Source organism: Rattus rattus, chromosome 11 (assembly GCF_011064425.1).
Source record: "Rattus rattus isolate New Zealand chromosome 11, Rrattus_CSIRO_v1, whole genome shotgun sequence".
Classification (NCBI taxonomy): Eukaryota; Metazoa; Chordata; class Mammalia; order Rodentia; family Muridae; genus Rattus; species Rattus rattus.
Window position 1 is genome coordinate 6216768 of NC_046164.1, and position 144179 is coordinate 6360946.

General features: G+C 40.9%; 1 protein-coding gene across 1 annotated transcript; it reads left to right on the forward strand.

Moving 5' to 3' along the window:
• The first annotated feature begins 17889 nt into the window (after positions 1–17889).
• On the forward strand, positions 17890–100661 carry Antxr2 (ANTXR cell adhesion molecule 2). The gene is made up of 17 exons (XM_032916775.1): positions 17890–18060; positions 18760–18831; positions 21177–21248; positions 37989–38070; positions 38551–38658; positions 38825–38893; positions 39685–39765; positions 57206–57266; positions 59800–59898; positions 61857–61926; positions 72193–72271; positions 77039–77134; positions 88265–88306; positions 89120–89215; positions 97715–97879; positions 98115–98195; positions 100473–100661. Exons 1-17 carry the CDS (start codon positions 17909–17911, stop codon positions 100659–100661), a joined length of 1614 nt encoding a protein of 537 aa, XP_032772666.1. The 5' UTR covers positions 17890–17908.
• The last annotated feature ends 43518 nt before the right edge of the window (positions 100662–144179 follow it).

Consider the following 144179-nt stretch of genomic DNA (forward strand, 5'->3'; position numbering starts at 1 on the left):
GCTAATAGCATCTTGTTCGGAAGTAATTTTCAAGAACAAGAGAGCATCACTTACACAGAAGTTCCCAGAAACAGAGGCCCCAAGACAGGGAAGACAGAAAAAACATTTGGTCTGGACGGGATACAAAGACTGAAGACAAAGGAACTGTGAAGGGGCTCACTGTGTCAAAGCACTTGCCTTGCTCCTAGCAATCTGCAATGGAAGACGAGAACTGAAACTCCCTCCACAAAGTTGTCCTCAGAATTCAACATGCAGGCCTTGGCAGGTATGCTTTCCCATATCAGGCTATCCTGCATTCACACACAGTAGTAGTAGTAATAGTAGTAGTAGTAGTAGTAGTAGTAGTAGTAGTAGTAGTAGTAGTAGTAATGATAATAATAATAATAATAATAATAATAATAATAATAATAATTGGAACAAGTGAAAAGAAAGGAGGGTCTTATAGTTCTAATATCCGTCTTCCAGTTGTAAGGCACAGGGCATGATTAATCTGCATGTGTGTGTTCTATACACGTATGTGATATATGATGCCAGGAAATAAGTAAATTTAGGAAGAGGGGGTTGCAGAGGGAGAGGGAGAGTGCAGCAAAATCAAACCTAAAGTTTTCTTTGAATCTTTAGAGTAAAAGATGTTAGGTGTAGACAGACACAGAATAGCTCATGACTTTCAGCCAGGGCGTGATTATGCCTATTTCAAAAATGTCTCTTTAAAAATCTTAGTCTGATTGTTAACATTCTTATTAAAACACAAAGACTTGCAAGCATTATCATTGCCTGTTTCTCTACAGAGGAAGCTTTCAGTTTAAGTCCCAGCACGCGGTGATGTGTGGAGATTGTCAAAGTGCTCTATCTTTGACCTGAAAACTTTTTCCTGTTAAAAAAAAACAGAACAAAACAAAACAGTAGTCGAAAGGGATGACGCACGTCTTAAGTCAGCTTCAGGGGAAAAGGAGATTGCATGTTTGACCTCAGCAGCTTGGTAGCGAATTGTGTTACCATCTACCGTGAATGAATTTGAAATCTATGTGAAGTTCCCCTGTTTTGACTGTCAGTTCAGGGTAGGAAACCATTCCCACATAAGTCAAGGAATAGATGAATGGTGTCGACCTAGCTTAATATTTTTAGCTGCTTCATGATTCATCTTGTACACTATCACATATGGACCAAAACAAGTGCTAATTCAAAGACCAGAATTCAGTTTGAAAACCACCCGAAGGTGTGTGTCAGTGTTCTTTATCCGTTGGTGTTTATGTGCACTTGGTTCGTGTGCGCTCAGCTTCCACAGTTTTCATTCCATATTTGTGCCACAGAAGGAAGTTCTTTAATGAATGACTTCAAAGTGCAAATTCGCAAGGTCCAATTCAAAAACAGAAGATTGTCTGGTTGAACCTGCACTGAGCGATTGCTCCGTAACAGTTTGCTAGATTATCAATCAAAATATTGACTCAATTCTTTTCTACGAATTCCAAAAGTCACTTTCTGTCTTTGTCTAATTAAGCTTAATGAGAATGGAAATCCTTTCGGAGAGAGGAGAAGGAATATGATAAGCGCAAACCATCTACATTATGATTGTCAGGGGAATGGAGGTGTCCCAAAGAGCTCTACCGTAAACAGAAAGCAGAACCTTGCCCTAGTGACTCTCTTATCAGAAAGGGAGGTCTCGTCCAAGTTCCTCATCGCTAGAGTTCTCTTTTCAGCATTCGGGCTAGGGCTCTGTCTGGGAGTGTTTGGCTACCTGAGAATTCCTTGGAACTTGAGATGTGATCAAGAATGACCGTCTGATCTAAGTACTTCAACATGTAGGAGCCCTCTTCCTGGAAATTTGAACTTGAGACCTGCTCTTTCCATGTATGAGCCTTTAGAGTTTTGTTTCCAGGAGACATATCGTGACCTGATGGCAGGTTTCCCTTTAGTTTTGCCCAGTTCTCATTTTTAAACCAAATTCTAAATTCAGATATATTTTCTCTTTCAGTTAAGCCCTGTGGCTTGAAGTGGGTTACTTACTGGCCAGGTCTTCCAGCCACATAGGAGAGAGGAATTCCCACATGCTGCTCTCCCAGCTGCTTTCCCAGGGAGAGCTCTCTGCAGACCACAGGGATTTACCTGAGGCATAGATGCACTTTTGACTTCCCTGCTCATAAAAAAAGTCGTTGTTCTGATCTTAATGTTAAATTTTCAATGTCTAATCGACTGGGCCTTCACATTTCCCTAAATCAAAATAGTATGGAACGTTAGGGGTTTTGAAAGCTGTAGCAATGGCTTCAGAACTCCGTCTTCCCTTTTTATAATCTGTCTTGTTACAGCAATTGGGCAATTCTTGAAAAGTCACCCTGTCCCACCTCTCTGATGCTTAAATTTTAATTTCCCCCCCTTGTTTTGGCTCCACACACATTTAAACATTTAAAGCAGTGGGTGGTAAGGTTTCTGGACCAGCCATTCCGCCCCTGGCCTGGCACAGAAGTCGTCATGACATGTACGGGCACAGCTGTATTCAATAAATCTTTATTTATAAAACCGTGTGGCCGGCAGGAGCCACAGAAGCTCCTACCAGCTGGGCTTTGCTCAACTCTGCAGCTTTGCTTTTCGGACTTTCCCCTCTCACACAAATTCTGAAATCAATTTCTCTCTGTTCTGTTAGGAACTCTTACCTCTACCACTCTACATTCTGTTGCTCTAGTGCCCTGTTATTATGCCCTAATGCATGCTGTTATTTTTTTTTAAAATACATTTCCAGAAGCGATATATCTATGTAACTTTATTATACTATGCTGTCATAGTGTTTGTTAAAATTATCGTGAAGATTTACTGGAGAAAGCACGCTACAAATGAATAATCAAAGCACATCGATGCAGGCAGAAAGGGTCAAATCTGTAATGGGACCTATCTTTAAAAAAAAGCAATTCTCTGTCCTTTAACAATTCAAAGATTATGATAACTCAATTCTATGAGACAGGTAGAAAGCAGCCTGCATCATCTTCAATTTTCATAATTTCATTTTTTTAATTTTATTTTAAAGATTTATTTATTTATTTTGTATATGAGTACATTGTAGCTGTCTTCAGACACACCAGAAGAGGGCATCGGATCCCATTACAGATGGTTGTGATCCACCATGTGGTTGCTGGGATTTGAACTCAGGACCTCTGGAAGTCGGTGCTCTTAACCACTGAGCCATCTCTCCAGCCCCTCATTTTATTTTTGTTATCTTCATATATGAGTATCTACATTATCCCTGCCCCTCCCTCTCCTTCCTCTAACTCTTTGGCATCTCCACTGTGACACCTATGATCTCTTCCCTAATTACTGTCACTACATGTGTGTGCTTCTTGCACATGTGCACGTGTTTATATAACTTAGTCCGTTTAGCTTTGCCTGCATGTACCTATGTCTGAGGCTGACTGGAGGAGACTTACTTTCTCTCTAGGAGGATCCACCAATACCTGTAGCTCTTCATCTCGGGGTAGGACCCTGGTGACTTTCTCATATCCACATCTTCATGTCCAGTGTCCATTACTGTTGTCATTATGCCGACCCTGTGAATCTTTAGATATAAACACAGCTCTCATCCTTATCAAGGATCATCTTTTTGGAACAGATGGATGCTGTTACAGAAATCCACATCAGAACGCAAAGAATACGTGACTGTGTGGTCCCTTCTTCTAACAGGCACTTCTCCAGTGCAATCCTTACAGCCAATGCCCAAGGAAAATCATGGAAGAGGGGGTGGAAAGACTGCAGGAACCAGAAGACCAGGGCATCTGCTGTGAAACGGTGTCTGCTGTATATGACTTGGAAGTTACCCCCGTGAGCTCTCAACAACACAGACTTTGAGAAATATATGCATATGCTCGCTCTTTTGCTAGTTCCAACCAGTGACGCCATCTTATCCTCACTTCATCCTGAGGCAGAAGCTGCTGTTCTTTTTCTTCCTTTCATCCGTGCCAATCTTAAAACCACTACCCAGTTTTAAACACAGAGACCAACCCGGGTCCTGCCCTGAACTATGAATAAGTTCTCCCTCACTGAACTCCAACTAGACTGACTTGTACTGTTTTAATCTTCATCTACTCACTTTGAATGTAGCTTGGTTCAGTAACTAGACTATCCAACCAGGCGTCTGTCTTAACGGATGTTTACCTGTTCCTAACAGCACAGATCAGTTTGCTAAGAGTCGGTATCATGTGATTGATTAATAAGTTAAAGAATTGTAAAAATTTATAAAATGATGCTTCCTTTATTCGATGAAGAAGTGTTTATTTTGTGTTAGGATCAGGGTCCCAGGCAACTCTCTACTCTTCTGGTTTTTAAAAATGTCCTCACTCTGTAGAACTAGAGTTTTAAAAAGGTTACTCATTGTCAGAGTCCGGATGTGCAGAACTAGAGTTTCATAAAGGTTGCTCCCCCCGGAATCCCAGACGAGCCCCCAAATGAAAGAGCGTACCCCAAAACGGGGGACGTGTCTCTCGCTCCGATCGCGGGGTGGGGTGCCCCCAGGAATCACGAGTAGCCATCTTGATGTAACAGCAAGAGGTAGCTTTATTAACGAGATCCCTATTAGTGGGATCCCGAGTCGATACGTATCTCACACAGGAGACAGAGGAATCGACCCCGAGCTTCCAAACTCGGGGGTTTATATAGGGGAGGTTAGGGGCATTCGCAGTTACACATGATTGGTCAATTCAAAAGGTGCACAGTTACTTTTCGCTGGCGAAATTACATCAGCAAGGAGTACGTGCTCTCTAGCAGCTCGGCAGGCAGGTAGGGTGGCTCATCTCACTCAGGGGGGTGAAGGAAGGGGAGGGGATGGCTACAGATGATCAATGTCCTTGGGGCTGATAGCTGGTTTGGCAAGTCCTATCTCTGGTTCTCCCTCAGGCACGTCCCGCCCTGCACATCCGGACTCTGACAAAGAGCAACCTTTATGAAACTCTAGTTCTGCACATCCGGACTCTGACAATGAGTAACCTTTTTAAAACTCTAGTTCTACAACTCATGAGTGGTTTAGTGTTACTGAACTGGAACTGAGGATTTTGCTAGCCAAGTTTGTTACATATGAAACCTATTGGCCATTTGGAGATTGACAACTTTCCTACTGCTCCTTCGGAGAACTTCCCCGGGGAAACTGGGTGGGTAATCTAGACACCATATGTGCTGCTAACATAAAGTTAGATACGTGTTAATCAAGTGGTTTCCATGAGAAACACAAGGCTTCCAAAACATGAAGAAAAAAAAAAAAACCCTCTCAATTGTACTCCTTACAGTAGTCACCCCAACGAAAAAAATTACATTTCAAACTTTTCATTTTTTTAAAAATAAGCAGTTAACTATCCAAAGCTGAAATATCTTGGAGTAAAAACACTGTGGCTGTTAAAAATGTTACATAAACAAGTTAGAAGGATTAAAAAGAGCTTTCGTGTTTTTCAAGTGACTCTAAAAAGAGAGAGAGGGAGGGAGAGAGAGAGGGAGGGACGGACAAAGACAAAGAGACAGACAGACAAACACATACAGAAAGAGGTTGGGGGGGGTCTGGCACAGACTTTTGAAACCTCAAAGCACACCTCCAGTGACATATTTTCTACTTCAACAAGGCCACACCTCCTAGTCCTTCTAATCCTTTTCAAAATGAGCCACTCCCTGGTGATTAAGCATTCAAATGTGTGAGTCTATAGGGCCTTTCTTTCTTTCTTTCTTTTTCTTTCTTTTTTTTTTTTATTATTAACTTGAGTATTTCTTATTTGCATTTCAAGTGTTATTCCCTTTCCCGGTTTCCGGGCAAACTATAGGGCCTTTCTTATTCAAACCACATTCTATTCACTTCCTCTCTTAGGCTTATAGCCACAAATGCATTTAGTTCAACTTCAAAAGTCCCCCAAATCTTTCAGTCTCCAGTCTATTTAAAAGTTCAGATTCCAAAATCTCTTCTGAGAGTTAGGGAATCTCTAATAATCCAATCCTGTAAAAGCTAAAAGTAAATGATTTACTTCCAACCTATGATGATACAGAGTATACATTAACATTCCGCATGGGAGGAAACAGGCACATGGAGAAAATACTTGACAGAACATCAGCAGGGACAGCCTCTCGTTCTGTAACTACGTGGGTGAGATCGAAGGCCTTAGCTGGTTTAGGCCTTCCAGCTTTGCTGACTACAGCAGTCTTTTCTCTCTTTGGCTGGCTCCAGTAGGCCTCTCATAGCTCTGCTATCTCCAACATCTTGGGGTCTTCAACACAATTAAGGCTTCATTTTCGCAGACTGACACAAGCGCCTCTCTGGCCTCCAACCACAGACTCTTCTGCAGCGTGCCTGGCTGGTCTCAGAGACTCTTCTTAACCTTGGAGGAAAAGTCCACTGCCCCTTTCCCATGTATCCTTCATGACTCTAAAGCTGTAACCATGTAGCTGAAACTGCTAAGTTCTGATGTCTGCTTGGTTTGAAACATTGTTTCTTCCTTGAATTACAATGCCAGAGGCTTTGATTTAATGTTGTTTAGATGAAGGAAATACATGGGAGCCCTTTCCTTTCACAGGTTACAGGATTACCTGGTAGAGTCTTGCTCTGAGAACACCACTCTCTTTATTCCATCTCTTATTTCTTTCAGAATAACCATTGTTCCAACCTTTCATTTTCTGCTGTTCTTTTTTTCCTCTAGCTGCACGTTTTGTATTTCTTTTTTCCACTCTTACTCTTTCATTGTAGACCTATGTAAGAGTGAGACCAATAGCCATGTGACAAAGTCAATAGTGCTAGTCTGTCTTTTTTTTTTTTTTTTTTTTTTTAAATCTTTTTTTGTTTGTTTGGTTTTTTATTTTTTTTTTTTTGAGACAGGGTCTCGCTATGTTGCCTTGGCTGTCCTGGGACTTGCTATGTAGACCAGGCTGGCCTCAAATTCACAGAGCTCTGCCAACCTCTGGCTCCTGAGTGCTGAGATTAAAGCCCTGAACTACTGGCTACTAGGCTGTCTTGAAATTGTCTCTGCCAATGAAATTAACTTAAAATTTTCAATTTAGTCTCACACAGAATCTTAGGGCAAAAGTAAAAGGAATCAGACACATAAGCAACCCACCCCCAAATAACACAAGCATGATCTCTAACCCAGTTGCTAATATTGTTCCTCTCTGAAATCTCTTGAGCTGGGCCTCTCAGTCCACATAGCTCTTAGCACTGCTGTCTTTCATAACTAGGATGCCCCATTATGCTTACAGCGTTCAACTACTTTCTTAGTCTAAAGACCAAAAGACTCCCACATTTCTCCAAAAATCAGCATGGCCAGTCCTGTCACAGTAATTCCCCTACTCCTGATACGAACTTTTGTCTTATTTTTCTCTTGCTGTGACAAAACCACAACCAAGGCAACTTACAACAGGAAGTATTAACTGGGGGCTACAGTTTCAGAAGTGAGGCCATTATTATCGTGATGCTAAGCGTTGCACCAGGCAGGTAGACATGGCACTGAAGCAGTAGCTAAGAGCTTGTATTTGATCCACAAGCACAACACACACACAGACACACACACAGACACACACACACAGACACACACACACACACACAGACACACATACAGACACACACACACACACACACACACACACACACACATTCACACACAGAGACACAGATACAGACACTGACACAGACACACACAGACACATACACACACACACAGACACACACACACAGACACACACACAGACACACACAGACACAGACACATACACACTTACAAAGAGAGAGAGGGAGAGCACACACTAACTGGGGACGGCATGTGTTTTTGAAACATCAAAGCCCATCCCAGTGACATATTGCCCCCCACAAAGCCACACATCCTAATCCTTCCCAAGTAGGTCCACCAACTGAGGACTAATTAATTATTCAAGCATATGAGCCTTTGTGGACTACTTTCATTTCATTTACCAGCTTGGTAAATTCTTTTTTAAAACATCTCACAACTTTTAGTAAATCACACATTTTATCCTTTAGAAATTAGTAAGGAGTTTTTATTATACCAAATGATTAATAAATAATAATGTGGGTTGGGGATTTAGCTCAGTGGTAGAGCGCTTGCCTAGCAAGCGCAAGGCCCTGGGTTCAGTCCTCAGCTCCGAAAAAGAAAATAATGTACTACAAATAAAGCAAGAGGTATAATGGAGGAGAAGTAAGGATATTAAAGAAAAATTAATGTCCAGCATTACTAGGAGTCAAGAATTTTTTTTTTTTTTGTGAATAAAAGAAAACCTTTGAAGTGAGCCTAGCAAATAACTAATATTTTGGCTATATTGAATATTTTGCTATATTTTTAAAATTTCAAAACAATCTTCAAATTAAGAATTAATTTTACATTTGAAAGCATCACATTGGCATAGAATTCCTATACCTTATTAACCTCTGATATAACTAACTTGTATTTATATTTTGTCAGAAAATAAATATACACACACATATATATGTATGTGTGCACATCAGGCAGTATGACATACTCTGATTTTATGACTGTGAATGTGGAGACAGAGCTTGGCATTTGCATGTGGAGGTCAGTGGTTGACATTAGGTGTCTTCCTCGATTGCTTCCCACTTTAAATTTTGGTACAGGGTTTGTAGCTGTACCTGGAGCTCACCGATTGGTTAGATGAGCTGCCTATTACTAACCAACCAGCCTCTTACTTGCCACAAGCAGAAAATTTGAATTGGTACAGTAACGTTAATAGTGTTAGGTACCAATTGATGCTATTAGAAAAATGAATTCAGTCTAGTTCCACCAAAGTCTCTAGTAACAGTTATATTCTGTGCTGGGATAAAATGTAGCATACAATGTTCTGTATGGTTGTCATGGCTCCTAAGTCTCATCTTCCTACATGAACTTTGAAATGATCTCAGATTTACTAAGGAGTTGCAAATACAAAGGGCCATTTGTTGTCTCCTGAACCACTTTGAGAGTGAGTTGTTTTTGCCACAAGCCACCATATCCAAGGGCTTCTGTTGTACTTCCTTAAGTCCATGTGCTCTTCAAGAGAGGCACAAAGTTTTTTTCTAATCACTTCAATGAAGTTCTTCTGAGCACAGTGGTTCACTTACAAACTGCGTATTTCATGTGGTTGCCATATCTCTTTGTCTTTGATGTGTAACAACAGTTCATAAGTCTTTTCTTGATACATTTCAAGGATTCAGGCTTGTGCGGTTGTAGAAAGTCCATTGATTTGGTGCTGTACAATGGCTTTTCATGATTAAATTCAGGTTATATGTCTAACACAGTAATACCACCTAGTAATACAGTATTCTTTTCATTGCATTCAATGAAATACAAAATTTAGTTCTCTCTCTCTCTCTCTCTCTCTCTCTCTCTCTCTCTCTCTGTGTGTGTGTGTGTGTGTGTGTGTGTATCTGTCTGTACAAGAGCACGAGAACACATGTGGAGGACAGATGTTGATTGCCTTCCTCAATTGCAGTTCATCCTATTTGTTTAAATGTGTTTTTAATTGGAATAGAATTACAACATTGTCCTCCTCCCTTTCTGCCTCTAGCCCTTCCTGGCTGGCTAGCTTTGCTTGAGCCCCTCACATGTGCCCTTTCACTCTCAAGATGGGCATCTCTTTTTCTTTTATTATTACATACATATATGTGTGTGCACTCACACACACACACACACACACACACACACACACACACACACACACACACACTTGAGTCCGTCTAATTTTTTGAGAGAAGGTATCTTACTGAACCACACCACTCCAGCACACCGACTGGCCTACAAGCTCAGGTCCCCTGTTTCTTCTTCCTGGCACTAAGATTACAGGTGTGGGCTGCCACAGCTGTGTTTTACGTGCATCAGGCTATCACTTCAAGGCCCTCATACTTTACTGAATGAGTCATTTCCTCAGTCCCATAAACTTAAGTTTTGTGTCATTGCTGCTGATGTTGACTTTGATAACTGAATCGAGAAAATATCTGAGCCACTTATCTATGCAAAGTTACTTAGTTTTTGTCATGTATAAATATTTTGTGGTGATCACTTCTATAAATGCTGTTTATATATACACATTGATATATTTATTGATACTAGTAGGGACTCATGGTCTCCTATCAAATAAATTGTAATGTTTTAACATCATTCATTTAAACAACATTTTGGTTAGAATTAGAAATTCATAGGTGATTAAAAACAAAAAGAAAATCCCATGGAGGTTCTCTTCTCTGTGTGCTCCGTCTAGTTTCCCCCGATTGGCTTATCCAGGTCTTGGTTTTATTTGCATATGTCGTTCTCTGTAATTTCACACTTGTGTGTCTCACATAAAGGCTTGTGCAGTAGAGACACAGAACTCTTCCATGGACACCGGGCAGCCTTGGATTGTCTCTTCTACATCCCTTCCAAGCCTTCTTTCTCCCCTTTAATACCGAAGTTTCAAGAACCACTAATCTGTTCTTAACTTACTTAACTTTATTTCAAGAACATATTAATGGAATAGTAAAGGGGCGTATGTCAACCTGACACAAGCTAAAGTCATCTGAGAGTGGGAATCTCAGTTAAGAAAATGGCTCCAGCAGATCGAGCTGTAGGGAAGTGTAGCGTGTTAGTTCGATGGTGCTCATATTCAAACTAAATTCTCTACCCCAAGATCTGCCCGTTCCAAGATGGACAGACAGATCCTCACGCATACCAGCTTTTGTTGTATAAGCTTTGCTCACCCAAGTTATTTGTGCTTAATAAAGATGCCCACAGCCTGTGGCTGGGCGTAAGAAATGTAGATGAGGCTTCCGTTCCTGGGCTGGGGTCTGAGGCAGGGACCCTGAGGAGAGGGAGGGGAAGAAGGAAGAAACACCACAGGTGTAGTACATGGCTGTGAGGGCCAGCCTGTTGGAGGAGGAACAGTCCAAGCGGAACATGGCGAGTTATACTTCGGGGTTATTGACAGAGAAATACAGAAGGTAGCATGGAGGGTTGATATCTGCCGAGATATAATGCTTTTAGGCTTATTATAAGTATAAAGGTTTTGTGTCTTTTCTTTAGGGACCAAATGATCTAAGGTGGGGTAGAAACCCTCAGATAATATATACAGCAGTGTGCTAGCCTGCAGGACATTTTCTTAATTAGTGATTGATGGGTCCAGTCCATTATGGGTAGTGCCATCCCTGGGTTGGTGGTCCCGAGTTCTACAAAACAGCAGGGCAAGCAAGTCACGAGGAGAAGCAAGCCAGTCCCCCATGGCTTCTGCATCAGCTCCTGCCTGTAGGTGCCAGCCCTGCTTGAGTTTCTGTCCTGAATCCCTCCAATGCTCTGCAATTGTTAAGCCAAATCAAGCTCTCTGCCCCCAACTTGCTTTGGTCACAGTGTTTTGTCACAGCAGTGATGACCCTAACTGGGTCAGAGTGTAACGATTTTAGATTGGGTTTTTTTAAACGTCAGTACACTTTGGTTGAGAGAGAACCAAGCACTTCCGTGTTTCAATAGTTCACTAGCCTTAGTGTTGGGTGGCAGTGTATGCTGTGAATGTAGCCACTCATTCAGCCTGTATATACCGATTTGAATGTGCAAGCATCTCTAAAAATTCACAGGTTGGAATGTAAATGCCTAGGTGATGATACTTAAAAATGGGACCTTGGATGGTGACTGGGCCATGAGGATTTTGCCCTCCTGAGAGAGATCAGTAGTGTCCTTGAACAAGGACTGTAAGCAATTCAGCCCGGTAGAACCTTTCGCCTTCTTCCACGTGAGGATGTTGCAAAAGAAGTCGCCTTCGAAGTAAAAGCTCTCCTCAGATCCTGAATCTGCTGCCTTGATCTGGGGTTTCGCCAGTTTGCAGGCACCCCAAAGCAGGCTTTCCCACACCAAAGCCTTTCTCCTCTTCTTAGGCTCAGACAGCTTAGTGCTCCTTTTTGACTCCAATGGGGCTTCAGTGTTAGCCTTAGCTTATGGCTCGTGAAGAGACACCACCTTCTCATGTGGTATCCTCCTCACCATTCCTAGGTTCTGATACCAACTCTAGGCCACCTCTCTCTGCTCGTGGGGGCAGCCTCACTCTGCTCCATCTCAGCCTCTTCTGAGCTCCTACACCTCCTCTTGGTAAGCAAACATTCACTTGGCATTCTAGGGGGTTTGACCGAATCATTCAGCAACGGAATGGGAGGGGAGAGAGCACTGACATCCGGAATGTGTATAGGAAAACGGACATTATAAAACGAGCTAAGACTTGGATAGGCAATAGCACCTGTGAGGGGAGTGGGTCAGGTCCTGATTTTTCTGGTGCATGAAGTTGGTAAGGAACTGTGTTTGGTAGAGGTGAGAGCTCAGCATCAAGTCGAGTCATGTTGCCGAGAGTCATAAATTGTTAGGAAATGGTATTCCATTCGCAGTGTAATTTTTGCAATTGGTTTTATACTTGAGAAAATTAAATACAGTTGGAGAGTATAAGCAGCATGAACAGAACACATGGGATACTATTAGACTAACCCCACTGAAAAGTGAGAAACTGACCTAGAACAGGGCCAGCACAGAAAGCACCATAAAAGAGATATACTCATATGACTCTTTCTCCAGTGTGTCAGTCTATCCCTGAGTTGGTTTGTGAAGCCCCAAATTCATACAAGAGAAGGCATTCATCAAAGCAGGTTCAGTGCCCTGGCTTGGGATGTCCTGGACGCCGTGACTGTAGATGCTACAGTTGCACGGTCTGATTTATGCTTCAGGACTGGGACAGCCCTCTTCCCTAGAAAGTGGCCAGTGACAGTCACAACTGAGTTCCTGAAAACTGTCACTAGCCAAAGGAAGATTTCCTGCCAGAGGTTATGTCCCTGGTTTTGAGGGGCAGTCCAAGTTTGGTGACTTTTCTAAGGATGAACACAGAACCCAGGCTTCTGCCTCTCCCCTCAGTTGGGAACAAGTGTGAATGGTCATTTCAGTTCCAGAGTTACTTTGGAGGATGGCTGCGGCTTCCTCTGTAGTTATGTCCTTCTTGGGACCATTTCTGCATCCTTTTTCTCCTAGGTTCCTCCTCTGAAAGGATGCCCTGATTCACCTGTGGTCTTTGTTTCACGTCTCCTTCTAAGAACTTGGGTTTTAAGCCTCTAGTCCCAAATGCAGACGTTGATAACTTTCTTATACTATAGACTGAAATCCTAAGTGGCCTCATGCACAGAGAAGCTAGTTGACAGGTAATCATACCTCCCCAACACATTCACAGGAACTCGTTCAGACATAGGGGAAATTTAGTTCTTTTATGGCCGTGCCTGGTAAAAGCTGAAGTAGGCTTTATCACCCGTAGGTATGGGAGATTTATTTTCTTCCTCTGAATCACTTTAGATACGGCACAATGAATCACTTCCGACGTGATGAGTATATGAATCATTTCTAGTACTAGACATCCCAGAGAGTCATGTCCGTCATCGTGGATGCCAGGCAAAGAAGCCTGCTTGTAAGTAATACAGATTTTGTTTTCTTAAATTTTTCAAACCTGAAAGATGCTTTTAAAGACGTTTGCCTTTATTGTTACTCATTTGCCTAGTTACTTCTTATTTGTTGGTAAAGTTAGGTAGAAATGAATTCATTTCTATGCAAATCTCTTGAGATCAGGATGTACAGCGTTCTAAACTATTTTTAAATTTTGTGTATATGTGGGCATTTGTTTGCGAGTATTACATGTACAGTCTTCTCACAGAAGAGGGCTTTGCACACCCTGGAACTGAGTATCGGAGGCAATGAGCCTCCATACATAGGCGCTGGGAACTGAAATCTGGTCCTCTGCTTAGAATGCCTGCTCTTAGCCACTGGACCACCTCTTCGGTTCTGCACTTTTGCTTCAAATGTCGTAAGACACATCTCAGGTATCAGCAAACACCTGATATTTGTATATAAATAATTATGAAACATGGAGCACGAATGTTTGTCTTCGTCTTTTCCTTTTTCCTTCCTTTCTTTCCCCCACCGACTCCCTGGAACTCTGCGTTCCCTTTCCCATTCTTACAGGGAAAGGACACTTTGGTTTGAATCTTTGTGCTCACCCAAGCCCTTATAGTTCCCTTGGGGATAGAGAAGGAAAGTGGTGCTGTTGTCTCAGTCCAACATGGCCAGGAGAGAATTCCAAGTGTACTCTGGCTCTCATCTCCTTCATGATTGCTTGAGAAAAGCGTGGTCAGCAGCAGCATTTGCCAGGGACACTCCCAAGGAGGGACTGACCTAGTTTTAGCTTTAGCCCATGTCCTTGGACTCCCCACAGTAGGCAGTGAATCAGGACAACTGGTTACCCTAATAACCAAAAACGAATAAGTATTTTTTTTGTATGCGAAAGTGATTTGGTTGACTATTGATCTCTGCTGGTTGAGGCCATTTCCTGGTTTGTGGTCAATCTTGCATGAGCAAGCTCATGAAATGCAAGACTTCTAGTCCTATGCTGTACTCATCACCTACACAAACCAACAAAGAACCATGAGCAACATGGTTTAGTGTGTCAGTTACTTCTACTGGCCTTGTGATCCGGGAAGCACCGAGGACAGAGTGTATTTTGCTATAATTTGGGTGTAAGAGAAGATATCAAAGTCTACAGCATGAACAAGCAACAGGTCACCAAACCAGGGGCAAAGGGAGCCAATTATCTCACCAACGGGCCATATACTATAGCACATCTCTTCCAATTGCTTCTTGAAAACACTTTCGCAGTTCTGGGAGACTTCATACACCCCTGATTTTTATTAAGTTATATATACTGCTATGGTATTAGTTGGCAAAAGTACTCAAAGCGTAATTCTCTTTTGATTAGGATTAAAGTTGAAGATGGAGACTCAACTGCAAGTCTCCTAAAAGGCATTTATTATATGAACTCCGGGCATTAGCTGAACAGTTCCTAGTTCGTCGTTCGTCATAGGTAGTCAATAAATATTTTTTTAAAGCGGCTGTCTCCTGCCCTCAAAGAGCTGACATTGACATATCTGGCTGTAAATCAAGAGCATCATAAATAAAAAGTTAAATGTAGATGGTGACAAACAATACAGGTGCAAAAAAAAGGCAGCCTGTAAGGACCACAGGAACTTCTTATTATAAAGCACTGTCTTGTTCAAACGTGGGGGAGGAGGGGCTGCCTCCCCTCAGTCATCCTGTGTGCACCGGTGACACTGAAAGCTCTAAAAGCTACTCGACAAAGCAAAAGCGGAAGTCACAGGTGGCAGTGGTGGGGAAAAGAGGAAAGAGGAGGGAGAGAGCAGAATCTAAGCAGAAATTTGCACACAGACTTCAGCTCCTGTAGGACTTTGGCAAGAGCAGATAAGCTCGCCCCCTGAAGTCTTGTTATTCAGTGTCTTCTTTGATGCAAACATAACCATAACATTGTACATGCTAATATACACATTATACAATGCTTACAAGTTGCCCAGATTTATCTCCTCCACTATCTAGCCCTTTCAAGGTGAAGTTCTTGATAGCTAGGCTCAGTGGAAGTGGGACAAGATATTCCGAGGTGCTTTTCTCTGCTAAAGAAGTGATTGCCGGCCCCTTGCTGGGAGAGACGGAAATTAAAAGCCCAGTGCCAGGTGAGGGATAGATAACTTTCCTTTAAGTTGTCAGTCACAGGTGTCCCAAAGAGTCCCTAAATCAATACAGGCTATTAAAATTACTCTTGGTTGCTTACCAGAACTTGATGTCAAGACTCTATTGCTGTAGACACCACACATTTTGGACACAGGACTTTGAGGAATCCATCTGAAACTGACCTGTAGTCTCCCTGCAGTCTAGTTCTTATAGTCTTAGAATTATTATGTAAGCTGCCAAGAAAGAAAAGCAATCAATAGTCCCGCCTACCAGTGAGGCTTGCGAGCCACAAGAATAACTAGCATGGCAAGCAAGATATGACCATTTCTACAATAATGGTACAAAGGCTATAGGGTAATAACCATTTTCTGATTGTGTTTCAGACCCGCTACACAGAAAGAAGCATATCTGATACTATAAGTCTGGCCAAGAACCAAGTCTGGCTGTGGTGCACACGGGTCACAGAAATGAATCTACTACTCTGGGGCAAATAAGTGGACGTCAAAGCAAAGGGCCCTCTGAATTCGTTTATCTCTACTTCGTAGATCAGCACAACTCTTAGATCCCGTCAGACAAGTTTCTTGGTGCAGGGGATTGCAGTTAATGTAGAAACCCACAAATGGCCAAATCAAAGAGAATGCCCGTGGAACGTTCAGCCACAAATGGGACACATAAATCATAAGCCCTCCTTAACATTCTGGAACAATCTGGGTGGGAGTAGGGTGAGTGAAAAGATTCCAAGAACTTGAAGTCAGGCACCGGAGCAAAGCGCTGTCCTCCGGACAGGACAAGATTGCTCTACGCATGGATACTCAGCCGCTGAAACTGTCGCATAAGACCTGCAGAAGATCAAGCCAGTCCACGTGCTAGCATGGGTGGGAAAACTTTCATGAGACCCCACCCTTCACCCTCGAGCTATGCACAGTTGATGCCTTCTGGGCTGGACTGTAGTTTTCCTTAAGAATTAGCTCATTGGGGTTGGGGATTTAGCTCAGTGCAAGGCCCTGGGTTCGGTCCCCAGCTCCGGAAAAAAAGAAAGAAAGAAAGAAAGAAAGAAAGAAAGAAAGAAAGAAAGAAAGAAAGAAAGAAAGAGAGAAAGAAAGAATTAGCTCTTTGTATGTCAAACCTACTCCGGTGGGTGGCCCTGTGGATATGGACTACTCAAATTGGAGTCTATGAGTTCTGGAAAAAAAGGAAAAGGGACACCAAGTTGAGGGTTGTGTATAGGAAGGGTTGATGCCAGAGGGATTAGGGGGAGGTGTTGGCGGTGAATATATATGATCAATACATGTCGCATGAAATTCTCAGAATTAATGAGAAATGGAAAAATATCAAGTAGGAAAAAAAAAGAAAGAAAGAAAGAATGGAAGAAAAGAGGAAGTCTCCTTTCTTAAACACGAAGGCCTGTGTCACCAGGTCGGTGTGTGATGGATAAGGGGTGCGGAGGGATGAGGCGGAGGGATGAGGCATAAGGCCATCACTGTCCACAAGACAGCTGGTCTTGAGTCTCTAAACCGCGAGGAGGGCTGTTCCAGCACAGCTGGGGAAACTAGGCCGGGCCAGGCTTGTGGGAGAGTTGGGTATGTTTAGTATCTAGCGGACGTTTGTTTTTCAGAACTCCTCTCTCCATTCCGAAATCGGGCAGGCGTTAGTCATCCGCCGCTCAGCACGAACCCATAAGTGTGCTTGTGTGGCTCGGCGGGCTTCCTCCCGTTGCTCCGCCCTCGGGCTCGCACGAGCAAACCGGTCAGCGCCCACCCCCCAGGCCTGGGCTGCCCCGGGTCCTGCGCCTCCCCCGGACGCTCTGCATCCCCAGCTGTAGAAGCTCGCCCTGCGGCACGGCGCCAGGTTCCCGGCAGAGAAGAAAGTTGTAAAGTGCTGCGAGGAGTTGGGCGGTCTGAGGAAGAGAGGCGGAAAAGGAGGACTCGGCTGAGTTTCCCTGGCGATCGTGGGGTCCGCGGGCATCTGTCCCACTGCTCATCACGCCAGTTAGACGCCAGCCTCTCTACTCCCGGGTGGGCGCTGGAGACTCGGCGGGAGGCTGCGAGGAACTTGTCCTGAGAGCTGTCGCCGCGGGCCTCATTGTCTGCAGCAACTCTCCGGAACCCGGAGTGGGAGGACTGGACTCTGTCCACTGGGATTTGCCCAGAGTTCCGGCGGCAGCTGTGGCGGCCGCGGAGACTCTTTGTCCTCCCAGGACTTCGCTCTCTCTCCTCGGTGGCAGCTGTTGGGTGGCTCTGAGCTTGGAGCGGGCATCCCAGCCCCGCTCAGCCTCTGACCCTGGGGTGAGTCCCCAGTGACTCCGCCTCTTTCTCGTCTTTGCTCTGAGAAGCCCAGTAGCAGACCCCGGAACCCGAGGGGTTGTGAGACGAAAGGAGACTCTGGTCCCGGGTCACAGGATGGTGGCAGGTCGGTCCCGGGCGCCGAGCCCTGGGAGCTGGCTGTTCCCTGGCCTGTGGCTGTTGACTGTGGGCGGTCCGGGGTCGTTGCTGCAAGCCCAGGAACAGCCCTCTTGCAAAAAAGCCTTCGATTTGTACTTCGTCCTGGACAAGTGAGTGAAGGAGGACTGTGGGGTCAGGGTCTCCTGGGAGGGAGGACAATGCTGGGTCAGCTAGGACTGAAGTTGAGGTGTGTTTGGGTTCCAGGGAAGGCAATGGGCACTCTCCTTAGTGTGCATGTGGCTGGTTCATCTCAAAAGCAAGCTCGTTAGCTGTAGAGAAATAGTCCAGGGGTACTTGGTTCTCCAGAGGAGAGGCATGCTCTGCTTTCTGCCCTGGAGTCTCTTGGGAAATGGGAGTGTGGCCAAATGGGAGTTTCATCCCAAGGAACTTTTGTGACTCTTTGGCGTCTTTATCACACTCCCCTAGACCCCTATAGACATTCTAAAGCTTGCCAATTTTGTCCGGCTCACAGAGCTTTCATGGGAGCCAGGAAAAAAAGCCTTAACAAACCCAATGTGGTTTGCATTTCCTGAGAAATGAGGTCTTGTGTTTTTATTTTGAAAAGCCAGGTCTCACTCGAATCAGTGGCCCCCAAAGAAGTGTGGTCTTCCTGGTTTCCTTGATTCATCCCAGACACTAAAGTTTCAGCTCTGGACGTGAACAACCAACATGCACTTCACTTTGAAGAGGGGAGCCAGGCCCCCAGTCCCCCTCTGTCCCCATCACGTGCCTTGTAGAACTGAAGAAATGTTTGCCATTAAGGCCCACCCACGTTTTGTCTTTCTGATCAATTTATCTTCCTCTTTCAGGTCTGGGAGTGTAGCAAATAACTGGATTGAAATTTACAATTTTGTCCACCAACTGACAGAGAGATTTGTGAGGTATGTCTCCCCATTGTACCCTTCTTGGCATTGGAGGGGAAACCGAACAAACAGCCAGGTTTCCCTGTGCTGAAACCCTTTGCAAGGAAAACCTTCCCCGAAGTCAAAATGCTGAGTTTTACAGGTCCCAAGGTGGCTCTCTCACGCATGGTGTTCTGCCGAGCCTTTCAGCTTAACTTTTGCAAGTTCAGTTTATCTGGCTCCTAGAAACTTGGCACAAGGTGTGAGGAGACATCTTCAACTCTTAATGTCTTTTCCTCTTTGACCATTCATCTGTTTTGAGTTTGGGTTATGCTTTCTCATAATTTACCACATTAAAAAAATACATTTTTATGCAAATAGTATCCATACCGTATTTTTTCAATTCCACACGCTTAGCTCTGTAAACGTCCACATTTAAAAGGAGAAAGTGTTGGGAAACTTTAAATGAATGCATGCTAATAACCCACGAGCTGAAAAGCACTTGTGTGTGTGTGTGTGTGTGTGTGTGTGCATGTTTAAAGAAATGAGTTGTGTTCACACAATGCATGGGTGCATGGCTAGGTTAAAACCCAACCCCACTAGATATGCAGGAGGCTTCACTAGCAAACACTGACTGGCAAACACTGCTTTCCTGGCCTATAAAAAGAGTAGCTGCTGGTAAATCCAGCTTACTCTTTTATTTAGAAGTAACTAGGAATTAGTGGCATTCCCTATTTAAAAATAACCCTTGGATGTCATGTTCTTTGTGGTTCCCCTCTTCTTGTTTTTCCTTCCTTCTTTCTTTCTCTCTCTCTTTCTTTCTTCCCCTTTCTTTCTTTCTTTCTTTCTTTCTTTCTTTCTTTCTTTCTTTCTTTCTTTCTTCCTTTCCTTCCTTCCTCTTTCTTTTTCTTTCCTTCCTCTTTCTTTCTTTCTTTTTCTTTCTTTCTTTCTTTCTTTCTTTCTTTCTTTCTTTCTTTCCTTCCTTCCTTCCTTCCTTCCTTCCTTCCTTCCTTCCTTCCTTTCTTTCTTTCTTTCTTTTCTTTCTTCCGGAACTAAAAAAAGAAAAATGCCAGGAAACAAGTGCAAGTTTATCAGGATAATGGGAAGGACATGAACAGGAGCTGTGTCATTAAATATTGCTTCCTTCAGTCTCGTTAGCCCAAATGTTTTCTGTAAAACAGGCTCGGATGATCAAAACATTTTGAAAGTCATGTTGCAAGTAACTTCAAACAATCTGTAGAGGCCTAGGCAATCCCCGCTTTGGTTATTGGCAGCAATGAAGCTATCCCTATAAAAAATGTATGCCTGTCCGGGTTCAGTCATCAGTCTCCTGCTTCAGGAGGAGCCAAAGAGAACACTCTGGTTTCCGGACAGGGTCTGAGGTAAAAAAAAAAAACAAAAAACCATCGAGGAAAGAGAAATAAACAAGAGCGTATATCTGTAACTGTCACAGAGGAATAGACAGTTGTTGATAAGTTTCTGATTCAGTCACAGAATGTGCTGCGAGTGTCATACAGTGTTATTCAGAAGCAATGGATTATTTCAGTGTAGCATCTGAAGAAAACGAGGCTCTTACTGACTCTGGCTTGCAAGTTGGCTTTCTATACCATACACCGTTCTCTGGCTCAAGTATAGTTGCTCAGTTACTAATTATACATTGTGGGAAATGAATCAAAGATGGCTACCGACAAGCACAATGCTCACAGAGGCTAGGGGCTTCGGAGAGAATTCTGACCTTTCGGCTTGTGTCATAGTTTCATATCTGCGGTTTCAGACCTGAGCAAGATTAGCTTGTGCTTTTGCAAAAATGACCACATTTCAGAGACATTCGTGCCCGAATCCTGGAAGATAAATTGGGAAGTTCCAGTGCCAAATCAAAAAAAGTGATTTCTTAAATGCTTGAAGTATTAGGAAATGTAATTATTAAGTATTAAGACATTTAAGTATTTACGGTATTTACGATGAATTTTGTCTGGACTCTTGTCATAACTGTGGCTTCTAAGTTAAACTGGCTTCTTTCCAGCCCTAAGCGAAGGGTGTGGCCTCCTGCAAAGAGATGTAGTAGGAGATCAAAGGAAGGAATATTTTTCTAGGGAAGAGTGTTGCAGCAGCCTAGAAACTTTCCAGTTATTCTTTCTAGATGTAAACCCCAGTGATTCATGGAGGAGTGTTTTGAGAGCCGAGAGCTCTGCTGGCATAAGAAGAAATGCAGTGCAGACAGGACGACTGAGTGGAGTTGGTTGATCTACTTAGAGAGTTCCATTTAAGGGAAGTGAGGACTGTTCACTGACACTAATTTTAAATGAGACTCTCTGGCTCTGCTTCTGTATTGGACCGATATTTCTTTTAAAAATGTTTTAACTGCCTCTTTCCTTATTTTGCAGTCCTGAAATGAGATTGTCCTTCATTGTGTTTTCTTCCCAAGCAACCGTCATTTTGCCATTAACTGGAGACAGGTTAGTGCATTATCATTTCAACTCTGGGCTTTTAGGAGAGATGAGTCATATGGGCGTGATTGATATTGCTGTGTGGTGATCCAGGCCTCTCAGTGGGCTCAAGCGAGCACACAGACAAGTCAGTGCTCTGCAATAGACGGGGGGTGGGGTGGGGGGTATGCAGCATGAGTAATGTGAAGGTGTAGACCATCTGAAAGTCAATATCATTCATTTTGGATGTAGAATATATTTTACACTTCCGGTCTTTCTCTGAAGTTCAGTGATGCTCAGTTTGTTTACCTTTATAAGAATACACACACACACACACACACACACATAATAAACATATACACACTCATGCACACAAACACACAAACACACAAGACACCACACACATACACATACACACACACACAAACACCACACACATACACATACATACACACACACATGCACACAAGACACACACACATAAGACACCACACACACACACACACATAAGATACCACACATACATACAAGACACCATACACATACACATATATGCACATGCACACAACACACACATACACATGTAAGACACCACACACATAAGACACACACATACAAGACACCACATACATACACATACATACACACACATGCACACAAGACACACACACACACACACATACACATGTAAGACACCCACATAAGTCACCACACACACATACACAAACACCACACACATACACATACATACACACACATGCACACAAGACACACACACACATGCACACACACACACACATGACACCACACACATACACATACATACACAGACATGCACACAAGACACACACACATAAGACACCACACGCACACACATATACACACATGCACACACAACAGATACACATACACACGTAAGACATCACACACATAAGACACCACACACACACACACACACACACACACACACACACACACACACACCCGCTACCTCTCAGTACTTTGACAAGGAGTGGCCTTCCTGTCCAGTGTCACTCTCTTTCTTGTGACTATTTCTATGCTGTGTGGTCATGGTATGTCACATTGGAAGTAGCCACTCACATATCTAAATCACGGCTGCTTTTCCTGGGGTTACTTTGGCTTGCTCGACTATGAGTTCTCCAGTCAGAAAGGGGATGCTATGCTGCATTTTCACTTCCCTAACACACAGTGCGTAAGTCCTTGGTTTGTGACTACTTGTTGACTGAAGGAATGAGGTAACATCATGTTGACATCACTTCTTTCTGATCTACAGTTTAAGCAAGGGTGACTGCAGCTCTTTGGTTTGCAGAATGTGAGATTTTTTTTTTAAAAAATTACTTATTTTTAAACTCCAGATTTTATTCCCCTCCAGGTCCACATTCCATACCCCCCCACCATGTCTCCACAAGGATGTCCCCACCCCTCCCACCTCACTAGACCTCTACACTTCCTGGGGCCTCCAGTCTCTTGAGGGTTAGGTGCATCTTCTCTGACTGAACCCAGACCCAGGAAGTCCCCTGCTGTATATGTGTTGGAGGCCTCACCTCAGCTGGTGTATGCTGCCTGGTTGGTGATCCAGTGTCTGAGAGATCTCAGGGGTCCAGGTTAATTGAGACTGCTGGTCCTCCTACAGGGTTGCCCTCCTCTTCAGTTTCCTCCAGCTTTTCTCAAATTCAACCAGAGGGGTCAGCAGCTTCTGTTCGTTGGTTAGGTGCACATATCTGCATCTGACTCTTTCAGCTGCTTGTTGGGCCTTTTGGAGGGCAGTCATGATAGGTCCCTTTTTGTGACAACCCCCCACCACCATCTCGTAGCCTCAGTAATGGCGTCAGGTCTTAGGGTCTCCTCTTGAGCCGGATCCAACTTTGGGTCTGTCACTAGACCTCCTTTTCCTCAGGTTCTTCTCCATTTCCATCCCTGCATTTCTTTCAGACAGGAAGAATTATGGGTCAGAGCTTTGACTGTGGGATAGCAACACCATCCCTCACTTGATGCCCTGTCTTTCTGCTGGAGATAAGTTCCCTCTCCCCACTGTAGGGCATTTCATCTAGGGTCCCCCTTTTGAGCCCTGAGACTCTCACTTCCTACATCTCTGATACATTCTGGAGGGTCCTCCCAAATTCCTTCTTCCCTTTTTACATTCTTTCTGCTGGCCCTCAGGGCTTCAGTCCTTTTCCCCCACCCAAAACCAGATCATGTTCCCTTCTCTCCCCAGCCCCATCCCCTTTCCCTCCCCTATATCTCCCTCTCTCCCTCCCCCATTGTGGTTGCTTTCTTCTCCCTCCCACGTGGGACTGAGGTGTCCTTACTTGGGCCCTTCAACTTGCTGACTGTTTTGAGTTCTATGGGCTGTATCTTGGGTATTCTGTACTTTTTTTTTTTTTTTGCTAATATCCACTCATTAGTGAGTTCATACCATGCATGTCCTTTTGGTTCTGAGTTACCTCACTCAGGATGATATTTTCTAGTTCCATCCATTTGCCTGCGAAACTCAGGATGTCCTCATTCTTCATAGCTGAGTAGTATTCCATTGTGTAAATGAACCACAGTTTCTGTATCCATTTAGTGGGACATCTGGGTTGTTTCCAGCTTCTGACTATCACAAATAGGGCTGCTATGAACATAGTGGAACATGCGCCCCTGTGGCATGGTGGGACATCTTTTGGGATATTCTCAAGAGTGGTATTTCTGAGTCTATTTCCAATTTTCTGAGGAGCAAACTTGTGAATTAAAAAAAAAACTGAAAATAGTTTTTTGGTTAATTTTGTAGAACTCAGTCAATATGCTTTAACAGTTATTTCTTGAGTTTCCAAAAAAATCAATAAAGCATGCTATTTAAAAGGGCGAAGGGGATAACTTGTTTACAGTTCATTGACTCAGGAAAAATTTATATATATTATACTATACTACATCATACTATGCTATGCTATGCTATGCTATACTATGTGCATTTGCATGTGCATGTGTATAGATATGTAAAGCTTGTGTAAAGTTTTTCTTTGCCTGAAGAGGAAACCCTCTCTAGGCTGTCAGTCCTGCTCAGAACCTCAGTTTTCCTATTTGTATTTTGCTGGCTTAATTTATTATGAACATGCGGTTCTCAACAATTACAGTCCCTTGTAACCCATGATCATAGTTTCCTATGTGCATCAATATAAAAAACTTTGGCTTTATGAAAAGGACCTATCTTTACTGTCCAGTTTAATTTCTGAAGAGTCAAGCTCGGATCTAGCATGTCAAGGAAGGAAAACACGGTTTTAATATTCATGACATTCATATATACATCGCAAAGCACTTAGCACAATGCCAGGCATGTCAGGGGCTCAGTAACTGACAGTTGCATACGTGTGCCAGGGTTTCTGCTAGGCACTTTGCATATGGGTTCTCCATCACACTGGAGATGAAACATAGTCACTGGTCGCCCAGACTGATAATATTTAGACATGTGCGAGGGGATTTAAATCTTTTAACTAAGCTCAAAACACATCCTTTGTCAATGGTTAAGTCCAATGCACAAGGGATGGAAGTCGGTGGGAGAAGGGGCTGTCCCTCAAGAACATCATGACACACTCAAGAGTTACTCATGCAAGTCTACTTGAGTTTAAATCCCACCCCTCTAGGTTATTAGTTGAGTGACTGAGGAGGATAACTTGCTTCATCACAAGCTTCTTAGGACTCAGTTTTCTCATGTAGAGGCTGCTCCTAATGGTGACAAAAGTAAACCTTACCTTATAAGGGAGTTGTAAGGACTGAAGTTGATGAAAAGAAGGAAAGCTATAATCCGTTAGTATTCATGAGATAAGAGCTTTGGACATGGAGAGATGGTTCAGTCAGCAGAAGGTATGCATGCAAGCTTAAAGACCTGAGTTTAATTTCCAGATACTACATAAAAAAAAAAAAAACAACAAAACAAACAAAAAACTAGACATGGCAGTGCACACTTATAATACTAGCAGTTGTGAGACAGAGACAGAGGGATTCTTTGGATTTGCTGGCCTAGCCTAATTAGGAAGCTTCTGACCAACAAGAGACCCTGTGTCAAAACAACAGCAACAGAATACCAGCGGACGTCCTCTGAGGCTTCACACCCATGATAGTCCTCCGACCTCCACGTGCATGTGCACACACAAAGTGAAATGAATCCCTTACTAGTGCTACCTTTCCTGTCTACAGAACACAGGTGTACAATCTGCCATATTTTCTTGGAGTTATTGTGCAGGTCCAAGTAAGATAAGGGGCAGTGTGATATTTTTGTATGTCATAAAGCAATTTCCAATAGAAAGGGCTACTTCCTTTGAAGCTACCATTTTACTCGTTCTATTAGTTGAATTGGAATCAAATTAACGGTGATCCTCCATCTTTGGATAGAGAATCACTCCACTATTCTAAATTTAGAGAAATAGCTTTCTTGTTGAGATGGCAAATCAGTAGACAACTGTTTCCTAGACCCCTGTGGCTTTCCGTAGTAAAACCTAGAAACTGGGTTCCTCACTGCTTATAAACTTTCCCAAGAGTTTGTGTGCATGCATGCGTAAATGTACACACACACACACACACACACACACACACACGCAAATAGATCTAAGCATATGATATGAGAGCAGTAGTTAAGCAAAAGAAAAGTACAGGGAGTTTCACAATTTTGGTTGTCTTACTCACAGTTTTGCGTACCTTGGCAAATACAAGAAGTTGTTCTTTCGTATTTCTCAGGGGTTGCTAAAGAGATGAGGCAAGATGGGAAGACAGTACGTATTTGCTCCAGGGCTGTGTCTTCTGTTAGGACTTTAGCACGAAATCGAGCGTTATGTAAATCCACAGAATCATAATCATGGTAGAAAATTTTCGGTTATACATTTTAGATACCCATTGCTTAAATTTTTGTCACATTAAATACTTTAATCCGAAGCACGTCCACCTTTCTCTTGTTCCCATGACTTTTGTTGTCTATGTACCTGCTAAGCCTCTGATCCACTTACTTACCTGTCTGCTTTATATATGGGATTTGGAGTCTACAAAGATAGTACTCTAATGTGTGTGTGTGTGTGTGTGTGTGTGTGTGTGTGTGTGTGTGTGTGTGTGTTTCTGATAGAGATAGATAGATAGATAGATAGATAGATAGATAGATAGATAGATTGATAGATAGAAAGAATGAATGAATCAGGGCATGATTGTGTATATAAATAACCAAGATTCATAGTTGAGCAGTGGTTCTCTACCTATGGTTTGTGACCTCTTTGGCAAACCTCTGTCTCAAAAATTATTTACACTGTGATTCATAACAGTATCAAAATTACAATTATGAAATAGCAATGAAACAATTTTATGGCAGGAAGTCACTACGACAAGAAGAATTGTATTAAAGGGTCACGACATTAGGAAGGTTGAGAGCCACTGCATTAAAGGGTCAGGGGAGAGACAATATTTGGCATGCAAATATGTAACCTCTCAGAATATGGAAAAAGAAAGAATTTTGAGGATGTTAGAGAGTCTAGTTACTATTTCACATAAATGTGAATAATTATTTCTGCCCAATTCCACTCATAATTATTTAATTCTGTGATAATGATTTAGATAAAAAAAATTGCTGAATGATTCTTACATGTCCTATAATTTGTAAAGTGCTTTCTATGCATAACCTCTGTTAAGTCTATGAATAGGTGTTGTAATTGACTTGTACTTTAAGATAGGTCATCTATCTTGTCTAAGGGCTCCCAGTAGCAAGTGCCAAGCAGTGAATTAGTCAATGTTTAATAGACTATGTCATTCTAACGCCTAACCCAGTCTAATGACTTAGAAGAGAAACAAATGTCTCCAAAACCCCATCCATCTGCCTGCCAGTCTTCCCCCATATCCTATGGTTTTCTTCACTTCCCACGAATGGGCCCCACTCAGTTAAACAGTAGGCCCTTTCTTCCTTCTCTATCCCAGGTCTTCTCTGACGTCCTGTATCTCCAAAAACACTGTTCATATTTTTTAAATAATCAATGAATGAATGAGTTTGTATTTCCCTGAACCTAGAGTATATGAAAGTACAGCATTCTTATTTTTCTTGTTCACTTATATATCCAACCATAGATCAGAGCCTGGTTCACGTAGAAGTTCAACAATCTAGGTTGAATGATGGAATTCTTCTGATGCCAGAATCTAAGTCAATGCTTAGAGCCACTACAATAGAGCAGACTCTAGTTAGGCCCACAATATAAATTATGCCAGTGTAATGTAAACACTGACTTGTTTTTTGCTACATACCCTTCCTATTCTTACATGGCAGTTTTAAACATTCCCACTTCCTTTTCACTATCTATATTTGCCTCAAGTTAACAAAGACTTGTCTACCCAAACTGGACTTTAGATTTTGAGCACAACATGACTTAAGTAAAAATAGTCCTTACGTAAACGTATAGCGATGACACAAGTCATTTAATTAAGTTTATACAATGTATGCATTTTTATTGTTTGAGTGGGTTCCTTATAATTATTTAAAAAAAAGAGTTAAATATTTACTTGTGGGGAAATAGTTCTTGATAAACGGTTGATAACGCATAAATTAGCACATAATTTTTAGGAGGAAAATTGTCAGTATCTATAAAAGTAGCAAGTTTCAAGTAAGAGATTCCAGTTTTTGCACAGGCTTAGCAGAGACGGATATAAGGTGCAACATCGGACACTAAAAAACTATGTTTAATAATGAGAAACTATATCCAAATTCTACGCTCGTCAATCAGTTGTATTTTAATCGTTGTACTGTATACTTAGGATGAAATATTATGCAGCCATTGTAGTTGAGTAAATCAAACTACTGATATAAAACAGGCATGTGATATAGCAAATTAATAACCACATTGCAGAACTACTAACATGAATTTAATTTTTTTCTGTAAAAGAGAAATTTTTTAATGCATTTTATGTATTCCAAATCACATGGAGTAGAAGGCTGGAAGATAAACAGTAAACTGTTAATGATTCTCTTATAGGCAGAAGGCTACCTATGATGAGCATCATCATAATCTCAATCTTCGTCAATAGGAATACATGTAGAAAAGTCTTTAATTAAGTGCTTGAATTAAATGTCGAAACCTTACAGAGTTCTGTAGCCGTGGGGTTCAGGCTTGTAATCAGAGTGGAATTGAAGGATTGAAAAAAGAAAGCATGGAGATCTAGAACACAATTAGCTTGGAGGGCCCATATTCTCCTTGCTAGTGAAGAGACAGGACCTTGGGTCAAGTAGGCATGGGAGCTCTGTAGTATCTGGATGACATGAGTCGAGCCCAAGTTTGGCGCTCCACAGAAGGCGCTAAGTGTCCCAACCACCGAGCCATGTTTAGGTGACTGAGCGCTGTCTCTGAGAAGCTCTAGCAAAAGATTTAACACATTCTGGGTGCAGAAGGTCTGTGCCTGCTTGCGTTTTGCTCATTGCTTCTGTCACCTGTCTGCAATTATGACCTTCAGTTACTGTGCATATTTTCATAGTCAATCTCTTCCTCTTTATGTTTTAATGATTAGCTAGGAGGGCACTAAGGTGGAATTGGAGTTGAAGGTTATTCCAGGTTTATCCTGTACCACATTGCTAATGGAAGATCAATGATTTCAAGTGGCCCTGTTTGTTTACAGAGGCTCAGGTTGGTAGCCAGACTCACCCTGGCCTGACAACACAGGAACACGTCAGTGTGCTGTGCTGACTCAGGGTACTCATGTTCCCCTTCTGTACTCTTCAAATGAATCAGAGTCTTTCACAGTCTGAAAATATCATCCTCTGTATTGCTCTGTTCTTACAAGCCAGTGAACTAGGGAGAGGAAATGGCCAAACTTGGCTTGTTTTGTTTATTAATACGATTTATTTATTAACGGGAATTCTACTAGGAATTCTACTAGGGAACTGTTCTGTTTAGAAAAGTCTGCTTTGGCCACAGATTTGGCCTCTGGATGGGCCTGGCTACAGCAGCTTCTATGTTCTGATGATGTATGTACTAACAGTTACTTTGCCCTGTGAACTTGTCTTAGAAAATGACAAGTTCATTACACTTTTACTCATGCTTGAGGAACAAACCTGAACACACAGAAGTAGTAAAATGTAGGGGTCACTTCCAGTAGCCCAGTAGGACAGTGAGTGGGGAAATGAAGCCATAGTATAAAAAGGGGAAGCTGGGATGAACTTCAAGGCCAGAGTAGTAGAACATGCAGGCTAAAATGGAGAAACCTTTCATAAAATCAGACTAACAGGGGATTTGGTGGGCAGGTATTTTCAGATCCTAGACTGCTCCTTTGGATTTATTGGTCCAGATTCCATACCGGAAATGTAGGCCTTAGAGGACTATTCGGAGTAAGCAACAGGCAAGATTTTATGTGAATTATAGTGAGAGTCTGTCATGTCCTAAGATGATAGATTATAAGACATCCGTATGTTCACATGGTTTCTAAAGTCTTTCCTGGGCCTGGAACTGACTGGCCACAACGTTTAGCAGACATGAGCATGAAACGCCGTTAGCTCCAGTTCCAGGTCCATGATTCAATAAGGCATGGGAGCTTCCTCTGTCATGGTCTTTGAAGACTTTCACTGAATGAAATTGTGACCACCTTGACAGCGCTGTGCTTGAGCAAAGCCCAGCCTACCCATGAGCAATAGAACCAGGCACGGGCCAAGCTGAGTTCATGGCCAGCACCGGAATCAGTACTAGCTCCACTTTGCCAACCCTGTGAGCAAGGCCATCCAACCCTCCTAGTTTCTGCAGCTTCCTCAATGGCCACCCATATCTGACAGAGTCAGACCTGCCCAGTCAGTGAGCAGCATGGTGAGAAGGGATCACATCTTTACCCGAATTTTTGGGTCATTTGAAGAACAACCTCGGTGTCATTTGTGCTTTGTTCCCCACTTCCTTCTGTATTGCTCTCTTTTCTCTCAGCCATGGTATTTTCCACTTCATGACACCTGTACCCTGCTTCTCCCATCCCAAACCACCCAACTGTCTCTTTATATATTCCATTTCATCCATGTTGCCCACTCCTATGCGAAGATCCAGAGGTAGGAACCGCAGATGAGAGAGGACATGGCTTTCTGAGTTTGGGCCACGTCACTCAAGAATCTTCTCTAGGTCGATCCCATGGTTTTAATTTATACTGATCACCGTGACCAATTAGAAGTCTCCACATTAACCATTACCTGTTGACAAAAGAACTGTTGAGATCAGTTCTATAGGCAAAAGCGTGAATATTTTAGAATGCACTTGGACATCATGATCATGTGGAAAACAATTATTGCTTCTCCTAGTACCTATGCTCTGCCCACGCATGAACTTTTGACAAGGCTTATAGTATCAGACATAAAACTCTATGAAGCAGACTTCATAGACAATCAGATAGGAGTTTATTAATCCATAACTATACTCCACTATTGTACCTGTGAACAGGTTTTGCTGGGTAGGCTGGTGGTGTATAGCATGTAAGTGCTGGGTATAACCGTTGATGTTTTTCTCCCCTTGCAGCCTGCAGAGAGCACCCTGACATGATGTAAACTAGCCATTAGGATAGAGTTTCCTGGAGAGTTCTAGATTGGCTTCTCTGTCTCTTACATCCAAAGTGACTGGTGTCTTCAGCAGTAGGGTTTTGTCATTGAGTTATGGTTAAGCAGCCAAAGGCAATGACAATAACTCGCACTGCTTTGGTGCCTCTGGGACCTGAGTCACTAGGAACTCCTATGGAGTCTGTCTTTTGCTTTCTTATTAGTTATTCACCCTCCTCTTGTCCCTCTTTGCCTTTTGCTCCCTCTTAAATGCAGCACATTCTTCTTTTGTTACTCTTCCTTTGTTGCCTTGGGTTATGACAGATAGGCACATTTCCCTTTCCCTTCTCCAGTTCGGATAATGCCACCAAATTCAAACTCCCAAGGACTTAAGCACAAATAATGAGTGAAAACTGGTAGTAATAAGTGACGCTGTGGGGTTTTATACTTGTTAGAGAGTCCGCAGTTTCATAAGGTATTTCTGAATCTGTATGTTTTGAGATTGTTCATCTTTATTATCCAAGGGAATGTAGAAGACGTTGTGCATAGTATTTGTAGTTTGCAGACTTACAGAAAACTTAACAATCCCTCTTTGTGTGTTCTGAAGGATGAATAGAAGGTGTAAGAGGGTTGCAGGCGAGTTTGCTGACTCTAATGAACTAGGCTGATCAGCTCCTCCATTTTGTCACAAGGAGTCCAGACTGAGACACCATTTTCAGATTTTCTAGAACAGTATCACAGGAGTCTAAAGGGAAAATGGGAATTCTGCTTTGGGCTCTGCTCCCACCGAATCTCTTCAGTTATACACTGTGTCTAAGCCCTTGCAATGTTCTGAATGCTCAGGGCTGTCGAATGATCTCATGCTTCTCTAGTCTTAATGAAAACAAAAATCCAGAGAGACATTACTATTTATATTTCATTGGTATAGAAACAGGATTCAGGAAGGTTACCCAACTGCTTACGGGTATACAGTGTGTCACTCGTAGAACCAGGGTTTCAATTCATCTCTGATTTACTCCAACCCCCCGGGTCATCCTACCTCATGATAGCTTCCCATAACAAATTGCCCTTAGTATGTGTGGAGGGATTGCTTTGAGTACCACTGTCACATACCAAAACCCACACATGCTCAAATACTTTGAATAGGGCACTAGTATTTGGATGTAACCCACAAGTATCCTCCTCAGTGCCTTCAACCATCTGTAGATTACTTACCGTATCTGACATAAATATGTCTATTCAAATAACTGTTATGCTAACCAAGAGTTGCTACAGGGCTAGTGACAAGAACAAAAGCCAGCACCTGCCCATTAAAGATGGGATTTAACAGATGTACAAGGTTGTAGACACTGTGACCTAATACACCTGGAGGTTAAGGCAGATGGATCACGAGTTTGAGGCCAGGTTGAGATATGAACCGTGGCTCAAACCATGAGTTTAAAGTCTATAGTTGGCTGCATTTGCTGTTGTGGTACCCTTTGAATTTGGGGGCAAGCCATAGTTCTTCTCTGGTACCTTACCCTTGTCAAAGCTTTGATATAACCGCTCACATTTTTCTCTTATTTCCTCTTTTGTCTGCACTTCCCCCCTTGGTCTCTACTTCCTCTTTTGATCTTTGCTTGTCTGAGCACTGCTTGAAATCCGGAAGGGCATAAACAAGGTGAACAGAGTCATCCTAACAGGGAAATGTTCTAACAGACCGTGATGAACAGGAGCTGGGACTCAGTGATCTTAATTCCCTTAAGGACTTAGCATCCGCCATTCATTCCCATAAAGGCTCCGTCAAGAAAATGTTTTGCAGATAAGGAAACAAGGTTGGCTTTGAAGGTATTTTATGTTCTTTCTATCAGTTTATGTCCACCTTGATCTCAGCCATTCCAGAAACTCTAGCTATGGATTAAGAGACTCCCCTGTTTAGTTCAGATCCCTCCAGTAGAACTGAATGGTAAACTTGGCTCCAAAAACATGGTCAGTGTTAAAATTAGGTAAGCTAGGAAGTTCTCAATATAATACATCAAGGCACCTTTCCCCTTCCCTTCTCTTCCCTTTCCTTCCCTCCCCTCCCCTTCACTTCCTTCTCCTCCCCTTCACTTCCTTCCCCTCCCCTTCACTTCCCTCCCCCCTTTCTTCTCAGCAGAGTCATTTGAGTGACCCTGCTAGACCTCAATGTTTCATGTCAGAGTCAGTGTTTAGGTTCTTCTCTGTCTCCCCATCCCCCTCCCTTCCTCTTTGTCTCTTCCCTCCATCTTTCTTTAGTTGATTATGGGGGTTTGTTCCATGGTTCTCCATTAAAAACAAATAGACGTTTAATAAACACTTGTATTTATTTTAGTCCTGCCCCATTGCAAAACATACTTGAGTCTTCTTAGGGCATAATCACATTGATAAACCATGTAAAACTAGGTAAGACCCTAGAAAACAAGATTAGATAAGTAGACAGCTATAAAAACTTAACAGAATTTTGTGACTAAGACATTCACTGCAGGCTTCTCGTCAGTCCGGGTAAGCTAAGAGTTGACAGAAGAGCTCCTAGAAACCTTTTCTCTTCTAATGAGACCGAAAAGGAGTAGATATGGATGGGAAGGGTGGTGGGTAGGAACTGGGAGGACCAGGGGGAGGGTAAACGAATCAAGATATATTTTATGAGAAAATAATCTTCGTTGATAAATGCGAAGAAAGAGGAATAGACATTTGGGATTAATGAAGGGTTGACACAGTTGTAAAAAGCAGAAAGGAGGAAGTGCTTAGCAAGTACTCAAAGGTGACAGCAGCTGTGGGGCCTCATGGGCTTTTGGGTGATAGCAGTATCCTAGGCAACAGCTTCAAACAAATACTGATGTGGTTTCAATATTACTCTTCCCAGTAGTTGACACAGCATTACAACGAAGCCCAAGGAAATGGAGTTTTCAAGATGACCTGAGTGTGGGCATCTATCTCTTCACAGCCCCCCACCATTTCCTACCCTGTATTTCTTCCCACTTGTCCCCAGTCTCCTTTACAGTCCTCTGTCCCAACATCGTGAGTGTACATAAGGATTTCTGTCCTTCATCTACAGCATCTTTACTTCTCGATTGCTGACTGAGAGACTTAGAACATTTACATGTTTGAAGCCCCTTGTTATCTGGCCCGTCTTGGTTTGGGTTCCAGTTTTCCTAAAACGACTGACAGACTGGATACGTACTGTTGTAGGTGGCCTATACCTACCTCATGTATACCCATATCTCTGGCTCTGGGCAAGGAGCACTTTACTCCTGTGTTGTATAATACAAACATGATAGACCACTGTGCCGTATGGAGGGGCATGTTGTTTGTAGGCATGTTAAAGATGGAAACCCTTGATGTGTTTGCTCTCTGTTACCCTATTGAACTAGCAGTGCCTGAAAAAGACTGAATCCCACACTAGTGGGTTCCTTCTACTCTGCCTTGCTCATGCTTCAGGCTTTTACATGCAGTGGTGAGTGGGCCTGAGCCAATGGGAGGGCTATTTTTACCACACAGATTGTTTGTGTAAGCTTGCACATCAGTTGTCTCTCTCCCTTTGACAGCAAACATTAATGCTTGAGGACACACTGCCACTCATTTCGGAGAAATACCAAGTATTTGATATTTATCTCTACTCAGACAGAATCAGTTTCAAGTTGTTTCCCTAGATCTCAAATATAAATATTTACACAAAACAAACTTATACATTATGGTAGTTACTGAGTCGTCTGGGGAACTATGGTTGTATCCTATGGAAAACTGAAATTTTATTAGGCATTTATTTTGCAATGGGCATTATAGTAAGTAGCAGGTTCAGAACAAATGATTACATCAGCAATAGAAGGCAGAGGCAGCTGTACCAAACCTCTGGTCTCACTGAGATACGAACAGTTAAGCTAATTAGTTGGGTGAAACAATATAAGAGACTATGTTTTATCATAGTAAAATTTGAATATAGCTACAGATAGAAAGTAGAGAAGAGTAAAATCAGCTAAAGGCTCTGAGTAGGTGGCTTTTTAAGTCAAGCATTAATGATGTTAAAATACAATTAGTGACTTTTGAAATGTGTGAAACACTGGTGCATGGCTTATTGAAACCTTTAAATATATTTCCTATTAATTTTATGTGAAATGGTCACATGTTACAAACAAATACATACATACAATGTTCACATGGAGTTCTTTGTAAGACCCCACACAATGGCCTTTGATGTTAGGATGATATTATTTTTATAATCCACCTCTTTTGTCTGTCATCCCCAGTGATATGGATACTATAAACTGTTTCTTTAAAGGATATTATTGACGCTATTCATAGTTCCAGATTTACATTTAAAGCATTTTTTGCTTCTATTAAAAACTAAGAGTTGAATTGTTTTTAAAACGAAGATCTCTGAACTTTTAAAATGAACATTTCAAGCTGGGTGGTGCTAGTAGGCACATGCCTTTAGTCACAGCACTTGGGAGGCAGTGGCAAGTAGATCTCTGTGAGTTTGAGGATAGCCTAGTCTACAGAGTGAGTTCCAGGACAACCAATGCTACACAGAGACACCCTGTCTCAAAGGACAAAAGCAAAGCAAAACAAAAGGTTTTCTGCAAAATTAACACCAGAATAACTAGGTATGGTTAACACATGCTTGTGATTCTAGTACTCAGAAAGTTGAAACAGAGGGTACTGAATTCAAGACCAACGTATGTGGCATAACAAAAAAAAACCCACCAAAAGCAAAAACAAAAAACAAAACAAAACAAAAACTCAAAAAAAATTGAATATATTTTGGACTATTTTTGTAACAATAGTTTATCTCTTAGGATTATTAGTTTTTTTTAAAAAAGAGATTTTGATACAAATACTTAAACCTCTAAAATGTGGGTCTTCCTTTACTCATTCATATGAGATAGCTTTTATTAACTTTATAGACATACTCAATTTAGATATTTTCCACTGGTGCAATAAATCAGTTATGATTAAAAAGACTCTTTGCCAGAGATGGTGATCTGTCAGGAGCCATCTAAGAGAGGCTAGGGCTAAGGTGACTTTCCTGGAGATGGCCCAACATTTTTGCATGGTCTACAGTGGGTGAGCTCTGAGAGGTAAGGTCCCAAGAGACTTTATCTTGCAGCTGATATACCTTTCCTATCACTATTCCCTAGTCTAAGAATTCCTGGGCATTAGTCCACCCTATTAAACAAATTTCCTGCAGATCAATATAAAGATGAACTTTCATGAATTAATGCTGCTTAGATGAATTAATGATTTTATGGATTTCCTGATTTGATTCAAGTAATTTTAGGAAGAAAGTTTTAAGAGACGGTTTTTGTTGTTTCACCAGAAAGATGTAATAAAGTTAGAGTCAAGAATAGAATGTGCCCATTCCTCATAAAATATTAAAGGCTGCATAATAAAAAAATACAATGAGCTTTCATTATTACACTAAAAAGAGAAATAGGCTTAGAACAAATTTGTGATCAAGGGAAAACATTCATTCTAGGTCAGGTCCAAGGATGAAGCCACAGGTGTGCACTATGCGAAAGCAAGGCCATGTGAAAGTGTTGTTCTGAACTTATAATGAGCTTATGGAATGAAACACTGCTTTGAACTTAATAGCACTATCCTTCTGCAACTCCCCCTTTGTGTAACATTTTATCTATGAAGTATTTTCTAAGAACTTTGTCTATAAAAAGGCCAGAGAAAAGAAATTAAGTGTGGCTTTGGGGCCTCTACCCCATCCATACATCCACCAAATACATATGTATGGTATTTGGCGCTCAGTTCCATCCACCAAATATATATGTATGTATATGTTTATGTATGTATATATACATGTGTGTATGTATATGTAGTCTGTTTATCTATCTATCTATACATGTATATGTATATGTCTATGTATGTAAGCATGCATAAATACTTATGGAGTTGATTGAGTCCAGTGGTCAGGGCCAACCAGAATGTATGTGTGTATAAGTGTGTGTGAATCTGTGCATATTGCCCGAATAAAGGATTTTAGTTCTTTTTTTCCTTTCTTTTCTCTCTGATTCACGAAGAGTTAAGGAGTCCAAGCCACTTGACTGCCAGGGAGAGGCTCAGGGCAAAATAGAAAGGAACTCTTAACAATTAATCCTTTACTTAATTCCCCACTGCTACCAAATGTGTATCTGTCTGTGTGTCTATATGTATGCACACATAAGAGGTAAAGGAGTTCAGAGATTCTTGCTGGGCATTCTTGTCAGCCTCAGATAATTAAGATTTGTTCTATCAGTAGATTTGACCCTGTAATTTGCCCATCGCTGTCACTGGGCCCAGTCTGTTATCAGCGTGACCCCAGTCACTACAGCTGCTTCTATCTGCTGCCTTCCAGAGAGAACTGGTGCTGGACAGGCTCCCATCAGTGACCCATTCCTTTAATTCTAGCACAACAGTGGTAGAAGCATGTGGGTCTCTATGAGTTTACTAGCCTGGTCTACACAATGAATTCTAGGTCAGCCAGGGCTACACAGTGAGACTGTGTCTAAGAAGAAAAAGAATGTGAGGAGGAAGAGGAGGTGATGAAGGAGGAGGAAGAGAAGGAAAAGGAAAATGTTTATTTACTTATCTCATTCACATTATCTCTAACAAGAGTGCATTGTCCTCTTGTCCATCCACCCATCTATCTTTTTACTACCCATCCACCTATCCATTGATTTATTCACCCATTCACCCATTCATTTATCCACTCACTCATTCATTCATTAGTCAAATCTGTATTAAGTTTCTACCATATTCAAAAGGATATTCAGGAGCTTGAGTGTGTGAACAGGTCGCTCTAACAGTGAAATCCTGAGGTGTAAGACCTGGTGATACTGAAGTAGAACATTTCTCTCTCTATGTGGAAGGGTAACTATTAGTGTGTAAGAGTTCATAGAAGTTTATAAGACAAGGAGGCAATGTTCCCTTTCGGGTAGGTGAGGTGAATGCAACCAGTAGGGAGGCTGAGATGCTTGGTTTTGTATTTGTTTGTTTGAGAGGAAGCATGTCCCTTCTCACTTGAGAAAACAGGTATCATCAATAGTTCCTGGATCACCAGGGTATGGTGTGCTTTGACTCCATGACCTGTTACTGCCTTTAGGATTACATGGTTAAAATCCAGAAGTCACCACATGCCCATTAACCTGATAGAGAGTATGAGGAGTGTATGAACTCAAGGTCGCATGCTTTCCTTGATTTCCTACCAATGGGGACAAGTTATTCAGAAAGCATTTGTTAAGGTCTTTGCTCAATGTCCTTCTTTCCAGATACAAGATCAGCAAAGGACTGGAGGATTTAAAAGCTGTTCAGCCCGTGGGAGAGACATACATCCATGAGGGGCTAAAGCTTGTAAGTTACTGTACATTTTGAACTAGGGGAGACAATGGTTTCTTGTTATATAAGGAAAAAACCCTCTCCATGTCTACTTTTCCAATGGTTTAGTCCATCCTAGACACAAGACTGGTAGAAAACACCATTTTCTGAGTGTCAGTAGGCAAAGTTTCTTTGCGTCTTGTCTCCTAACAAGCCTGTTTCCCTCTGGGGTTAGTCTCAGATTAATCAATCAATCAATCAATCAATCAATCATAGGTATAAAAAACTGTATCATGGGAACCCAAGTGTAGTGACTCTTTTATATGAGTACACACATATTTCTAATAAAAAGGCTAACAGAAGTGCCCGGTTTTGTACATTAGTTCACATAAGTATATATTATTTTGTAGTCCTTAATATCTTTATTTTGCCAGACCTAAGCATTCAGCTCCACAGACAGCGCTGGTTGAAAGTGAAAATGCAATTGTCAGTTGTGTATTTACTCTTCATTTTCAGGCGAACGAACAAATTCAAAATGCAGGAGGCTTGAAAACCTCCAGTATCATAATCGCTCTGACTGACGGGAAACTGGATGGCCTGGTACCATCGTATGCAGAGAAAGAGGTGAGTGCTAAGCTGAAACTGTGTACACTCCTTCTGTTGCACTTTGCTGCGTGTGCAGTGTGCACGTGTAGCTCATTGGAATCTCTCTCTCTCTCTCCTCCATCTCTCACGCCCTCCCTCCCACTGGCTCCCCCTCCACCTCTCTTCTGTTTTTGTTTCTTCACAGGCAAAGAAGTCCAGGTCACTTGGCGCTAGTGTTTACTGTGTTGGGGTCCTTGATTTTGAGCAAGCTCAGGTGAGTTATGAGACACCTGCAGACTGGGACTCACCGGCTAGCCTTAAAGATATTTAAATGAGCGCCTTTGCTGTGGCTTACCGCTTATGCTTACCGAGCTCTCCTAAAACGGAAAATTAAACTAAAAATAAATTTCCCAAATATGTATTTGGTGAGGACCTTAAAAGAAGATAAATGCTTAAATCAATACCATGTGAATTTCCCCTTACCTTAATCGGTGAGACAATAGTAATAGCTCTATCTAGAATTCTCAGTTTGATTTGAAACTTTTTTCTTGTGTAGGAATTTAGAAACCTTTAAAAATTTTTTCTATATAAACCTTTTTTTTTCCATGAAGTTGTTTATTTATTTATTTATTTATTTATTTATTTATTTACAAATCATCCTACTTTTACAAGTTTGTGTGAGTAAATGTCTAAAATTCCAGACTCTCCTGCTACTGGAGTGCAATTAGAAATTCCAGACTCTCCTGCTATTGGATAGCCATGAGACGTCTACACTCCTTTGCCTTTGAGGCCAGTGATTTTAGTTCATTTCATGGTTGTATTTCTGGAGGGAAATTTGCCTCTTCACCACCAGTTCTAGTTCTTGAGTTTTAATTGTTTATATTTGTGTGTGTGTGTGTGTGTGTGTGTGTGTGTGTGATCATTAACACAAATATCACAGGATGAATGAGTTATAGGCTGTTTGTTTTTGGATGAATGTCACCAAAACAATTTGCCATGTGAGTTTAAATTTATAAAGAGCTGTGTGTCTCAGCTTCCCCTTAAGTCTTCATCTTCTTTCTAAAGCTGGAAAGAATTGCTGACTCCAAGGACCAAGTTTTCCCCGTCAAAGGCGGTTTTCAAGCTCTTAAAGGGATCATCAACTCTGTAAGTATGCCCCTGAGCTCCAGAGGGCTGGCCACCTTACACGTGTTTTAAGCCGTAGGAGCAAATTTCCGCAAGTGGAGCAGGTGGGCAGTATGTAGCAAAAGGAGGGTGAGCCTTGCTCGTTGCGCCAACAGGACACAAGATCTGAAGTTCTTTGTTGGTGAGATTTGCCACTGTCTTCCACGTGTACTTTGTGATCCTGGGCTGGGATTTCTAGTTGAAGATTTTCGGATATCGCCTCCGACATCTCCACGGCCCTTCATCGTGGAGTTAACCAGCTTCTACCTTTCGAGTTTCTCCAGGCTTTATAGGAGAAACGTGAAATTAAAAAAAAAATGATTGGAATACGTGGTGACGGCCTCCTCCCCGCCTGTTCACTGATTAGACAGGCAACTTGATCTGGTGGCTCAGGCTGTGACTGTAGTTGTTCCTCCCGTTTCCGTGATTAATAGTTTTCCCGGGGCACATAATATCCGTGTTTGGGATTCAGCAACATCCTCCCTGGTGACTGTTAGACTCTGGGCTCTCCTGAGCAGGGCCTGGCGGGGAAGGCGAGGAATGAAATTTGGAGTCGAGCTCTAGCTCTTGCTGTAGAGGTTTATGTCTCGTTTTACTGCCTTTTGCTAGAAGCGCGAGGAACAGTCGCTATTAAGTATTTATGATATTTGGTAAACATCACCCTAAACTGCAAGTGAATATATGTTCTCTAAGCAAAATCTTTCCCTTTAATCTTTAGGCACTTATAAAGGGGAGAAGCATCTCACTTCCGACATTTGGCTCGGGCATTTTAGATTTCCCCTTGAAGATCATTCTCAGGTAGACAGGGTGAGATTTATCGGCTCTGGTTTTAGTAGTATGGGGGCTTTACAAGAACTAATGGGGTTTTTAGAGAAGACATGACTTGGTTCAGTCACATCTCATGGACATCCGAAATGTAAATGCAGTATGGAACAGAGATGAAATCATTACAGGATATTTTTTTTAGTAGATTATTAGTTTTGATTTTTAGGGAAAAATTGCAGTGTGAAAAACAATTAGGTTTTATGGCTCAGTTCGGGGTAAATAACAGTGTGATGTAAAATTTTAAAATCCAAGGAGAGGGATGAATAATTGACTCCCAGTAAACTGATCATTGGCGTGTATTTTTTAATAGATTTTTATTGTGCTTAGGGGTGTGGGCATAAAGATCTCTCTGGATTACTGTCTTTGGTTTTTATTTTTGTTGTTCTATGCACACGAAGATTGATTCAGAGTCTTCTGGATGACAGCCCAGCTTTCCAAAACTATTGTTGTGGGATTGAAATACAGTTATTTTTCCCTCCAGGGGAACTTTAGAATGTGATTTACGTCCAGTGCAGTTCTTGGTGGATATTAGCTTGGCTAAGTTATATGGAAAGAATCAGCAGGAATTAGAAAGAGTCACATATTTTAGGCACAAAATTTGACCCTTGAGTTACATCTGGAGGATGCTGAGGGGTGCTGTGCTGGGCTAGCACAGGTTAGCTCCAGCTGTTTGTTATCCCACGGGGTCAGGCCTCTGGGGAAACCTTATAGGATCTTCAGGTAGAAGTTCGAGCGTTTATAGGCCGTCTGGACCCACTAACGCCTAGTGTGTTCATCCATGGCACAATAGCATGGCGTTGTGGCTCTCTTTGTAGAAATAAGTTGCAGCACAAATCCTTCATCTCATTTTTTTATGACAGAAGTCGCTCAGCCCCTAAGAGTATATAAGACCCCCTATGTTCACTTAAACTTGAATTGTATAAGTACACATTATTGCCTTATTTGGAAAACATGCTTGCTACAGCATATCTTTCGCAGACTGAGGACAAGCAGAAGACGTTCTTCTATTCATTACGCTTTGCCAAAAACAATGGCTGACATTGTACTGTAGAGTGTATTTAAATAACGCCCAGCAAACGGGACCAATAAGAACGTGTAAGTCTCTCAGAAGGGTGAGAGGAGAGGAGGTGTAGCTACCTCAGGGGCGGAGAGGAGACCAAGGTTACAATTCGTGTCGGATGCTACCATGGATGGAGTGTTACGCTGGCATCAAGACGAGACCGTTTAGGTATGTGATGTCAGAGAGAGCGTTCCTTGGTGGGATTTGACCTGGGCTCTGACAACAGGAGTAGCTGTAACTCTGAACAAAGCTGGCATGATGGGAGGAGTGGTCTGAGCTCAGTAATTTGGAGAATACACGTCTCCAGGAAGCACGGATTAACAGTATGAATGTTTACACAGATTTGGATGGGTTTCATTTCACAAGTGAAACGGAAGGTTGATTTAGGACCCGGGGTCTGCTGGATGGTCATGAAGGTTCAGGCAGGACCGCCAACAGTAATGGATAGGAATTCTAGAAAGGGGTCATGTGCTCGCACTCTCTTAAAGCTGTCCTTGCGAGGGATGGTGAAAGAGCGGGGACAGTCTGATGTTGCAGTAGGAGGGGCCGGCATAACCTCCCACCCTGCTGCAGTGAAGCCCACGTAGTCAATCACGTGTCCTGATTGATCCTGGGTTTTAAACTTTGCCTGTGGAATGGAAGTGATGAGTTGTAGCTCGTTAAATGATTAAGTGGTTTGGAGAGCAGATAGACTGGGATTGAAGACACTTATTGGGAAGCTAGGGAGCCACGATCTACAACCATCGAAGATGGAGCGATTGATCTGTCTGTGAGGCAACCCATAAGGAAAGATGTTCAGCAGTGCGTGTGCCAAAGTCTTAGGGACTAGTTTATAGTTACGGCTAGTGCTGTTGTGAGAGCTCAGTTCAAATCCCACCAAGGAAAGCTTTCTCTGACATAATCACACGAGGATTGGATTCAGTAGCATAACACCATAACCAGGATTTCTAGATGGTGTGACAGTCAGCGTGAAGTGTTTGGCCAACACGGCTTGCAAATCTTCAGCTCATGGGATTAGGACTCCGTTTCATCCTGGGTAATGAGAGCTGAAGTTTCTATTTCAAAGTTATACGGAATTTCAGGACCCCACAGTCCCAAAAGGGACACAGTTTCTTTTGAGGAAGCTTCATTGCTACTTAGAAGCAGGTATCATAAGGGAAGGATATACTCCTTTGAAGGTAGGGACTCTCAGAGTCCCCAAGGCTTGGTTTCTTTTTAGCATGTTCAGAATAAAACCAAATCAAGGAAGCACCTAACAGACGGTCTTCCCTGGTCAGAATGAAGTCAAGAATAGGGTGGATGTGAGCATTCAGTTACGTAATTCTTAATTCATGCTGCGTGGGCTCCCAGGAATAGCGACCCTTCCAATGCTGTCATCATGATATCTGTGCTAGATTGCTAGTAAATTGGTAAATTTGGATAGGGTAAAAGCTAACAAAACACGACAGGCCACTGATTCATAGGGCTAGAGAAGCAGAAAGAGAGTCAAATGTGGTATCCTATCGGCATTTGACTCCAAGGATGGATAAGTAGCTGAAGGCAGGGTGGGAACTTCTTATACAGAGGCGGCAGAAGTTTACTTAACCAAACTAAAGACATCGGCAGAGAGAGGAATCCAACTGACCTCGAGAAAGGAGATCCAAGTGTGGATGTTCCTTAGAAAATGGCAGGACAAGTTAAATGTTAAGGTTGGGAAATTTTAAAATTGAGTCATTCCACCCCTTGGTTACTTCTTCCCCCCACATCGACCACAAACACAAACACATGATTCTTTTGTTTTTAACTTAAGGTTATTTAAAAAAAATCATAGTCATTAAAATCGGTTTTGGTGTCTTGAGGAAGTGATTGCAAGATTTGTACTTGAAGATGAAATTTTATTTGAACTACTAAAAGTCAGTCTGGCATGTGAGTACACCTCATAGTTCAAGGCCGGTGATTCATTATACGTTGCTGGGGAAGAAAAGATAAAGATAATAAAACAAATCCACAGATTGAAACCCACAGCATAGAGCAGAAATAAAAATTCTTCATGGAAACTCCCTTGGCTTTACTTTTCAAAATAGGATCATGGATGCTTCCCTACTTGGAATTGTTTCGTTTCAGTAAGAGTCACTTGGAAAAGATTAAAGGGATGGATCCAGTGCGAAGCTAGCTTCCTAGAATAACTGTGTCCCACCGCTCAAGTGCACTACATTCAGGACGACTGTGATTAAGGAGAATTTGTTTGGAAAAAGACCGAACGTAAAGGCAATGGTCCAGGGCAGGATATTGCAAAGATGTTTTCTAAGAGAAACTATACAGCTTAGATTTAAATGCCACTTCATTCATAGTGTTGGGAATATGAAGATTGGCATTGGGAGCCAAACTATTCTTAATAATGTTCGTTGTCATTTGGTTTGAAAACCTGAGTGTGCACAAAACGGTGTTGTAACGAAAAGAGGACATCTTACAGACTCCTTTCTCCCCTGGCAAAGAGAGAAGCTGGAGGCTAATAACCGTTCCGCCCACACACCCACCACAGTGACCGGGTGAGCATCTTTGCTGGGGAAACAAACCTATGTTTGTAAAATCACAGTTGATGAAAAGCTCAAAGCTTGAGCAGCTCTAAAGATTGAGGAAAGACAAAACCAAGCTGACAAGTTTTATTCAAAACTGGAGATGGAATTTCAGGACGCTGGTCAGTGTAAGCCTGTTGGGAAGTAACTGGTTTTGACAGCGTCAGGATCACAGGTCCTGGATCGGAACACCGTCCTATTTAATTGAGGTATTCTGTCGGTATTATTTAGGTCAGATATTCACCTTTGTCCGAGTGGCCCGAAGTTTAGGTTAATAGGGAGCTATCATGATCACTAAATTCACTAAGGGCTATTTGCAAGAGTAGACAATTTCTCCAGTAGAAAGGAGACATTGTCCACAGAAAAGAAAGATGAAAAAATGTTCTGGGTGAGAAAAAAAATCAGTAAACAGCACAGACTTCTGTAATATTGGATACATTTAAGTTGTTCGAAGATACTCTAGACAAGATAATGCACTTCTCCTAAGTTCTCTCTACCCAACGAGGAAAATAAAGAAATTGAAGTGTCCACTTTATGAAACACTCTTTTGTACTTTGATGTACAATTCATACATTTAACATTTTCTTTAAGAAAAACCTTGGTTGGAATTTCATTTTTTTAAGAAATTAAATTCCCACTGAACAATTAACTAATTGCAGCTTTATGATATTCCTCGAGAGAACTAAACTCATGGCGTTAGGTAATCCTAACAGAATCGGACACCATTCTGTTTGCTAACACGAACGCTAGTTACACGTTGTGTATGCTTGTCTGTGTGTATCCTTGCTTGTGTGTGTGAGTGTGCGTGGGCCTGCAGAAGCCAGACGACACCACGAGTGTTGGGTTTGACTCTGTCCCTCTTCAGCCTAGAACTTCAAATAAACTGGGACACATGGTCAGGGAGCTCCAGGAATCCTCTGCCTTGCATTGCACCATGTTTTTATTAAAAACACGTGCCACCACAGCGTTTGGCTTTTTATATGGGCTCTGCGACCAGCTCAGATTCTTAAGCTTGCAAAACCTTCTCCTCAGGCCCAGGGTCCATTAGTTTATGAGAGAAGATTGAACTGAGTAGAAAGTCTGGGAGCAAAAGGGAAGACAAAGAAGATGACTAAAATCTACACTCGATCAGTGCACTATGGAGTATAAACTATAGTGCCAAGTGGGGTCTCTTAGTTATATCTTGTTTTCCCCCAAATCTGATTGTTTTTCCACGTGTGTGTATGTGTGTGTGTGTGTCTGTATGTGTATGTGTATATATGTGCATGTGTGTATATGCATGTGAGTATGTAGTTTTCCATGTGCATGTGCACATGTGTATTTGTGCATGCATGTGTGTCTCTGTGTGCATTTCGATGCTAAGGATGTTTTTTTAAGCCCAGCCCTCTCAAACATTTCCAAGTGTTCTACCACTGAGTTGTGTGCTAGCTTTTGAAAGTAGCTCTCACTGAGCCCCTAATACGGACACTTTTCTGTGTTCTAGATATAAAGATGGGCCTGCCCCTCAGACTTGTCCAACCTCACCATTTTACTTGAGAAGTAGGAAGTGCTAACGATATGACTCTTCAAGCACTGTTTCTTAGGAAAACGCTTTATTTACCGGTCTTATGTTTGTGTAAACTCAGGTGGGAGGAATAGAGAGAACACTTTCAGTGAACAAAACCTGGAAGTGGGCAGTTCTGGGTACAAAGAAATAACCGCATGCATCACTGTGGAAATGGGCTACAAGTCGGTTTCTTTAGGTTCTGAAGTTGATAGTCCAGCTACCGATACCCGTCTCGTGATTTCAAAGCACAAGTGATAGGAAGCCCATGGATGTACTAAGGTAGGCTTCGGTGATGATTCTGAGTTGGTATGTTAAGTCGCAGAAAGAGAAATGAAGTAAAAGAATGTTGCGGTATAATAAAAAGAAAAGCGGCAGAAATGGTTCCTGGGAGTTCCCACTCTGGCTACGAGCGCTCTAGCTGTTTCTCTGTCAGCCAGTTTCACACACTGTCCCCTTGGCCGGTTGTTGCCATGCCTGACACACTCATTGAGTTCCTCGGACCGTGTTGCATGCCACACTAGCCCCAAGCATTCTATAGCCTAGCACGGCTCCTGTCATGGACTCTACTCACACTCCCCACAACCCAATGAAATCATGACTCCACAACCTGTATCCCCATAATCAGATTTATGTGTTAAATTCTCAATGTACAATACATCCACACAATAAACTTACAACCGATTGATAAGGATATAAACCGCCCACCTAGATAAGATGTAATTTGCTCATCTAGACACACAAATTCTTGTACACATCCATCCCTTAAGAATAGTCACAATGACCTATAAATGTGTACAGAGAAATCGTAACATCAGCCGCCATGTTCTTTTGGCTGCTCCCTCTCCTCTCAAAAACTTTTCTCCCGCCCATCCTTCCTTCTCATCCAATGTCAGGCCTCATTCTATCCTGTACCTGCCTTCACTTGCATAATGACATCGACCTACAAAGACAACCTTGTTTCAAAGTCTGCTCCCTTTCCCGTGCCTTGGTGAGATGGGTAGTCCTAGGAAGTGCTTTGGTACAAAGCCGTAGCTATGTGTCCCAGAGGAGCCTTATGTCTCTTAGCCTTTGGCGTCTGGCCTCATGCTAACTAACAGTTGCTTTAGCTGTAACTAGGACACTGGTAGGGACCCCAGGGCACCTACAGAAGTGTCTATGTCCTTAGGTTCCAGAACAAATAACTGCACTAGAGACCATGGTTAGAAATAGAAATGGTGACCGCTTAAATGCACGCCGGAGTGGGCTAGTGAGCAGGGGAGAAAAGCCCCCCAAAGTGTTGGCTCTTCGGGGCATGGCCCTTTATAGTACATTTACATTACACCAGCTCTCCCAAGGCTGACCCCTGCCCCATATTCTGTTCCTGCCATGAAGTCCAGCCTCCTGGACAACTGGCCTCTACGATCCCACTCTTGGACCTCCAGTCTCCAGTCCTTACTTTGCAACAGTGTAGAATCAGAACTGTGGGCATACGTCATTCTCAGTTGAGAACAGTGAAAGGCAGGGATTCTAACCTAGTTTTCCCAGACAAAAATTACTTAGCGTTTTATCTCTTAAGCCTTTGTGACTGGCTAACTTGTTAGAGAAGAGAGAATCCGAATTGAGGAACAGGTTAGAGGGCTGTATGCTCTGCTGAGGAGTGATGGATATTCGCAAGAGCCCGGCGTCTTTAAATCACCCAATGCATGCGGTGGTGAAGAACAATGCTTTTTATTGAAATGTTACCTCTTAGAGAACATATAATTGGTAGGGATGCCTGGCAACCATAGAGAAAACATCAGTCACATATCTGGATCCTAAAAACACAAGGACAGAAGGGAGGAGCTAGATGATGATTTAGGGTGTTTAGTAGAAGTGTGAGCATGTTGGAGAATGCGGGTCATATGTGAATTTAGATCTAAGGGAACAGTTTGGGCGGAAAAGGTCTGATTATGTGGACATGATATTTTGAAATCCGGGGATGGAGAAATGGCTTAATCAAGATGGTTAAGAGTGTTTGCTGCTCTTTCAGAGGACTAGGATTTGGCTCCCGGCTTCCATATTTGGCAATTCAGTATTGCCGGTAACTACAGCTCCAGAGGCCCTCTTCTGGCCTCTGAGGGTACCCCCGTATGTGTGTATGTACACACCATAGCTCCCCCACCCCCAAACACACACACACACACATGGACAAACACATGAACACATACATACACATGCACACACCATGCACATGTTATTACAAAAATTAGCTCAGAAAACTGAGCCTGGTGGTACATTCTTGTAATTCCACCCCTTGAGCGTTGGTCTGTAATACTCAGGAGTTCAAGGTCATTCTCAGGAGTTCAAGGTCATTCTCGGCTTCATAGCCTAGCTTGGGCTTCAGGAGACACTGTTTCAAAACAAACAAAACAAACAACAAACAAACAAGCAGCAGACATAGCAGCAAAACAAAACAGTACAGAAAACTCAGCAAATAGGATTTAATACCCTTTCTCTTTTTATACATCCTACCTTAAAAACTCTTTTCAAAAGATAGCATTCGATTAAATGCATGATTTTTTAAAGTTGCTACCTTATTCTTTTTTTTTGGTCTTTGCTTTATTATTTTGCATTTGAGCCCATGACTCATGAGTACTACTGAGTAGAAATTTGAATCCGTACAAATAAATTTTCACTACATATGACTTCAAATGACTTGAATATTTCCAGGAACACAGCGCCATATTCTGTGCTGGCTACTTATACGTCAGCTTGATTTAAACTGGAGTCACCTGGGAAGAACTAACCTTGATTGACAAGATGCCTCCATCAGACTGCCTGATTGATAAGATGCCTCCATCAGACTGGCCTAGGGAAAACCCGGGCGGCATCTCGGTCTCTACATGCTGCAATCTTGGGGACTTTCTGCATTATGATTAATTTTATGTCTTTTTAGGAAAATCCTAAAATTTACTTTATCTGGCCACTATTTAGCAGTCTTCCTCATGCCCTGAAGATCAGTAAGCACAGGTACGCACAGAGCCAGATGAAGCCATTACTCTAGGAATCTGCTTGGGGTATCTGTCCCTCCGCAAACCCAAGCAGTATAATTGATGCAGGGTAAACAGAGACAATCAACAAACTTTGACTGGCCAGGAGAGTAGGTTATAGATCTACTCTATAGGTCCCGCTCAATTATAGGCTTGGAGCTCTCTGAAATGTAGTTCAAAGATAAGGGGTTGTTGTATAAGGTACAACCCTGGAGGAATAAAACTCGGGAAATGAGATAGATGGACTAAATAAACCTTTCCTACTTTATAGCGTAGACGATGAAACTTATAGTAAAGGGGTTAGGTACAAGTATTTACTATTTATAAAAAGACCGGTTTAGGTGTTTTCTGTTTTTGCTTAAAGACTGCAAACGCTGGCAGCCTAAAAGAAGGCTGTCATACAATGAGTGTATTGGTTTCTGGAGACATTCTGTAGATTCTTTAAATCAGAGTTATAGGTCTAACGATGAGAGTAAAATCTGTTCTGCTGGTATTTTCTAGTTGGAACTGAACTTGTAACCCTGGGCATGTAATGAACAACCAAACACATAGCCTGTACCACTTGGATAATCATTAGTCTGTGTTTGTCCTGTTGCTAGTCAGTCAGAGCCACAGAAGAGGCCTGATTGCTAGCCATTCAGAACTGCTAAATTCCCTGACCATCCATACTTGGCTCTCCTTGCTGACTCCTTATCTCCGTTGCCTACCCCTGTCAGCAAGGACCCTAAGCCTCTAGGTGAGCAAGCTCCTCCCACCTGCCCCACCCCCTCTACCTCCTGCAGCTGTTCTTAGTACAGCAATGGAGAGCAAACTGGGAAACTCCATATTCATTTACTTGTCTCAGAGCCAGTGCTTTTTATTGGGAAAGTCCTGGAACTCCATGCCCAGCAATGTATTTGCTTTTGGTCAAGCTTATTTAATATTAATCAAGCAAGTGATACTTACAACAAATTATTGTATACACTTTTTTACATTAGGTCACAGTTTAAACATACAGTAATCCTGTTCGTTTAAAATTGTTTGGCACATTTTTATGGAATAGGCTATTTAGAAACAGGAAAAATATATGGGCTTTTAAATCTGCTTATATTGGTTCTTTGAGAGGTGGTGATTTTTTTTAATTCCCAAACTGGATATTTGATATTCAAATCATAATGTGCCAGGCCATTTCTTAAATTGTTATCGTAAGTTTTGAAGACACCACAGGTTGTAAGTAACAATTTGACTTCATGCTCCGTATTAATTTATTCCATGCTAAATCTTTATCTTGGGTATCTATCCCAAGTATAGCTTGTCACGAACAGCCCAATGTTGTCCTAAATACCAGAAAAAAACAGCTACATCATATATAGTTTTCAGTTCATAATATGGTCTTTGCTTTATGTGTGTCCTACTGGATACTACAGCATGCCTCTAATATGTAGACTTGTTCAGGGAGTTAAATGATCTTAATCAAAATATGCAGAATGTCATATACACAAGACATATTTTGGATATGTCATAAGAGCTATTTTTTTCCTCTGAAAGTGACTGTCGCTTGGCAACAGTGTCATCATGTTTGGCTATTTTGGGTTATTAATCAGTGGCTATAAAGGCCTGAGTGTCAATAGGAATACGAGATAATGTGCTCATTGTGGGCAGCGGAATTCCTGGAATGGCTGGGCTCTGACTAAGGCCTGGTTCCCAAGTTTCGGTTCTGTGCCAGCTCCGCTCACAGGGAGCATGTCTGCCCCTTGGTAGCTAGTGAAGAACCTGGCCTATATTAAAAGTCTGCAACCTGACAGTGCATGAGGAGGAAAGGAAGTTTAATCCAAATTAATTTGGAACCTGCCTGTAGTGCCCAGGGAGAAAGACCATTCCGACAGATACTTCATCCAAATTGGGTCACTGAGAAGGGACAGTAGTGTCATTTACTTTCATGCCACTGCCAAACATCTACACCCTCAAGGAGGCCAGCCGGTGGCTTCCACAGCTGTCTCACCGCACTGCATCTGGCCTTGCTACTCACCCTGAGCAGGGAGTGAGCAGCCTTACCTGATTCTTCCATTTGACCTCCTCAAACAGAGAAATTCCACAAAATTAATGTTTGCAATTTCGCAAGCTATTCATAGCATTCCGACTTTTGAATTGTATGACTAATGTATTGAATTTTTAGGAAGCTAGTTAGAATCAACAGAAAAATCAGCAATTACCATTTGTAAGGGACATTGTAAGCAGTCCATCAGCAATTTACATCTCTCATCCATCCATCCATCCATCCACCCATCCATCCATCCACCCACCTATCTATCCACCCACCCATCCATCCATCCATCCATCCATCCATCCATCCATCCATCCATCCATCCATCCATCCATCCATCTATCTATCCACCCATCCATCCATCCATCTATCCATCCATCCATCCATCCATCAATCCATCCATCCATCCATCCACCCATTCCTGCATCCATCCATCCATCCATCTATCTATCTATCTATCTATCTATCTATCTATCTATCTATCTATCTATCTATCTGGTTTCTCAAGATAGGACTTCTCTGTGTAGCCATGGACCAGCTATTCTGGACCAGGCTGACCTAAACTTCAGAGATGCCTCCTTTGCCTCCCAAGTACAATGTCTCTCTGGTATGTAGACCTGGAGTCCTTCATGCCATATATCTAGGAGTGGTGTGGCTGGGTCATGTAGTAGTTCTGTGTTTAGTGTATCTTCTTAAGAACACATTTTAACTTATTACATGTGTGCACGTATACACAATCATGTATGCATGTGCGCACACATGTGTATTTGTGCGTGCACGTGTGTGGTATCTAGGACATAGAGCAGAAAGAAGCTGGGTTCTGAGACCAGTGAAGAACTATACAGCAACAGTAATGACAGCAGCAGGGCAGATGCACTTGACTGCAAGAGTGAAGGGACAGTTAGGCAGCAGGCACTGGTTCTTTCTTTCCATCCTCTCTATTGTGTGTTCCCTGTGTGCTTGATGACAGCCATTCTAACTAGAGTGGGATGGAATTTAAACTGCTTTTAATTTGTGCTTCCCTGATGGCTAAGGATGTTGAGTACTTTTCACATTTATTGGCCACTCGTATGTTCCTACGGAGGACTGTTTATTCCGTCCAGGAGCCCATTCATTGATTGAATGAGCTGATTTTATTGGTGCTCAAGTTTTAAATTCTTTATATAGACTGGATATTAAACCCATGTGAGCTGTGCAGTTTATGAAGATTTTTCTCACTCTGGTGATGCTTTCCTGGGATGTGCAGATGCTTTTTAATTTTTTAGAATCCCATTTGCCAATTCTTGGAGTTCTTTTCTATGCTGTTAGATTATTTTTCAGGGGGAACTTGCCTGGGCCTATGTCTTAAGGTTCTTTATCGGTGTTTTCCTCTAGCAGTTTCAGGCATTCAGGCATTAAAGTCCATGATTAATTTCGAATTTATGTTTGTGCAGTGTGAGAGATACGGACTGAGTCTCATTCCCTGATAGGGATAGATAATAAGGCAGATATTTGGTTTTTCCAGCACCATTTATTGACAGGTGCCATTTTCCAAAATATATATATTTTAATATCTTTGTCAAAAATTCGGTGACTGCAGCCAGCTCTGCAGAATGTCTGTGCTGTCCTGGCCTTCTTGCATATTTGTCTTTCTTTTCATGGTACCATGATGCCGCTTTAGCTCCTAAGGCACTGTAGTACATGGGAGTGTTGAGACAGAGCATTGGGGTACTGCCATGATTACTTTGTGCATTAAGCATTGTTCTCAATAGTCAGGGATTATTCTAGATTGTTCCATAGGAATTCTGGAATTAATTTTTCTAGTTTTGTGAAGAATTTTATTGGGATTTTGATGGGGTTTGCAGTTAATCTGCAGATCGCTTTTGGCTGCACGAACGGAAGTCTTCACAATGTCTACTTCCTTTCCATGGACATAGGAGCCCTGGGAAGTGTCTTCTTCAGTTTCTTCCATGGCCGTCTTAATAATTTTAACATAGAGGCCTTCACCTCTTTTGTTAGGTTTATTTCCAACATTTTGCTTTTCTTGAAACTATTGTGAATGTTCTATTTTCCTTGCCTCATTCCTGGGAATGCTTTTATTGGCACGTAGAAAGGCTGCCGAGGAGTCTGTGTTCCGTTGATACCATGAGACTTTTCTTCAAGTGTTTATAATATCTAAGTGTTTCCTGTTAAAGTCGCTAGGCTGTTATAACTACAGGATCATGTCATCTGCAAATAGAATACCCCGGCTTCTTCCTCTCCTGTTTGTATTCCATTTTATTTCTCGCTCTCACATTATTGATCTAGTTCAGACTTAGAGTACTATATCGAACAAAAACAGTGAGAATGGACACTTGTCTCATTTCTGATGTTGGGGAAAGTGTTTTCTGTTTTTCCCCACTTAGTATTATATTGTCTGTAAAATTATAGTACATAATCTTTAGTATATGTGAGTCTATTTTTTTATTCCTGTTTTTAAGAGCTTTTATCAAGATGGAAGATGAACTTTGTCAAGGCCTTTCTATATCTATTGAGACATTGATATAGTATCAAAAGTAGTTTTGCCTTTTAAGTCTCTCTGTGTTTCATTAACTTATTGAACCAATCTTGTATTTCTCACCTGGGGTAAGACTTGCTTGGTCATAATACATTTGTTGGGTGTTTTTTTTGTAATAAATAAAAAAAAAGTATTTACTTTTGTTTCATATATATGAATGCGTACCTGCATGAATGTGTATGGTGTAACATGTGCATATCTGGTACTGGCAGCTGCTAGAAGAGGGCCTCCTCTTCCCTGGAAGTAGTGTTATAGACGCTTGTGAGCCAACATGTAGGTGCTGGGAAACTGGGTCCTCTGTTAGAGCAGAAAGTGCTCCAACAGCCACTGGGACATCTCCCCAGCCTCATATGTGTGATTCTAAAACTATTCACAGGAATATGGTTGTAAGAATTTTGTTAGTGTTCACCAGAGAAATGGGTCTACAGACCTCTGTGTCTGTCTGTCTGTCTGTCTGTCTGTTTCTTCTATCTCTGTCTGTCTGCCTGTTTCTTCTGTCTCTGTCTGTCTTTCTGTTTCTTCTGTCTCTGTCTGCCTGTCTTTCTGTTTCTTCTGTCTCTGTCTGTCTATCTTTCTGTTTCTTCTGTCTCTGTCTGTCTGTCTGTCTGTCTGTCTCTCTCTCTCTGTATGTGTATATGTTTTTTGGTATCAGAGCAATACTGACTTTGGAGAATGAGTTTGGCACTTTGCTTTCTCTTTCTTTTCACAGAACATTTTTAGGAGTGGGTTTTTGATTTCGATGTCTTCAATCAGTAGTTGAAGAATCGTGTCGAAGGGGTCCTGATGCTCTGCCTTTTCATATTTATTGCGTCTCTGTGCTGTGTATCAGTTGTACTTGGAGATGTTCCGATTGAGCGTTGTATTTTGGGGGGTCTCAACTTTCCAGTTGCATGGTTTCCCTTGTTTTCATAGCAGTGCCAGGGCTGCTCACTCTTTTGCAGCCTGTTCGTGTAGACTCCCTCACCCTTCTGGGCGCTACAGTTCCCACTGCTCTCTAAGGTAGTCAGTGTTTTCTCTTGGTGTTTCCCAGATCCACCGGGGATGGGAAAAGCTACACACTGAGATCTGTACAAGTGGGAGGATCTCCTAAACATTTTATCCACCCTCCGCCCCCTGGGTGGCTGTAGTGGACCAGGAGAGCTTTTAGGGTTTTAGGTTCTATAGCAATGACTAGCGGGTAATTGGTCCCAGTGGTGGGTTGTTTCCACTGGGCTTCTAGGCTCCAAGGGACCCAAATTCGGAGTATTTGTAACTAATTAGACCTGCTCCAGGAAGTCAAGAGGGACAGCTACCTCTCCTCAGTACTCTACTTCCTGAGCCCAGCTTCCTGCTGTACTGTGTTTTGGCTTTGGGGCTTCTAGTCCTCCAGCTGCCTACAACCCCATCCAAAAGCTGTACTTCCCCTGGGATTAAATTCCAACAGCAGATTAAATTCCAACTCCCTGTCCTGTGAGTGTTCCCCATCCTCGGTCCCTACGGAGAGTTTTCTTTCAAATATTAGCTTCTCTCTCAAGATGCTGCCTGGCCCACCACCTTCTCTCCGAATCACACCGAGTGCAAGAGTAATGATTCTGTGTCTCTGTGGAATCATCTGCCGGAGGAATTGCTGTCTCATCGAAATCATCTTGATTTTAGGCCTGCACATGTTGGAATCCAAGTTGTGTTTCCCCAGGGCCCCAAGTCCCCACCAGGCATCCCTGTGACTGCAGGCTGTAGTCTGGGCGTCTTCCACGAGTCACTGCATTTTTATCTATACTTTTTAGATATCCCATCCACAGTCTTGAAGGTTCCCTGCTTTCTTGTTCTCTTCCTTTCTTTGGAACAGAGCCAGTGTTTTCCCTATTCTGCTTCTTCTTTACTAGTTCATGCAGAAGCAACTTTTAGTTGACCACCTTACCCAAAAGGTCTCCATTTTAGCATCTTGAGCTTCTCATTGGTCGCTTCTTCTACAGAGGATCTTTTAAAAATGAACCATTATGCTTCAATGGTGATTACTGATTAAAGTATTACATGTAAACTACATCCCAACATTAAATCATTCGGTGTCTGGTTATTGCCATCTTAGTATAGAATATGGTAATTTCTAGATGAGGAAAACAAATTTACAAGTCATTTTTATTTCTAAATCTGTACTAACTCTCTCATTCTTGTCTACCTGCCCCTTCTCTGACTGTTCTTCATTTGAAAGTGATCTTGGTAAACTTTGTTTCAAATTATTATATCATCCTGCATTTGTAAAATTCACAATTTACAGAAGGGCTCTTTCTTAAAAGCTGTCTTGACTTTATATGTGTACCAATGTGGTTTGATGACTAGGGAAACCTTTTTAGCGTTATTTCTAGTTTATTTTTTTCAACCTAAACCGTTTTTGGTTACATTATATGTACAAAGCAGTATGTTCATCCTGGGGTGGTTCTGCTCTGGAATCTGATTGATTGATTGATTGATTGATTGATTGATTGATTTTTAATATCTTCTCATGGATGAAGCAAGTTCCATATGGGAGGCTGTATTCAGCAAATTCAACTGAATTGTGTTACATGCTGTTGCCAACTTTATTTTTTAAAACTATGTCAATTGGGCCCTTTTATATTAGTTGGAATGTTTTTACTTTAGTCTTAACCCACAAAAGTTTTCTCCTTTAGCGTCTGTTACCCAAATTCTGTGAAAATATTTAAAGGCGTTATTCACTAGAAATTCCACCCCTCCACGGTGGGCATATTGGATTTTATCATTGGTGCCCAGTGTTGTTATCCAAGAGTTTTGGTAGCTTTCTTTCAAATATAAAATCTTGTGAGGCTTGTAATCACTGAAGACTCAGTCCAATTGCTATGTGAAAAGTTGTATTCATTGGGAAAAAACTTCCAAAAGTTCAAATGAATGTCCCCTATTCAGATGCACATTCAACCCGGATAGGTCCGTGATTTTACAGGTTTTAGATGCTGAGTGTCTGTATTTCCTCTGTAATTAAAACACACAGGAAAGGTTTGCAATTTTTTTTTTTTGTTGTTGCGGGTCTTCCGTCCTGTCTGGTTACAAGAAGGGGACGTGACCACCACTGCACTTCGTCTGTCTTCAAGTTCCACGAAGAGCGGAATGCTGATCACAGGCCATCTGGACTTTGTCTGACTTTGATAATGCAGCACAGAGGAGTTCTAAAAATAGAGGCAGAACTCTGGTGACCGTCAGGCGCAGCTTACTTCATTGTTTCTCACTTGTAGCTTTGCGCCTTGTGCCGTGGTTTCTGTGTCTCGGAGCGCGTTAAGTGGAGCGGTTCTGATTCAGTGCTTTGCGCATGCTTGAACCCAGACCGCGTTGGAGAATAATTGTTTAGCTTTCACAAGGGATCTGCGTTCTGCAAGTGTGATGTTTGATACAGGCGAGGAAGTTGTGTCCCCTGGGAGTTATGCTTGGGAAATGGACTAGGAACACACTGTCAAATAAAGAAGCTGTTACGGGTTGGGTTGGTGATCTTTGAACTTCCAAACGGAAAGCATAACAAACAGCGGTTTGATTTGCTGTCTTGTTTTGGCCGGACTGGGAAGGATAGCGTTGGTTTTGATAGGAGGAAATTTTAGTTAAGTTCACACTCAAGGCTATAGGACTCTGAGACAGTGTTCAGCTTTCATGTGTTTGTCTGGATTTACTTTGATAAAATAGGGATTTTGCCATGTACAATGTTAGATTAGATCCTGAGACAACATGAGTGCTTACACAGAGTTTTGTAGCTCTGTGGGTAGTGACGAATTGATTTTTCTCTGACATATTTTGTTATAGGGAGCTGACCTCGAGTTTGTTAGTAACTGCAGGATTCACATGCTACAACTAGTCTCCTCGCTTATTCTTACATTTTTCTTTATCTTTTTCAGATATTAGCTCAATCATGTACCGAAATCCTGGAATTGAGTCCTTCAAGTGTCTGTGTAGGGGGTAAGTGTTTAGAATTTAAAAATACCATGTAAGAAATTATTTTTCTCCCCCACCCCAGCTAAAAGATATGATTTGAAACTCATGTTGGAAGGAGAATAGCAAAATTAACTTTTTTTTTGGCATCTGTGTGTGTGTGTGTGTGTGTGTGTGTGTGTGTGTGTGTGAAAGAGAGAGAATTTTTAACTAATTCCTTGAAATATTTCTGTTTGAAATTCAAAATTTTTTTTGAGATTCGAATGTTATTTTAAATAATGAGCATATTGTGTGACAGGCTTTTTACCATGTTCTGTAGATTCAGTTCGTGTCTGAGACCTTTTCTATGGCAAAGCAAATAACATATAGAACCCTTTACCTGATTGGGTGGTATCTGAAACTGTGGAGCTCCATGCTCTAATGACCTGGTCGTGTTCTCATAGCTGCCAGCTCCAGGCACAGACGGAAGTGACTTAGGGGCCGAGTGCAGGAAGGAAGCAGGTGGCTTCATCAGCTGCTTCTCAAAGCCGGCTCAGGTCGTCACCACCTTTTTCCCAGGTGGTCTGCTTGTCCCCAGCCGATTTCCTTCCTCAAGTTGACCTAGAGTTCATTGTAGCACAGCTTTATTTAAAAAAGGAAAGAATGTCCCACCTGAACAAGGAGAAGGGAGATATATTGTGTGATTTGTCACAGAACATCTCGGTTAACGGAAATCTCTAGCCCGGCATCCCCCAGCTCCCTAATACATGATCACATGAGCAGGACACATGTACAGGGGCATTGCAGAGTGTCAGGGCCTTTTCTAAGGATGGGGGTCATTAGTTTTCTAGGAAAAACGTAGACAAGTAAGCTGAAACTATATTAAAATAATAGGTTTTCTTGATGACACTCCTTTTTGAGCCTTCCAGACTGTGTTGTTTGAATACACAGTCTTATCTAGTCATTAACATTGCTATTCCAGGAGTTGTATAATCCCATTTTGCGGATGGAGAAAGTGAGGCAGAGGCAGGTTCACAGATTCAGTATATGCAAGTCGTTGTCCTTTAGATCCTGTTCATCTGACAACAGTGTCATGCTTTTACTGAATTACGTGTTAGGTTTCTATGCACGTTATTAGAACATACAAGTAAGTCTCCTTTGATGACATGGTGAACAGAGAGTGGCCTGTAGGCTTTGCTTTAGTAGCTGATGAGAGTACATCAGGGATGATGCTAGGAGATAAAAGTCTGGAAGGAGAGAGGGTCTTGGGGTGAATTAAACTGAAGGAACTCTGAGTATAAAAGACCATTTAGGCATCACAAGTGACCTTTGCCTGGTCTGGAAACCTCAACAAAATCTGAGCTTTGCATTTAATACATGCTTTAAAATAGGAACAAAATAGAAAACCCCAGAACTGAAGTTCAACCAACATATTTATAAAACTAGAGTAGGAGCTTTCTCACAGGATCTATGATGTGAATGTGTGGGCTTGTGTATGTGTATGTGACAGTGTGTGTGTGTGTTTGGTGTGTGTGTGTGTATGTGTGTGTTCGTGAGACAGTGTGTGTGTTTTGGTGTTTGTGTGTGTGTGTGTGGTGTGTATGTGTGTGTGGTGTTTGTATGTGTGGGTGTGGGTGTGGGAGACGGTGTGTGTGTGTGTGTGTGTGTGACTGTGTGTGTTTGGTGTGTGTGTGGTTTGTTTGTGTGTGTGTGTGTGTGTTTGTACACATGTATATATACGTGCATTATTTCTATGTTTTTTCTAGAAGAGCTTTGCTGATTTTTATTTCTTTCTTTGGATGAGGCTCCCAAACTACCTTTTGCTTGGAGTTGCCCAATTCCTAAATCATAATTTGTTCAGATCAACTCTTTAACATTTCTCTTGCTTCAGTTAGCCTTTGGGACAAGAGGTCATCCCCATTGGGGTCACGAAAATACTCTATTATAGTCAGGGAGCAAGTATTCTCTGCCCATCCAAAGATTGGGTCTGCCAACTTTTCTTCTAGCGTATTCTTTCATATTCATTCATCCTCTAAAATTCAGTGCCTTTGGACATTGTAGATGGGGAGACAGTAAAGCAACTTCCTCTAGTCCCTGTCCTGGCTGTCAGTAATCCAAACAGTAGAGCATCTGTTGTATTTAGGCTTGTAGGCAACAGAAGACAAAACAGGTTGACAAGTTAGTTCTTTGATTTTGTATTGAATTCCTGAACTCAATGACTGAGAATGGAAAGAAAAAGAGCACATTCTTTCTTAGAAGCCTGTGACAAGAGAATTGAGGGCATTGAGATGACCAGATAATTATTGATATATTTTAATTCTAATGCCTGGGTTCTCATTGGAAAATACTCTTAATAAAAAAACAAAGTAGCAGCTCTGTGTGGTGATGAACACCAACTCCACTATCCTCACCTAGACAGTCTAAAGGAAGCAGGCTTGGCTGGAGTCGCATATTCATGGTGATTGGTGGAGAGGGTCAACTGTGGGAATGTGTGCTCAACCTCTCAGTACTGTGGCTGTTTGTGGTACAACACTGGTTACGGTGCTCATCTTTTCCCTTCTTTTTTTTTTTTTTTCTCTAGAGACATTTCAAGTTGTTCTGAGTGGAAGAGCAGTCATGTCGATCAGGGATGACGGCAGTGTCCTCTGTACATTCACTGCGAACAACACATACACAAAGAGTGAGTCCCCAGGAATGCCAATGTCACCCAAGTGTTTTTCTTTCTCAGAATCTTGAGTATCTTTTCTTCTTTAAAAACTATTTTTATATGGATGTTTTGCCTAAGCACGCTTGTACCTCCTGAACCTATTGCCTGCAGAGGCAGGAAGGAGACATCAAATCCTCTCAAGCTGGAGTTATAGTTGGTTACAAACTGTGATTTGGGTCCTGGGACCCGAACCCCTCTCCCCTGAAAGAGCAGCAAGTGCTTTTAACCTCTGAGTCATCTCTGTAACCTAAGGTATTCTTCCTTCCTTCCTTCCTTCCTTCCTTCCTTCCTTCCTTCCTTCCTTCTTTCCTTCCTTCCTTCTTCCCTTCCTTCCTTCTTTCTTTTCTTCCTTCTCATTAAATTAAAATCAACTATGCTACGGTTTTTCATTAGAAATGAAATGAAAGCTTCCATAATAATGATATGAGTAGTGATAATTATTTAGTAGAGGCAATACTTGCTCCTGACTTAGTAAACACTAGACCCTGTTCTCGGTAACTTCGTTATTCAGACGATGGTCTTTGATGTATGAATCACCCTCCTGTGGGGAAGCAGCTAATAGTAATAATAATATCAGGGAGAGCTGAAAGCTGAAATACCTCAACCTAGGGTTTGGACTAACCACATCAGTCATGTGATCAAATCACCCTTTGTCCAGACTTATACTTCACTACTCTTTCCGTAAAATGCAGTTGTGTCAGATGACTTCACTACCTGTTACCTTAGTGTTATTGTTGGGTTTTGCTGTCTCTTCCAATACTTAATGTCAAGTAAATTTTCAGTTTCTTGAATTTCTTTTGTTCTCATTTGGTTTGTTTCTTGTGCTGTTGGCCTTTTATGCCTCCAGGGTTCTCTAGAACTGAGTTGGGTGGTAGTCAGCCCATCAGTGGTTCTTGCTCTACCTGAGTATGTTGGTTTGATAGTAAAACATTTTTTTTTCAATCAATGGTTTTTTTTGGCCTCTGAAATCTATGAGCTCTGGTAGAGCTGTTTTAAAGAGATTAATCTATAACTCTGCTGTTTGTTCGATGGCATTAGCATAGTTTTGGCCACACAGCAAACTGTCAGTATGTGCTTGTTGGAGTAAAGTGATGAGAATTACAGCTTAGTGAGTGTGGTTAGCATTCTCTCTTCTCTGTATGAGGAACACCATTTGTCAAGCCAAATGATATTTATAAAAAAATGCATAACAAATCACACAATTGAACAGGGAAGCCTTGCTTTATTTCTGTTCAATAGTTATTAGTATGAAAGTGCTGGATTTATATGACTCCTTTTGATTGTCCATTTGGCTTGATTATAATACAGACATGGATAAGATTCAGTTTATTGAATTCAATTCTCAAATACATGGAGGTGGAACAATATTTTTGTTCTTCACATTCTGAGATGACTCATTTGCTTATGTAAATTTCTCCAATAGTTTCAGCCTCTGATGAATTTTCACACATACTGTTAAAAATCTAAGGGAGTTTAAGCATCCAGCTTGTTAAGGTGTGTTTACATGTTGTTGAGAAAGCTATCTTGACAACTTACGAGATAAATTCATTTATACTTAGGTCCTAGTCTTCCTTTGTTCATCCAATCTAAATTTTTGTTTCTTAGAAGTAATATCTAACTTATCCTTGAGTGGCTGAGGTATTTGAAATGTTCAGGATACAAAGTTATATTTACAACTGTATATTACTATCTTAGCTAAGAAAGCTAACTTTTGATTTACCATATTTTTGTACCAAGATTTTGTAACTCTTCATTTTCCACTTTTCTTTCTCTTGCTTTTTTAGCTAGAGTTTAAATATCTGTATACACTATTGACCTTTCTCCTATTCCCCACTTGAGTTCTTATTGTAGTTTGTGTGGTACTTAAAAAAAATGAGACTGTATCTGTGATGTGTGACTCGTTATTCACTGAATGATATTCTATATTTTAGATGAAAAACCAGTGAGTGTTCAGCCCGGTTCCATCCTCTGTCCTGCCCCTGTCCTGAACAAAGCTGGAGAGTAAGTACATCACCAAAGAGAACTCAGCATGGAGCTCTGGCTCCCGAGTGACTGGTGACTGCTCTGCTCTGTGAGGGTCTCTTTTCTCTCTCCCTCCTCTCTCTCTGAGTCATCACATGATAGCCTTCCTTCACTGATCAAAAACAAATGGCAACCAAACCAAGCCAAAGATAACTAATGCAACAGATTCCTATAAAACAACAATCGGTCGTTGCTAATTTTGTTTTCTTATTTTGTCTTTTGAGTACAAGGTTTGTCACAGAGCCCAGGTTGGCCTCAAACTTCCTCAGTGGCCTGCACATAACCAGAGCCACGCACCCATTATTTTGAACTTGATAGAACTGAATGTATACTCTCACAAACACACACAGGAGCTCCGAAGTAAGATTGTAAATGCTTGCTATAGAATTTAATAAATATGTAGGATAAAAGCAAGTAGAATTAGGCTCATGGTACATATTAATTTGTGCTTTATTTTCTATTTTAATTAATCCTACACTCCCTCTTTCTTTTGTGTGACAGTAGCCCATGATGGTAACTTGTTAAAATAAGAAATATTTAGTTTAGAAGAAGGGCTGTTATTTAAATCATCAGTGTATAAATAATTTTAATAGTAACAGTATTTACGTATGATTTTTTTCTTATACTCTTTACTACGCAGCAAATAATTCCAAAAAGTAGAGATGTTCTTTACTTTGATATTAATGAGTTCATAGTGTTGACCCAATTGATAGAATTACTTAATGCTGATATTTTCCATAGAGCATAAACATAATAAACACTAAAAGAATAATCTCCAGTCAAAAACAGGGTTCACATAGTGAAGATTATCTTTTCCTTCATGGAATCAAAGAGAATAGTTCTTTTTTTTTTTATTTTGTTATCAGCATGAGGACTTGTTTTTTGTGAAAGTGTTCAATATACCCATTGGACAGCATTTCTGGTTATACAAAAAAAAATCAAACAGTATCATTTTTTGTATTTTAATAGCTCAAAAGGGCTATATTACATAACTTCAGAACCAAGACTATTATTTATTTTTGTGTTCACCCTAATCTAGCATCAGTGATGACCTGCCCATGATTGATTTAGACAGGAATTGGGCTTTATCACAGTTTGGGTTTTCATGACATCATCTTGCCCAATCTATCCCCAAGTTATATCTTCTAGTCTTCCCATTGATTATAACATCTTTTCATTTTTTGTCATTCATATAAATAACCCTTCGAATTATTATTGATTCGTTCTTTGTCATTCATAGCTTACCTTCAACTCTCTCAGCACTAATTTCAGACCATAGCATTCAATATCAGCCAGCTCCCTCTGGGCCAAGTCCATATTACCTCTCGCCAACATCATTAGCCTCTTCCTTGGTCTTTCTACCTTTGGCTTCAGTGATCCTACTGAAATAGATAGGCTTGTGTTAGCTACCCTTCCAGGTAGGATTGTTGGGAATAAGTTCCTCATCCCACAGAAAAGTAAAGGAGAACTGACATTCTGTCTGCGGTTCTATAGGACCCAAGCCCTCACTCCTCCCACCTCATCTCTTCACTGCTTCTCTGCTCAGCAATGGCCGCATCACCGCCCTTTCTTCCGTCTTTTATTCCATCAGTTTACACTTCTGTTAGTACTGACCCACTACTTGCTGGTCCCTCTGCTTGGAGTGATGTTCTCTTGTCTTGTTCACATGTCACCTTCCCAAGAGGGTAAAACCCTTTGTAGTTACTCTGACCCAGCAGCCTCTTCACTCTCTTTGCTTCTCATTTTTCTCCAAAATCCTTAATGAGTACTGTGTTTCCTTTCCGCTAGAATAAATGCTGTAGGTCTTGTTTCTCGTAGACTCCCTTGCGTCACCCAGTGCCTGCCATAGTATAAACTCACTAGCACTTGACTGCTGAAAGGCAGTTAATCTTTCCTCAAAGAGATAATTTTTAATCAATCAATATAAAATGTTAAAGGAGATCATTCAATGATTGATGGAATGGGCCTTATATCAGCTAGGAGAAAATGGTGAGAGTTTTATTTTAGGGTGAACAAATTGGCAGGAACAGAAAATCATCAAACTTTAAGTGATTATTAGAGAAGAGAGGTCACTCTCCTATGCAGTTAGAAAGTGAAATTATGTTTAGCATGTGCCGTATATTAGTTAAACTTTTAAAAATGTTTACTTTGACTTTTTGTGTACCCGTATGTGTGTATACTATGCATATGTCTCCATCCGTGCCTGCCATGCTCATGTGGAGGTTGAAGGGTGGCTTTTGGCTTTCCTTTTATGATAAGTATCCCAGGGATTAAACTCAGGTCCTCTGGCTCAGTAGCAGGCCTTTCTACCTGCTCTCTCCTGGGCCCCTCCCACTGAATACTGTAACACAGCAACTACTGACATCCTTCAATGCTTCACATACGTGAATTTTACAAACATCACACATAATGATAAATGTTGGATGTGAAAAACCATCATTTATTTAGCTTTGGGTATTGATTGTTTGTGGGTACGGAATGTTTGGGGGACAGAGATTCCTCCACAGGAATTGCTTTTGCACTGTTTTGTTTTATTTTAGTGTCAGGCTCTAGCTAATCACCAAGGCAAAGTTTTGGAGGATTCCGTAAACATGCTGGGTGCTGGGGAATACCGTTGTACCCTCTGCTTCCTATGCTGTGCATAATTTAGACTGTTTTCTTTGCCTGGCCTTCTCTTCAGATCCTTTTCGTAGGTGACCAGTTCTTACAAGGTTGAATTGAAATCAGCGGAACCAAGGCAGTTCAGCCTTGTAAGGCGGCTGATGCTTAATATGTTTGCCTAATTACCTTTTGGCTAAGGATTCAAACCCATTAAATAGCTAGTTAGTCTGTGTTTCAAATGAACACATCTGGCCCATCAGTGGAGGAAGGCTTGTGCTGTGCGAGGGTGACAGATGTGGTGATGGGTCCCCCTCTTCTCACCTAAATAATTAACAACGCACTGGTGAAGAAGTCCTAGACACAAAGCCTCAAAGACAGATGCATGGTCTCAGAGCTGACCCCCACACACGTGCCTCAGCTCATTAGCCTGCTCTGTTACTTCTTTCCTCCTCTTTGTGATGCATTTTTTTTTTTTTATAAAAATGTGCTTGTGAATTTTGATTTAAATGAGGGCTAAGACGGATGTTTTCTGGGAGGTGGGACTAAGAGCCCGCCTTATCAGAATAGCTAAGGTGTCTTATGTTCAAATACTGATATTTGAACTCGAATGTGGGAAAAGGATATGTAGAGCTGACGTGGGGGAGAATCATCAGAATGCATTCTATGTAAGTATGAGTTTGTCAGATTGCAAATTTAATTAATGAACAAGTTTCAAAGCAAAGAAATGTAGAATGCTTGTGCGGCTCCTGTCTAGGACTAACCCTGCTGAACAGATGTGGGGTCCAGCTTCGAGCAGCTTTCTTTGAAAGAGATCAGTGTTTGCCAAATTTACTTGATAGAAATTTTGGCTAAGATGAACAACATCTTAGGATATGGAAAAGAAAGTAGATGTGGAAGTTGCTGGGTTTTCCCAACTCTTCCCATTAGACACGCTTTCGTTTCAAAACTTCATATACTAAAGAAAATTGTCTTAGCGAAATTTTTGATAGGTTTCTTTATTTGTGTGAGTTGCTCATCGATAGCAAATGCCTTCTTTGAGTTTACATGGGCCTCCTAAATGTTCGTTGAAGGATACCCACCCCGGATGGCGGGCTCCAGGTACGCTATGCCCTCAGCACACATACTTCCACACAGAGGTTGTTTTCCGACCTTGTTCTGGGAGACAGCAACAATAGCACAGCCGCTCTGGAATATGTGAGGTTTCAAACCTGTAATTCGACAGAAAAGAACAGAGTAAATTGGGCAAACACACATAAACACATCGTGAGGAAAGAAAAGTGGAACAGAACCGAGGCAGAGCCTTAATCTACAGCTTGCTTGATAGGAATGACTTTAGGAGGCATATGGTATAGTTAAATGTGCTTTCGAAAACATTGGCCAGAATCTTCTGGCAAATATGAAATAAATATCTAAGTCAGATGAAAGTGATAGTGTGATCCCTCTTATAAGGCAGCGTGGGAAGCCACAGACAGAGTCCTTGAGTTAGAGATGGCAGATGCAGGGCATTTCAAGGCTCTGATACAGGATGTACGGTGACTTGGGGTGAGGGCTGGACTTGGTAATTTGCTAATTTTTTCCCTGAACATTGTTACTTTTCAATATTAAGCCTAATTTATTTTGTCTGGCATCCAATTGACTAATTCCATTTATTTTTTTCTTAGTTGGCTGAATTTTGCTTTTTATCAAGCTTCTCTTTCTTTGCAAAAACATACCCACATATGTGTGTGTATCCATATCTGCGTGGTCCCCAGTTCCTTTGTGTTGGCAGCAGGTGATACAAACATTATTGATTCAATCTGTTCTTTCTTGTAAAGAGTGAGACTTGATGATTTAATTTGCCATCCTGGATACCAGGACATCAGTTATGCCTTTATTTGGATTATAACCACTCGAATCTTGATGAAGGAGGTCAAGCTGGGGATCTTTTTTGCTACTCTAATCCTCTCCCACCATGGGATGCTCACCCTTTCTTTTCGTAATATAGTGTCTTCTAATCATTCCAGTCAGCATGCTCTGTTGTATTTGCTTGGTCAGCACTGTTCTCTTTTACCTGAGTATCTGATACAGCCACGGGCACTGTCCTTTGACAGGAGCAGTGGTTATTTTGAACACATGGATGTCTTTCCCTTAAGAGGTTGTCCAGTTGAAAATGTTAAATCACACGCTTCCAAGTCTGAGCAAAGGCATGACTCCTGAGTGATGGACACATGACCTCACCAAGCATCAGTCAGTCTATCACCGGAAGGGTTTGACTTACCTTTTTCTGCTACAAAGAAAGGAGAAGCAAAGATTAGCCCGTAAAGAGAAGCACTACACCCCCCACACACACACACGTAGTATTTTACTGAAATTCTCCAGCTTATTCAAGAGGAGTTGTTGCTAATGCAACATCAGAGGCATCTGCAGTGTGTCTTACATGGGAACATTCACACAGTAGCGAATATGAATTGGCTTCTCTTGAAAGTTGCCAATCTTGCTGGCTGTAGTTTTGTTTTGGTCATATACATATATAACTATAGAATTAAAAGGAAATTATTTAATTCTTTTAACATCTTTAGTGGACACAGTTAGACAGAACGCTAGCTTACATCTGTACCTATAAGCCGAAGTGGCTGATTCGGACTGCTCCTGAATCTGAGACTGCACTTTTCAAGTTAAAATCTGCACCATTCACAAAGCTAAGGCAAAGAACACTGCAGCGTCTTAAATGGCAGTGCTTGTGTTCTTAAGATCTGAAGTCACCACAATTTTAATAACTTCAGTGATTGCCAGTTTAATTTTCAGTGTGTGCAAATTGGAGGTAAATTATTTAGTGCTTCCAGCGAATGTCTTCAACATTTTCAGTTCCTTTAAAAAGAAACAAACCTTGTTAATGGATCATAAAATGGAAATCCTTCACAGAATCTATGTGTCTGTCAACCATCTATCTGTCTGTCTGTCTGTCTATATGTTGGGAACAAATGTACCTATTTCAATTAGGTTACTGTGGGTTGAAATATTAACCTGATATCATGAAGCATGACATTTCTTAGATCAGAGAGGCTCTAACTGATCTATTTCGGATTACTCACACATCTGTGGGTGTACTAAGGCACCGTGGCTATCAGGGCAAATTGATTTTAATTAGTCAACAATAAGTCAGAACACTGTTTACCAATTTCTCCTGTAAAATAGCTTTGTGTGTTTGAGTTTAACTTTATCAGCCATTAATTGAGTACCAGGGTCCGTGAAAATATAATTCAAAAATCTTCATACTGTGATAACGTTGTAACGATGTTCTTTTTTTTTTTTCTTTCTGTCTTTTACTTTGAAAACCTGTTTTCAGGGTAGCATGAACAGCTTATTGAGATGGCCAGGAAAAGTACAAAGTATCTCATTCTGTCTGTGGTGGCCGACAGAGCCCAGCACGTTTGGGCCTTGTCTTCCTGAGCTGTCTGCACTAGGCCAGTCCTTGTCCGTGTCCACATTCTCAGGACTTCATGCTCTTATGTCTGCCTTCAGATATTGCATCTGCATCCAGTGCCTGCTTTCCTCTGGGTCTCCTAACTGTCAATTTTCATCATGGTTGGATTCTTGACCTATAAAATCACCTCAGTGGCTTTTTTTCTTGCTGCCCAGCTCCAAATCTCCAGGCAAGATCCCACCTTTGCTTCTATGCATCCCATGTATTCACTTCCCAAATGCCCACCTGACTTACCTGTCAACATGGAGGTTGCAAAGAACTCACGCTTGGTCCTTCTGTGCTCCCTATGCAAGTCCATGTACCCACTTGTAAGATAGAAATATTGAAGTCAGCTTTTTCCTTGCTTGCCTCCCGCACGCACTGCGTGTCCATGGCCCTTTGATTCCAACATAAGATCTCTCAGTTTCATTTGCATGCGTCCTTGTGGCCTCTATTTTAGTTTAGTGCCATGTTGGATTTCTCCTGAAATAGACTCAGACCTTTGTAACTGGTCTTTGTACTCTAGAAACACATTCTTCAGATGTGTGCCCCACACTTAGAAATATCAAGGAGAATGACATTTGCAAAACTTAATTTTTACAATGTTTTTATGATACTCTGCCTTTTCAGACTATTTCTTAGTTCTGGAGATAGAATTCCTCACAGAGGTCCTTGTTACTGTCTTTTCCAGCCTAAAGTTTTCTCCCAACTCTCTCACGTGTCCTACCCACTCTCTCAAAGGTCTTCAACACTCTCTTACACAGTCCTCTCCCCACTCTCTCACAGGTCCTCCCCACTCTCTCATAGGTTTTCCCTATTCTCTCATAGGTCTTCCCCACTCTCTCACAGGGTCCTCCCCACTCTCTCACAGGTCTTCCCCAATCTCTCATATAGTCCTCCCCACTCTCTAATAGGTCTTCCCCATTCTCTCACAGTCCCACCCACTCTCTCACAAGTCCAGCTCGACTGTCCTCTGCCTCTCTTGTCCTTCAGGTCTCCATCGGCAAGGATTCCCTTTTAGGTCTTACTTTCGAACTCCCGATCATTCTTCAGGGTTTGTCTTATAGGCTACTGTCTTCAGGAAACTTTGATGTTTTGTTCACAACAAATCTGAATTATCTGTGCATTGGTTGTGCAGAAGACCTGTGCTCATGACTATTTCACCTTACCTCAGTCACACTCCATTGTAAAGTTTTCGCGTTTTCTGTTCAGTTACACTATGATTCATTTTGTTATTATAATCACATTAAGCAAACCCCACATTGGCTGTGCTCCTTTTGTGACAATTATTGGTGTCTGAGTCAATTCATGCACCACTGTTGCTTTAACTCGTCAACCAATTTGGACCAAGTTCTGCAGAATAAGCATTGTATACATCCATGCATATAGTGTTGGGTCTAATAAGATGTTTTATAACAGGAAATAGAACTGCAAACTTTCTTTACATAGTCTACATGCAATTAGATTGGAGGAATTTTTAACACTTTAGCTGTCAATATTTTTGTGTCAGTAGACTAGTAATCCTTTAGGGAAAAATCTTGTTTTCTTCTATATTGTGTTTACTTGTATATTCAATATTGTCTATGCTGTTTTTCAAGTGTCTATAGCAAAATTATAAAAGCACATCGATGCTTTGAAAACCCTTCTAACATCTCATTGGATATTAAAAGAATTCACCGAGCTCAATTTCTTCCATGGAGAAACTCTGACATAGGCGTAACTCCCTATTTTTATAGACTAGGGTGTAGTGTATTAAGACTGGATTGACACACATTCAAGCTTGGGTCTCTAGATTCTCCAACATGTTTCATTAATATGTTTGCTTTTTCAAATCTTGTTCACATGTGGGACAAAGAAAGATGAACTGTCCCTTTGCAGCCTATTTGTGTCCTGAACTAAATAAACACACTATGTATTTAATACATTATAGCCCATAATTAGATCTCACAACTGAGAATCTGGATTCCATTGTTAGATGCATACTAACCAGAAGTAGAAGTGATAGAGTGATAGGATTGAACAGTGTATTGAAATTAAGAGAAAGGACATAACATGTGACAATAAAAACCACCTACTATGTACATTGCAACCTTGGGACAAAGGAAATTCCAAGTAACAGCTTTAGGCTGAGGGTGGCTTTAGCTACCTTTGTGCTTTGGGCCATCATTAGCCAATGATAATGATAAATCATGATAATGATAATCATGATAATGCTATACCGTACTAGGAATTTCAGGATTCTCTCTAAAGGAACAACAGAATTCAAAAGCAGGAGCAACTGTGTTTTTCATGTTTGCAACAATTTTGAAATTCTTCTCTAAAAATTATAAATATTCATAAATATATTTTCAAGAATAAGTATCAAGTTTATAGAAAAAATGGTGCTGTAGTTAAGCATGAAAAAACATGATTATGGAAAAAAACAGATAATGCTTCCTAGGCTAATGTTTATGAGGTAAATTTAAATATAAGTCCCTAAATATTTTATAGGCGTGGAGGACTAAGACTAGGGATGCTGGAGAAGGGAAGGTTCTTGGATTGCAAAGTCAGAGAGGTCTGACCTTCTGGTCAACCTTTTGAAACTTCATTTTCTTGACTTGGACAATGGAACCAGTGCCAATGGAGTACCGTGAGCATACACTGATGTTTCTGGATGATTGGAAGAACTCAGTTTATGACTACTGTTGCTGACTGTTCTGCCTGGATCCTGCTACTAACATGTGTACTTTGTTATTTCAGTGAGGACTGTTGGCATTTTGTCTAGGCCCCACCAGCCCCACAGTTAATAGCCAGGTGTGCCTGACTCACTATAAAAGGAGCTGCTCGCCCCCTCCTCTCTCTCTTGCTTCTGCTCTCTTCTCTTCTCCTGTTGCCCTTGCTCCCTTACTCTCTTCCCCCTCTCTTCCCACTCCCCTCCTCCCCCTCTCTACATGGCTAGTATCTCATCCCCTTCCCCTCCCCTATCGCATCTCCCCTCTATCCTCCCCTCTCTGAGCCTTTCTCTGTCTGTACTCCCTGAATTCCCCTCCCCATGCCATAAATAAACTCTATTCTATACTATACTGTGCCTAGTACCTGGCAGGGGGGAAGGTAGGAGCGTGTGTAGGAAGAAGGGATGCCTCAACATGGATCCACAGAGGCACCCCTCCCCCCCCACCTTACCATACCCCAGTCAAGGATATCCCTGGCTTCTCTCTAACTTTTTTACAACACAACAAGAACCATATATTTAAAAAAAGCTTCTGGGGATTTCCTTATCTGTGTACCTTGTTTTCCCTTTAGTGACCTGGACCTATTATACTAGAATGTTATTTGAGGATAGTTACTTTGGATAACTAAGGTCTCAACATGTGTTTCTTCTACAGGAAGGCATGGATCTAATTTTCAAACTTTCATTTTGGGCTCTTCTTTCCCTCTACTAAGTGCTGAAATAGTGAATATTTTTGCTGGACTCCAAGTGCTGCATTATAAACAACTCCAGCCAATTTCTGCTCATCTCTTAAAGTGGAGTGAATAAGATGACCCTGACAAGAATATGTTATTATGAATAAAAATAATCCTTTATCTAATTAGAACTAAGTCTGCCCTGTCATCTGACCTCTCCCGTAAAAGCATGGGAGTTGGAAATTAGGAAAGTTTGTTTTGGATTCAGTCATGCTCAGTCATGAAAATAGAACAAGTCACCACCAAGTTCTGCAGAATAAGCAATTTGATTTAACAGCAACGAAAAGCCATTTGGCGTTCTACTTTGAATTAGTGCGAACATTCAGTTAAATTGAAAATCCCCCTCCTTTCTGGCTTATACTGTCTTCTTAAGAAAGAGTTTTTGAAGTGGGTATGTTAGAAGAGATATTCTTAACAGGGATATATGTGAGTTTTGAGTAAGATCTTACCTGGAACTTAAGCAGTGTTATCTTTCTCTGTGCCTAACTTCCTGTGTAGAGCAAAGTTATCACATCGAGGGGACACATACCATAACATGTTCATGCTGTCTTTTCTCCTCTTGCCTCAGTGGCGATAGAACATATTTGAAATCAAGTTGAATCCTAGATCCAAGACTTTTGCCAAAGCAATCTGCCTTGCGTCTCCTGTGAAACTATAAAAGTTCTGATTGCTTTAAAAAGCTGTGGTAATGATGAAGTCGTCTTCACCTCCAGCATCCCCTAGCTGACTTAATTATTGCTTCTTCACTCCTTTTGTAGAACTCTTGAAGTTTCAATCGCCTTTAATGACGGGAAGTCTGCTGTCTCAAGATCCTTAACAATCACAGCCACAGAATGTGTGAGTAAAAAGCTAATTACCTTTAAAATGATTTTTATCATGAGATCAAACCTAGAGTTTTATTAAACATGGAAGCCACGAACCAAGAGAAACAACCGGACAAGGAAACATTTGTAGACTTTATCTTCCTTTTTTTTTTCTGTTTTGATCTCTTTTAAGGGCTATCTAAAATACATCACATTTTATTATTTATGAAATCCCTCAAAATCATAGTTTTAGATTTAAAAAAGTAAGAAAATAGAAACAAAGCAGTCTTTTTAGGAGGTTAACTATGGAAGTATTTTTTTTCTCTTGTGAAGATAGAATTTACTAACCAAAATGCTGATCAAGTTTTGAAATTACTAGTGAGTGTTTAAAGGTGACATCGTCATTTTGTTCATGGAGACTCAGTCTGTGCCTTCACATGTAAGTAAGAAATCTCATTCTGAGAGCTTGGTAATGGCGAAGTTTGAAACTATGTTGTTGGTTGAGTTATTTATTTGCATTACCTAAAATTCAGTATTTTAAAATATAAAATCCACTGAGACAGTTTTTCCCCTACTAGTTAATTTTGTATATTGACAGAAACCTTTGATATTGGTTTGTAGAACATAAGAACAGGACACACTGGAATGACTGCCCAGCAAATAAAGGAAAAACAAGAAATCCTTTTTTTCCTCCAAAAGTCCATTTTCCCATATCATATTTTTATGCATGGATTAGGGAGGCATGCACTATTGCCCCTTAGGGATATCTGTTCCTCACTGTAAGACAATGTTGTAGGAAAAATGAAGTATCCACACAGGCCTTTGAGCCTTTTGAACTCTCTGGATAATTTTATTAACATTTCTTTCTGTTCTGTAGACAGCAATCCTTTTTTGCAACTTCTAGGTTTTGCGGATGTTGAAATCTTTTGGTTTTCTCATCTCAGGATGTGGTTGATTGAGGTTAACAAATATTTGTGCTGTGAAGTTAGTTGCTCAGGTCTTAGCTCACTGAAATGACACTCTTGTCCTTCTCATTCTTCTTCACACCCTCCTCCCTTTTAAAAGTCTTTCTTCCTTGCAGGCATGGAAACAGGTATTTGTTTCTGTCTTGTAGTCAAGAGCTAGTTGGATGTATGGGACTCTGAGATAGAAGGACTCTGAGCCTGGTGGGTCCTTAGGAGACTTGTTCCCAACGTTGTTGAAGAATAAATTGTTTGGAAAGTGAATACTGGTATGTGAGAAGTGTGGGAAAGCTGGAGATAGAAGTATTAAACATTGAATAAGGGATCAATGTGAGCCTCATGGAGACAATGATGTTTGAGTCAAGGGTGGAAAGGTGACAGAGTGAGTTCTCAAGACCATGAGTTACAGGAAGGTTCTGTGCAGATAGGCCAGATGGCCAAAGCCTGAGGTAGGACAGTTTCTAAAGAAGAGTTGGTGGTCAGTGCTGGAGTGGACATGTCAGGAAAATTGGGGTCTTGATGAGGAAGAATCTGTGGTGTACTGGGGTGTAGGACATTTGATCCTGTGTGAGTTACTGTGAGGCTTCGAGACTTTCTTCCCAGTTATGGAAAGAAGCTTGAACAGTGACACACACTTAATGCTTACAAGGATCCCCTCTGGCCACTGTTTGAAAAACGAACAAGATAAAAATATTGACACCAAGACTCTTAGCATCCCTGTAGTCCAAGAAGCATGGGAAGGAAGTAGTCCTGTTGGGGTGACTGGTGGTGGAGATGATTAAGACGAGATTAAATTTCAGTAGATTTTAAAGCTCTAGCATTTTGTCTAAAGAGCTTAATTGTAATTCGTGGGAGTAAGAAGGATATTTAGAGTCATCCCTTTTTTTTTTTTTTTTTTTTTTTTGTGTTGAGGTGTGGGAAAGATAATTAGTTATCTTGTAGAATATGAAGAGTTACCTTTTGGTACTGTTGGGTGACAGATGTGTCCGAGTGACAGTCGTCATTTGGTGGTGATGTTATGGAAAACTCCTGCCTGTCCAAATGTTAGTGCTTTGCAAAGTGATTCTTGGAGTTGTCTGCAACACCAGTCCCATGTGATGTTTACCAGAGAACGGGCCTCAGCCTTCCAGAGGTTTCTGTTGTCCCTTCAAGTGCCACTCACTCTCTCAGACCCTATGCTTCCACCATAGTGGCTTCTCTCTTTTGAAAGGCTGTTTGTTATAACTCCCCAGTTCCCCCACTTGCTCCTCCTTCCTCAAGCACTGCCTGCCAGGTTCTCCCATGCATCTATTAAGCTCCCTTCCTCAGACTTCACAGTGCCATTATTTTGCTCAAGGTCCATGTTATTACCCAAGGGCTACACGAGTACACATCCAGTCAGTGGACTCGGCACCCATTTAACAGTCTAGCAATTAGTACTGGCTCCTCATATATGGTTTAGACAGTTTAGATTTCTGTCCTGTATATAGAACCCACTTAATCCAAGAGAAATGACAATCATGGGTTGAATATTTTTGAGGACTTTTCAACTGGATGTCTGTTTACGGACTGCATTTCTGAGTAAAAGTGAGGAACTTTTGGTTTGTGATCGTGACAAAGATTTAGGGATAACAGGACCAAATTGCATAAGCTTCCTCATCTGGCTTCAAGTCCGCACCATGGCGTCAGTTCACAGGACTCTCGCTTCCATGCTTGGCCTTTTCTTAATTTGTTTATGAAGTTATACGAGCCATGAGATTACTTCCTCTACCACGCCGACCGCTCTGTGCTCTCATGTTAACTCTGACAATGAAAACAGAGAAAATGGAGAAGCTGGGATTTGTACACAGAGAGTCGAGCTCGTGTTTAGGACAAGTACAAACAGACTCAAGGTCAGGTAGCTTTACACCATCGCTTCCTCCGTTCTATGTCCCATCCTGCTTCCTGACACAAAGGAAAGTGAGATTCTTAGTCCTTTAGAACACACGTCGTCTAGTTTAAATTTTAGCAGGCAGTCTTTGGAGTCAGTTGGGATGACAGCGTCACCACACTCAATGTTTATTTCTTTTGTGGAGACGCTTTGCTTTTTGTCATTCTTACTAACAGAAGCCCTTGATTTTGAGGGAAACAAAAATCAAGAATTTTAAGTGCCCATCTACTTAGTATTTCAAAAGTCAGCACAGGTTTGTGAGTTTCTTGTTCATCGAACACCCATAGGAAGAACGAACGGGCCACACAGGTTTTGCTGATTCATGGCCTTCAGTTGCATTTCCCCATCTGTGAAAAGGGTATAAATGTGGAAAAAAGGGGAGATTTGGATGTTCACAGAGTTCTCTGTGAAGTTGTATAGCACAGCCACATCGAGAGTATATGCGTGAGTTGCTAGGCCTAAGCTGGGGATGAGGATCTCCACAAGATCCTGCTGTTGAAGGTAAGACCAAGAATACATAGGGTTGGTTCTCTCAGAGTATGTTGCAGTTTCCCATGTAACCACTTCTTGGAAGTGCTTTTCCTGTACATTCCCGTCTGCCTCCTTTGGCACTTACTGTAACTGCCTGGGGGGGGTGTGGTTTGTGTCTTAAGTGTGCAACTTGTGGGGAAGGATGACCAGCTTCCTGTATTTTCCTCATCTATACTCAGTCGTCTTCTGTTAACTTTAAGAAGACAGTATTTAGAAGTTTGTCTAAAATTCTCCATCAAGTACTTCTTTCTCTTTGTTTTTCTTCCCTGAGTTCTTTCTGTTTTTAAAAACAAACAAATCTGACAAAAAATGACCAACGAAAATGGGAATCCCAGAGATGGTGGGTTTGGAAGAGACAGTGTTCTCATGTAAAGTCAGTGCAAAGTTCTGTTTACAAAGCAAAAGTGTTGATGTCCGTTTTGACACCCGTGTCACGTGGAGTCTGGTCGATTTGGAGTTTACTTTCTTGATATATAGTTTGTAAATGTCAAATAAGGAGGATTGAGAGGTAGGCTGATTAAAAATGGCCTTGACTTCCTCAGAGATGCACAATCATGACAGAAACATGGAATTAAAAAAATCCAAACCTCACAGTTAATTCCATTAAAAAAAAAACGCTGTCATTAAAATGTAGAGAAATTCTGTCTAAATTTGTGTCTGATCCAGTGGGCATTTGGAGAATCCTAGGAAGGGTTCTTGCTAGAGACAGTTGGCCTGAGGCCTGGAGGATGACTCAGCGGTTGCTACAGTGATGCTCACAGGCAGGGCCCAGAGCAGGTGCCCAGAGGGTAGAGGGACTTGTCGGATAGACAGTGGAGAAATGTAAGCACAGGTCTTACCTGCGTCACATGTGAAGCATGACCTGAAGTCAGTGGAAGGAAGGACTTATCAGACTGAAGTCTCACTGAGACACTCATAGCAACAGTCATTGTTTCTCTTATCGACCTGTGTTTTATATCTACCTCAACCTCCAAGTATTGCAAAGTAATTACTGCTGAGTCATCATAAAACCTGGGGAAATTCTGCCCGGAAGAAATTGGACTCGAACCAATGAAATTGTTGCCTGTGCACAAAAGTCCCTAAGGGACCGTTTGCTTAATCTTCAAAAGCTGTGGTTTTCACATTCTTTTAAGACATATTTAAATCAGTCTGCAGCATGTTGGAAGATGTTGGGTTTCTTGCTAACCATCTTCACACGACGTAACATGCAATAAGTGAAATAGAAAGGCATTAATAATTAAAAAAATACATTAATAACTTTTAAAAGAGTAGAACAGAATCTCAGCTTATACTGTTTCGCCATTTTTCTCCAGGCTGTGCTTCCTTCAAAGGATAAAAAAGAACATGTACGTTTCGACCTTAAACCTTACTTTTTATTGTTTATCTTTTCCCTGTACAGTCCAACGGGATTGCAGCCATCATAGCTATTTTGGTGTTGTTGCTGCTCCTGGGTGCTGCCTTGATGTGGTGGTTTTGGCCCCTGTGCTGCAAAGTGGTAAGAAGAATTTTCAACTCCTATTTTCTTTATAAAGCACTATGATACCAAGTAAGGCCTGGTGTACGAATGAATGTCACATGGTCCAGCAAATCAATCAATTAATTCAGCAATTAAAACAGAAAAGTTTTAGTTGGCAACCTGAATCTCGATTATTTTACAACTACAATAAATTCTAGGAAACACATCAATATCCAGCATGAAGTCCACGTCAAAGACACTTTGGAACTAGGGTTGGTGGAGAGAAGTGTGGAAAGGTTGGGGATGGTTGGGATGAATGTCCTTCCATTTAAGCTCAAGAATAGTTCTGGTAAACGGACGCCATTTTCTACCATCATCATGAGAGTTGTGGGCCTGTGGCTGTTCTACACACTCACGGAGTGCATATCTTTGAAGATCTATGACACAGGATGTTCTTTTATCTTACAACTGTAACATGTTTTAGTGATTAATTCAACGCAGAGGTTAGGCTCTCAGTTAAACAGGTATTGTTAGACACAGACAGACAGATTATACCATGTTGATGTTCACAGAAAGCCCATCAAAGAGTTTGGTACTGTGGAGTCCTCCCTCTCGTTGTCCTAGCAGGTCACCACCCACGTGACACACTTTTACCTAATGGTTGTGTCTCTGCAGTCTCTTGTAGGGTTCACTGAGCTGGTAGGCTTCCCTAGTGCTCCACACCTCTCTGAGGCTCTCGAGCAGAGTCTATATCCTTATCACTTCCTGTTTAAAGAGGCACCTTACCTTGTGACCTCTTTTATCACCCCTAGAGCCAATACCTCTGTGTTGTATGTTCTCTTCACTTGCATATGGTCTGAATCCAAGTGGGAAGGCTGCCCCATGTTAAAGACCTATAGATCCCAGTTGAGGCCATTATCTTAGGGTTGTTAATCATCACAACCCCTTAACTATGTAAGGTTCTTTATTCATGGAGATTAAGTTATAGGCATCCCTACAGAGGTATTATTCAGTCTTCTACGCAATAGCATAACATACATACATATACACATATGTTAATATACATACATACACACACACACACATATATACATATATATATTAGTATATTTTACTTAATCCCTTTTACCTAGAGTTTATAGAGCAGGTTATTCCAGAAAAATCTGCCAAGTGTGTTCAGCGTATTGTTGTTTTGAGAGGGTTACTTATGTCAGTACACTTTCCCTAGCTCATGACACAGTAGACTGACTGCCTTTCCCCCTTCCCCCTTGCCAACTTCCCACAGTGTCAGGCCATGCTTTATATTCTGTCTATGCTGCTTACCATCTATCCCACAGTCTGCTTTCACCAGGCAGCCTCGGGATCACTTACCTCAGGGTCCCACAGAGGAGGCACAGCATTATTAACTCACACATCGGGACTCTTCCTGTCTCTTTGCTGAACTCATCAAGTTCCTGCCACAGCGGTTTACGCTCAAAAAGTTCCCTGATAAAATCTTGATGACCTTAGCTATGGCTATTTTGGGGGTGGGTGGCATTCTTGAGTCTCAAATTAAAAAGCAAAAAAGGTGCCCTAATGCGATTTTGTGCTCCTTGCATTTTTAATTTAAATTTCACGGTGGCAGATTCCTCCCTTCATTAGTTAGTAATTTCATTTCCTATTGGTCACAGGGAGCAAAAGTATCAGAGTGTGTGATTGTTCCCTTAAAGATACATAAAAAAATACTGATAAGGACAGATTTCAGGAAGTTGTTATTATTGTAGAATGTAGTTTTAGAACATCACATTTGGATATTATAAAGGAGATCCTATCATCAGCTGGTGATATAGGTCCATTCTTCCTTGAGGATCAGCAGATAACCAACCATGAACCTGTGTTATGCAAGGCGTGAAGAAGTCCCTTCGGTTATATTACAGGATTTCACAAGGAGCTCCTAGCTTCAGAAATAGCATGGCTTCTCACTAGGTAAATGTGTTGGACAGAGCAACCGCTTTAGCTTTCTGCTTAGAAACAGAATGAGAAGCAGCCGGACTTGAGTGTGAACTCATATAGTCACACCTCGGTGGGAAGTGAACTGTAGCAAATGTGTTCCAATGAGGTTGAAAAGCTGGTGCAAGGCGGGCAAAATTCTTCGTTCAGCCTTTGATGAATATGGGTGTGGTCATGTAGAAGGTGGCAACTACTGGGAACTGGAGAATCATACGTGCCTTCAATACGATATGAAATTTCATATTTTAATATGGAAGCAAAGAAATGTGGGCTAGAAGGACAAGTGAAGATCCCTAAGTACCCAGTAGCAACATCCAAAGAAGGACAGCCTCAGAGGCACCTGACTGTCTTATGATCTCAAATTTGTTTTGAATAATAAAGAAAACGTGCAGTTAGTGAAGGACATTTTAGGGGTGTGTGTGTGTGTGTGTGTGTGTGTGTGTGTGTGTGTGTGTGTGTGTGTTGCATTGTGCTTTGAAAAGTGCTAAGCTGAGACCCACTGCAGAAGACAGTTTAGGTTTTAATTAGACCCTCATTCAAAAGGGTGTCCTACGTCTTTTAGAGAGTTTGTACTCACTGGAGAGACTTGAGGAGCTTTGAGGACTGAATGATTTAGGCTCTTGCAATAGAGAGATCGCCTGGAATGGTTTAGTTAGGCTCGATACATAACCTAATCATTATGAGCACAACAGAGACACATTGTAACCACCCAGACCTTAAGACCGGGAATGCTGAAGTGAGCAGCAGCTGGGAGAGGCCAGGGACAGTCTCCATGACAGCCGGCAGAAGGAAGCTGCTAACAACAGCTGACTTTTCACTCCCTGCAAACTTGTGACTTCCGGGAGTGAATGGATAAAAATCTTTAGTGTTTTAAACCACATGTTCTTGATGACTTTTTGTCCAAACACTAAGAAAAATCATATCTTTAGACTGATTCTGATATTCCCAAGTTGGAAACGATTGGTTAGGGCTATGGATTTTGGAAAGCAGGAGATGTGGCTCCAGGGGTAAAGGCACTTGCCACCCAGCATGATGATCTGAGTTCAGTAGCTGGAACCCAACATGTGCAAAGGCATAACTCGCTCCCCAGAGTTGTTCTCTGTCTTCCATATTTCCATCATGGTGATAAATAAATAAATAAATGTAATGAAATTAAAAAATAGAATAATCCATATTTTTTTGTTCATTATGGTTAACTGTCAAAACGAGATGCTTTATGTACCGAATAGGTCTGACTTCCGGTTTCAGAGTGAGAAGAAAACAGTATCACATTATAATTCTCACACAGGTCCTATGCGTATGACGAGTGTCATCAGAAAGCAGGGACCCATGGACAGGTTCTTCAGGATGGCGCTACCTCCAAGAAGTTCCTAACGTGGCTTCTTTCAAATTTAGCTGTGGTACTGTGACTCTTCTGAAAGCTAGGGATTGGTATTTTACCCTGCAGAGAGTAGCCGGCATGGCACCTTTAGTTAAAGAGGGTATGGATGAAGTCAGCATGTGGCCATTAGCTGTACCAGCCTCTTTCCAGAACACAAGGCACAAATGAAAATCAGAAACCCTCCTTCTCAACTGTTCTGTACTGACTCTAGTCAAAATGCATAGGGTGACGTGGTGCAGTTTATGGACGATGTGTAAGTAAGTGTGTAAACAAGTGAAATAATAATCGGTTAGTGCGATTACTTATTTGAAATTTATCTTCCCGAATAGCTCAGCAAGTTTATGAAAGCAGGCAGCACCATCGCTCTTTATTGTAGATATGCCCACTGCTATAAACATAAACAAATAACAAATAAATGTCCAGTAGTTTCTTCTGGGGCATCTTCTTGAACTCGGCCATCTCAGACACTGAGAGAGGTAGTGTCTGTATCAACCCACATCAACTTTAAAATAGAGCGCTCAGGGGCTCGTTATAAAATAAATCCTGTTGGCTGTGGAAACATATTGTGCTGGGAGGAATTTCTAGCTTTTACCCTGCGTGCCTGGTTCTTTTTGTTTTCACTGAAAACTTGTCCTTAAAAATGAAGACACAATAGAAAACACGGTTAGTATTTCTGTCAAATCAGAACCCTTCATTGTAATAAAATCTTAAGGAGAATCAGTTTAACTCATAAAGTTGCCACTTAGATGCAACTCTTAGGGGTTTTCTAATAGGGGGATTAGGCATTTGCATGGAAAATAAGTCTTTGTATCTACTTGTGACGGAAATCTATCATTTGCCTACATTCTTTGCTTATGGTCTCCGAAGGTCCTATGAGTTCTGAAGACTGTCCCAGTAGAAAGCACGGTTTCTATAACTTATCTGTAGTTCAAGAAATTTTGAAACATATTGTACATGCATCCCTACTGTACTGGCTGATTTCACGTGTCAACTTGACACCAGCTGGAGTTATCACAGACAAAGAACTCTCCCTTGAGGAAATGCCTCCATGAGATCCAGTTGTAAGGCATTTTCTCAATTAGTGATCAAGGGTTGGAAGACCCATTGTGGGTGGTGCCATTCCTGGGCTGGTAGTTCTGGATTCCATAATAAAGCAAGCCAGTAAGCAGCACCCCTTCATGGCCTCTGCATCAGCTCCTGCCTCCAAGTTCCTGTTCTGTGTGAGTTCCTGTCATGAGTTCCTTTGATGATGAAAGGCAGTGTGGAAGTGTAAGCTGAATAAACCCTTTCTTCCCCAACTTGTTTCTTGGTCATGATGTTTTGTGGAGGAATAGGAACCCTGACTAGGACATACTTCAAAGGTATGATAGGCACTGTGCCTTTTACTTGGTGTCATTATTTAGTAAGTTAATAAAGAAGCATGTCTGTCCCTGCTACAGATCTTTAATAGATTTGGCAAATGGAATATATTTGTAACTATAATGTAATTTCATCATTATTCAAGTACTCCAATTCCATGCATTCATGTTTTTGTTAGTATGAGAAAGTTTCTGTAGCTTCACCAGCTTATTAAAGCAGAGCATCAGGGACAAAAGGAAAGGCCAAGGTGTTTGTTATAGACTGACCACTCCAGGTGTTTTTACTGTGACTGTTTATACCTTTCTATCTTGCCATTCATTTTAAGGCATACTTTTTAAGAATGAAAGGGAAGGGCGATTGTGGTTGAAAATGCCACAGCTTGTGTCCTCTGCATGTCTGGCAGAAACAGGAGCCAATTTCAGCCCAGGAGGCTTTATCTATCTATATTTTCACAAGAGAGCTCTTACAGGAAGCTGGGTGAACAGGCTCTACCATTCGTCATCTGGAGGTTGCGTAGTGTTTGTGAACTGCTCACACAGGAGAATAAGGGATCAGAAAACGTAGATGTTTTCATTGCTGTATTAGCTTAGAGGATAGGTCATGCTTATGGCAGATTTGTTTGACTAAACAGGACAGCAGAAACGACAGCCAGATAGTAGCATCATTTGAGATAGCCAAACACTCCACAGAATTACAGATGTAAGGCTAATGAGGTGGCAAACAGAGGCTCTGTGGATTATTGTCAATGAGCATGGTACACAGCTGCAAATACCATTGATTTTATGCTGGGAACAATGCAGTCCGTGTGGGTCAAGTGTCCTCAAAGTTCTCCATCCTCAAGAAAACACTGTGGCATTCATTGTGTCTGTAGGGCACTCGGGATGTTACAGAAAGATTCTGTGCATCTTAAATTCGAAGGCAACTTAAAAGTTGCCTTTTTAAAGAACAATTTACTTACAAGTTAAACTTCATGGCTACGTTTCCAGCCAGAGCTCTGTAGAATAATTTTCTTAGCCAGCAACAGCTGTGCTGTTCCCTTTACACGTAATAACGCTTCTCTACTACACTTGCTTTTTATTGTTGAGGAGGGCTCCTGGTACCTTTATTGAGTTACTTTCAGAGAGGCCCGATTTTGGGGAGGAATGGGCTATAAAACAGAAGTAATTTAAATTTTAATATGCCTTCCTTGCACCATTAATTAAAATGATTTATGTCCAGTTGCCTCGTTGAAATACAGTGTGATAGATGCTAGGATGTGTTGCTTCCATGGTGATATTTTCCAACAGCATCATTTTGGAAAGGGTATCAAATTCTTCCTGGTCTTTAACAGTGGCACCTTTCCTAACTCCTGGCAGGATATACATTTATACTGTTCTCCCCGTGCCCCATGTGACCTATGTAGGTTGTATTTACTGTGTAGATTTCTGGCTGCTGGTTTTTTCGGTCCAAGGTAAGATTCTCTGAAAACTAGTGCATTTGCTAAGAGAGAAAAGAAGGATGAGCTAACTGGACTGTTTTCAGTGTCCAACTGAGAGATTCTGAAGAGGGCTTTCCAAGTATAAATCTAAGGGAACCTAAGCTTAAGTTCCTCTAGGGGGGAAAAAAAAAACACTCTCCTTGATCAATCGTTTTGTCAAGGAGAAGAGAGAAGATGATTTAGATATTTTAATATATATATATACATATATATTTCTATACATTTAAAAATCCTGTAAATACCCAGTGTTTTCTCCAGGTTCATAGCACTTAGATGGCTTTCTTGGAGTTACTGGCAGAAATTACTTCTGAAACACTACTTCTCTGCAATCATCATACTGTATCTTTTTTTAAAAAATCCAAAGCAGTTCAATGTTGACAGTTCTTTCACTATTTTTTTTTTCTGAGTATCAGAACATATGATCGTATCAAGCTGGCTGCAGGCTCCCGTGCTGACATTTCCTAGCGCAAAGATGCCCACATCACTCGAACATTTGAAACGTGTTAATGAGCCGACCAAAAGGACTGTTGCCTGAAGCAGCTAACTTTTTTTTTTTTTAATTTTTAAGAAATCGGCTCTCCTCCAAACTGAAATCTTCATTCTAGCAGCTAAGTAGACGAGATGTAATCCCCCCCACCCACCCCGATGATGATAATAACAAACGGGGAAAAAAAAAAAAATTGGAGAAGACTCAAACTCTCCATATGGTTCATAAAGTGGTGGAAGTGTTTTCCAGAATTTTCAATACAGATCTGAAGGATGCTAAGTGGAAAAAAATCCTGGCAACTAGGCAATATTATGCCTTTTAAAACCTGCACATTCTCATGAAATATGGCGCACATGAATACATTCTTCTCTGGAGTGAATGTGCTCTTGCACTATTTAATATAAGAACGGGTTTCTCACGACTGTTATTTTTAATGCTTTTGGACCGCGCTAAGTTTTTCTTTCTCTCCCCCAAACTAATTTTCCTGGCGTGCAGGGTTCCTGCTTCCATGTAGACTCCTGTCATTTTTTGGCTTTAGGGACCATTGGCGATGCATTATTTTCCTTTCCTTTCCCTTTTGTTGCTTAGCAGGCCACGTGGTAGCATGGAGAGGGATAGTCTCAAATGTAGTAAGAGAACTAGTTTATTTCCTGCCCTGAAATTTCTAAGTGACACTGTGTCTAATGGCAGATGTGCAATGCTTCTCTGAAATGGTGTAAGCCTCATCTCTAGCACACGCTGCATGTAGCTAATTTCCTAACATGTACGATTTCCTGGTAACACTGCTTGGGAAACAACTGGTCTACCACAGACTTTTCCTTGGTCTCCCGACTATTACTTTGAATATCCCTCATATAGTGCAGCTAAACTCGGTGTTTGGAGGTAGATTGTTTTAAGTGATGGACGTGGGTTTTAATTTAGTCTTTTCTCTTTGCATACACGTGAAGGGGGATGTTGGAATCAGAGCTTTCTTTTTATGGAATTAGAGCTTTCTTTTTTGCTATGCTTAAAATGGGCATCAGCAGGGTAATCTTATAGGCTCATGAACACAAAAGAGGACAAAATGTCTACCCCATGACAACACAAGTGAAGGACAGGCACTGTTAGTGAGAAGAACAAGGTCCAATCTCAGTTCTGGGGGTTCTGGGGGCTCTGGGTCCTGCCCTGAAGCTTCCTACCATTGGTTGTGATGAAGGGCGTGTCTCTCAGTAGACTGAGACTTGACTGAGGTAAAATGTAGGGCTTCATTTTCATTATTAACCATGTGTACTTTCAGACTTCAAAATCTCCCTAAATTTAAAATTGGTCCTACACATCGTTATTTTTATATTGGTTGAAGAAATAACCTCTGAAAGAATCTTTATTGGAATGAGATGAATACAAAGCGTATGCACATACATATGTAATTATACATATGTAATTATACATATGCAATTATGGAAAGTAAAAAAAATAAGAAATCTATCAGAAATGTTGTGATGTATGTATTTTTATTTTCTTATAAGACTTTTCATATTGGAGAGGACCTAATATTAATCCAATTTATTCCAAGATGTTGAAAATGGGGATGATCGTATGTATCTCTTACTCCTGTTATACTCACTAGTTCTCTAGTTTCATTGAGAAAAAAATGATGATATTTCATTGAAATTGACAGTATTTTACTTCAATGGAGCTCTTTCTATATAATTTCATATTTTTGTCAATATTTCACTTTCTATGTAATTCTTTCTATATAACTTCACATTTTTGTCAATATTTCACTTGGAAATTGATCATGACCCAAAACACTAATGGTCCGTATATTTGAAGGAAGTAGGGGGATTATCAGTCTGGCTGGAGTAAGATACATGTAGAGAGAATGTTGCAACATAGCTTTGTGGAGACTGATGACCGATCACAGAGACCTTAGGACTCTGACCACAGAACAGCTGGCTTTACTCCAAAGAGGCTTGGTACAGCTGGGTCATGCAGATCTACTCCAAAGAGACTTGCTAGTTCCATAATATGGTTTGCACTCAGTAAAAGTTTTCCAGTAAAATGGAAACACACAAATGTAACTCTTGTCTTGGGTGAGTTAGATAGAAGTGATGACACAAAAAATTTTAAATATAAAATTATTAATGTGCGTGCATGTGCACGTGTGCCTGAGTATATGCTAGTGTGCCACATGCATAAAAGACTCTACAAAGAAGAAGGCATTGGTTCCCTGAGAACTAGAGTCGTGGGTGCTTGTGAGTCACCATGTGAGTTCTGGCAAATGGGTCTGGGTTTCTGCAAGAGCAGTAATTGCTCTTAATTCCTGAGCCATTTTCTGCAGCCTCACAGAAAGATCTTCATTTGAAACTCAATTTTTCCTCTATTACTGAGCATCTAGGAAGTAAAAAGGAGGAGTTAGTGATGGGATTAGACAGTGATGTTCAGGATGCTGGGATCAGGCTAGAGGTTCTGCTCATTTTTTATTTGTCTGTGCAAGAGGTACATGCTATAAGAGTAAATTTGAAATCTTTACTATGAAACGAAAGTGATCTAAGATATATTCAGTCTTAGTGGAAGAGTAGGGTATATTTTGATCTTCCTATGGTGAAAGAACTCCAGAGAACACGTGAAAGACCAAGTGAGATGCAAATTCCAAAGCCTTTCAATAAACCTAATACTTTCTGCATTTGAACTGTGTGCATTGGAATTCACGTTGACTGGGGGGATGATTGATTAAGCCTCTGTTAGAAGGATATTGACTTAGTTACATGAGTTAGAATGGAGACTCACTAAAGGTACCAAAAGAAGCTAGTTGTTTAATTTTTACCACAAGAATGGCACGTAGCCGCTCATGAAAATATGAAAATTTATTGTAATGATAAACTCCAGAGAGCGTGGCTATTAGTAGTAATATTTTTCTCCTATGAATTTTTACTTTTTGAGTAAAGTAATACATGCTTATAATATATTCTGATGAAATATACTGCTCCTGACCACTCACCTACATTTCCCCCCTCTGCTTTCCCCTACCAACCTTGTGTGTTCTTTTTTTTTTTTTTTCTTTTTGAAACCCATCAATTAAAATGCTGAGAAGAAGCAAGGAAGCATAAGACCCCAACTACCTTGCCCCCAAACGACATTGAATATAATTGCTGAGCCATATTTAAATGTTATTTTAGGTTAAGAAGACTGTAGTTATGTTATCAACTAATGAATACATTCTAGAGAAAAATGAACAGAATAACCCAGGTAACACATAACCCTTTTATTAAAAATGGGTTATGTCTTTAGCTCCCAAATAGAAATGCAATAATTATTGTAGCCTCCAAACCAGGAATTTCTCTTCATGAGGAAGAAAAATTGTGTGTGTGTGTGTGTGTGTGTGTGTGTGTGTGTGTGTGTGTGTGTGTGTGTGTGTGTGTGTGCTTGCATGCGCATGTGTGTACACATTTTCCAGACTCCAAGACCAGAGCTGAAGAGTGGAAACTGTTAGAGAGAAGTTTTGGCTTTGTGTGGGGAAAAAACTTTCAGATGATGAATTTCTTGCCAGTCAAATGATGCTTTATGAAGCAGTGCATTTCTCTATTGCAGCATTTAAACATAATTGGAACCATTACGTAGGGAATTTTTAGAATATTGAAGTTTTGGTTGTGTGTACTTTGCTTGAGTTGAAAAATGTGTTTGACATCTTTAAAGTTCACGGAATTCTAAGTCCTTGATTTTGAGCTGTGACAGAGAGAACAGAACAAAAACAATCCTTTCTTATTTCTTCATCTTTCCCCTTTCTGTAGTTCCCCCCTTCCTTCCCTCTCTATTACTCCTGCTTCCATTCTTTCCCTTCCTCTCTTCCTTTTCCTCCTCATTTTCTTTCCTCTTTCCACCCATTCACCTTCTCCTCCTCCTGACTTCCCCATTTCCCTTCTGCCTTAAATCCTTAAAAAAATATTTTGTACCAATTCCACTGTGGGAAGGCAAGGCACACATGAAGCTTATATTGACATTTGCAAGGAGATTTGCTTTTAAGCTAGATAAATTCAAGAACTCTGATAAATCTTGGGCAAGAAGATAGAGCTCTCTGTGAATACCATAAATATGTCAGAGAGAAGGTAGAGAAATATTTCAAAAAATCTGGTGGACCTGGGAAGGATTTGGAGAAGGCACTAGAAAGAGGAAAGAGATTATAAGTTTCTTCTGCCATTTGTAGTCAGCTTCTGGAAAGAGTGAACTCTAGAAAGAAACATTGGAAAGAAATTTGGGTTAGCTTTGATCTTACTGAATGAAATGCTGACAGTAGTGTTTCCTTTGGATATGCAGATTGGTAAAGATAAAAAAGGGGATATATACTTCATAACCTCAAGTCAGCATCATTGAATACCTTTTGTCATAAATCTTAATCCCCATCTGTGGAGTTGCCACAATCGTCATTGTTTTGTACACTCTTACTTTTTCTTATGCAGTGGAACATTTTACACTTTATTTTCTTCTACTTTGTGACAGGTTATTAAGGATCCTCCCCCACCACCTTCTCCACCAAAGGAGGTAAGTGAGTACCCGGGAAAGTAATGTGGAGTGGTTTTATTTTAATATATAAATAGCTTTCCAAAATTAGACCAATTCTATCTACATGACAGCTGAGTATCTACTTTTTAATTTGTGAAAACCAACTGCAACTTTTTATCCTATGAGTTCTTTAATGTACTAGAGGAATGGGACCTTCATTGGTAGATATAGACAGACTGGTTGCAGTATCGGAAGTACACGAAGGTTTGATATGTTTTTATAATCTTGTATTAATGGTCCTGATGACACTTATCTAAAAATTGTTAAAATATCCAATCTGGTAGCTGAAAGGCGCCACTGTTTTCTTCAGAGTGATAATTGTTATTGTATTACTCTTTTAGCTGCACCATCATACTAGCAATGTAAGGGAAGGGATATTTTGGTCTTGTGTGTTTCCAGTGCCTCTTTAATGTTTGCCTTTTCATTATAAGTTTATATTTCAAAGTTACATTCATACAGAAACATGAAGTCATTGGAATGCGGCCCCAATTTGAACAATCCTTTAAAGTTTGAATTGATGAGCACACTTGCTTTAAACACACAATGCTTGTAGTTCAAAAGGCAACTTCTGTTAGCCAAGGGGTGATAGCGGGAGAATCTGCTGGAGGGGAAGATCATCCATACCTTGTAGAATGTTCTGTGAGATTATAAACATACCGTATACGCCACATATGATTTTTGCACTTTCCCATAACAACAGAATAATTTAAAACATCTCAATGTGACCACATCTGAGTTAACGACATTTTAATAAATTAATTATATCCACTTTTAAAAACTGAATCTCCACAGGAGGAGGAGGAAGAGCCTTTGCCCAACAAGAAATGGCCAACTGTGGATGCTTCCTACTATGGCGGTCGAGGGGTCGGAGGAATTAAAAGGATGGAGGTTGGTCTCTTAAAGCAATAGAAAAGCACTGATCTAAAGTATACATTTGTAGGATTCTCAAGCCACAGACACCATGCTTTTTTATAATTGCACCCATCTTTAGTCATCACTGGGTCTTCTCTGTGCACATTTGTTCTCTGTGAAAACATCCTAGCCGTGTCCAGAGCTGATGAGGAACAGCAGGCTCCATCAATCAAAAGACTGCATTGATAAGATTTATGAAGGCTAAGGATAAAAATAGTTATGGGCTTCCTCACTGCTTTGGAAAGAAATACCCCATGAAACATCAACTTTAGAGACATCAGTCACTTACAGTTGCAACAATGCTCTTCTTTGAAAAGACCTAACAGTTAGTGACTATTTGAGGGAATTCGTTTTTTGAAATATTCAACACCATGGATGTGACTTTATTGCAAATACAGAAGATGCACATTTAAAACTTTCTTTTTTTTTTTTAAAGGATTTATTTATTATATATGAGTACACTGTAGCTGTCTTCAGCCACACCAGAAGAGGGCATCAGACCCCATTACAGATGGTTGTGAGCCACCATGTGGTTGCTGGGATTTGAGCTCAGGACCTCTGGAAGAGCAGTCAGTGCTCTTAACCACTGAGCCATTTCTCCAGCCCCCATTTAAAACTTTTAACAGCTTTTACTTAACCAATGACGAACTATCCCAGTTGGTGCTTCATATCATTTATTACGTTGAACCAGTTTTTGTTAGTCCAGTCACCCAGAAATGGAGGTTCTTTCTAAAGAAAAAAGTAACACAAGCCGGGAAGGATCCTGAGCAAAAGGATCGTGATTTTATGCTTTAGTAGGTTTGTGTTACAAACGCTTCAGATAATCCAAGTTACAAAGGAGGGATTTTACTTTGGCTTAGAGTTCTAACTATGGTTCATAATCCTTCCTGGTTCTGGCCTTGTGCCCAGGCTAACCATGGGCAGGTAAGAACCAAAGCAAGAGGGGGAAGGTTCTGCTATCACCCCTACAGGCACAAAATACAAAGGCCATAGTCTAAGAACTCTTCCTGGGTCCACCTCTTACAGGTGCTCTCACCTTCCGAAAGAGCCTTACCGATAGCCAAGGTGTTAATACTTGTATCCTTAGGGGACTTCCTTACCCAAACTGCGGCCATTTCTTTATGCTTCAGAAAGGACACGCACACTTTCTGCCAGCCTGGAATTCAACGTTCCAGAGTCCTTGGATTCCAGTGTGTAAAGTCGCACCACCTGCCTTTCCTTTTCAGTTGTGGAAAAATTTTGAAAAAGAACGAGCCAGCTTTCATTGAGTCTGTGTCCATTAATCTTGTACATTTTGGCCACAGTACTGCAATGTCCTATTGTCTCAATGGTGAAGTGGATGACAACGAGTTTTAAAATGACAAAAAAAAAAAAAAAAAAACCAACCCAAAAACCCACAGATATTTACAATGAAGGAATTAAATATATAAATAACCAAAGGATAAATAATAAACTGAATTGAGTATTAACTATTATTAAGACTTATCTAATATGAATTTAAGTTTGTAGTGGGAAAATCAAGTCCATAGTGCTTTTATCAGTACATCGTATCGAGCCTGCCAAGTACATAAGCTGGAAAAAGTAAATTAATTAGAGATCTGAGATCATCTGAATTGCAAAATAAAACTTCAGAGCTGAGGTTCTGATATGTTAAATCTAATACTTGTAGTAGTAGTAGTAGTAGTAGTAGTAGTAGTAGTAGTAGTAGTAGTAGTAGTTGTTGTTGTTGTTGTTGTTGATTCTACAGATCTTACTCTTTAAAAATTTTTTATTTTTCTTGGATATTTCCTATATTTACATTTCAAATATTATCCCACTTACCCCCTCTCTCAAACTCCCCTCCCCCTGTGCTTCTAGGAGGATGCTCCTACTTGCACCCACCCGCTCCTACCTCAACTTCCTGGTGTTGCCCTACATTGGGAAAATGAGCCTTCACAGGACGAAGGGCTTTTCCTCCTATTGATGCTAGACAAGGCCATCCTCTGCTACATATGATACTGGAGCCATGGGTCCCTCCATGTGTACTCATTGGTTGGAGGTTTAGTCCCTGGTAGCTCTGGTGGGGTCTGGTTGGTTGATGTTGTTGTTCTTCCTATGGTGTTGCAAATTTCCTCAGCTCCTTCAGTCCTTCCCCTAACTCCTCCATTGGGGTCCCCTTGTTCAGTCCAATGGTTTGCTGCAACCATCCTCATCTGTATCAGTAGGGCTCTGGTAGATCCTCTCAGGAGACATTCATATCTAGTTCCTGTCAACAAGCATTTCTTGACATCAACATTAGTGACTGGGTTTGGTGGCTTCATATGGATGGATCCCCAAGTGTGGCAGTCTCTGACCTTTTCTTCAGACTCTGCTCCACTTTTTGTCCCTATATTTCCTCCCATGAATATTTTGTTCTCCCTTCTAAGAAGGACTGAAGCATCTACATTTTGGATTCTTTCTTCTTGAGCTTCATATATCTATGAATTTTTTTCCTAGGTATTCCAAGCCTTTGGGTTAATATCCACTTACCAGTGAGTGCATACCAAGTGTGTTCTTTTGTGACTGGGTTACCTCACTCAGGGTGATATTTTCTAGTTCTATCCATTTGCCTGAGAATTTCATGTAGTCATTGGTTTTAATAGCTGAATAGTATTCCATTGTGTAAATGTACCACATTTTCTGTATCCATTCCTCTGTTGTAGGACATCTGGGTTCTTTCCAGTTTCTAGTTATTATAAATAAGACTGCTATGAACATAGTGAAGCATGTGTCCTTGTAACATGTTGGAGCATTTTTTGGGTGTATGCCCAGGAGTGGTATAGTTGGGTCCTCAGGTAGTACTATGTCCAATTTTCTGAGGAACCTCCAGACTGATTTCCAGTTGTACCAGCTTGCAATACCACCAACAATACAGGAGTGTTCCTATTTCTCCACATCCCTGCCAGCATCTATTGTCACCTGAGTTTTTGATCTTAGTCATTATGACTGGTGTGAGGTGGAATCTCAGGGTTGTTTTGATTTTCATTTCCCTGATGGCTAAGGATGTTGAACATTTCTTTAGGTGCTTCTCAGCCATTCTCTATTCCTCAGTTGAGACTTCTTTGTTTAGCTCTGTACCCCATTTTTAAATAGGATTATTTGATTCTCTGGAGTCTAACTTCTTGAGTTCTTTGTATATATTAGATATTAGCACTCTATTGGATGTAGGAGTGGTAAAGATCTTTTCACAATCTGTTGGTTGCCATTTTGTCCTATTGACAGTATCCTTTGCCTTACAGAATCTTTGCAATTTTATGAGGTTCCATTTATTGATTCTTGATCTCAGAGCATAAGTCATTGGTGTTCTGTTCGGGAAATTTTCCCCAATGCCTATGTGTTCAAGGATCTTCCCCACTTTCTCTTCTATTAGTTTATGGGTGGAGGTCTTTGATCCACTTAGACTTGAACTTTGTACAAGGAGATATGAATGGGTCAATTTGCATTCTTCAACATGCTGACCTCAGTTGAAACAGCACCATTTGTTGAAAATGCTGTCTTTTTTCCATTAGACAATTTTAGCTCCTTTATCAAATATTAAGTGACTATAGGTGTGTGGGTTCATTTCTGAGTCTTTAATACTAATCCACTGATCTATCTGCCTGTCTCTCTACCAATACCATACAGTTATTTTAATCATGATTTGTTTTGTAATACAGCTTGAGGTCAGAGTTGGTGACTCCCCCAGAAGTACTTTTAATGTTGAGAATAGTTTTTGATATTCTGGATTTTTTTGTTATTCCAAATGAATTTGAAATTGCTCTTTCTAACTCTAAGAAGAATTGAGTTGGAATTTTGATGGGATTGCATTGAATCTGTAGATTGCTTTTTGGCAAAATGGCCATTTTTACTATATTAATCCTGCCAATCCATGAGCATGGGAGATCTTTCCATCTTCTGAGTTCTTCTTCAATTTCTTTCTTCACAGGCTTGAAGTTCTTGTCATACAGATATTTAATTTGCCTGGTTAGAATCACACCAAGGTATTTTATATTATTTGTGACTATTGTGAAGGGGGCCATTTCCCTAATTTCTTTCTCAGCCTGTTTATTCTTTGAGTAGAGGAAGGTTATTGATTTGTTTGAGTTAATTTTATACCCAGCCACTTTGCTGAAGGTGTTTATCAGGTTTAGTTCTCTGGTAGAAATTTGGGGTCACTTAAGTATACTAGCATATCTATCTGCAAATAGTGATATTTTGATTTCAGCTCTGAGTTTGATTATTTCCAGTCATCTATTCCTCTTGGGTGTATTTGCATGTTTTTGCTCTAGAGCTCTCAGGTGTACTATCAAGCTGCTAGTGTATGTTCTCTCCAGTTTCTTTTTGGAGGCATTCACACTTATGAGGTTTACTCTTAGCACTGCTTTCATTTCATCTCACATGTCTGGGTATGTTGTCCCTTCATTTTCATTAAATTCTAAAAAGTCTTTAATTTCTTTGTTTCTTCCTTGGCCAAGTTGTCATTGAGTAGAACACTGTTCAACTTTCATGTGTACTTGGGCTTTCTGTTGTTTTGTTATTATTGAAGACCAGCCTTAGTCCATGGTGATCTGATAGGATGCATGGGATTATTTCAGTCTATTGAGGCCTGTTTAGTGACCAATTATACAATCAATTTTGGAGAAGGTACCATGAGGTGCTGAGAAGAAGGTATATTCTTTTGTTTTAGGATGAAATGTTCTATAGATGTCTGCTAAATCCATTTGGTTCATAACTTCTGTTAGTTTCACTGTCTTTGTTTAGTTTCTGTTTCCATGATCTGTCCATTAATGAGAGTGGTGTACTGAAGTCTCCTACTATTATTGTGTGTGGTGCTATATATGCTTTGAGCTTTAGTAAAGTTTCTTTTATGAATGTGGGTGCCCTTGCATCTGGAGCATAGATGTTCAGAATTGAGAGTTCATTTTGGCAGATTTTCTCTTTGAGTATGAAGTGTCCTTTCTTACCTTTTTTGATAAGTTTTGGTTGAAAGTCGATTTTATTCAAAATTAAAATGGCTACTCCAACTTATTTCTTGGAACCATTTGCTTGGAAAAATTTTCCAGCCCATTACTCTTAGGTAGTGTCTGTCTTTGTCACTGTGTGTTTCCTGTAGACAGCAAAATGCTGGTTCCTGTTTATGTATCCAGTCTGTTAGTCTATGTCTTTTTTAGGGGAATTGAATCCAATGATGTTAAGAGATATTAAGGCACAGTGATTGCTGTTTTCTTTGATTTTTGTTGTTAGAGGTGAAATTATCTTTGTCTGGCTATCTTCTTTTGGGTTTGTTGTAAGAAGAGTACTTTCTTGCTTTTTCTATAGTGTAGTTTCCCTCTTTGTGTTAGAGTTTTCCATCTATTATCTTTTGCAGGCCTGGATTTATGGAAAGATGTTGTGTAAATTTGGTTTTGTCATGGAATATCTTGGTTTCTCCCCTTCTGCCCCTGAGATTTTCTCTTCTATCTCTTGTATTCTGTTGGTGATGCTTCCATCTATGACTTCTGATCTCTTTCCTAGGTTTTCATTCTCCAAGGTTGTCTCCCTTTTTGATTTCCTTATTGTTTCTAATTCCATTTCTAGCTCCTAGATGGTTTTGTTCATTTCCTTCACCTGTTTGGTTGTGTTTTTTCTCTAATTCTTTAAAGGATTTTGTGTTTCCTCTTTAAGGCCTTCTACTTGTTTACCTGGGTTCTCCTGTGTTTCTTTAAAAGAATTATTTATGTCCTTCTTAAATTCCTCTATTATCATCATGAGATGTGATTTTAAATCCTAATCTTGCTTTCTGAGTATGTTGGGTTATCCAGTATTTGCTGTGGTGGGAGAACTGGGTTCTGATGACGCCAAGTAGTCCTGGTTTCTGTTGCTTAGTTTCTTGTGCTTGCCTCTTGCCATCTGGTTAGCTCTGATGTTAGTTGGTTCTTGGTGCCTTTGACTGGAGCTTGTCCTGGGCCTGTGAGCCTGTGATCTTAGGAGTGAGATTCTCCTGGGAGACCAGCTCTCCCTGGCAGGTTTTGGGTCCAGAGGGCTGTGGGTGCAGATGGAGACAGGAAATGTCCTGTCCCCAGATCTCACTCTTTTACATTAAGTGCTTATTTAAACTTTTTGGGGCGAAGTTTACAGAAAGTTAGCCGAGCTTTGTGATCCCTCTTAGTACAACAGATCTACTTACCACAGTTGCTGATAACTTGTGGGTGATTCTGTCACGTTCTTGTGAAACTGACTTTTTAAACTTTCTGAAACTGTTCCTTAATTTTATAGACTCTCAGTTATGCAAATATACTCTGGAAATTATGAAACTCGCTGTTGATGATAAAAGGCAAGTGTGATGGGAAGAAGTCAGCTCTGAAACTAGTGCTTATGCATTTCCGCCATAATAAAATGAGGCTAGGGATAGGAACTCTGCTGAGACTTTCTCTAGCAATATATTTTTGTTATTTTTTTCTTCCTTCCTTTTAGGCAACCTCAATGTGTTCAAGTTAAAATATTAAGATTTATACATGTGTGCACTGAGCATGAGCATACCACACTGGATGAAAAATCCAGTTTAACCAGCTTTTACTTTTTTTTATGGTTCTAGTGATATTCGAGTCTAATTATCACAATATCTATGGTTTTAACTATGAATGCTAGGCTAAGGAGCTATTTGTGTTAAATCTACTTTTTCTAAATGACTCGAAATTTTATCTGCTTACTGCTCTATTCTGGATTGTTTCTCTGAGTTGAATTCACTAAACAATCTGTCTCTTATTTTCTCTTATTTTATTCTATAAAGTTGTGATGTTACAGCTGCACGCAATGAATATTGGTTTTAGAGTTTTAAATTCAATTATGTCCAAAGATTTTATTCCCAGCGTTAGCTTATTGAGGCAAAGACTGATTTGAAAATATATATATATATTTTTTAAAGAAAGCTCCACTATCTAGCTCTAAAAGGTTTAATATGTTGCAAACAGATTTAACAACTTCATAACGCACTTTCTTGTCACTGGTCACATTGAAAGATACAAGCATATATTAATAACTCAACAGTACCCACTTGAAATGGAAAACCAGTTTACGGTTGTAGTAAACAAGGGGTAGTAATGGTAAAAATATCTAAATGGCTTTGTCAAAAAGCTGTGCTTTACCATTTCCTCTCATGAAAAGTAGCCTGCCATCTTCTTACTCAGCAGTTCTGGTGAGTAGCTTTGGACTTCTCTCCCTGACACGGCCTAACAGTGCAGGGCAGCATGTATTGGGTTTGTCTGCCTTTCTCTTCGTACACTCTACCTGTTATCTCTGTCCTCTTTGGTAAAGTCCTGGGATTCTCCCACTGCTCCTGCCTGGATAAACTGCTCCAGAGACCACGCCCCAGTCATACATTGTCGGTCTCCTCTTTGGCTCTTCTCTTCTGTTTACTGAAAAGTCAAGGAAAACAATAACCCAAGTCCCTATGGTTTTCATCAATACCAAGACTTCCCAGAGAATTAAATTACCTAAAATCTGTGAGATTCCATAACTGTGTTTCCCTCCCCACCCAGCCAAACAATTTTTTTCAATTCATGTCTCTCAATTAGGAATTTGCTTATTAAATGACAGTATTCACTCAGATGAGCTAAAGAACTCAAGACAGAAAGGTATCTGGCAAGTAAATTGTTGTAACTGGGAGTTTATACTTTGCAAATCAGCTAAATATTATGAAATCATAATTTTCAGAAAGATTAATTATGTGTATGTAATGTAAATTCATCCAACTCAAAAAATCCTGTAAAACTTAATTCACTCATTTCTTATTGCTTATATCCAAATCCTTACCCTGGACAGTGCATACCACACCTGTGGTGGCTTTGCGTGCATGGCTTAATTATGGCGTAGTTCCTCCTCTGGAACGGAAACAAATAATATCTATTTCTCTGCGTTTTTAGGGATTGAATAAACATGGATGCGCCGAATAAAGGCTATCATTACCATCTTTGTGTCCCTTGTGGTAGAACTGAGCCACACAGTCTTGCATAAACCACAAGTTGTCTCCTTATTTGAAGCGGTGTAAAGACCACTGCACCAGATTTAACTGATGTCATGATTTCCAAGAGTTAGTTTGCACTAGGGTCATACTATTATAATAAAGAATGACAAGGAAGCTGTCTAATGGTCTAGCTCCAGGACCCTATGAGAGACCTTGTCTTAAAGTACAGGACGAAGGGCACCTGAGGAATTGACATCTGAGGTTGACCTCTGGTGAGCGCGCACACACACACACACACACACACACACACACACACACACACACACACTTGAGCATGCACGTATAGACCCCCACAGACAGGAAAATCATAATAGTGAGTGACAAGGAACCCATTAAAACTCAAAAAAAGGGAACTGGAATTAGTACACCAATTTATCTTCTTATACTGGACTGGTGCATCCAAGAACCGTGGACCACCTAAGAACCTGCTTCTCTGGGACACTTTGTTTGACAGCAGCGCCTCCTTCATTTTAAAGGTCCGCTGGGGAGATAAGGGATCTACGGAGGAAGGCGCAAGGCTAGAGAAAGCAAAAAACGCGGTGGTGATGATCCCTGAAGAAGAGATACCTGTCCCATCGAGACCACCTCGACCCAAACCCACACACCAGGCACCTCAGACAAAGTGGTACACGCCAATTAAGGTACGTTCCTGAGTCGTGTGTGCTATAGCTGAAACCTAATGGGAACTTAGCTTTTAGAGTTTCTTCTGTCCCCGGAGGAAGACTAAGGCCCATAAAACAGCAGCCATCCATTTTTATGCTCTAGCGACCGCATATTTTCTTAGCACAAGAGCCTTTGAGTTTTTATATGTATTTACTTGCTTAATTGATTAATGTAATGAAGCTACCCAAGTTTACAAGTCCAATATCTCTTTAGGGTCGTCTGGATGCACTCTGGGCATTGATCATGAAGCAGTATGATCGGGTGTCCTTGATGAGACCCCAGGAAGGCGACGAGGTACGTGATTTCTTGAGAAAGGTGGTGGGCGGAGCATATAACGGAAGTAATTTAAAACTTTCTGTTAGCATGTGGGGTAGAATTGACGCTGCCGGCTACACGTTCTTGTTACACTGGGTGCTTGTCAAATTCCGTGTTTTTAGGATGAATTTTCAAGCCAATTTCATAGCACCGCCTTTCCAGATAATTAATTAAAGTCATAAGCACGCTCATTGCTTCGGTATTTGACTTTGAAGACGTGTGTTCCGAGTTATCTCCCCTTGGAAGAAACAGACAGGGAATTAGCATCTAAAGTCTTTCTTCTAGCATTTGTAGCAATGGGATCTGGGGACAACACCTCAGAACCGTTTTCTTTAGGTATAAACCTGTTATCTGCCTTCGATAGTTGCAGCAGTCACAGTCTAGTTTCTGAAATAGGTCAAGGTGCCCTGAGGGTTTGAAGCTCTGTAGAAATCTGTAATAGTGGTATTTAGATACATATCCTTACGGGTGGGTATAGGCATGGCTTTTCCTTACCAAGGGAGTACACTTCAAGCTCTCATTCCAGAAATCTGTTTAGAATTACTCTGTTCATAGTAGTTTTCCTAATAATTCGCACTGCTTCCTGGTGCTACAATTTTAGGAAAATTGTTTAAAGCTTCCTCCTAGGCATGAGCAGTGGGTCTGGTTGAAGGGCCAGTGCTGTTCAGGAAAGCTAGCAGGCTGCTTTCCTGGTGTGAGTGCGACCCTTTCTTTTCTACTGAGGAGAATGCCAGGCACATCTCAGAGGTGTTTTGGCTTTGACATTTAGGTCTGATACTCTGCTCTTTAAAGCTACGGAGTTATCAGCCAAATTAGTATTTGTGCTCTAAAGCCACTAGAAGATGCATTTGGCATTAGCGAGCTTTAACTTGGTGGTTAAAAGTTTAAAGGAATTTTAAATTTGTATTGTTTTATTTATTTATTTATTTATTTATTCATTTATTTATTTAATCAACTTAGGAACATTTTGAACTTTCTGAGGTCAGCCAGTTAGGGTACAGGACTTGAGAGTATGCAGCTGAACGTTCTCCCATGAGGCCGGTACCCTTCGCTATGACCACTGGGAGAGAGAACTATGTGCCCTAGGTAGCATCCTCTTCTATAGCCAGGCCATTGGCAGATTGTCAATAGAAACTTCCTTTATATGGAAATTCATGCGCCGGGGTAAATTCAGATGTGGGCTTGAGGTCCGTTTCTGGAGCCGGGAGTAACGCTTCTTCCTCTCAGGCACACTGGTGTTTCACTTCCTCACGTACAGGGACTTGCGTGCCTCATCTCAGCGTGCCCTGCACCACATCAGATGCCCGTTTGCATGTTTAGTAATTTCCATCTTGTTAAGTGCTGGGTATTGGGTAATTACTGAGGATTGTGGATGGGTTGGGACTTCAGTTCTCTTCCTAAAATTTCATGTGCTCTTTAAACTATTAAGGAAAAGTTTGGATATTTGTACTCTAAAATCCAGCAATTAAACCTGATTAAACTGAGTTATACATTAAACCCTGACTAAATTTACCTATACATACTTCACGTAAATATGAACTTTACTTATGTGTATGATATCTTCATTGTCATCTGATTATCATTTGCTCTAAAACTTTGCTTTCCAATAAACCATCCTATTAAATGTTAGGATCTCTATTTCAGCACGGATAACTATGTTAAATTCCTCTTGAAACAGTTTGGCTATCATATCAACTAACCCATTGGAACAAATGTTACCTGACATTAAGGTTAATATTTTTTTTTAAAGAAAAAACTTAATATTTATCAATTTGTAAGTTGGCGTCATTACTAATTTTATTTTCCTATGTCTCCTGTGGTCGTTAACCTTTGAATGCACACATATACACAAACACATTTGTTTACATTGGTTTGTGCTTTCTATAAGTATTTGTGTTGAAGGGGTGGAGAGAGAGAGAGGGTGAGAGAGAGAGAGAGAGAGAGAGAGAGAGAGAGAGAGAGATTGTAAAACATTTTGCTCGCTTTCAGCCTTAGGAAGGAAGGCTTGGAAACTCCAGGATTTAGATGACTGTGACTGTGCTCATTTACATCGTCAGGGCATAAATAATACCTTTTCATCTGGATACTAAAGAGTGGCATCCTCCCAGGGTGGACTGGGAGGCTGACTGTAAGCTGCATGACAGATAATAAGGCACAGGTTTTCTCAGGGCCTGACTAATGGCTCCAAGGAACACAACCCCAGTCTACCCAGCAGCTTGTTTTGTGCTTTGGAAAACAGCCTTGTCATTTCAGTAGGAACAGTTTATTGCCTATTCTGCCTCTGGAGAGCTCTGTCTGATAAACAAACCGGAGAGCTCAGCACTGCAGCGGGTCCCGCAGGTGGGGCGGCGAGCCCTTCACGTTGCCTTTGGAGCCGAAACTGTGCTGGGGCGCAGTGGCCGCAGGGCTCCCGGGCTGAGCTCTGCGCGGCCCGGGGGTCCTTGATGCTGAGGCTGGGGCTGGCGCGCATAGTATCAAAGCGGCGGTCGGGGCGGGCGGGCTCCCTGCGCGGGGCTGCGGGCGGGCGGGCGCGGGCTTTGATGCGGGCGCCGGGTCCTGGGAGTCGCGGGTTTCGCGGCCAGGTGCGAGCTAGCAGGTTGTCCCGACATCTGCTGGTGGCCGGGGCGGCCGATTGTCAGCGGAGGTAGTTGAGAGCGGCAGGACCGTTTTGGTCTCGCGCGCGCTGCCTGGAGGCCCCAAACTCCAAAGGTAGGAGCGGGGTGGACACAGCTGCGCTCCCAAACTTGCCCGAGGCACAAATAGGAGATCTAATGCAGTTTGACTCCACGGCGGTGGGGAGACAGGACAGAGAGCCACTTCAGAGACAACTTACCGCTTGCAACATCTGCCGCCAAGTTTCCAGGGAGTGACAGGGGACAGCAGGTACAGATCGAAGTCTCTGCACAAACAACCTCCATTCCGCCCTGGACTCTTTTGAAGGGTCTCCATCAAACAGGCTGGGGTCCGCAGCAGGAATTTGTTTGGTTTTTTCAAAGCAGCGTGTGTGTGTGTGTGTGTGTGTGTGTGTGTGTGTGTGTGTGTGTGTGTGTGTGTGTGTGTGTGTGTGTGTGTTCTCCTTCAACAACAAGGTAATTTATAAATGATGCATTACCATGCGTCCTCTTTTTCCCCCCTATGAAAAGAGAGTTAGAGAAGCAGAAGGGCAAAGAAGAAAGAAAACGCAGCAACTGCAGCACTAGTCTGGAGTTGTTCCACAAACCAATTAAAATCTCCAAAGACCTTCTCGACCGCGTTTGAGGTTATGCTAACCTTCAAACGCTCCTCACTGAGCAGACAGTAACTTAAAACACGCAACACAAGAACCCCAGAATATGCCTGAGGTACATGGACTTCTGCTTGTGCCCCACGCTCTATGGAGTTAATCTCACAGATATGAAATTCAAGGTTCTCTTTTCAAAAAAAAAAAAAAAATTACAGGTTTTGCTTTCTTGGTGGTTGTCCCTCTCCCACCCTCCAGGAAAACAAAACTATCTAGAAAACTGAATTCACTTCAGTCTGTCAGGACCCCGTACCTGCAGTACCTCAAAATAAGAAGGCTTTTTTTTTTCTCTTGCGAGGAGAACACCTCTTCTATTACCTGCATTTAGCTGAGAAAATAATTAATCAATTAATTTTTTACCAAAACAAAGTAGCAAAAAAAAATCTTCATATTAGCGCACAGGTGTATATTTATTTATACAGAGGCAATGGGATGGGCTAAAACACTAGCCTGATAAATCAAGGCTGCGCTCGCCTGGGATTTACCCATCATGCAGTGAGGCGGCTGCATGATCATCCTGAGAGGAAAGCGAGCAGTCATATAAATGTGTGCTTTGGAGCAAAGGATTGGCAAAGGAGCAGTCAAGGAGCAGGGCCTGGGGAGTTGGAGCAGGCTGGAGTTGGCAGTGCCGTTGTAGCACATGTGTATATAGTGAGGCCTAAGAAAAGCCAGCCCTCCTATGTGGAGAACACTTATAAATTATACAGCCGGCCTCCATATTGCTATAAATGACTGATGTCCACACGGATAGAACATCATTCTTCCACTCTTTAAAAGTTCATAGCAAAGAAAAGACAGGATGCATCAAGATCCTAGGGCGCTCAGGTTTATTTCGAAGGCATCAAGAGAGCTTTGTAACTGTAGAGGCCAATGGCTGAAGCTCACTTCCGGTTTATAGCTCCAGTCCATACCCCTATTACTCCTGCTCCTGAGTTCTCATGCCCAAACAAGCAGGCCCTTTTTGAATGTCACCTTCATCAATGACCCTGGCGTTTTTAAGTGCCACTATGAGCTGCCCTGCGTTTATGAGTCACACAGTGTTCACCACGGTTTAGTCCCTCCATCCGCAAACTGACCAATGCTTCACATCAGGGCTACCCCCCACCCGCTTTTGTTGTCCACCATGTTGGCGGCGCAAACCTCCTGTGGGTTTTCTTAGAAGACTGATCATTCACTTTAATGATTCTATATTTATGATATTTTCAGTGTACTGTGAATGACTTCGGGCTTTGGAATAAATTTGCCAAAGTCTTAAACTTAAAAAATTTATATTTTATCCCGAGTTGCTCAATAATATTATTAACTATTGTCATCTTTTCAATGACTGCCTTCGAATGCTTTGTTTTTAAAAATCAGTGTATGTATTTTGAAGCATACGGGTGAGCTTTATAATAGATTTTATGGGCTCCAGAAAAACCTCCTATTTTAGCCTGAGCTGATCCTACCGATCACAATACACTCATACTTTGATAAACTTCTTTTAGTATTTAAAATGAAAACATGGAGAAAGTCCAAAACTGTTAAGAAAAAACAACCCTAAACTGATTATCATCCAAGACATCTACAATTAATTATTGTCCTTTAGGCCAATTATGATCTGATAAACACTTCCCAGAGAGCACTGCCAGCCAGCTCTTTGCCCCTCAGGTACGCTTAGCGTCTTGCTTCTTCATTATTTCTTGCTGACCAGCCCACTCCGTGTGGACTGTGTGGACATCGGATTACTATAGACTTCTAGGGTTAGAGAACCTCTCAGGGGCTCCTCTCTGGAGGAGACCGATTCTCTCTTTCTCAGCAGCCGTTGGTCACTGATCTTCATCGAGGTGTGGGGCCTTGTGAGATTCTCCCCCATCTACACTGGCGTTTCAGCTGGGGCTGCCATGGTGCAGGTCTTGTTTAGGTAAACAAAGAGCTGAGATTTTTATGGGTACAACTTCCCTGTCCAGCCTTTAAACTCAGGACATCTTTAAAAGTGCTATGTCATCCTCTCTCGCTTTTCTTTTCTTTTCTTTTCTTTTCTTTTTTTTTTCTAGGTCATACATTTTTTAATTGGATATTTTATTTATTTACATTTCAAATGTTATCCCCTTTCCTGGTCTCCCTTCTGGAAACCCTTTATCTCATCACCCCTGCCCCTGCTTCTCGGAGGGTGCCTCCCCCAACTCCCACCTCTCCGCCCTACCATCGAGCGCGTGTATAGGGGTTTTGCCTGCATGCATACCTATGTGCTACATCTGTCCAGTGCTGGTAAAGGTAAGAACAAGACATCAGATCACCCGGAAGTTGAGTTAAACACAGTTGTAAGTCATGACTTAGGTGCTGGGAATTGAACTCAGGACCTCTGGAAGAGCAGTCAGTGCTCATAACTGCTGAGTCAACTCTCTAGACTCCATTTCACCCTCTTACTAGACAGAATTACCTACCTTTGGTTGATACTTGTTCGAATGATAAAATTTCTGCTAGAATCATCTTGGCCATGAGCATGCTACTATGATGGCAACATTGATGGCTACAGTGTTGAGTGTCTGTATAGATGGGTGTGCATTTACACTGTAGTTACAGAAATGTTTGCAGTACTGTGGAATACATTTGCTTTTTATAAAAGTCACCAGCTAATGTCTCTCACACCGGAAGTTAACATTCACAAAGAATGTTCTTTGGGGACCATTTCTTAGCTTGAATTCACCTCTGAATTATGCAATAAACAGGCATGTGTTATTTCATTCTGGTTTCCTGAAGTGAGTTACAGGATATGCAAGATATAATTAGCATAAATTACTAAGATAGATGAATTTTTTCAAAGAACTTATATATAGTAATTAGATATTTAATGAGCACTTTAATAATTAACAGAGAAAATTATTTTTAGTACAAACATCTCTTTTTAGATCAATATATTGCTTTCTTAGAAATATAAATTTTCTTTCATCTGTAAGCTCTGGCATGGTGAAAGAATGCAAAATTTAAAAAAAAAATGCAAGAGTCAGTCTTACCCAGGGAAGAACACACCAATTGGCCATTCAACTCCGATTAGTCAGCCCTGAAAATATTTAGACTAGCAATGGAATGAGTAGGTTATACTTAGTAATATATACAGGAGTACATACAGGAATATATGCAGGAGTACATACAGGAATATATGCAGGAGTACATACAGGAATATATGCAGGAGTACATACAGGAATATATGCAGGAGTACATACAGGAATATATGCAGGAGTACATACAGGATTATATACAGGGGTACATACAGGAATATATACAGGGGTATATACAGGCGTACATGCAGGAATATATACAAGAATATAATATATCATATACATATACATTTATGTATACATATATGTATATATATTTACCTGTATGCATGTTATAGCAGTTAAATTTTTAAAAAGACCATTAATATGAAAGAAAGGTCGGGGTTTATTATGGAAGAGTTTGAACGAGAAAGGAGAAATGTAATCATGTTATATTGTCAAAAACAAAGCAAAATCACTTTCTAAAAGAGGCCAAAAGTTGACCTCAGTTTTCCAGGGTGGAGCACATTGTTTTCATAAGCCCAGTGTGCGCTTACGTGGGATCATCTTGAGAACATCAACAAACACATCATCCCTCTGGGGACAGAAATAGCCTCACGGATTTACATTTTAACATTCCCCTCTGCCTTTAGAAATGCTAAGTACAATCTTTTAAAAGCAGGATTTGTTTATTTTACCTGCATGTGTGCAAGTGTATGTGTGCATGTGTGTGTGCGTGTGCTTGAGTGTTTGTATGTGTAGCATAGGCATGCACAGGACAGTAGAGCCGGAAGAAGTCGGTAGATCCCCTGTAACGGGACTGACCAGCAGGCGTGAGCCACCATGGGGACTGGATCAGGCTCCTCTGCAAGAGCGGGAAGTGCTCTTAACTGCTGAGTCACCGCCATTGGTGTTTAATCTTGATATCGATATCGTATGGAGAAAATACACCTCCACTCAGTCACTTCACAACTTTTATAACACAAAATTGTATTTTTACCATGTTCACTATTCGATTTTTACTTTGGAGCTCAGAGTGCAATCTAAAGAGAAAGAAAGTATTTTGAAATAGGTTACTTATTCTTTTTAAAAGAATGCATTATGATTGTGACTTGAGCTCTGCCAGGTGCCCAATTACAAGTTTAATGTAAAAAACAAAACAAAACAAAACAACAACAACAACAACAACAAAAAAAAAAACAACTCAGCAAAGCTGTTGAGCAGGAAGTGTTTATCGCTCTGTCCTTTTCCTTCCTTTCCCAGGGACAGAATCTTGCTGTGGAGGTATAGAATGCCTGCACTCACTATGTAGGTCTTGAACGCTTGGGTGTATTCTGATTCTCAAAAAATGTGGTACCCATTTCAGTGCATTCTATAAATACACGTGTTTCAGATCTCGCTTACTCTGCTAAATACTTTAAGGATTATTACTTTTATTTTTGAGAGTATAATATGGTTACAGTCTCCACTTCCATTGTCTTCCTCCAAATCCTCCTCCATACTCCCTTTTGCTCTCTTTCAAATTCATGGCCTCTTTTTCATTAATTGTTACACACACATGTTTATACACATGCAGTCCAAAATGTAAACCTGTTCAGTCTGCCTGGTGGTGCTTGTATGAATGTTTTCAGTTCTTAGCATTTGGCGTTGTGTGCTCTTGTACTGAGCACTTGATACTGTGAGCTGATCCCTGGGGAAGAGTATTTCTCCCATTCCTTCGTTGCCTGTAGCTCTTTGTTCAATGTCTTCTGTTTCACTTTTATTTACAAGTAAAACCTAAGATCTCTGATAATGTACACATATAATCTCTTAGTAATTTAACCTTTAAACATCTTTCCACATTTACATTTCCACTATTTTTACTTTGAATAAAATCCCAATGTCCAATAATTATTTTGAAACTGATATGATTTTCCTATGTAAAAATAAGTATAATTTACTTTTCAACCAAGCAAACAGCACAGACACACACACACACACACACACACACACACACACACACACACACACACACACCCTAATACCCTTAAACTTGTTTACAATTTCATTTCTTCTGGTTTTGAAATAATAATTCCTTTTAATTGATTATATGAAGTTATCTTTGTTTCTCCTTATGCTTTTCAAAAACAACGAAATTGAATATTCAAACCCAATTCAAGTTAATTTTACTCTTTGATGTACATCGTGTATTTCTGTTCCCAGATCAATCACAATAGTTGGCAGAAGTAATACATTTCCTACACTTTAGATTCACATGATATTTCTTAGCAAGCTGGTTAATGTTGCGCATGCTAAATATGTAACTTACAAATATATATATTTCATAGACATACACATACACCTACATGAAATTTATACTTCACAATTTGGTTGATTACTAGGCATATTTTGTTTTAAATAAAAAATTACGGATTTGAAAGAGGCTTTTAAAATAAGGCTGTTTCCTTCTTAAAATAAATGTTCTACTAAAGCTCTTCATGACACGAATGATTTCTTAGGAGTTTATTATAAATTCACTGTGTTTTATACCATAAGTTTAAAGTCTACCCGAGGGAGGATCAGACACACAAATAAATCCTCTTCATATTTAATTGCCTACCGGAGTTAGGAAGTCTGCAGAGCATGGTGGTAGAATATTCATATAGGATGTTTATGTCCGCAGCATACCGACAAGAATTCTAGAGCAAAGGTGTTCTGTCTCCACACCTCTTTCACGTCAACCCCTTCACAGCTCTTACGACCCTGGTGTGGTCCTAAGTTCGAATCCTTGGTCTATGTCTCTGCCCTCTCACCTTTTCTCTGGGGAGCACGGAGAAGCTCCCTGAGTAGTAATCACCATTAGGAGTACCATTCACCGACAGCTCTGCCCTCCCTTCCGACTTCCACCTACATGTCTGAGAGCTTATGTGATTTTCCGCTCGGATGCCCGGTTGTCACTGTGTGATCTGTGTTTAACTGGACTTAACCACATGACTCATGGAGGCCTTCAGACTTTAGTTATATAATTCTCTCAGTCATTTGCTCTATTCTTTAATGCACCTCTAAGGAGAGACCCAGTAGACACAAACACACCTATGTGGTTCCTATGACGTCAGTAAGGGAGCTGAAGCATTTGATGTTCGAAGTCTGGGTACAGAGTCCTAACACACTGTTAGATGCATGAGGTAGATTTAATGCACAGAATTCTTTATAGAAATGTCACTTCTGGTTTTGTTGTACTTTATAAAATTAAGCGATTGGGGAATGTATGTGTTAGACCCTAGTGATGTGTGAGAAATAGACCATTTGACTTTGTAGATTTAAATGTTTCTGTGATCATTACTTCTTATTTTACCGTCCCCCACTTTTCTGAAAATCCACTCCTGGGAATATGGAGACAAAGCAATTCTGATATTTGACAGGTTGGAATAATTTCTCATTAAGGTGTGGTAGAGAATAGCAGAACATAAAATGTTATTTTATGGAGCTAAGATTTGTTGATTTTTGTGTGGAGATCAATTGTAAGTTACAATTAACTCTATTAAGCATTTTCCTGAATTATGCAGGTATGACACTATAATTTCCCTTTAGGTTGAATTCTGCATAGACGAAGGTTAGTTATTTTTATTAATTCCTTTTATTACAGTATGACTTTTTTTTTTTGCTTGAAGTAGCAGTTCTTTCTCTCTTTTTCCTAGAAAAGTTTTTCCAAGAAAAGTTTTCAGTGATTGAGAATGTTCCAGAAATGTATTAGTCCCTGCCTAACCGTGGAGACTCTTGTTCATCTCCTAATTCCTCAATCACTCACCCAGAGGGCCAGCACGTAGCTTATGTGAGCTCTGTGTCTTCTTGTTCCAGTTTATAGAAACACTGGGTCTTCGTGGTGAGACAGTTGACAGTCTAATTCGGATCCTACTGCCCGGAAAAATGGCTTAAACTGTCCTCCAAATCCAGATTTATGAACTAGTCCTAGGTCCTAACTAGATTAGTGCCTTTTCTATTAACTGCTAAGTAAGGCAGCTGTCTGAGCTGCTGGTTGTAAATTTGCTCAGGCTATTTTCTCTGATTCTGCTGCAAAAAGCAGCAGAGAACGGGGTCACAGTTTCCAGACCTCTGTTTTCACAGCCCAAACTGAGCCTGAAAGGGGCGATGGGAAAAGTTTGAGGAGGTGTAGAGGAGCGTTTGTTACCTTGAGGGAGAAGGGATGGCTCTTGTCATTAATCTTAATTAATCACCAAGAATTTCAAATCTGAGTTATTAATACTGATGTTAAACCCTTAATTTGCCATTCATGCCTTGGTATCAAATAGTGTTTTATGAGATAAGAATTTTAGGAGTGTGTGTGTGTGTGTGTGTGTGTGTGTGTGTGTGTGTGTGTACGTGTGCACTCTACGTACTTTATATTTTTTCCATTTATATCTTTCAAATATTCACTTGGCTTAATATTCAGGCCTTCACCTTTTGACAGTTGCTGTGAGCCTGCAGTAATGACGGGCAAGTCACAATAAATCCAAATAAAAACTCGAGATACGGCAGCAGCAGTAAGTCTGAGTAACTGAGTAACGTGACTTCCATGTTTACCTGCATACTAAGTAGCTCACTGATGTCAGGATGGGTGTCAGATTGTGACAGAAGAATGAGACTCAGAGCTGGAATAAGGAACAGAAAAAGGACAGAAGAAAGCTGGTGAAGAGATAGAAAAAAAATAGTATCTCTCTGAACAAAATTCAAGAAATCAAAACATGACAAGCTTGTTTCAGTCACAGACAACAAGTGATGTATTTTTAACCATTGCAGTCCTGATCGTATTTGAAGTAAACTAATTTATTCTTAAAACCCCCTCTCTCCTCCCCTTCTGAGGCTTAGCCTTAACTCTTAACTCTTATCCTTTAAGTCTGTGGCAGTCTTTTCAATGGGAAGTTATAGCTACTCATATTACTTATGAGGATTTGGAAGAATTTCCAAAAATGGCTTGGAAATCTTCGAGGGAAAATCTTTTAAAAATATAAGGCTATGAACTTCTGAGATAAGTTTTCAGGATTATACTACATGTTCTCCTTGTGTTTGGATAAAAAAATTAACCAGTGGCGCACTATATATATATATATATATATATTATATATGTAATATATAGACATTCTACATTCTATATTATAATGTATATGTGTAGATATATAATTTATAGAATTATTGTAGCTTTTGCACATAGACCTTGAGCTGATAGAAATGACTCAGACTTTAGAAGTAGGGTTTGTTCAGGGAATTGTTTATTATCAACAGATTTAGAGCCACAAATTAGACCTCGAGGTCTATGCTATTCTTTTGCAGTGTTTTCCTTCTTTTTATGAGCACTTTACATGGCACGTAGGAAGAAAAATACAGAAATGAAGTACTCTATTCATTCATCTGCTTGCTTAATGTGTATGTAGCAACCATTGCAGATGTAAAAGCCTGCGGATGCCAACAGTGTAGACTTAATTTACAGGTTCTGAAGAGCCCATAGGAGTTTGGAGTGGTCAGGAACAAGACACTATCAAGGAGGTTAGGACTCTGCTCTTGGAAGCCTCTCAGACTGTGGCGTGCAGAGGAAATGTTTTTTGTTTTTTGTTTTTTTTTCTCTGTAGCTTAGCCCCTGTGGATGGGTTCTGCTTCCATTTGCAGTCGTTCATTATGAATTAGTAGCAGAATGGCGTGAAGCTTGTGGTACGGCAGCCCTGCTGCTTTAAGACTTCAGCCGATTCTTGTACAAAGCAACAGGCGATCTAGGCCTTTTTTAGAAGCCCTGGTTTTGCTTTATGAACCTAGAATATTGTGGATTCACAGTCAAACACATTTCTTGATGGTTAGAGGCCCCTTTCCTTGCTTCTTGGGAATACTTGGGTAGATCATTAAGGCTAAGAATTTCAGTATTGCCGACTGCTCCTGTGAAAAGTGGTTGGATATTTAGTAGAGGGAAAGCAGGTGTAGCAATTCTTGAGGGAATTTACGGCTTTCTTTCCATAAGAAGGACTTAGAACCCCAGTTTAGCCAGCAGCTAAGTATCTATGACTTCTTTGGTTTGGCTAATATTTTTTCACATGTTTTTTTTCTTTATTTTTTATTAAATTGGGTATTTCTTATTTACATTTCAAATGTTATTCCCTTTTCCGGTTTCCTGTCCATCAACCCCCTAACCCCTCCCTCTCCCCTTCTATATGGGTGCTCCCCTCCCCATCCACCCCCTCATTACCTCCCCCCAACAATCCCCTGCACTGGGGGTCCAACCTTGGCAGGACCAAGGGCTTCCCCTTCCACTGGTGCCCCAACAAGGCTATTCTCTGCCACAGTTGGAGCCCAGGGTCAGTCCATGTATAGTCTTTGGGTAGTGGTTTAGTCCAATATTTTATCGCATTTTTGTCTTAACCATCTCAGGGTTAAACATGATATCTGTCCCATTTATGGATGGAAATATCGAGACTCTGATATTTAGCACATTCTTCATCTCACTGTTGGAAAGTAGTCAGGCTTAGACTAATCAAATTCGGACCCTTTGATTTCTAGTTCAACAAGTATAGTATACTTCCATATTGATTTTATTTGTTTGTTTTGTCTTATTGTTGTGTAATCCAGGCTAGCTTTGAACTTGTGGCAGTCTTTCTGCCTCAGCCTCCTAGGTTTACACACGTATGCCACCACATCCAGTCCCAAGCTTCCATTTTACAGAACAATTATTTTGTATTCTGAACAACAGGCCGATGAGGACCACTCTGCAGGTGGGGAGGCGCATCTAAACGTTTGGTTTGATTTGAATTTGATTCTCCTGTCAACTAAATCATCATCATTGAGAAACTGCCTTTGTCGTGTATTCAGAATGCATGCGTGTTACTCCATGATTATACCTATATGGTATTATTTAATTATTTAATAAAATTTGATGCATCCCAGTGGCAATGGACTACACAGAAAGTTTACAGGCGGCAGAGTAAGGAAGAGTTGGACCGAGTGGGGCTCAGCAGTTGTGTGATTCGATCTCTTTGACTTCGGTGTGCTCCCTACTTTTCATTCTGTGCCCCGGTAGAAAAGAGGGTGCAGGCTCTCAAGGGAGAAGGAGAGCTAGTGCATCCAGGAATCGCAAGATACTTTCTAGGTAGGCATAGAAAAGTGGGAGTTGGGAAGGAGGTTGTTAGAAGAAGGCAGAATTAGTGCAGCTTCTAACACCATAGGCAGCTGGAAAGATGACATTCTGGGGGCCCAGGGATGTGTCATTTCTATACTGTCACTGATTTGCATCAGTGTAACACAAGTTTTCTAATCCTGCTGGCCCTCCGGTTTTTCATTTGTGTAGAGTCTGAAAAGACCACGCACGCACGCACGCACGCATGCACACAAGTTCACATACACCTCTCTTTCAGATGTGGATCTGAGCTTGTCTTTTTATTTTATTTTTTAAATCGAAAACTAAACAAGATAGCTCTATGAAAAAGGGCCCTTTCCTGTTTGGCACATGGGGTTGGGGATCCCTAAACCCTGTTCACCACCCCTCAGAAAGGAGGCTTTTAAGAGAATTTCCGTTAGCGAAATCCAGTTTACTATCAACAAATTTTTGTTTACAGTAACACATATTTACTTATAGTAATAAAGCATTTCCTATGCTATCCATGATTAAGAAAAAATAAATAAACATTTTTCTCGCAACATATAAGCCTGAAAAATGGCATGCGCTCTTCATAATCTGCCAAAATCTGGTAAGCGACTCTCGAGAAGCCACAATTCTAGCTCCATGGTGGCCTTTATCTGCCACTGTTGTGCTTTAAGATAAATTGAAAAGAGCTACATATGGAAGGAAGTTAAGGGGATGGAGATTAGGAGACCTATATCGCTAATTGTACGCCAGCGTTCTATTTTTATAACGTCTCTCCTTCTTGATGATTTTCCTCTAAAAAGGAGAGCTGAATATGTGATATTGGGTTATTACCACAGTTGCTGGATAGGCTGTGATAGTTGTTCACAGAAGGACACTAACATATCCCTGTCATACTGCTCTCCCGTCGGGCCACACTAAAATTGATTTTTTTCTTTCAAGCAGGGCTAACAATACTAGACAAATGTTAAGTGAAAATCAATTGCTGTGATTTAAATCAGATAAATACACCTGTTTTTTTATTAAGTGGTCTTTCTCCATACAGCTAGCTAGATGACAGATAACATTCATGAAGCCTGTGACCTCTGGTCCCAGGTTTCAACTAAAGCTCTCAGGAGAATGGCTTGCTTGTGATTTTATTCTTGTATCATGCTTACCTTACTGGTGATCATTTAGATGAAATGTGTCGTTCAGATTGTTTGTCAGTAGAAAAATACCAATCGACTATAATTCCCCAGACACTTAATGCGTTAAATACATATAAGGCCTCATTAAGAATAGAATACAAAGCGAGTTTTATCAAGGTGTGAAACTTTAGTTTTAAGCAAGCCAACAATCTGAAATTCAGAAGTTACCATGGCATTAAATGCAGGGAATGATAATCATATGTATGCAGAGGCACTGTGAAGGCTGAGTTCAGAGGTCACAACCCTAAGAAAGGACTCCGAGGAAGTTAGTCCAAGGACACATTCCAAGGACATTAGCAAACACAGCCATGGTGACCATGGTCATGATCACTGCTAAGAATCAAGGAGCTTAATCTCAGGAGTTTGGTGTGCCAGATAGATACTCTTTTGGGGGGACCTTACAGATGTTATTTTAACTCTTAAAACAACTCACGGCAAAGGATCTTATCCATGTTTTAAAGCTAAAGCAGCCAAGGTGGGGGAAAGTCAGGTGAGTTTCCAAAGTCTTGCCAATGGGTATACAGTGAGATGAGTGAACTAGACTTCATCTGGGTGGTAAAAATGTAAAAAGTGGATAAATTTTGATTTATATTTCAGAATGTATCAATTGCCTATACATAAATGAACAGTGGTTTTGAACCCAGTGGTTTGCTTCTCATTATTGGCCTATGCATTCAATTTAAAAAGTATAATGAAATGAAATTTAAAAAGAACAATGAATTAAACAATCAATTAACAAATGAATGGTAGGCTGTAGTGAACTGTTTCTATAATGTAGGATGCCCCACTACTAACTATCAGACATCTGAGGCAGAAACTTTAAGTGTCTTCACCTGTTATCCAGGTGTAAATAGTTGGGCAAGAATATTGACTGTAGACTTTGGAATTACCTATGGTTATCATAAAGGGGTCACAAATCAAAATAAGACTTATGCACTTGCTTCTTTAAAAGGAATAGAATATAATAAATCAATAGGTTACTCGATATGGAGCGATCAAAATAGATGATTTGCTCCCAATCTAGAACTGCAGAGAAAGAAGGAAGAAGTCCACTTGCAGGCTTGGCTTTCCATCCCGGTTACAGTTTTCAAATAGCAAAGCTCTCAAGCTCACTCAGAGGAAATCCCTGAGTATTAGTTCGGATGGTGGCTAGCAGCATCACGTAACTTAGTTCTTAAGATTCATCCTTGAAATCTGCTTGTCAGAGTATTTCCTCATCATCCGAGACTTCAATTAAATTCATACCAGTTTACAGCTTATTTACAAGGTCCATTCCTTCTGCAAATTGGGCTCTCATTTTGACCTGAGGCGGAACTGATGTTCTGTCAGATGTACCCCCGGATCTGTCTGATAACGGTATGCCCACCATTATCCTACAAAACTGTAAGTCTGACACGGTTACTAAAGGTTCCTTTCAGGTGTGTTCATGAAGAGGCCAACATACCATCAGCTACTCTTTTAAAGATGTATGTGAGAGTTCGTGGTTGACCATAGGAATTCCAGCCTCCTCATTGGAGGATCATTGATACACAACAATTACAGAGTCCTGTGGTGAGCAGTCTATGTTTCTCCTATTCCATGGGTTGCCAAGAGTACCAAGCAATGGTACTCTTTCAGAACCTGTATTTTCAAGGAGACACTTTGAAAATTTTTCACAGCATGGTACATAATGCTAATTATTATTGATGCTATTAATTTTGCTAAGGAAATGCCTTTGGACTGGCTTATAGAAAACAGAAGATTCCCCTGCTTCTAGGACGCCGTTCTTGATGTTTTCTTGCATAGACACAATTGTATTAGTTTATCAATAGCAATGATAAGATTGTTTAATCATAGACACAAGAAAAAATATTTATGTCAGGCATGGTGGCTTATGTCTGTAACCCCAGAACTAAGGGGCTGAGGCAGAAGGATCGTTGTGAGTTCATAGTCTGGTTGGATCACCCTGAGATTACTCAGTGGTTAGGAGCACTGACTGCTCTTGCACAGGCCTTGGGTTCTCTCAGCACCCATGTGGCAGCTCACAATGCACAGCTGTCTGGAACTTTAGTTCCAGGGAATCTAACACCCTTTTCAGGCCTTTGAGGGCACCAGGTATTTAAGTGCTGTACAAATGAACATCTCTCCATGAAAAGAAAGGACAGAGGAAAATAAAAAAAAAAACATTATTTACATCTTAAACTCAAGCCATTTTTGGTAAATACTTTCTTTTCCTTTTCGTTACATAATCTGCTATTTTGTTTCCGTCTCTGATTCTCTCCAAGTGACTTTTGAGAGTGAGCCTGGAACTCACCGATTTAACAAGGCTAGCTGTTCAGAAAGTGCAGGGGCCTCCCATCTGCCTACCCAGCTCTGGGGTAATGGAGAGACCTTCCATTTGCCTCCCCAGCTCTGGGGTGATGGGGGAACCCCCATCTGCTTCTCCAGCAGGAGGCCGATGGAAGGACTCCTGTCTGTCTCCCTAGTGTTGGGGTGAGGGAAGGGGCTCGGAGCACTGGGGATGGAGGTGGTGCCACTTGGCTCTGCTCTACTTCTTAGGAAGACACATGGGGTTAAAACTCAGGACTGTAAGCCTGTGTAGCAACCACTTTACCCCCTGAGATGCCTCCCCAGCCAGAAGTTCCTTTGTTTTGTTTTGTTTGTTTTTAGTTTAATGGAGACAGTGGAATTGAAAGATACCACTGATGGAATGCTGTGTCTGGAAACGTTTTATGATCGCCAGCTATCTGCTTCACTTTAAATTGTGAGGGAAGATAATTTATTATTATATTTTCAGCACTTATCATGTTTTCAACAAAATACCTAAGAGTGGTACAGATTTACTAACAGAAAGCACTCTTAACTCTCGCCTTGGCCAACTTTCCCAGAAAAGAGCTTGGCTTAGGAGAGGATGGAAATTTATTTCACACCTGCATGCCACTCCTTCCTTCTCTCACTGGTGCCTCATGAGATGAAGTTTTCATCACGCACTTGGGAGATTAGTAATGACCCAACAGCCAGCAGGTGGCAAAGGCTACAATCAGAGAGCCCCAGATAGCAAAGCTTTCCTTTACATGGGTTTAATAACTCATAATTTACCAAGGAGCAGCCTCGAGGCACTGAGATTTTCTGTGTCTATGCACAGCATTTGCCATTTACATTTTTAAAATACACTGCACTAGTCCAGGAAGCACCTGTAAGGATTGTGGTAGTGTGGCCACTGACCTTGGATGGTGACAGCTACTGCAGTGGAGTCCAGCAAGTCACCATTAATGACTTGCGTTTGACACTCTATCCCGGCCATCTTTGCTCAGTGTACACATATGTTCCTTAGACAGTTCCTACTCCTTCCAGACATGTGACTGTCATGGAATAATGCACCAAGCCCATGTGATTCGCTCTTCTCCTGCTGTTTGTGGGCCATTCTGTCTGCTCTCTTTCCTTCTACTTCATGAGGCTGAAGTACGTTTCACAGCTAAACTGAGGAATTTTCATTTTGCCTCTCCTACCGAGATGATCTCTCTTAGTTTCAAAGTCATAGCCTGACATTTATTAAGGTGTAATATTTTCTGAACATAAAGCATGGTGAGTGGATTTGAGTCTCTTTTTTATCCTGCGATAACATCCTGGAGGGAGAGAGGAGAAATCAGAGAACCAGCAGTTGTGCTGACGCAGGAAATCCAGACTGTAAATCGTCCGCAGATCCTTAACGTCTACACCAAACCTTTCCTCCCAGCCAAACGTTTCCCTTTCCTCCCCTTTCTTCTTTTTGCCTTTCTGCCCCTTATCTCTCTGCCTCTCCCTTCATCACTTCTCCTCCACTCACTCAACTGCCAAAGTGCAAACGGAAGCAATCTCCTTAGTGGTTCTAATCGCGCACTGGCGTCGTCATGAGAGCGTACCTTCTGGAATACATTGATCAGTTCCTGTGCTGCAGATGTTGGCATCTGATAATGTGGCTTTTGGGTTTTGCCTAAGACCCTTTTTGTTGATAGGTGTTATGGGCCCTCCTTTCCCAGCATAGGAGACTTATCTGGACTTAAAAAACATACATACATACATACATACATACATACATACATACATACACACACACACAGTTAGTTGGTGTGGGCGCACGTGTGTGTGCATGTTCCTCCCATGTTTCTGTGTGCTGCAGCATGCATGGGGAGGGCGGAAGCTCTCTCCTTCAGCCCCGTGGGCTCTAGGGATGGAAGTCAGGTTGTCAGGTCTGGCAGCCAGCACATTTGGCCTCTGAACCATCCTAAAGGCTCCAGGACAGTAAATCCAGAGTGAACTTTTGAATTTTTGTGCGTCTTAGCTTGACACGCTAAGAACACGGAATGCGGTGCCTGAAATGTAGAACAGCATGGGTTTTGGATGTGCTGCGGTTCTCCCTGGCTTTGCTGTCAGAACTGCAGAGCCACGCGCTGCCTTCCTAATTTACTGATTTGGCGATGAGCCTAGGGCAACTCAGATCCTTTAGAACAGACTTCGTCAACTGAAGCTTTGTCTCTGAACCCCAGAGCAGAGGCAATGTCCTAAGAGATTCTTCTTGGTTTTCTCAGAGATGCCACATGGCCTTCTTGAGACAGTGGTTTCTATACAGACGAGACATCTTTGGGCATCCAGTTTTCAAACACTCAGGAAGCTGGCTTAGACAGGCTGATGGGGACAAATTTTATTTTCTACCATATTCTTTCTGCCACTACTTTTTCTCATACATTGAGAAAAAGATTCAGTCTTGCAACATAGAATTGTAGACAAGTGGCGATTTCTTACTTTTAGTTCCTACTTTAGTAACTGGATAATGACAAGGTGTTTTCTATGAAGCTAAAATTATTTCTTCAAATATCTATTTGTATAAGAATTTTTATAGTAATAATGAATAGATATTTTAACTTAGACTGACTCCTAAGTGTATTTGTGAAATTAGGCTCCCAGATACATTATGCTTGGGGAGAGAGTCCCTTTCTGAGTTTTATTTGCAGGCGAGGTTTTTGAAAGCCGATCCTGGTTATTGTGCATGCCTGGACATCCCCCTTAAATTGTATCCTCACTCAGAAATGACCTTGTTAGGTGAGGAGGAATGGCAAGAGAGACATACCGTGCCTCCTGAGAGCAAGGGGAGCCATGCGTATCAGGAGAAGACACTAACGATTTATTGTCTATGGCAAAGGAAACACCGCTCTCTGCCTGTGCAGTGTTTCTGACACCACTCGTGGCAAAGGCTGAGTGGAAGCTGCGGGCTAGAAAATGTTCTGCTGGGCATAGTAATAAACACTCTCATTTGATTTTGTTTATATTAAGTGCGTCTTAATGTTTAGTCTTTGTAACATTTTAAGCAGAGATGATGACACATCAAATCTGTGTTACAGAGAGAACCTTGCTTCCCAGTTGCCTACTACGGTAATCCCATTGCACTAAAGTTTATAAACAGATCTGCCCTGTTTCTAAGAGGAGATAGCAACATACGGGACAGTGAGATTTTTCTTCTAGTATCATGGTTTACTTATAAAAACTTCCTCTCCTTCCTCACAGGAGCTAGTTTAAAGGAGCAACCTGTGGATGATTTAGTCACAATCTGGAGAAGGCACGGTGATTATAATGCAGGAACTTGCAATTCTGGGGTAGCTACACAGAGTACCTTGGAACGGTCCCATCACACTGGGAAATGTGGACTCGGTCAGCTGTAACAGTGGGGTTTGTGTTTGCTTCTGTATGGAAGCAGCCCATAGCTTATACACTGGAGAGATTCATAGTAATTCTCAATATGATCTACATGGACACTTTTTTGGTAAGAAAACAAATGAAACATTGTGACTTTATTTTCTGTTGTATGCAGACACTAACGGTTCAGAATATGAAATATAAACACTATTGCTTTATGGTATATTTCTTTTTCTGACTTCAGGTGGTAACAGTCACCCTCAACAAATGCAGGCCTCCAATGGGGGGAAACAGACAAATGTATAGAGGCCTGTTTTTATTCATAACCTAATCCATGTACTTACCTATTTTTTAAAGTTGGATACTTAGTTAGCAATATAAGGAAACTAAATGTCCCATGATGTCAACAAGAACGAACTTAGTAGATTCAGGGTAATGTCTTGTTACAGGCCATTGGTTCTCAACCCGTGGGTCATGATCCCTTTGGGGGACCAAATGACCTTTTCACAGGAGTCACGTGTCAAATATACTGCATATCAGATATTCATAACTGTAGCAAAATTACAGTTATGTGAAGTAGCAATGAAAATAATTTTATGGTTGGGTGTCACCACATGAGGGACTGACAGTATCAAAGTGTTGTAGCATTAGGGAGGGTGAGAACTGCTGTAATAGGCCCATGGCCAGGTTAAAAATATCTGCTCCGCTATGTTGCTGTATCTGGTTTCTGATCCTGATTCTTCTACCTCTGTTCCATAAGCAAACTCCCAACTCCCCCAAGTTTATTTTTTTTTTTTTTTTTTTTTTTTACTGCTTGAAGTGAGATCTTTAAATAACATAATGGCAGTTATCTCACAGGGTTGGTTGAAGACGAACTGAAGTAGGAAAGGTCCTACCGCTGTGATTCAGTCTCAGAAGGCTCTAAATACTTCATATTTTTAGTAATGAACGTTTATGAGGTTTATTTCCATCCTCTTCAAACTTGGCGTCTGTTTCTCAGCTTCATACCTTACGGTTTTGTATTTTCCACGCTGGAAGCATTTATTCATGTAGATTTCACCTTTCTTCTTTTCAAACCATCTTAAAGGGTCTGCAGGGCACACATCTAGGGTCCGTAGTTATAGAGAAAGCAGCTATGTTAATGTATGGCGTATGGATTTGTGTGGGTCAATCAAGTCGGACGTAGGGTCTGTTGGTTCAGCCCAGCTCATCCAGACTACATAGGATGTCTCCATTCATGTTCATCACAGCGTAGGTGAGACACCCAAATGTGCTAGAAGATGATGCCAGATGGACACCTCAGCAGCTGGAATACTGAGATACGTAATCAAAAAGAATGTATTTTGGTCCCACCCTACTCTGAGGACATCAAATTAGGGAATACCATGTTTATTAGGACACAAAACTTAAAATTGGTTTCCCAGCTTTATGATGTGTTATATAAATATCCAGCCTCACTCGTTTGTTAAGGACTAAATGAGTTAAGACTCAGTGATTGTAGCCACCTTAGCCTTTGGGGCTGATGCACTGGCAGAGAAAGCAGATGCTGACTGACACAAGGCTCTGGAAGTGGGAGTGATGAGAATTTTGAGGACAAGATTTCTCCATAGTCAAGTTCAATATTGCTATCTAATGATGCATTGGGAGAGTATCCTCCTAAACGTAGAATTTATATACCGGTCCTATTTTGCACTATGCTTCGTGTACTGAGTGGTCGTCTGTGAGGCAGAAGTTCTCCGTAGATCTCGCTTTATTAGTGCCAGCAGTGGGCAGCTCTTCTTGGGGGTTGTGGCAAGAAGGGGAAGGCTTGTGCCTCTCACCAAACTTGCTCTGGTCTGAGAGAATCTATTTGCAGTAAATAGCTTGAAATGAAACTGAGATTAGACAAACATGCTTTCAGTCAACACGTGTATGCTTCTAATATATTTATACTTGATTGTTGGGACACGCAAGGATAGAATGTTATGAAATCACTGAATGGCTGAGAGTGTAATTTTTCTTCAATTTCTTCATCTTGCTGTTGGCAGTTCTTGCTCAGGCTCTAGGGACCAAACACTGAACTATAACTGAGAATCAGAAGGGCAGAAGGGTCTGCCAGCAGTGGTGGACATGCTTAATGTATTTAAAGGATTAATGGGCTATTCAAATTAAAACCTCCCACAGAAGTGCATGATGCTAGCTCACTAACGCAAGCGTGACAGTCACATAGACTGCACCGCTAGCCCTCAGCTTACTTCTGTATTGGGGGTGGGGGACCCACAATGGTGACAGGATTTTCCTCAGATCTGGAAGGCTGAAAATGTTCTTTTGATTATCCCACAAATTAGAAATGTACATGTAGTAACAAAAGATCTCATGTCTATATGTTTACCTTAAGCGATGCAGTATATCGTGTGTGTGTGTGTGTGTGTGTGTGTGTGTTTCCAGAGTAGGATACAGTAAAAAAAAAAAACTGATCATTTTTCTCCTACTACAGCAGTTTTAAATGGTCTTGTGATTTAATGGGTTTTAATGAGGGCAGCAGTAGCAATCATTTCTATATGTAATGAAATGTATTAGCCTCTACAGATAAGCGAAGTAGCACTTCTTAAGGTAATATATGACTTTTTCAGTATTATTTAATTTTTCCTGTATGGCCAGCCTTAGTAATCGAGAGTTTGACATGACAATACACAAGCACTCCGGGTTTACACACCAGGCTATAATTCTATAGCCCTTCCCCCTCCCTTCCTTCGGCTCTGCCTTCTGCAGTTCACACACGTCTTCTCTAGGCTCTCAACCTTCCTGCTGCTGCGACCCTTTCATGTAGCTCTGCATGCTGTAGCGAGTCCCAACTATAAGTTTGTTTCACTGCTACTGTGTAACTGTGCTACTGTGTAATGTCGCTACTGTGATGAATCATAATGTAAACATCTGATGTATAGGGTATCTGATCTGTGACTCCAAAGGAATTGCAACCCACAGGTTGAAAACGACTGCTCTAGAGGTTTCTGTGTTGCAATCCGTATAGGCAGCAGACTCTGGCAAAGTCCACCCAGAGCACTCAGACAGAAACAAATGTATCTAGAATCACCAAGAGAGCCTGCTGACTCAGGCCGTGTGATACTGTTTTGACAATGTCTGTCTGGATACTAAGGTTAATAATCACACCCATGATGAGTCATTTGGAATAAATGGATAGATGAAAAAGTGACCAGATCTCAAAACATTTGTTGTTTAAAACCAATACATTATTGGGTACTCCTAGCTGATAAGAAAACAAAATGAAACAAAATAAGACAGAAACCAACACAGCAGTGTTTAGTAATAACTGATATCAATATGTGCTTTATCATTCTCGTTACTTAAGGACAAAGAGTACTTCATGGTTTCTTTATTCCTAGTTTAGACAACAATTCAAATCTATTCTTTGAGAAAGACATGATCAAGGCAGTATTGTTACTGCAGGGCAGTAAATTCAAATTAGAATTCAGAACTGGGACAACTGGGCCAGGAGAATGGCATGGCAGTTTTCCATGGATGTTCTACAGAGAGGCTTTCAATACAGTTAAGTAGAAGCCAGCCAGGTGAGCCTAAGCTTGGCCAGCCCTTGCAAGCCATCTTCCAGAGAGCCGGCTCTGACTGACTTTCTGTTGTTTTACATGATGACGCAGAATTGGTTTGCAAGGAACTTACTAAGCCAAATCGGATCTTTTGCGATTTTCCTATGATGAGTAACTGCCCCATTAAGAATATGGAATGGGCATCTAGGTTTTCTTAATGTTGCTGCTGTAACATGAGTGGTTGATTCCTTTTCCTTATTATATTTTTGAGATTAGAACATAATTACATCATTTCTCCATTTCCCTCTTTTCCCCAAACCCTCTGATGAACAGTCCTTTGCTCTTGTTTAAAATTCATGGCATCTTCTTCTTTAATTGCTAACACACACACACACACACACACACACACACACACACACCTTACTCTGTCTGTATGATAGTCCTTGTATGTATGTGAGGCTGACCATTTGGTATTAGATAAGCAGTTGGTGTGCTTTTCCTCCAGTGACTGTTGCTCCTGCTCTCAGCATCCCTTAGTGGCCTACAGTTCTTTGTCTAGGGTTGAGACCTCTTGAGATTTCCCCCATCCACCTTAGCATGTCTCTTGGTGTTGTCCCCACTCATACTATATTTAGGCAGTCATGTTGATGACATGACATGTGTGTCACTTCACTGACATTCCCGAGAGAAGTAATCTCACAGCAAACTTCTGATCCCTGAGCCTTAGGAACAAGAGTTGTGTGCTCTATATCAGCTGGGACTGGGCTCCATAACTGTATACTTCCATCGTTTGCGGTTTTCTGAATGGTCTCTGCTGCGTAGAGATGTTTCCTTGATGTGGGGTTAAAAACTATATTTCTATGTGGGTACAAGGACAAATATTTAGAGCGTAGTTAGGGATTATACTGTTGAGGTGGTGTTTGTACATCCTCCACTAAAAATCATGATTTTACTAGTCCTGAGTAGGTGGCTAGACTTCAGGTACAAGGCACAATCTCCGTCTTGTTGAGCAGGTCATAAGTCCAACTAAGGACCTGTTGGTTACCCCGTGTGGGAATTCCACAACTGAACCCTTAGGGTTATGTCATGCTGGTCATTGCTGTCCTCACGGGTCAGTTGGACTGTTGCTTCCCCTCTGTACTTTGCAAACCTACTTGGCACCTTTTGGTACTGTGAAAGCTAGTCATTAGGAAAGAAGCTTTCAGATTTAGTGGGGAACCTCTGGGCCCTGTATATAAAGTGCATAGTATCTTCAGCAAGAAGGACTTACCTTCCATGTTTGGGGTAACCAATGGCAATAGTAACAGCTTGTAGTATTTTGAGAGTCTCTTGGTCAATCATGACCAACAGTTTAAAAGTAGGCTTCTCAACCCAAACATTGGGGTTTTTGTTAAATAGTCTGTGACCCTTAAGAGAGCAATGTCAGCCCATTGGAAATTATAAATATATATTATATAATATTAATACATAAAATATATATGCTATAATATATAAAATATAAACACTATAATATATAATAGATAGATACATGAATAGATAGTTGCGTGATTTATTATAACCTTTCAGACAACGTTACTGGTACTTTGCCCTCCTCCATCCCCCTGTATTTATTTTTCTCCCTCTCCCTAATTAAATTCTCTCTGTTGTTACCACTTCCCCTTCCAGCTCACACAGCACCTGCTTTCCCCCTCTCTATTGCTCTTCCCCACAGTGAAGGGTTTCACATCCAGGTTTCTGTAGCTCCTCCTGGTTCTGTAGTCACATTTGAAGATTTGGAGCTAGGAGGCTCAAATGAGGGACAGCAGGTGACATTCGTGTTTCTGGATCAGTTACTTCATTAAACATTATCTTTTCTACTTGCACCCATTTTTGTTAATGGCTTCCTGTCTATTTAAAGCTAAATAGTATCCCATGGTGTGCATGTAGCAATTCTTACTATCTATTTATCAGTTGAAGGACATTTAGGTTGAGAGGACTTTTGCCAGCTATACATCTAACAGAAGAGTAATAATCCTGATTACATTTAAAATTTTAAACACAAAGAGTCAAACAAACAAAAGAACCCAACCAATGACACACTCAAATGGGCTTGGGAATCTGAACTCAGTCCTCAAAAGAGGACATCAAAATGGCTAAGAAATATCCCCAGACTGATCTTTATTCCCAGCAATTGGGGACATGCAAATCAACTTTGAGATTTCATCTTAACCCAGTCAGAACAGCAAAGACCAATAAAACTGTAGAAAGCAAATGCCGGAGGGATCTGGGAAAAGGAAATTCTCACTCGCCCTTAATGGTATTGCAAACTGGTGCATTCATCCCGGAGCTCAGTGTGGAGAGTTCTCTAAATTTTGGAAATAAATCTAGCATATGACCCGCTGCAGCACTCCTTGGAATACGCCGGAAGGACTTGGCACCCTCCATGTCTACAGCAGCTATAGGTCAGCAGGATCCATTGTCACTCTATTCACCATAGCTAAGAAATGGAAAAATCTTCTAACTAATTTGTGGGAGGAAAAGCTTTTTGACATTTATGGTTTTTTTCTGAACATTAATAAAAATTAGAACTCATTGATCTACTAGTTTTCTCAAGGGTTAAAGCCAAAAAATTAATACTTTTTTAAATCTTTGTAACAAACATTAAAACAAAAAATAACCTTCCAGTGATTGGATGATCAAATTCTTCTCTCCAAGTAATTGCATCTGGTACCATTCAATAGTTTGAAAATGTAATAAGCATAATCAGGTCTTACCTATGTTTGATACTAGGTAGAAAAGTCTGTAGATTTATAGAAACCATTATTTTCCATGGTATAATAGCTAAGGAGAGTTTAAAGTGAATTTGCTTAAGGTTGTACAATGATCTTAGGTCGACTGCTTTTGAATTATTCTCCATGCTACTTTTTTTTTCTTCATGTGATGTTTTAGGATTGCTTTCATTGCAGAGTCCTTAAATTTTAACTACTTCACTAATGGCCTCCATCAATAGTTATATGTGAAGGTTTTATGGCAAAATAAACTATCTTCAAAGGAAAAGAAGGTCTTATAGAATGAGAAAATATGAGGACATCATGGTGGTAGCTTTAGCTTTGGGTAGTCAGGTTCAGGGGAAGTCACTTGTTGGTTGTGAACAGACAGTTATCATGTAACAGTGGCTACATCCTGATGACAGAGATCTAAGAACAAGACTATTAGATATCATCTAAAAATCAATCTGTATAGGGAATAGTTAAATCTCATGAAAAGGCCCTGTGCTTAAGTAACTATGTCATTTCTGGCACACATTTATTCTTTGAGAATAAAGTAGATGTTTATTCCACAGAATTTAAGCTCAAGATGTAGAGAAGAAAGGGGAGGTAACAATGAATACATTGCACGTCACACGTTGTTGGAAAAAAAGTTCGGGAACGGATTAAGTTACAAAAGCAATCCGGGAGCTCAGGCAAGATGTTGCCACACAGAATAAAAGTATATAAGACTCAACAGAAGGAGACATCAACTGCTGGGAGGGTGAAGGAAATGCACTCAGGTAGAAAAGTGTTTATTGTAGAGCCCTGCTGGGCAGTAACGGAAGTCAGAAGAGCATTGGTTGTTGATTTCAATTTGCCAATAGAACATATATCCTAACTAATTTTCCCTAAGCAGTATATGTTTCTTTTACTAATAGCAGAGGAATATAAGTTAGCTCTTCATCATGAGAAATTTTAGTGAAATAATTTTAGAGTGTGTGCTTCAGATAGAAGCAAAGGAGAACATTCGAGAATTGGTAAATTCCACAGAAGAATCAAACACGAGAGTGAACTTAAGACAAGGAGGCTTTGCTAAATAGTACTGTCAATGAATCCAGCATCTTTAGTTTATAAATGTAGATGACACTGGCAGAAAACCTGACTCATTTTATCGGTATTATATAACCATTAACTAGGAGAGAGGGATTTACAGTTAAGAATACTGATTTGTATGTATACCTCATGATTAAATCTCTGCCTCTGTAAATTAAGGGCTCAATGAACAGACTAGTGAAAATATAAAATCCATTTCACAAAACCAGTAAGCTAGAAGACAGATAAGGCAAAAGATTATCAGAGAAACCATTAGGTTAAAAAGTCAGGTCCAAGATTTATGGAACCAGCATCAAACTACCTAGGTGAGGGAACTGGTGTTTAGTCTCTTGATATTTCTGACTCTAGCTTCATTTCTGCAACTTGGTAATAATGTCCGTGTCCTGTGCTGAAATTACCGTAAAGAGAAACTGCAGAATGGCTTCAAGACCAGACAGAATAAATGAGAGTAGCCCAACCCTTCCAAGCACTGAATGCACGTGACCTTCCCAGTTCACGGGTGGGAGACTTCTTTCCCAGGTGATGGTGTTAAGAGGTGAGGTCTTCAGGGAAGTTTTATGGGACAAAGATGGAGCCCTCATTGATGAGGTCAACAGTTCTGTGAAGGAGGACCCACAGACTTGGCTTCTTTTCACACATAAATATGCAGCAGAAAGAAAACAAATAGTGACCATTTATAAGTCAGAAACCTCTTAGTGTGGGTCAAGTCAGCTGACTCCAGGAGCCCTGATTTTCCACCTCCATGATGGTGAGGAGTAAAATTCTCTAATTTATAGATACACAGTAACTGGTCTTTGTTAACTGGTCTTTTCTGATGGCTACCTTAAGGGACTTGGACACAATGTTTATCTTACTCATCATTCAACACTCAGGGGTACTTCAAAAACTGGAAGAGTCTGACAGGAAAGGCTGGCACCATGGACAAGAGCAGCAACACATGGGAAAGGAACAACTCCATTTCTCTTCCTATAGTTGTATGCCTTTATCTATCTATCTATCTATCTATCTATCTATCTATCTATCTATCTATCTATCTATCTATCTATCTATCTACTTACCTCCCTATCTATTTATCTATCTATCATTACTTATTCAATTTACATTCTACTCACTGCCCCCCTCCAGGTCACCCCTTCCCACACTCCTTTCCCCCCATCCCCCTCCCCTTATCCTCTGAGCAGCTGTGGACCCCCAGGTTATCCCTCTACCCTGGTATATCAGGTCTGTGAGGCTAGGCACCCATTTAGCATTGATGGTGGATGAGTCTGAATGTCTCTGCAGAATACCATCTGGGGTGATGTGTTTCCACTCCTGTCTTTAGAGCAACAGATGAGATTGCAGAATCAGACTATGCCATCTCTAATAATCTCTAATCAGGTTGTACTTAGGCCATAGTCTCCTTACAATTATGGAATGGCATGGCTCCTAACACTTGATGCTTTGATTTGGAACAGCCTTTCACAGACTGAGAAAGTCTCCTCAAACCTACCAAGACTTCTCCTGAGAGCACGTTACCTCAGTTGTTATTCTCTGCATTATCTTGGTAATGCTGGGCTGCAATAAGAATGAGCTATACATTTCCGCAATGGAAGCAAGGTGTCAAGTGTGTCTTCTGAGAAGAAATTGACAACTTTAGCAAACTAGGCACAGATTCCTCATCCCATTCATTTAAAATGCCCAAGTCCATTCATGAACTCCCCCCCCATGTGTGTGTGTGTGTGTGTGTGTGTGTGTGTGTGTGCGTTTCATGTTACAGTACATGTAGCCAAAACAAATGAAATGAGCTCACTTTATTTAGATAGTTGTAAGAAACAGTGGCTTGAAGTTGGGCTTCTCTGTTGCTTCCTTGTCTTAACGATTGACCCCACCTCTACCTGACCTGTTTGTTTCCTTTTCCTTTCCTGTCCGGGTTGCCTTCCATCTTTTCCTTTGATGTCCAGTATTTCTCTTACATGAACTGCATCTGCACTCCCTCCTGGCCACTGTTTCATTTATCTGTAATCCATGCACACAAAGACAGGTAAAGGATGTATAATTTCAGGGAGGCTGTCCATGATAGCACATGTTATATCGTGCAGGAAACCAGACATGGGGGCGGGGCACTGGCTGTAGGATACACTGCAGTTCAACCCTCTGTGTTCCACCAACCTATAGAGTAAGTGTTTTGTTCTAGTAGCGAAATTGCTACTTTGGCTTTTTTCTCACTCCATACCCCTCCCCTTCTTCCCCCCCCCACCCCGACCAGTTCTCGCTCCTCTGCTCTTATCTCTTCTCTCTGTCTCTTTCGTACTTTATTTTTTTTCTTTAAAAAAACAAATCAGATTCATAAAACCATCAAGCTTTCCACACTGCAACCTAAGAGGTGTCCCGCATACCTATCTAAACTTTCGTCGCCCCTGATTTCTGTCCTAGTGAAGTAAAGAGGCCGATTCTTCGAGAGAGGGATCTTCTTGTGCAGAGGAGTGTGTGTCTCTCAGGAAAGGGCTGCTGAATGGATGTTTCCTTTGTTGCAGCTTCACTTCCACAGCCTTTTGCAGCTTCCGCTGCACCATCTACTTTGAAGTTTGCTTTGACAGCAAGTTTATGTATCAAAGTGTTCCAAGTATGTTAAGTGGACACAGTAGTGTAACACACGGTATTTCAGTGTTCACCCTGCATGGACATTTTCACACTTGCCCAAGTATCCCACATGGTATAAATAAATGGTAGTGAGAGATGAGGTCCTTACAGACAAGCTACATCATTGACTGTTCTTGTCATCATATTCAAAAGTGTTGGCAGCCATTGACCCATATTGTTCCCAGAGCTTCCTTTACTCTTTCTGTGTGGAAAGCTTGATAATAACCTACAGTTCACCTTTTGTTGTTGAGAAACATACCTCAAAACTACAAATTTGATTCCATTACATATTACATGCTTCAAAAAGAGGGGGTGTGGGGGAACCTGGTAAGAAGTGTTGCTGGGTAAAGGTACTTACTGCCAAACCAGAGGGTCTGTGTTTGATTGGGCACCGCATGGCACAAGGAGAGATGTGACACCATCAGGTTGTCCTAGAACCTCCCAAGGTTACTGTCACATAAACATACATGCAATTACTCAAGCATAAAAGGACTATGAGGGGAAAATGTAACATATCCACTGGTTATACGTTGTGTGTGTGTTCTGCGTGCAGTACGTGGCAAACACCTTTTCTTTTTCTTATTAGAAAATAGCAGTGTATTAAAGGGCAAATTTATAAGTGTCAGAAGGGTTAAGACAAAAAAAAAATACATCCTCTACCAAGCTGCAAAGAATTAAAGAATTATCACATTTTTCCCTCTCACGCTATTTTTAAAATCTGCATTAGACTATGCTACATAAATACTAATTTCCTTTCTGTTTGTATACTATATCATTACAGCACAATACACACACACACACACACACACACACACACACACACAGGCTTCACAGTGAATTCCATTACAATATGCATAACTAAATGAAATAAAAATAAACTACACTTTCTTTATGATATGTTATACCCCATTTGCAACCACCATGTTGCATTTACTAAGCATGTCTGTGATTGGTTTTTTTGTCCGTTCTCTGAATATTTACTATTTTTTCACAGTATGGATGGCATCTTTATATGTGTTTCCTTTCCACCAGTGCAGCTATTTGAAGCTAACTGTATTATTCATATATTAAATGGAGAGCTTCAGGAAGCAACATTTAATATTTGAATTTCATACTTTTCTGAAGTGTCTACCATGGACATGCGTCATTCTTCCATGCAGTGTATCCACACTGTATATGCTACCTCCCTGTTCCTCACCTGGCATGCTATCAGATTGACTGTCACAGTGCTTGTGCTTGGTTGACCTTATTTTATGTGGTATGGCCCCAGGTGACAAGTAAGGACCTCTAAGGTACTTTTTCAAGTTGAAAATGTTTACGTTTTCCTCTTCAGGAAGGACTGTTATATGCTGGGCATGCTCACATCTGCCATTCAAATGATCCTTACGCCCACTAACTGCTGAGACAGGAAGAAATGAGTGTTATTTCTGCTGTGGTACCTACCACAGAGGCAGAGTACTCACCTACGCCCAAGCGTACGGTGCTGCTTAGACAAGGTAGAAACACAGCCTCTGTAGGAACACACAGGAAACTGTTAGCACCTCGGCGTTTAGTGCTACTCATGGTTAGGCATTGGTGGTCATTTAGGACACAGCCGTTGTGTATTTGAGAGGGTGATGTGAGAATAAAATTCATGGGTTTACCAAGAAGACAAAAAAAGAATTCTCTTTTTTCAAGCCACGTAGATCACTTTATCCAGTTAATGCTAATGAGGGCACTTTAATTAATTGTTGTGGAAAGCCTTTCTTACCCTCCCTGTTCTCCTTCCTCCCCAGCCACCCCCATCACCTATCTTCCTAGTATCCTGGACTAGGTATTCTGCTGAATTTATGTTCCCACCTCCCTTTTTTGGGTAGCAGTCTTCAGGAACAGGGGCAAACAAGATTCAAACAAATTTAGCCCTATTAATCTTTTGCTTGTATTTAACATTTAACAAAATATAAGTGTTAAAGGTATAGTTGTATTTTCTTATATACAATGGATATTTGGTGGGAACTCCATGCTTAGAGAAGAGGGGAGAGAGAAAAAGAGGCAGAGAGAAAAGGCAAGACAGTGTACTAAGCATCCTTACCCTTGGTTCGCAATAATTTCCAATGTGTATCCAAGCAATGCTAACTAAGAGTATGAGTTTCTTCACATGTTTTTATTTCATTTACTATATACTTACTGTATGATTTATTACAAAGCCCTAGAGGAATAAATGAACAGGAGTCACGTTGAATTTTTCTTCTTATGGATTTAATCTCTAGCTCATAAGGCAGACAGTAGGTAAATATTCAAAATTAGTATGAGATATTTCCCCACGAATGAGCATATCCATGAACATAACTGAGGGAGGTATACTTTGGCATGTCCATAGGTAAACAATGACAGTTTTAGTCAGTGTGAAGAAAAAACATAAGCAAAATAATAGGAAACGTTTATAGATATTCAGCTCAATATCTGGATGTGTTCAGACAGCAGCAAAGAGCACAGTATCTTTGTTTAATGTTATTTCTTATTAGCCCATACCTGCTTGTGACACCAGCTACTATATACACGGAGGCAGGAGGGACGTGGCTGTGTGTCTTGTGTGCGTACCTTATTATTTCTAAGGATGGATCCTTTCTGTAATGAGTGCACTTGTGGTACACACATGAGATGTGCTCATTCACTTGAGGCTTTCTAGTGCTGCTCTGGGAGCAAACAGTGAGCCCTCACTGTCGCGGCGCTAACCTTGCCAATCACAGACTTCCTGTAAGTGCACTGCAGTTACTTGGAACCTTGTCTGGCTTGGCGTTGGCATTCTTTTGCTAGATTACATTTATGCATTAGTACCATCTGTGCCTGCTGTACCTTCTGTGAGTTAGCCCTGTCCAAATGACTGGCATTTATCTGGAAACAGAGGAGAGAGCAAGAGAGAGAGAGAGAGAGAGAGAGAGAGAGAGAGAGAGAGAGAGAGAGAGAGAGAGAGAGAGAGAGAGAGAGAGAGAGAGAGAGAGAAAGAGAGAGAGAGAGAGAGAGAGAGAGAGAGAGAGAGAGCAAGAGAGAGCGAGAGAGAGAGCAAGAGAGAGAGAGCGAGAGAGAGCAAGAGAGAGTGAGAGAGAGAGAGAGAGATTGATTTACTATCCACATAAGCGATTTGGTAAGGGAGACATATAAAACCATCTCTATTGACTCATTGTCTCTTGGAAAATTAAATATAATAATTATTCATTTTTAGCCTCTGAAATGCAAAGGAAGTTACAACCCAGTGTCTAAATAAGGGAATACAACAAAGCACATATTTTGCTAGATTTTCAAGTCGAGAGAAATTCTGTGCCGTTTGAATACGAGGGTGCCTCTCATGTGAATATACATAGCATGGCTTCGGTGTGGCTGAGCAGATATGGTAGATACTCCAACTGAGTTCTATTTTAATCAGTGTGTTGAAGTGTAGACTTAATTTCACAATTTTATTTAGGAAACGATAGCTCTATATCCGACATATAAATCAGATTGCTGAATTATTCCGTAGACTCTCTCCAAGACGTTATTATTTTAAGCCATATGGTATTGCCACAGTTCTCATACCTCCAACACACCCTAAGCTGTGAGTGGAAATAGATGAATCGTTTTTCTCATCAGTAAAAATAGATGTCGAAAAGTTTCAGCTCATTTACGCTGTTTATTTTTAAATCGCGCCTATTTTCAGATGCTCGATCATCTGGTTCCCATTCTTGGGGCAGTACAGAGGTGGTGAACTAGGGGCAGAGGGGGCCCCTAGCGAGAGATAAAACACAGCGAGGAGAGGTGGCCAGCTGAGAAAGAGAAGGAGCGGACAGACAGGGAACTCAGAGAAGCGCACAGGACAGAACTGCTCACTGGGAGGAGAAACAGCTCCCTGAAGCAGTGGAGGACAGTAACCTTCAGTTCTAGCAATGACAGCCACTTGAGCATGAGGACGGTGCACACAGCTCAATCTAGGAAAATAAAAGTGTCAATATGTTCTTGAGAGGACTCAACCCCAAATGGAGAGCATACAAAATCTTAGAGGGTAATGAGACAACTATTCCCGGTGCTAACCTGCATTGTTGTACTTTAGGTTCAAAGAGAAATTCAGACTGAGTCTCACTATGTAGCACTGGCTGGCGGAGAACTCCGCTGTTGACAAGGCTAGAGTCAAACATGTATCCCTCTGCAGCCCTCTCCCCCAATGCTGAGGTTACAATGTATCACATTGTCCACCCTCAAAGTTTACCGTCAAGCGATGCTTGTAACTAGTAATCCTGATGTACTGTTCTCTGACTATTCGACACTGTTGGTTTGGAAAAGTCTTGAGCACAGTTGCTCTGTTAGCTTAAGGAGAAGAGGCCACTTAGACTCGCTCAAAGATCCCGGCACATCTTGGTGCTGGTGGGAACTCAGTGGTTGCAGCTACATCATCAACAGCTAAGCACAGTAGTACTGGTTCATTCACAAGTGTTGGGCTCTTCATTGATTATTTTTCCTGATGGCCTAGTCTATGAGCCCCGGTGTATTCATCTTCATTTGCCAGATGGTTGGCAATGACAGAAGCCCTCCCAGTGTCTACTTACTGACTGAGGGCAGGCGTAGGATGGGCAGGAAACCAGGCTTCCACCCCCTCCTCTCTCAACTGTCAGGGCAATTGCTCTAGTTTCAATCACTGATTTTCTAGCTGTTATGCAGAATTAATAGTTTTCCAACTCCTTTAAGCGTCCTATTTAGATCAAGTCAGTAATATCTCTACCATATTATTCTTAGTAAGCTTATGAAGTAGTATGCATTTTCTTGAATATTTACCTTGTAAAAATACATATTAAACATCAGTTGTGTTATACTTTAGTGAATCAACTGCATGATAAATAAGACAACCATGGCCATATTTATAAATAATCATGTAACAATAATTTGTAATGGAAGGCCATCATGTCTTTAAAAAGTTGATTGAAGGAATTAATTTAATAAAAAAAAGTTTTATTTTTACAGTCAAAGTCTCGCTAACTATAGGGAAATTAATTCTCTTTTTGCTCAAATTTATTATATTCCTCACTTAATTTTCTTTTGTTTTGACAATTTCACATACACACACACACACACACACACACACACACGGTGAGCTCACTTAATGTTTCACATATGTCTATGTGTTCAAGACTGAATGCTGGTTTGGACAAAACATCAGGAGGCCCATCCCCAGGGAAGACATATTCTCCTTATCTCAGAAGCCATTGACAGCTTGTCGCTCTTCATCTAGTGGTGGGGAAATGTTAGGTTTCCTCTATTCACACTGGCGTGTCAACTTGTATTGTCATTAAGTGGGTGTTTCTTAGGGAGCCATGTTGTTGAGAGTCCATGGGTGCAGCATCCCTGTCATGTCTAGAAGGAACTAGCAGCTGACATCCTGGTCTTGTGGTTTATAGAATCTTCCCAAACCTCATCTTCCACAGCCATACCTGAGCCTTAGGTATAGAAGTCGTCTGCATCACAGGTCTACAATTTGGGGCTGGCTGTTATTTGAATTCTGACCAGTTACGGATGTCTGTGATAGCCTCTCTATGTTAAAAAAAGAATTTGTTGGTGAGAGGTGAGAGCTACATTTATCTCTCCATATAAAGATAAGTATATAGAACGCACTAAGGGATTCTATTGGTTGAGGAAAGTGGCAGGAGTAGACTCGCGTTTTGAAGACTGACTAGAATAGCACACCGTATTCATATATCTAGTTTTAAAACTGATTGGTACCTGAACAGACACTCCTGTTCTGCTCCTTTGTCTTCTGTTTCTTGTGAATAATGTTACCATGGATACAGGAGTTCTTGGTCCCAGGTCTTTTAGAGCCATATCAGAAAGGGCATTTCTGGTGCATACTGCAATTCTATGGTTATTGTTTTTGAATACTTCCATAAAGACCCCATAAATTTTCATTTTCCATTAGACATTCACATTGATTTGAGTTTTCTATATCTACTCAAACTGTTTTCTTTTTCATTTTTAGAAATGATGATAGCCATCCCAAGGAATGATGATAGATTTTTTTAAAGCTTCTATTCCTTTCTTCCTTTTAATTTATAAATAATTTATAGTTCTTATTTTAATATATTTGTTATATATGTGATAAGAAATGATTTATATATAATGTAACTACTAAAATCAAACATATTCACCTTCCTTCTTCCACAGCAAATTTTCTTTTTTATTGTTTATTTTATTTATTTACATTTCAAATATTGTTCCCTTTCCCGGTTTTTCCTCCACAAACCTCCCATCCCATCCTCCCTCCCCTTTGCCTCTAAGAGGGTGCTCCATCACCCATCCACCCACTCCCGCCTCACTGCCCTAGCATTCCCCTTCTCTGGGCCTCCACAGTATGATGGGCATTTCCTCCCATTGATGCCAGATAAGGCAATCTTCTGCTAAATATGTAGCTGAGGCCATGGACCTGTGCATGTGTACTTATTGGTTGGTGGTTTAGTCTCTGAGAGCTCTGAGGGGTCTGGTTAGTTGATATTATTGTTCTTCCTATTTCTCCGTGTGTGTGTGTGTGTGTGTGTGTGTGTGTGTGTGTGTGTGTGTGTGTGTGTGTGTGTGTGTGTGTTTGGTTGATGATTTAGTCCCTGGGGCTCTGAGGGGTCTGGTTAGTTGATATTGTTGTTCTTCCTATCTCTCTCTCTCTCTCTCTCTCTCTCTCTCTCTCTCTCTCTCTCTCTTCTCTCTCTCTCTCTCTCTCTCTCTCTCTGTGTGTGTGTGTGTGTGTGTGTGTGTGTGTGTGTGTGTGTTTTGGTTGGTGGTTTAGTCCCTGGGGAGCTCTGAGAGGTCTGGTTAGTTGATATTGTTGTTCTTCCTGTTTCTCAATCTCTCTCTCTCTCTCTCTCTCTCTCTCTCTCTCTCTCTCTCTCTCTCTCTCTCTCTCGTGTGTGTGTGTGTGTGTGTGTGTGTGTGTGTGTGTGTGTGTGTGTGTGTGTGTGTGTGGGCAGCACCAGACATACTTTTCATTCACAGCTTGCATACAATGCAGTGGTACTAGTTACAACCTTCACACTGTATGTCTTGAAACACCTTTTTAAGTGCAAATTTGTAGACTTCAACCTACTTTATCATTTCTCCTCTGCCTTTCTGTCGTCAGTCTCCATTGCTAGACATCACTCCACTCCATTGGTCTGTCTGACTTTTAAGAAAACATTTTGTTGATATGTGTAATCATATTGACCTTGTCTGTCTGTGTTTGGCTTCTGTGACTTTGCCCGATATCATCCTGATTCAATCATGTTGTATTCTTTTTAAATGAAGAGTAACATCTTTTGTATATACCACATTTTCTTTTCCTTTAAAATTATGTTCATCTTAAAGAAATAAGTTGTATAAAACTGTTTTTCTTCCTTTTCTTTTAATCCACTGGTAGACACAGGTTCCTCCTATCTTTGGTTATTGTGCCTATTTCTGCCAGTATTTCTGTACACACAAGAGTGCTGTTTTTCCCCACTCAGGCATGTGGATTGGCATAGGACTACAAATACAAAGACTTTATGTTGGATAAGACACAGTAACTTCACAACAGATTTTCTATATAAGAAATGTAATCGGACTTAGTTCATTTAAAAATATCTATAGACATGCTATGTGCAGCTGTCTCATTTGATGAAATTGATGTATTTTTGCAACGGAATAGATACTTTAGCATGCAAGTCTCTGCAGAGCTTTATAAATTCTCCTTTCCCTTTTCAGCTCAAAGTCAGAACTCGCCTTTTGCTTCAATGTGGCAGTTGCTTCTCTTCCTGACTTGTGAGCACACATGCCCTTCAACCTGTGTAGTTGACATGTAGTCTGTGGGACAAGAACTGGGAACTCTTAAGATCGAGTTGGGTACGTTAGAAATGTGGAATAGAAAATTGTTTTATATAGAGGTGGTTGGATTGCTCTATTTTGATCAAATAAAACTTCCTGTTAACCCATTAACTGAAACCCTGAAAAACGTAACAGAAACGTGAGACTGGCTGGGTTGTCCATTGCTCTGGATGCTGTACACAAATTCTCATCTATAAGTGTTTGTCACTTACGGTTGTCTAGCAATCGGCTTTGATCCCATAATCTTGGCAGTCGATGCAGCCATTGTTCTAAACATTAATTTTTTTTTAACCTCTCCCAATTAAAACAGTTATGACGTTGAAGCCGTTTATCTAAGGACATTTTGATTGGTAATACTTCCTAAGCCCATCTGCTCATAGACATAACTTGCCTTTTCCCTTACAAGTGAAGAGCGATAAAGGAAAAAACTCCTTTTGAGATTCTCTTTGTCTGAAGAACTGCTGAATGATTAGGAATTGTATGCTAGACTCCGGCTCCTTGGGGCTTTCCTGTCCATAGATACTATGTGATCCAGCAGCCAGGTAGACACAGTTACATCGTTACCCTGATGCTGCCTGTCCCCTACAGCAGTTACTCAAAGGCTGCTTTGTAAAGATGCGTTGTTTTTGTTTTTTTAATGCTGATCAAGGAAAACCAACTCCAGCCATATATAAAAAGCTCTGATATAATCCCTTTGACTGTGGGAATGAGTTTCACAGGAAGACTGAGATGTTACCTATAGACGTGAATCCCTACAGGATGGTGAGATTGGAGAAAACCATTGTGCTCCCATTGGCATCTAGTTTTCTTGAGATGCACGATTCAAGATCACTATAAAAGTAATAGGTTTGTATGGTGTTATCTTTTTAACCAATATTTGTGCCTGGAATTCAGATTTGCTTTTTCTTATTTCCATATGCTCTGTTTTAAACATATGTTAAGATGTTATTTAAAACTAGAAGCACTGAAAAAAAACCCACATAAAATATGTTTTCTTCATTATCCGAGGCTATGGTGCCATCATCGTTTGGAGTGGGAAAGAGAACGTGAAGTTATGTCTGTAAAACAGATTTTAGCAGCGCCAAATAGAATGCACAGCTGGCTGTCACTCTGCCAGGGGCACTGGTGTTCTCGGAAGAGATTGTTTGAAAAGGCGGATATAATTGGCCATTCTTGGGGGGTGCCAGCACCATAATGTTCACCCAGTGCTTTCCAAGTTCCAGAGATTAGTGTTGATTTTGCTGGAAAAGAATGTGATTAAAAAAAAAACATACATTCCACATTTCAATCTAAAATGTATGCTGTTGCTGTTGAATTTCCGTATAGGTGCCGTTCAAATAAAACTACACTGTCATTTCTCTCAGCCTTTCGGTCTGTGTTAGGCTGTTTGATGGAGTATGGCCTCCCAGTAACAGGTTTACAGTCATATTGTAAGGTCACATGACACGTAATGCCTGATTTATCTGCTTCAGTCATCCAAGGGATATTTTCAAGTGATAAGTTGTGTGTGTCTGTATGTCTATATGGCTGTGTGTGTGTGTGTCTCTCTGTGTGTTTGTGTGTGGGTGTGTCTGTGTATGTGTGTCTGTGTGATTGTGTATGTGACTGTGTGTGTGTGTGACTGTGTGTGTGTGTGTGTGTATCTGTGTGTATGTACATGTTTGCATATCTGTTGAGATCACAGATAAATCTTGAAATGTCTTCCTTTAAGAACTGTGAATCACAAACTGGGACAGGGCCTCTCACTAACTTGGGGCTAATGACAGAGGCTGGGATAGTTGAACAGTGAGTGGCCATGACCCACCAGTGTCTCCTTCCCCAGGGCTGTTATTATACATGCATACTACCAAGCCAGGCTTTTGTTTTAAATTTGGATTCCTGGGTGCAGATTCAGATTCTCTTCCTAGTGCAAGCACTTTACAAACCGTGTCATAACCCCAGACTCTTCAAATGACAACCAGGCTTTGAAATTCAATCCAAAGAGCATGAACCTTACAAACTTTAGAATTTGTACCTTGCATTAGTTAAGACACCAAATGCACAGAACATCATCACCATCATCACCATCACCATCACCATTGCCGCCGCCCCCCCCACCCCCCCCACCACCAACATCCCTTAGTGTAATACAGCTTTTTTGTCTTTTATGATCCCAACTCCAAAGCCTGCCTGTGTTATGTTCGTGCTATAGATTGCTAATGACTCTAGTCTTCCACTTCAGTCAGAATAGCTCTGTTAATGAAATACAGGTAGGCACCTTCCTCATTCATTGTTAATAAGGACTGGTAATTGAAGTTAGTTTACTGAGTTAGGTTTCATTATTTTTAACTAATCGGTTAATTGTGTGTGTATGTGTGTGTGTGTGTGTGCGCATCCATGCCTGCCCTGAATGTGTACGTGTACCATATGTGTGGAAGCCTGTGGCAGTCAGAAGAGGCATATGATGTCCTATAACTGTAGTTACACGTGGTTTTGAACTACCGTGTGGGTGCTGGGAACAGAACCTGAGTCCGGTGTTAGAGCGGTAGGTGTCTCTACCTATTAACTCATTTCTTCAGCTCTGGGTTTCATTATTTTAAGGGTAGTTTTCTTATTTTTTTAAATCCAAAATTAACGAGTGTTTATATTTGTTAAAAATTACTGTCAACTCTGAGCGCCTTTTGAAAACACTCGTCTCTGAAAAAAATCTGTACCAAGGGTTCTGCATTCTCACTTTCCTATTTAATGACATGGATGAGAAATCCCTGATTCGTAGTTGGGTTGCTGGAATTTTCACAGCATATGTGGCAGGGCTAGGCTACTGTGTCAAGGAGTGTCTTTCAATACTGATTAAAGAGCATGGACAGAGAGGGGAATAAATGCTCTTGTTAACTGCACCCTGTTAAGCCTCTGCGTCCTGCCGTGGTCAGTGGTGAGCTGTCCCTCATTTGCCCAGGTGGGTTGTACGTGGGTTTCAGAATTGCCATGAATCTGGAGTATCTGCTTCCCTCCATTGTCTGCTGGTGGCTCCCACCATGAATCAGACCCAACCTCCTGCCATCTGCTGTGTGTTCAGGACTGACATCAAGGTCAGCTTCTCTAGGACGCCTGCTGTTGCCCGGTTTAGAACATTTGCATCCTGCGATCCCTCCATGTCTCTGCTGTGCCAGTCGCTGGGCTGCATCTGAAAATCCATATGACAAAAGAAAGCAGGAAGACTCTTGCCCAAGGGGTGCTGGTAGCTGCTGATTAATTACAAGGTAGCGAGTGGGCAGTGGCATGTAGGTCTGTAGACGTGATTTTAGGCAAGCCGACCACTGCATGTTGTTTTATAGCTCACTAATCGTTGTGTTAGACAGAAAGTTTCAATATCCCTACCAAAAAAAAAAAAAAAAGATCAGTTATAGGAGTGAGAGAATGTTACTAGATAGTTTAAATTTCAAGGCTGGTTTCATATTTCTTTAATTAATTAATTAAATAAATTAATTAATATATAATTTAATTAATATTAATTTAATTAATAATTAAAAGAATTAATTAATTAATGGAGATAGGTTCTGTCAATGAAGCCCTGGCTGTCCTGAAACTCACGATGTAGGCCAGGCTGCCTGAGAACTCACAGAGATCCACCTGCCTCTGTCTCCAAAGTGCTGGGATTACAGGCGTGTATCACCATGGCAGCCTGTGACGTATACTTCAGCAACCACTCATTCATCCGGCATTTTATCAGCTGTACTACAGGGCGAGCACTGAATCGGTATTTATAAGATAATAACAAAACAAAACAAAATATGCAAGCAAAATGAAAAAGGAAATTTTTTTTCATGGTGTTTGTAGTATATGAAAACAGGATGGGCAGGCTGGAAAGAAATACCCAAGAAACTGAGCGGGGATACACTTTGTATGGAAGCATGAAGAATTGAGTTCAGATCTCCAGGGCCCATGTAAAAGGAAGACATGGACACTACTCCTGAGATCACAGCATTGCAGGGTTGTAGAGAAAGGTGGGTCTCTGGGCTTGCTGGCCACCAGCCTTGGTGCAGGTTCAGTGACAGTCACTGTCTCAAGGGAAGAAATAAGGCAGACGGTGATGGAGCAGGACATCCAACACACGTGCAGATCTCATACACACATGCACACGCATACACAGACGCTCTCCATTATAATGTGAGTGCACATATACACTCACTCCTACGTACTAAAATGTGAAAATAGTAGTAACTAGAAGAGTTATTATAATGCTTAGCCCACTGAACTAGCATCTAATTACGGTTTTTGTTTATTTGCTTTCAGAGAATGTTATGTTAGTAAATTACATTATTTCTAAAACCATGTTTGCTTAAGATATTAGATATATTTCTCTATACTAACCTTATATTGATAATCATATCTTTATTTGTTTTGCTATTTTCTATCTATATGTATATGTATCTTTATATCTATCTATCCACACATCATACATCCATACATTCATATATACATACATTCATACATACATATATACATACATACATACATATATACATCTACCTGTGTATCCAGAAATCTCATGATATGTCATTAATTTTATGCAATGTTTGACTGGCAGATAGGCTTGAACCTTAGGGTCTGGCTTTCTAACATGCATAATTACACTGAAATGTCACACCATGGACAAATGTGTGCTGTGTTGTCACATCCAGTCACTCTTCATAACTTGATTTGACTTTAATCTCTTTGTTGTTGTTTTTGTTGTTGTTGTTATTGACATTTTTGAGTTCGTGGCAGATGGAAAACTATTCTTTGTACATAAAAACGACTCCATACATCTTAATATTTAATTGCCTGTTATTGTGAAACATTCTTGTATCACGTCTCTAGTCATATGAATGTATCCATATACTACATAAACTCTTTAAAGGGTGAACATGTATACTTTTCATTTTGTTGAGACTAATTGTATCTCCTGAAATGTTCACTATTTTCATAAACTTTTTATAATTGATACAAATTATGTAGATTAGTGATAACCATGTTAATCCAAGGGTAACATTCATGCACATTTAGTTCTTTCAAAACTGTAATGAAATTCCCTTTAAATGCCACTGTAGAGTCATTGCTCAGAGAATGGCATGTGTGCCACAGTGGCTGCCATCTTCCCTTGCAACAAAACCTCCATGGCTTGTTTTCAAAGCTTATTTGGAACCTGTAAGCTATTCTGCATATAGTCTTCGTGTCTTACTAGCTCTAAGTTGTTGTACACAAAGTATTTAAAGTGTTGTTTGGGGTTTTCTTCTCCATGATCTCAACTTAGCTACAGACACAAAAGTTATCTGTCTGTTGCTCTAAGAAATTAGACCATATTAATCTGCATATATTCAAAATTAAACTCTGAGCTTAGGAATGTGGATGCCTAATTATTATACATAAAAGTAAACAGTTATTTAAGCTCGAGTTTCTCAAATGTGCTGAAATTATTAAGAGCAAACATTTGCGGTCTCATGGTTGAATTACCTTGACATTACTATAAGACTATGAATCTTAAAGATATTTACTGAGACCTTACTGGATTGAAAGCAAACAGAATCATAGCAACTAATTTTCCAGGTAAAGCTTTAGGACGATCTTTCACATGACTAGAGAGATGTTTCGGCAACTTAAGAGTGTTCCCCACCTCCCTAGTGACATGAGTTCTGTTCTGTGCTCCAATTTCAGATGGTTCACAGCTCGCCATTTCATCCCTAGGGGATCTGATGTTTTTCTAGTCTCTGGAAATGTCTGCAGCTACGTACATCCACCCACCAACAGACACAGACACATACTTTAACAATGTTGCTAATCCTTTACAAAGCAATCCCCAGCTGTTCTTCAGATCGAAGCTTTAAGGTCCCATACACTCTGTAGCATTCCCCAGTGTTATTATTCATGAAGCATGTTTTCAAGCCCGTGTAAATTTCTGTATTTGTTCTTTTGTGGAAGATCCTGCTAAATAACCAATACCATTCAAAATTGGATGGAGATTTGGTTGTGTGATAAATAGTCAACAAGAGATGATTATTCTTGGAAAAGTTATTCTTGTAGAAAAGTCAACAGTCATAGAGAGCCTAGGATGAAGAGTCCCTGCTGGTCCTGTGGAGAAAGAAGGGATACAGGAAGAACAGAGAGTGGTGAAGAAGGGGTTATGAGATCAGACAGGAGGCACTGGCCTTCAGTGTGGCAGAGGCTCTTGGTCATGGGAAACCTTACAGCACTAACTACTTATGTCCTCGTTAAAAGCGAAGTTGTTTCACACAGAGAGGACATCTGCTTCCCTTCTCTTTAAGAGCAAATTGAACCAGGATGTTAAGTAACTTACATTAACAAAAACAAAAACAAAAACAACAAGACAAAGAAGAATGTTTACAGACCTTAACAGACTAAAATACCCAAACTCCGATCATAAAATGTTACCGTCAGTTTCCACTCACCTTCTCGGATGTCTATTTCACTTAATTTTCTATAAATATGTGAATTATAGTTGATTTTTAAAAGTTGGTTAGAACGTTCCATTGTCAGGCGCCTCCCATTGATTTGAAAAGCAGTCTGCTGTTACTGTTTCATTGTGACCTTTCTCGTATTTCAGAGGATGAGAGGAAAGGAAAGCACATAGAGATGCTCTTATGGTTTACTCTTATGTTCTGACATTTTGCTGTAGTTTCCTGCATTTCTGTGCATTTATTCCACCAGGATGCAAAGAGCTTAGATTGTTCACAGATCCTAGTGGACCTCAGCAGTTATTTCCCATTCGCTTCACATGTATTCCTCTTGGAGGACTGACTTCTCAAAGGATTGTAGTCACTCACGTCTTAGAGATCCCGCACTAATTCTTATCTTGTTTTTCAATTTGAAAAAAACTGAAATTTCAAAATCAGCAAGCCTTTCACTGTGTCCAGTTTACATGAACATCAGTCAAGTGTACCAATTTTCATACGGTTTATTATTTGAAACTTATATTTCATTTGAAATACTCAATAGGCATACTATTGATTATTATCAGTAGATTTTAAATAGTTACTACAGTTATTGTTTATAGTTATTGTTTGCTCTTTTTGTTAGGCTGTACTGTAAGCCACCTATATTGGCTATGTTTCCTGTTGATTGAGGGACACATTTTCCTATTTCTTTATAACCATCATTATCATTTTATACTGGACATTATGAATATATTATATATGATATATATAATATGTGTCTCTGTGTATATGTACATCTATCTTTTTAAATTAAATTAAAAAATTTTTTTTTCCTTATTTACGTTACATCTTACTTCCCCATTCTGGTCACCCCATCTCATAATCCTTCTCTTCTCCTCTGAGCATGTGGGGGACCCCTGGGTATCCCCCCACCCTGGCACTTCAAGTTTCTACAAGGCTAGGTGCTTCCTCTCCTAAGGCCAGACAAGGCAGCCCAGCTAGTAGAACATATCCTTCTCTACAGACAGCAGCTATTGAGAAAGCCCAGTTGTTCAGGATACACGTGAAGGTCAAGCTGCATATCTGCTACATATGAACAGGGAGGTTTAAGTCCCACCCATGTATGCTCTTTGGTTGGTGGTTCAGACTTTGAGAACCCCAAGGGTCCAGGTTAGTTAACTGTGTTGGTCTTCCTATCCCCTTTGGGACCTGCAATCCTTCCTCTGTTTGACTGTTAACTATCTTAATTCGAGGTAGACTTATCTGCTTGCACTTACAGAGAGAAGAAAGAGAGGCAGGCAGACGACACTAACTGACATATTCTTTACCCGTGGAGTAACATGTATCACGCTCTCTGTCAGATTGTTGATAGGTACCTTCTCTGAGCTGCATTCGTCTCAGACTTCATTGCTGGTTCCAACAGTGAACTACACAGTAAGGTTAAGAATTTTCTTCAGTAGGCCTTTTCAATATGTCTCTCCTCCCCCCCCCCCT

Excerpts from the sequence above, each read along its gene's own strand:
- Antxr2 (XM_032916775.1), top strand. The coding sequence starts at position 17,909 with ATGGTGGCAGGTCGGTCCCGGGCGCCGAGCCCTGGGAGCTGGCTGTTC. Across the intron at positions 21,249-37,988 it reads TTGCCATTAACTGGAGACAG|ATACAAGATCAGCAAAGGAC; the intron begins GTTAGTGCATTA and ends CCTTCTTTCCAG. Across the intron at positions 72,272-77,038 it reads CAATCACAGCCACAGAATGT|TCCAACGGGATTGCAGCCAT; the intron begins GTGAGTAAAAAG and ends TTCCCTGTACAG.